Below are 108324 nucleotides of genomic sequence, written 5' to 3'. Positions count from 1 at the left end.
GTGCGCCGGGCATCTGGTGCGTGGGAACAGCTGGGCTCGTCCTGTTCGCGTCGCGAATTTGACTGGTGGAGTTTCGTTTTGTTTGTTTTTGGTTTTGGTTTTGGTTTTTGTTTTTTTTTTTTAATTCCCTGATGCGTGCTTTTTATCTCGGGTGTAGATAAAACTAAGTGTTAGTTGTAGTGATGTAGCTCCTGCTAGCAAAGAGGGGCCTGGATATCTTTTTTTTTTCCCCTGTAATACCTTGTGAACTACAGTAGTTAGGAAAACAGCAATTAAGGTGTCTGAATTGTGGCTGTTAGCTACTTGTTGCTAGTATTGTTTTCATTGCAGATGCAGTGTTGTATAATTTAGTCTCTGAATTTCTGAATACAGTTTAAGAGGAAGACTGAGCCCTGCCTGTGATGTTCATCAAAGACAGATTTCCCTTCGGGCTTGCTGGTTGCTTATAGTAGTTCTGAACTCCAGTACTTCTGAGACATAGACATGTGGAAAACTTTTGAGCTGACATAAAAGGAGGCAGAACAGTTTCCATCTGTAATGCATCTGATAAAGACTGTTGGCATATACATTATTTTAGTTATATAACAAATGTTACAGTATGAATCGTAGATATTTACTGTAGTTGGAACAGGTTTACTTACAGCATTTGATTTTTTTCTGTAGCAAGAGGTGTTTTGGCACAGGCATTTTCATGCATGTGGTGTTGGAGAATGGGTAGTGACTAACTTGTTGAATACATGTGGGTACATACCAATACTTTTGAATTTTCCTGAAAGCAAGTATCATCAAGAAATTCAGCTGGGAATTTCAAAGTGCATATTATGCCATTCTTATTTACTTATTTATTTGTAAGACTGGGAGGCCATGTTACTCATTTCAAATGATGGTCAGAAGTTGATTGGTAAAACTTATCATGAATCTTTCTCTTTTATCCTGTAAATTATAAAGAATTGGAAGTGCAGTCTTACTGTAGTATGGATTTGGGGGGTTTGTGTATATTCAGGATGTAAAAGGATGTGAAGAAGGAGATAGTGAGGAAAAAGATATTTTAAGGGTTGAAGTAAGAACACTTGGTGAGAGACAAGTTCGTTCACACCCTTTCTGAGAAACTTCTTTTGTTTGTGGAATGCAGGTAAATACCAACTTATTTAGAATACGTATCTAATGACATAAGATGTACTTCCTCAAAACTTGGACTTGATGCTGGATAGTTATATTTGAAGAGATGATGCTGACCAGGTCGTTTTTCTTTTCCTAGTCTTCATAACAAAGTTTTCTTAAACTTCCTGATAAATGTTTCTGTGGCCTTTTCTACCTTGTCCCCACCTCGATGTTGGGGTGCGTGTGTGAAATAGATTACTTTGGTTTTGATGCTTCTCTCCATCCTTTGTATTTGTTCTTGCTTCAGTTTTCAAAAATATGTGAACTTTGTATGACTTGACACTTTAGGCTTGTGAAAGCTGGCCCAGAAGTGTATTTGCAGTGTCACAGTTACATTTTGTACTAAAGCAGTGTTTTTCACTATGTCTTGTTCATTAAACAAAAACTTATTTATATCAAACTAAAGGATTTTAGCTTTAAGACAGAGGCTGATGATGAGCTAGCATTCTGTTTCTTCATATTTTTTTTTCATTTAAAATTTTTCCAGCTTTAGGATGATGACTCTTTCTGAAGACAGCATGTTTAGTCATGTTTGGGTGCCACTTCTCAGAAATGAATGTCATGAGCTTTCACTAAACTTCATAGAAAGGTCTGAGGGGAGAAAAGCTAGGAAATAAAATCACCAGTAAATGTATGTTAGATGTCTGACTTTTACTCTAGGAGGGAATAAGGGCTCTGTGTAACACAGGTGGATTTAATCCCAGGCTCTTTTGTTGTGCATGAAATCATGCCTTTTATTGTATGTATGTATATAATAAATCATTCCTTTAATATATGTATGGATATCTTTTCAAGAGATTATGATGTTCCTGATTTTGTCCTTATTTTAAAAACATTTTTTTAAGAATTCCTATTAGAGTTAATCTTCTGTTCTTAGACTGAAATTCACAGCCTTAGATGTTTCATTTCTTTAACTTAATTTGTGTTAAATTTGATGCAATTTCCATCTTGTACATTACTTGTACATTTTTCTGTTTGACCAGTGAAGGTAAATGTTTCATTTTCTTCTCTAAGCTAATACCATGCTGTGCATCCTTGTAATGCTACAGGAAAACACATGAGTTCAGAAATACTACTTTACTTATTTTATATTCTTAAGTGATTTTTCTTCATTTTAAATATTTGTATATTATATTTTCCTGTGGTCACACTGTGTGGTATAAATTACTTGATCTGGTTTTGATAGTGTAGGCTCTTATTTCAGTGTCAATCTTGTTCTAATATTGCCAGTATTGAGATTTCTGTTTGTGCTGTAACCTAAGACCTTTTGAGAATAGAGTCCCTGGCAGGCCACTTTCAGTGTAGGTGTATTGAGGATGATGGGACTCTTCAGTAACAGATCTCAGGATGCTTTGTGTTCTCTCGCATTTGTTGTGAAAACTTATTAATTATAAGCCAGATATTTTTCTCTCTTTTTTTTTTTTCTAAAAAAAGAGTGAGGATTTCTCATTTTTGGGGGCAGACTTTGAGGAGTTTTGTCTAAGTGTTGTATTGCACTTTTAGGCTTCAAAACACCTTTTTTAGGGCCTTTGTTAGGACACACGAGCAAGCTTTGGTGCATCATTTCACTCCAGGGTAATTGGGTTTTTTCATGTTGTAGTTTCCCTGCGGGTGTAGCTGCTCTGATTGTGTATGTGGATGAAAGCTGTGAGTTTCTGTTGCACCCTTAGTGTAGGCAGGAGTGCTCATCCAAACGTGTGGTTAGTTGGGTAAGGGGGCTGAACTATCGGAAAAATGAACAGTACAAAAATAACTTTCAGATGGTTCAGCTCTCTTTTGGTGTGCAGCAACACGGGTCATACCACCATCAAGGGATGATAGGAGTGGGTGTGCAGGGCTTGGACAAAGTGTTGTTGGGGTTGCTTCCTTTGGGATCAAAGTTGGATGAAGCCAACTGTTAAGGTTCACTGCAACAATTTAGAGCTACCATAGGGGAGTGGTTGGTTTTTTTTTTTTTTTTTTTTTTTTTGAGAGAGAGAGAGGTCTTCTATGGTACAAGCATTGTGGTGTATATGATCAGAACTATTGTGTAAACTTTCTTGTCCAAAATATTCATGTAATTGTCATTTTCTCTGTTGAATTAGAGTTATTCATGATGGTGGTGGTTGAAGGGGGAGAAGGCAGGGACTTCACATGAAATAGGAGGATGGTGCAATGGGTTTAGTAGCTGTGTGCCTGTTGGGTGACTATTTTGCTAACATTTGTCCCTTTTGCTTCCCCGGCCCACAATTATTAAATGTGATTTCAAGTGAAAATTACAAAATGTTCTTTTCATGCCATTCTACTTTCTTTCCTTTCAAGTTGTGCAAACCTACACAAAGTTACAAATAGTATCTGTGGGACTGGGACACTAAGTACATTGATACTGTGTTTCTTTGTTCATATAATACCCAAGGCTTCTAGTCAGCATTGCGGTTACTGTTTAGAAATTCTGTTTCTTAATAAGTAACCAGATAATAAGTGGTTTGTTTCTTCAGGAAATGTTGTGCTGTAAAGGTATTCAAAGAAATAAGGAGCAAAATTAAAGCTTACGTTGAATCAGAGAGCTGCATCATCACCTAGTTTTTATTAACAGTTTTTTGGGGAAAGCCTTTATGGTATTTTGGAAGGTGTTCTGAAAGACTTGGCACTGGGGCTAAGAAAACCTGTGAAATGATTGTGATCCCTAGACAGATTTTTGGTCTCATTATCAGTGCTATTGTTGGACATGTGTCAACTTAAATGCTTTTCTCTTAGTTCTAAAAGACAAGCATTTCTGTTTTACAGACTGTTCCCATAATTGAGAATTTAGGTGATGTTAAAAGCTCTCTGTTTAAACGATTATATTTTGATGAGAGGAACTCTTGTTCGTTGTGAGAAGTACCACACATTTGTGTCTTCCACAGGTGATCAAGAGGTTTGGCCAAATCAACTGTTTTGTGATAGTTCTTTCAAACTGAGACTGAGAAATACAGATGAGAGATGGGCTAAAGGGGAATATCAAGTTTCTAAGATGTACCTTTTATGAAAAAAAAAAACAACAAAACAACAGACCAATGAAACCCACAAAACATTGAGTGAATTTAAGAAAGGCAAACAGATGCAGGTAATCTAACAGTAACAGGAATAGTTGAACCTCTTAACCCATAAAGCTGAAAATGCTGCTTTCTGTTCGTACCTTCTCATGTGGTAAGCTTACAGCAGTCTGTTTACACTAAGGTTTGAGTTTATCTGCTCTGGCCTCACACCTATTAAAAGCATTAAAAAGTTGAAAAAATAATATGTTCTTGAGGTGGTTGGTTTCATATGGGTCTATTTAATTAGAGAAAAAGTAATGTCACAGTAAAATAGTAGGCATTCTAATAGGACATAGTGGCTAACTATCTATATAGTTTTAGCCCAAGCATAGTTAAAAAGTACATGAGAAATAAATATGTTTTGGGAAAAATGGTTAATTCTCCAATTCTCCCCTCCCTGTACTTTTTTGCCCCTGCCCCATCCACCCCAAAAAGAAAAACAGGAATGAGAATTCTTCAGAGACAAGTACTTGCATTTCACTGTAATTCCTAATTTTACAGTGATAAGGCAGTGGCTGCTGGTACCCAGTACTCTGTTAGATTGATGGTCTGATATAGTATAGCAATTACTGTAATTCAATTTGGAGCTTGTTTTGGGCAATATCTTACATAGCAGAATAGTCAAAGCTGGGATAGCTGCTGGTGTTAGTAAGATTGAGCTCTTGCATCTTGAAATACAGCTAGCTGACTGACTAGATTTTTTTTGTTAAATGTCCTTGTGTGGAAATGTGTTTTTCTTAAAGATTTTTACGGTCAGCCTTGTAGTTAAGGGTGCCAACTGTTAGCATGGTGGTGGGGGGAACAACAATTCTGCAGGGAATGTTTCGGTGTGCAGAGCATTTGGAGCACTGGAATAAGGTCATATTTTGCTTGATGTCTAAAACACGCATAGTGAATAACTGCATCACGTATAGAGAATCTAAGTGAAGAGTCTGGGTCAAATCATGATTCTTTTGATGCATTCATTGTGATTCTGATGCTGAATTATTCTGCAGTCATGCAGAATGAAAATAAAAGCACTTAGGTCTATTTCAAAGGTAATAAAGATTTGAATGTTAGTCCAAAGAGCTGTGAAGCTGCATTTTGTGTATTCCCATGCTGCTTGTTTGGAATAAGTGAAGTTGGGAGTAGTAGGTAAAGGGTGAGGTTGAGGGCAATGCTGCTTCTTATTTTCTAGAAAATATTGTTTGTACCGAAGATCTGAAAAATTTGTATTTGCTAAAAGAGTTTTAATTTTTGTTACAGTAATGTTTAGGAAGTGTTATTAACTTCAGTAAAAAGACTATGAGAACAAAAAGAGAGTTTATTACTTTACCTTAAAAACACGTCTTCTGTGCATTCTTTAGGCAGAAAGCCTAATAGGGTGAGGAAGGAAAACAGCCAGAATTTCAGCTAAGTGGGATGGCAGAGGAAAAAAAAAATGCTGTGCTTTCTATATGCTTTTTGACATCACAGTTTTGGCATAAAATTTTGAAATTCCTGTTTGTAGAGTCCAGTTTTCACTTTCTTTTAAGGCTGTATGAATTTTAAATACGTGTACATCTGTTATTTTTTTTTTTAGCTTTACTTTCTTTTCTTGGAATCAGAGAATGATATCAAAACAAATTTCTGTCATTCTATTGAGTTGTCATGAGCTTTTCAATTTCTGACAAAGCTTGTAAAGTTACTATTAAAACAAAAATTTATTTATCTCTTTTTGGTCACAGAAATCTGTCTTGAAAGTTCTCTGACAGTAGTTTTGGGTTTTTTTGGTGTTTTCTGTTTTTTGGTGTGTTTTTTATTATTTATTTTAGGAGGAGGACATAGGTTATAGGTATATTTTTGTTGGTTCTAGCTCCTTTTTACAGTTTGTCAATGCAAGAATTGTCTCCTGGTAGTCTGCACTGCAGAACAATCTGATTGTAGTTTTCTTTGTCATTTAATGTATTAAATAAACTTACCTTGTCCTGTCTTGAGTTGTTGCTACCATGTTGTGGTTATCTTTTCTACATTTTTTTTTTCCTTTTTCAAAAAGAAAGAATTGGGACTAAGGTGAATTTCTGTTATACACTTTTTAAAATTTGTGGCTTCCACTGTAATGGTAATAGTCACACATACAAATCAGCACTGGAACAGGCTGCCTAGAGAGATGTTTGCAGCCCCAAACCTGTTGGTGTTTGAGACATTTGGATAATGCCCTTGACACTGTGCTTTAACTTTTGGTCAGCCCTGCAGTGGTCAGGCAGTTGGACTAGATGATGATTGTAGGTTCCTTTTAATTGAAACTATTGTATTAGTACTGTTAAAAGAATTTTTTTGGAAAAGAAATGATTTCATCTGGAGAAAACTTAATAGCTTGTTTTTAATAGGCTGTTTAAGTTTCATCTTTTACTTGTTTATGGAAGCAGGAAAAAGGAAAGAAAGCTGTCGAAATCAAACCTGTGATGAATATTAAGAGTTTTCTTTTCCTATGAGATTTTACGGGGAAATGAAACCTACTTTTTTTATTTAATTTTCTTGTGTGCATTTTAGTCTTATATAGGAATGGTTCATGAAATAGCTCTATAAACTTTCTGGAACTAGCAAGTGTTTAAATGGGCAGTCCCACTTTTTTTTGTAAAGCATACAGCTCACTTAGCATTGGTGAATCAGTTTGTAAATGGGCTGGTTGCGAATGCTGCTAAGTAGTGAACTATGATTATTCAGAAAAATACTGTGGAGAAGCATCACAAAACTACTGGGGAACTTGGCATAAATAGCTCTTTTCACGTAAAGGGACTTAAATGAGAAGAGACTGTAGTGTGGGTGTAAGGTATATATTAAGATCTTTAATATAGATGAACAAGAATAATACAAATAGATCCCTCTTTTCAAAACATTTGCTTTAAAAACTGCAGGAGGAATTGACTGTATCCAGTTTGTGCTAAAATAAAAAGTGAACACATGGCTTATGACAAACCCTGAGAAGTATGACTCAAGATGTCAGCCTGCTGTAGTTTCGGAATGTGTCAAAGCCGATTTGCTTTATTTACTTCAGATTTTGTGCCTTTGTGAGGATGTGTAAAACTGTAGAGTTTTGAGCGTATTACGTATTTAGCTGGATTATTTGTGGATAAACAAAAAAAATTACTCTTTGAGAGGCAAGTTCGGATTTTGCAGACATAAATCCTGCTTTCAGATGGAATTATGTGAAGAGCAGTGTTTCTTAAGTTTTTGTGCTCCTTTTGATAGGAACAGAGGAGAACAAAAGCTGAGGAAATGTATCGGGGCTGTTGCTGGCAAAAGCTGTACTTAGCTTCATTACATGTTGTGGGTGGCTATTTGGGTATTTTAGAGCTCTCAAGCCTGTGTTTTGACTGTGATTCTCCTTTAAGCAGAAAAAAGCATGTTTGATTTGCTATTCTGGTTCATTTTTCTTATCAGTAATATGCAAATTCTGAATTCTGGATTATTTTTTGCCACTCTTCTAACAGAGTGCCTGTCTGACATTGAATTTAGCAATTTTAAATGAACTGATCTGTACAATCAACTGCAACTTTATTGAAGTAAAATATAATTTTTAATTTTTTTTTGAAGAAAAACCTTTTTCTTTTTTTTTTTTTTAAACTTTTGTGAATTTTGTAAGTCATTTAACTTTTAGACAGTCAAATTTAGAAATCTTGCAAGGCCTACTACAAATGTGATATAATCCACAGAAGGAAAGCCCTGCTTTACAGGTAGCAGCTAAACATTTACCCACCGATGGGAAGGAGTGAGTGAATTCTTATTTTGCTTTGCCATGCAGCTTTTGCTTTACCTATTAAACTGTCTTCATCTCAAACCACAAGTTTTTACTCTTTTACCCATCCGATTTTCTCCCCCATTTCGCTGTGGTGGGAATGAGCAAGTGGCTTTGTGGGGCTGAGCTGTGGCAGGGTTAGACCACGAAAGGAGAGACAAAACTTTCCCTCCTCCACCACAAGGTTGTGGTGGTGCAGGTGGTGGGAATTACTGGTGTCAGCAAGGCTTTTCCAGAGCCTCAGTTTCAGAGATCAGCACTCTTGGTATTAACAAACTGCTAGAATACACGAGACCGTTAGGGTGTGTCAGGAAGATGGGAGCACATCTGAGGAAGAATGAGGTATATACCTGGGAATTCTGTGTAATACAGAAGCATCACTGTGCCCAAATGTCTGTCACGCCTTCTAGTTGCAGGATAACAAAACATCGTAAGCTTTTACTGCAGTGTTTCTTTTTTTTTTTCCTGTGAAGTAAAGCTGTGAAGATGTATTTCAGGCTGTGTGAAGGATGAAACTATTACATCCCAGATCCTGCACAAGAACTGAAGAAAACTGAATCTATTCTCCCTCTTAATTTATTATTTAAAATTTTTTTTGTTATAGTCTGAGTTGACAATAGCTTATGCATTTAAAAAATGCTATTTCTTCAGCAAAAGCCTTATGTTAGTAGAATTTTATTGTTGTCACATAAATTTCAAAACTTTTTTTCCCCTTGTTATATAAGACAGTTTTCTGATTTAGAATTCTAGTAGTTCAAAAGAATGGACTGGTTTTGTCTGGGAGGTCATTAATACTGGTTATAATCAAGTAGTGAGAAGTTCTCTTCCTGATAATAGGACCTTGTTTTGGTACTTTGCAGTTTAAAATTATGAACTGTTACAAAAGTTCGTCACCTTAGTACTATAGTAGGGACCACATAAAGAATTTGAGAGTTGACTTACTTAAGCCAACATTTTTGTTAAAACGTTTTAGATGTAAAATAATTAAATCCAGTTGTGGAGCTTCAACAAGATGTTGTAACTTAGGTGAATTGAGGCAGGGTGGTTTTGCGTTTTCTTCTACAAAGCTGTGCTATTTATTTGGTATTTGTGAATCTTGCAAGAATTCTGTAAATGTTTGTCTCATCTTTATCTTACAGTAATTTAAATTGAACAGGCTGCTACTTAAATATAATATTGATTATATACTCTTCTTGTGATTGTATGGGAGCTTATTTGTGTATGAGCAACTGTGATTTAAAGTCAGAGAGTAGTAAATACCAACAGTTCTGTACAAGTGACATGTGCTGAATAGAAGAATTAATTAGGACCAGCTGGAATGAATTATTATACTTAAAGGTCATAATTTGTTTTTATCCCTAATATCCTATAATTTTCTTACAAATTTGTGTAACAGTTTGGGGAAAAAAAATTAAACTAGTAATGCATCAAAAATATTGTATTGTTTATCAGATGTTTTGTTTGCTCTTTGATATAATAGGTGAAATATTACAGACACTTGGCACCTGATCACTTGCTTCAAATATGCCATCGACTTGGACCACTTCTAGAGCAAGAAATTCCACAAAGTGTCCCTGGAGTGCAGACGTTATTAGGAGCTGGCAGACAGTCTTTGCTTCGTACAAACAAAAGTATGAAATTTTTATGGGAACTTTGGGAGTTCTTGGTACTTCATGGATTTCCTGTGGTTTTCTTTAAAAAAAAAAAAAAGTATTTACCTAAATCTTTTTTTGTTGCAAACAGGTTGCAAACATGTTGTATGGAAGGGATCTGCTCTTGCTGCACTGCATTGTGGAAGGCCTCCAGAGTCCCCTGTAAATTATGGCAGTCCACCTAGTATAGGTAAGTTCACTTTTATTCTGGCTTTGCCATTATAATACCTAACTCCCAGAGTGACTGATGATTGTGATGATGAGAGCCAAGTAATAGTTCTGTCCTTATTTGTGTCACGTACCTTACTTTTCGTGTTTTTATTAAGATTGTGTTGCCATATTTGTTGTAAATTCATATACTAGTTCTGCTCTAAAGCTAATTTTGTCTTTGAAGTATAAAATTGAATAAAATACATTCAAACAGTGAATACATAAAAATAAAACTCTTTCTTAAAGATGTAATAAAGCTGCCAGTAGATAAAAGTACTGTAGGACAGCAAGGCCTGCACCTATTGTTAGGGAGAGAAAGTCAAGTCAACTGGTTTCCTTTGAGTCTTGCAGAAGTTATTCTTTTTGCTCTCTGGTCCGTTCAGTAATTTTGTAGCTGTGCTTTACTTTGCTTTGCTGTGCTGTATGGTGAAGCATGAATGTTCTGTCTGTACTGTTGAAAAACTGAAAGCTGAAGGTCAGTGGTATTACAGTTATTATTTTTAAGCTCTCATATGGTCCCTAAAACATGTTTGTTAGCTTTTAACCTTTTAAGAACCAAGATACATGTTTGTTTAGTTGCTAGAAGGATCAAGACTTGTGATATTTTAGGAGATTTAAAGACCACCCCATTTCTCTTATTCATGGATACAAAAGTGTGCAAAATCACTTGTCTTTTCATCTTTCTCTGTTGATGTCCAGGGAAGGGAGAAAATCTGATTAGGACCAAATTGTTAGTGTGGATTACACCAAAACAGGAGTGTTTTTTACCAAAATGGCAGTTGCAGATAGATGTGCAGTGGTGGATGAAAGTGGACAGAGAATATCCAATTGATTCACTTTGGATGAGGTGCAGCACCTTCTGCAAAGACAAAGGTTTCTGTCTTGGCAAAAAAGATAAGACTCTGGTTATAATGGGGAACTAATATATAACTATGTAACAGCGCATACAAGGTGTGTGTATATATATATATATATATATATACATACACTATATAGTAACAATGTATAAATATATAGCCAAGTGCTATGAGGAACAGAGACATTTTTAATGTGGTAACTTGCCATTACAATTTTTCCATCTCTAAACTCCTTTTGCAGGCTGTTGGTATAAGTTTTTGATGAATTTAGATAGATATATAAAACATAAAATATATAATTGAGGGAGCTTAATTTGTGCTATTTATATTTTTTTCTAATGTTGAAGGAACTCAAAATGAAATCTCAAAATACCATTACACTTTATTCAGAGAATTATAGTTCTGTCCTAACAGCTGAAGCAGAACCATGCTACAGCTACGCTCTTAAGTTGAGAACAGCCAATTTTGCTTTGGTCAGATGGCAGAGTATTTAGTGTCCTAGTAGTATTGCCATTTTAAAGCACAAGTTGCACGCTTTCCATGATATTTTGTAGATGCTTGGAATATAGGAAGAGAAACATGGTTTTGCTTGGCTTTTAGAGCTGAATTTTCAGAACCTCCTCACCTGGTACATATATTGGTCAGAAGTGGTTCCCTCTAATGTAGCCCCTGCATCCATTCAGTGTGGTTTTGTTTAGAGCTGCTATTTTGGTATTCATGTAGAGAGCTTTTTCTGTGTTGTGCTCTGGATGTGTGGGAGAAAATGCTTGTTGCCGAATTGAATAATCCCCCTCTTGAGTGGTTGTGCAATGGCATGATGATTGTAAACTTGAAAAATCTTGGGCTGAAATAGCAGCTATTTCTGCAAGATGACTGTAGGACTGAGCTTTCTCATAGCTAAGATTCCTTTAGCGGTTGTTTAGCTTTTCTTTTACTCACAAATACATTTTAAAATATGTTGTAGGAATCAGAATTGATAAGGACTGTTCTGCATTTTACTGTAGCTTGCAGTATGTAGCAGCTGGTGTGTACTTTTTAAAGGGAAAAAGACCAGTGTATGAGATCCATGGTAGCTGGAGTTCAAAAAAAGGTAGAGTTGCTGTGGTAGTGAAATTAAATGTTAAGAAAAATAACTTTGAGACTGTTTTTTGAGAAGAACAAGTCAGGCTTTTAAAATAAGTGTTATTTTTATTGAATCCTTTGCAGAGCACTGAATATTTGCGAAATTACAGTTATTTCAACATACCACTTTTTTCATGACCAGTAATTTCCTTTTCCAAACATTGAGATAAGTGCTGGTAACTGAATGTTTTCAACTGAAGTGTATTTGGATTTTTGGGATATTTGGTTCGGAGCTGCGTGTTAAAGCATTTGAGTTTGGTTTGTCGTATTCTACTCTGATCTGTCAATGAAATGAGGAACTAGAATGGCACTTTTATAAATTAAATTAGACATTTTTTCTGTTTCTTTAAATAACTTCCAGTGTTCCCACAGTGTGGGCAATATGATGGGAAGTCTGTTCTTTATGTATTTGCTCAACAGAAAGAAAAAAAATAATTAGAACATATTATTTTTAAGGCTGTATTTATTTCAGGTGGATAACCTGCTAATGTTTGAGGAGCAGAAAAGACACTGAAATCCTTTTATGTTGTGCAGGAAAACTTAATGCACATTTCAGTCAACATACAGAAATATTCATTTGGTTTTGTCTTCTTGGATGCAGAAAGGGAAAAAGAACTCTTTTTCTCTTTAATTTTCCCCGTAATTTTCCCAGTAATCTTCAGGAACTGCTGAAAAAGAAAAGAACCTGAGCATAAACCCAGAAGAGCTTTGAGCTCAGAACTCAGTTGTCAAGTGTGAGGACCTGAGTGAGACTGGCTTTTTGCCAGAGACAGTGAAGAATGTTTTTCCTGACCAGTGAAAATGTCTGCCTTTCAAAAACAGTATTTCATGGTTTCGCAGAGTAATCCACCTCAAGAAAGGTTCTGAGGCATTTTATACTTTTTCTTTTTTTTTAAATGACACTGCTGTTTTGGCTGTAAAGAGAATGCAAGGTTCTGAAAGCAGTGTAGATGTCTATTTTTACAAAAATAGTAAATACTTTAGACCTAAAAGCTAATCTAAGAGTACTTTGTGTAACTGTATTATTCTGTTCACTACAGTAAAAAAAAATTAAGGAAAAGACTGCCTTTATGTTAAAAGATCTATGTAAGAATAACATCATGTTATATATGTTTATTCAAGTTTAAAGTGAATTATACTAAAGTAGATGACATGTTGTTATGCAAGAAAAAATGAGCTGCAGAAGGCTTATGGAACTTTGAGTAAAATACCGGTGGAATAAATATATAGTAAAAGCAAGTAGAATTTCATTGAAGTCTGGGAAGTTTGGAAATGCTTGAGACTGTATTGCTTTAATTTGTTTTTTGCCTTCTGCCTTTTGAAATAGCTCAACTTTTACCATTCTGAATTAGTAAGGGTTGGCAGTTACTTTCATCAAGCAAATTAATATTATATGTGAAGTTTGAGATGTATATAGGATTTTTGTATTTTCAGAAATACTCCATTTTTGAGTCTGTATACTTTTACCTTCTTCATATGCCCAGGGACAAGTTCTGGCTTGATCGAATAACTAGCTTAACTGCATTACTTGGTTGACAGTCATCTATAAGCCAAGAGGCTTAGAGTGCTGCATAGAGTTCAGAAGCTCAACAGAGAAATGGGAGGAAGGTAAAGTCAATTCAAGCTGATTTTTTTGGGTCTTGGGCATCTTTGAAGAAGGAGAGAAAAAAAACCTCCTCAACAGCCCAGAAGTGAATGCTTGATATGTTCAGTCTTACTGTCTTGGAGAGTGAAAGGAGTTGTCTAGCAGTCTCTTCTTTACTATTATTTTTAACAGCTCTAAACCCCTCAGTATTCATTAGAGGACTGTCTAGCCTCTTAAGTTAATGAAACTTGATTCAATAAGGGTAAGAGCTGTAAGTGAAGTATATTTTTTGGGTGTCCTTCCAGGATTCTTCTGAATCTTGTTCTATTTTGGTGTGAATGAAAGGAGAATGGAAGTGGACTCTGGTCTTCAGAACAGAACCTCCATTAATTAATACAACTCGAGAAAGGAAGAAAATGAAAGATTGTGTATGCATTTTAAAGATGTAACTTATACTTGGCACAAAGTGACTAGTGGATAAGGAAGATTACTATCCTCCATCTTTAAGGCATTTCACATTCAAGAATAAGACCATGTAAATAAGGTGATAGAATCAGTCACTTTAGTAAAATTAAAATAAGAAAGCCACGGGGAAAAAATAAGCATGGATAATACTACCATGTCTTTCAGACCCCTAAATTCATTTTTCTTTTAACAAATTGCTGTTTCTCTTTGAGCTGCTTGTTCTATTTTGGGTGGGGAGTGAGTTAGAGACACTGAAACTTTGAAGGCATTCAGTTGGTGCCTGTTGCATGCCTTTTGAGTGGGAGAAAATCTACAGTCTTTTGTAAGTTCCACTAAAAACTCCTACTGCCTCACTTTTGAGTTTTACATTCTTCCTAGAGAAACCAAACAAATCAGCTGCTTTTAACTCTTTGACATGTGTGGTTTTCAGATTAAGGTTGTTGGCAGCAGTGAATTGTGACAGTAGAAGAAAGATTTTAAAAAACAGAGTACTGTTTTATTAAGTTTTAAGAGCCAAACTCTTCATTCACAGTTTGGGTCCCTGAGTTACCCTTATAAAAAAAGGAATCTACACTCTTAGCTTTAGAGCTTAAGGTTAGAGCCTTTGGGTCAAGAATGACATGTTTCTTACTCTACCCCACTTACTTTTTTTTTTTACCTGTAGTAAAAGATTCTGAGCAATTTTTATTTGACTTGACTTTCAAAGAAGCGTTAGACTAGATTTTCAGAGGTCCCTTCCAACTTCAAGCATTCTGTGTTTCTGCAGTAACAGAAATTGGAGTTCTTCTGGCATTAAATCTGGTGAGTGGATGTGAAGACGGTTTTTACAGGTCTTTCAGCAGTAGAAGGAGCAGTAGGTCCTGCTGCAGAATGGGGCAGGGGACCTGAAGTAGGACAAGAAGGAATCTCTGTGGAACTAAAGGTAGATCCTCCTCATCTCAGTCCTTGGGCAAGTGATGAAGCAGATACTCCTGGAAGCCAAAATACAAAAAAACCCCCCACAAACCAGTACACATTTAAGAGTTGTTGGCATTAATCTGTGAAGAAGTCATGCTTGACTAGCCCAATATCCTTTAAATGAGATCAGTGGCTTGGAGGATGAGAGGACATTAATGAATGTTATTTATCCTGACTTCAGCAAGGCTTTCTGAACCGACTCCCATAACATTCTCACTGACAAACTGAAAAGGTATGGGCAGAAGTGCTAGGATCAAAGGGCTGTGATCAGCAGGATGAATTCCAGTGACTGACATGAGAGCCAGTCACTCTAGAGGTTGGTACTAGAACCAGTATTGTTCATCAACTTCATTGGATGATGAAACACTAAGTTTTGCTAACAGTGCAAAACTAGGAGGAGTGACTGACTGAGGAGGACCTTGACAGGGTGGAGAAATGGGTCAACAGGAATCTGATGAAGTTTCACAAGGAGAAGAGCAAAGGTTCTGCCCTTATAGAGGAATAACCTCATGCACCAGTGGAGACTGGGGGTTGACCGGCTGGAAAGCAGCTTTGTAGAGAACTGTGTTGCTGTCCTGGTGTTGAACATGTCAGACACCATGTGCCCTTGCACAAAACTCAAGCAGCATCCTGGGCTGCTGGAGGCAGTACACTGCCATTAGGTCTGGGATGTTCCTTCCCCTCTACTCATTGATCACACCTGGAGTGCAGGGTCCAGCTGCTCAGGAAAAGACAGATGTGGGCAGACTGCAGCTAGTCCAGCAAAGGACCAGGAAGATGATGAAGGGGGATTGAGGTGTCTGTTGTACAGGGAGAAGCCAAAAGACCTGGGATTGTTTAGCCTTGAGAAGAGAAAGCATGTTGGGGGTGGGGTGGCAGTGGGTACTATCAATGGTTATAAATACTTGAAAGGGAGCATGTGATGAAGGTGGAGCCAGACTCTTCTCATTGGTGCATCCTGACAGGACAGAGGTCATGAACCAAAGCTGAAATAGAGGAACTTCAATTTAAACATAAGAAAACAGGTTTTGGGGGTGATCAGAGCTCTGATACAGGCTTCCCAGAGAGAAGTGTCCATCCTTGGAGGTATTCAAAACTGGACTGGACACAGCACTGCTCTCACTGACCCTAATCTTAGAAAATATGATCTCTATAGCCTCCTTCCCTCCTCAGCCATTCAGTGCTTCGGTGAAAGTAGACAATTTCAGTCTTTGAGTCTGGTCATGTTGTATGAAGATGAGCCCAGTTACTCAAAACTAGAAACCACTACGTTTTATTTGGAACCAGTTGGTAAAAAATTGATAGCATCTTAAAATAATATAACTTGTGGCAAAATTTTCTTTATATGTTCAAAATGTCAACAAATTTGCATCTTTCTCAGACACTGGTTTTTATGATAAGTTGCCTTCATTATTAAATATGAAGAATCCTGATTTTGAAACCAAAATGTCATTTGGAAGTAAGTGGTGGTTTATTGTACTGTGTTTTGCAACAACCACTTAATAACATCAACTTTTTTGTTTGTTTTTAATTTTATGTATTTATTTTTAAAGCAGAGTCATGGGTAAGCAGTAGTTGGGCATGTAAAACTAGGTTAATATTAATTTCCTTGGTCAACCAGGCCTTGGATAGGAATTTTTTCAATGCAGTGTCCACTCCTCAATACCTTTCCAACAAGGAACGAGCAATCTCTCTTCTGTTATTTTCTTCATTCTCCAACACTTCCCTTTATGTTGGTTGACTCACTGTAAGGCCCAGCCAGCATCCTCTAACCCCTCCTGGGATCGAGTATCATTTTCCTTCCCTCCCTGATGTATAGTTCGTGGCAACTATTTAACTTCTTATACCTTTTCACTCTTCCTGTGATTAACACCGTGTTCATACTCGTTTGTGCGAGGCCAAGCAAAGACAGAAAAGTGTTAATATGGCTAAAACAAGAGAGATATATTAGATTTCCTGTCACAGAGGCTTCTAAATTTACTTATTGTCCAAATGCAGTTAAAATCAAGCTAAATAGATTGGAGACTGCCTAAGACCTGACAAACATTGATGCTAGGTATGTGTAACAATTGTTATACAACCAAGGCCTGTAATTTGTACAAAGGCGTTATTAACAGTTGGTAACATTTCTCATCTTAGCTTGCACCAGAAAAATCAATTTTATTGTTTGACTGCAGGAAATTTTGACACAGCTATTTTTAATTTTTACCTGTACTCTGGAGGAAAAAAAAAGCTTATTCTGTTTGTTTGTGTGTATTTGGGTTTTTTTGGAGGGTTGTGTTTTGGGTTTTGTTTGTTGGTTTTTGGTTTGGTTGGTTTTTTTTTTAAGGGGGGAGTGTTTCTTATTTGGTTTTGTGTTTTCGTTTTTTTTTTTTTTTTTTAAACTGTTGAGGGATTTGTCAGATTCCAAAACTGAATTTATCTTGTGCCTGAACTAATTTTGGTTTCCTGCTGTTCTGAAGTAGACTGTTGTCAAGGAAAAACTGTCATAAACCAAATGCAATTGCGTCTTTTCCTAGTACGAGGTGAAGATGTAATAGAGCCTTAAGAGGTAGTGTCTCATTGACTAAAAGTGCTTTGCTCTACAACTAATGATTCCACTCCTTCACATAGCTTCTTGAACTAGGAAAACTTCCTTGAATCCTTGGGCTACGCAGGCAGTTAAGTGAAATGTTTCGGGGATGTTCTTTTGGCCTGAGGCTAATGGGCTTGACACTTGGCCATACCACAAGAAGCTTTTGGTTCTTATAGTGTAACTACAATCCAGCTGAAAAAATTTGCATATTTCATGTAGTTTCATCTGTGCTGGTTCATGAACCACTGCTATGTTGGTCTGGGCCAAACCTAGGTGATGCAGGAGGTTTGTAGTTGTTTCGCAGTTGATAGTAGGGAGCAAGTTGTCCGTGAGCCAGCAGTGTGCCCTTGTGGCCAAGAAGGCCAGTGGTACCCTAGGGTACATTAGGAGGAGCATTGCCAGCAGATTGAGGGAGATGATCCTGCCCCTCTACTCAGCCAGAGTGAGGTCTCATCTTGAGTGCTGTGTCTGTTTCTGTGCTCCTCAGTACAAGAGAGACATGGAGCTCCTGGAGCTGGTCCAGCAGAGGGCTATGAAGATGGTTTTTAAGGGTCTAGAGCATCTCTCTTATGAGGAAAGGCTGAGAGAGTTGGGCCTGTTCATCCTTTAGAAGAGACAACTGAGAGGGGGACCTTATCAATGTATATGAGTATCTGAAGGGAGAGTGTAAAGAGAATGGAGCCAGGCTCTTCCTGGTGATGCCAAGCAATAAGATATGAAGCAATGGGCAGAAGCTGATGCACAGAAAGTTCCACCTGAACACAAGGAAGGACTTCTTTACTGTGTGAGTGACTGTACACTGGAACAGATTGCCCAGAGAGGTTGTAGTGTCTCCCTCACTGGAGCTATTGGAGAACTGTCATGATGCAATCCTATGCCATATGCTCTAGGATGACCATGCTTGAGCAGGGAGGTTGGACTGGATGACCCACTGTGATCCCTTCCACTCTTTCTTCCAACCTTCCAACACCATTCTTGTGTTTGAATGTTATATTAGCTGCCTTGTACTTCTGTAGAATATAGCAGGTATTACCATTGCCATTCTTTGATCGAATGACTAATGTCTAGGTATCCATGCATAGAAATATTATACTTTGTTCCTTTATCATTGCATGAGTAACAGTTTAAAATTAATTACACTGAGCTTTATTTTTTTTTCACTGAATTTCTTGATGGAAGATTTTCATTTATTTAAAGTGAGTTCTTGTTCCTGGACTTCGTTGACTTTTAAACTTGAAAAAAATCCCAAGCTCTTTGAACAAGGTTTTGTCACTCAAAATCAGAAATTTCTGTAAGATTTGATATATTCATATGTAAATTTTTGTTTGGTTATTGTTTTGTGTACGTGTGTTTGTTTAGCTGTAGTGGGTAGCAGGATTCTTAAAAAAATCAACTGATTGTCTTACAAGTGGTGGATAAATGATTGAGTAGATCTCAATAAGAAGGTTGCCTTGGAGAAGATTTGAATTTGTGCTGACCTTCAGTTAATAGCTATGTGTAAGCTTTTATGCTTGTTACATTTGAGGTAGGTTACTCCATGGAAACTGCCTCAGTCCTTCTAAATTTCTTACACGAGGTATAAAGTGAGAAGCATATGTTTTGGGTACTTAACGTTGAAAGTTGTAGTGCATCTTTACACTCTGCCTTGCAGTTTGGTACTTCTGTCATGTCTGTGTCACAGGCTACTTTGGTATGTATTTTTCTCTAACTAGGGCAAAAGGAGAGAATTACTATAGTAAGCTGTTCATGTGGCAAGTGGTCCAATGTTGAAATCAACTTTCCATCCTGTTCAAATATTTTAGTTTATGAGCACAATATAAATGCTGTCTCTTTTTTCTTTACCCATTTGGTAGTGGATACCCTGTTTTCAAGAAAACTAAATGGAAAATACAGACTTGAACGCCTTGTGCCAACTGCAGTCTATCAACATATGAAGATGCACAAACGAATTTTAGGACACTTATCTTCTGTATACTGTGTAACTTTTGATCGGACTGGCAGGAGAATATTTACTGTGAGTACAAAATCTTTATTTTTGTAGATTTTTTTTTAAGTGCACATAGTATGTCACCTAATTGTTTCCAAAGAATGAATATAGTATAGATACTGATTATGTATGAAGAGCAGATAAATGCTTTACTACTATTACTCTCATTCTTGCTTTTTAGTAAACGTTACTGGTTTGCATGCATTTTAACCATTTTATTGGTTAAAATAGTTTTGACATAGGTGTCTTAAGACTAGATGTGATTGTGATTGCTGATCTGTGTAGTTCAGTGGGAAAACTGCTCTTTTTCAGTGAAAAGAATTTATCCTATGTAACTTCTTTTTTCTGGACTCATTTTCTCTAGCAAAAACATAAACAAAACAATGGATCGCCATCACAATTCGATTAGGAAGTCAGAACAATCAGTCTGCAAATACAGATTATTTTGACTCCTTTCTATAACTTTTGTTAAATTTAAGGCATGACTGTTATGTTTACAGTCTGGTGATGCACTTGCATTTGGTACAGCATGTTGAAGAAAAATAGAAAGCTGAAAATTCACGTGGTATATTATAAAAAACGTTGGTTCACAAACAAATTGTCTTTGAGATCCTAGGATTTTTTTTTTAAAATACTAGTGTTTTTAGTATTTTTAACTATTTATCTTTTTTTGTTGTTGTTTTTAAGACTTAAATATTAGACAGATGTCTGAAATCAGTACTGAATTATGGGTTTCCCAAGGAATGGGGTTTATAAAACCGGATAGGTGTTAGTATAATTTGGATTTCTTGGTAAGTAGTCAATTTGAGTAGAGACAAAGATATCATAAACACACACCTCATGCCAGTTGGTGATGCTTTGGCTGCATTTATTGGCTTTCCACAAACATTGGATGTAATTGATACCTGTGTGGATTCAGGAGCTTAATTGTGTCCCTTTTAATGACGTGGCAGATAACCAAACAATGCAGGTAGAAGTACAGTTCAGGTTTCCTGTATCATGTATTGCAGTCCTAACTTCTACAGTTCTTTCAAGGTGGTTGTAAATATAATTCGCCCTTTTATCCACATACATTTTGCTTTATTGCATGGAGGGTTGTGTGGTTGCAGGGATGGACACTTGCAGTGTTTTGAACAGACCTGTTTATTTGTTCATTTGTTACTTGAGGCATAGCAGAGACTCTTTTTGATGTTTCTTTAGCTTTCATTGGCAAACTAAGTCATAGGCATTAAAATCTTACGTCCTGTAGTTTATGCATGGTTAACCTGTCAGGAAAAGGACTCTGTTGTGGGTTTATTTTTTATGTGACATGGTAGAATGCATTGAAGATTTTATGTGTACCAGGTATAAAAAACGCACATGCTGACACTATTCACCTTAAAATAAAACCTTCTCTTTGTGCTTCTCAGATGAAGTGAATAAAACTCCTTCTTAAGGTCTACTAATTCTTAATTTTTCTGCAACTTTCCCATGTTCCTAAAATCATTATTTCCAGAGATATACAAAACTTGTGTATGTGTCTGTGGTGATCGTTCCTTGTTGCACATTCCTTTGCTTTTTGCAGTCTGATTTAAAAGTGGTTAAAGAGAGAGAATTCTCTTGACTGTAATAGCAGTTCGTTTCCAAGAGAGAAGTAGAAGAACCTGAAATGAAAAAGGGGGGGGAGGAGGGGTAGTGCAGGGGGCAGGGCTCAACCTCAGAGCTTTGCTGGCAGTCCTTTACTGACTGGTGTCCTTGAAAAAAAGTTCCCAGTTAAATCATGATTACTTCAATCTGGTGTTAAACAAAGTCCCCATAGAAATTAATTTTGGCTGCTGAATTTTTCATTTTGGAGGGCTTGGGACAGAACCTCTGCATTTTTAGGTAAATCTTTTTTGTGTAGATGTTTAAGTGGTTGTTGGCAAATGGAAAACCAATGGATAGTATTCCACATTTCGGTAACATCCGAGTTGCTGTATCTGACCTTTTATTGGTAGATGGATAAACAGTCATGAAACTGTTGTGTTGTAATTGCATCTATATAATGAAATGGTGCCAATTCTTTTCAATTTATACCACTATGACTTCTAAAGTCTCTAGTGTAGCATGTAAATTTGCAGGCATCAGTAGGGAATTCTTCCTGCCTTCCTGCAACCTTCATTGTGATGTTAGCTAGATAAGTTGTTTTAGATTTAAAATTGTCTCTAGAAGATGCATCATAATTGTTTCCTGTTCTACCTGACCTCTGAGGGATTGAAAGCCTCTAAATTCAAGCTTTGTTCATGTTCTGTTTCAAATTAAAAGCGAAGAAAGTGATCTCAGCACATTTTTGAGTCATGCTCATCTGGGAGATGTTGTCTTTGCTAGAAAAATGATGCTTTTATTTTACCTAAAGACAGTGGAAACAGGACATAATGCATTTTTCCTACTAGCTTAGAAGATCTTTATTGTGTTTGCTTAGTAAGGATTTGGTAGCAGAGGTGCAGTGGTGACTTCTCTGAGAAGCTGCCAGAAGCTTCCCCCATGTTCAAGAGTGAATGCCAGCCAGCTCCAGGATGGACCCACTGCTGGCCAGGGCCAAGCCCATCAGTGATGGTGGTAGTGCCTCTGGGATAATGTATTTAAGAAGGAGGAAAAAAATCCCAGGGCAAGTGCATTCTGGAGGGAGGAGTGAAATTATGTGAGAGAAACAACCCTGCAGACTCGAATGTGAGAGGAGGAGGAGGAGGAGGAGGTGCTTCAGTCTCTGGAGTAGAGATTCCCCTGCAGACTGTGGGGAAGACCTTGGTGATGCAGGCTGTCCCCTTGCAGCCCATGGAGGTAGACACTTAATATTTCAGGTCTCTTGAAAAGTCTGACTTGCAGAACCCATGCAGGGTAATAGAAACAAGCATTGTCTTCTCTAGTTTCTGCACTACTTAACTTTCTGACTGCAAAGAGGGATGGCTATCTCCTTTTTTCCCTACCTTTATCTTCCTATCTCCTCTGAGATTACTCTTTCTAGGGAATAATAAAGATTGTGTAATAGTCCGTGTAAGATTTCCAACCCAAGATTAATTTGTGTGTTTCTTGGCAGTTTCACTTCAGCCCACAAGTGTGTGTAATGGTAGGAAAATGAACCGATTTTACTCCATACCTTGGCAATGCAGTCACCAATTCTCTCTTGGTGCTGAACTTGTTCTAGGATTTACTTTTGACAGATGCTTTTTAATAGGCACATAATTCCTAGCAGTTGTAGATATGACCTTGGAAACGTGAGCTGTGGTGTAAGCCAGTGCCCTTACTAGTAGAACTGCAACAATATTTTAAGAGTTGTGGGTTGTTCCGCTCAGTTCAGATGTAATCACATGAATTTATTTGAACTCCAGTATTGTTATCTTGCCAAGATGCTGCAGAATTTACAATTTTACCTTGTTTTTTTAATTTTTTTTTTTCACTTTTCCTTCTCTCTCTTCCTCCCCCTCCCCTTTCCCCCTCCCCTTTTTTTCTTGTTGAGATTTGGCTGACAGTCATTTTTCTCTGCAATAGAGATGTATAACACATGCCTCTATAGCCAGCTGGAAAGGGAGCATGCTTGTTTTATGCTGATCTTCTTTCCTTGGTTTGCTGTTATTAAATAGACCTCTGGGGACCCTCCAGGTGTCATTAGATCCCAGAAATTTATTTTTTCTTGCTGATCATTTTACATCTTTACATTGTCAGTGAGTAATTTCCACCTTTTAAAGTATTTTGGCAGTTTTGGTTTCACCATTCCCTGCTACTTTCAGGTCTCTCTTTTGAGCAGTGAGACTATTATTTGCGGTGTTACACACATGCAAGCATGTGTAGGCTTTTGTCTCTGCTTGTTGGGTTTTTTGGTGGTGACTGCATTTTCAAGAAGAATATACAACCTTCTTCATACTCTAAAGTCTTACATCATGATAACAGAACAACATGAGCTGATACTATCATTCAGATAATTATTTCATCAAGTAGGTGGACAGTTTGAAGCTTTAGATATAGAAGTGCTAATTTGAATAGAAACAGGAACATTTATGGAAACTTATTAGTTGAGGAGCATGGGGGGGGGAAACCAAATCTAAGTGCTTTATAGGTGCTTGTATTTTTGTTTTAAGGGAGCAAAGGGGTGAAAACTGAATTTGCTTAGAGCTTTATAAGGAGAATTTAGAGAAAAAAGAGGCCCTTTTTCCTGTAAACTGCTTTTAAAGCTCTGTGTAGCACGTTTGCTAGTCCTGTTATAAATCCTATCTAAGATGGTACTTTGGTAGTCATTTTACCACAGAAATGAAAGTATATCATAATACAGTTATTTGGTGTGAACCTCAGAAGTCACAGATTACAGAATGATTGGGTTTGGAAGGGACCTCTAGAGATCACCTAGTCAAATCCCACACTGCTAAAGCAGGTAAAACCAAAAGACTCACTCAATGAACCCACTCCTTGTCATCCTGGCCTACCCCTGTATCCATCCACAGCCTGTATCCATCCACAGCAGCAACTACCTGAAAGGAGATGGGTGTCAGTCTCTTCTCCCAGGCAACCAGCAGTAGGACTTAAGTAGGTCTTAAGCTCTGCCAGGGAAGGTTTAGTTTGGATATTAGGAAAAAAGTTTTTTTACAGACAGAGTAATCACACACTGGAATGGGCTGCCCAGGGAGGTGGTGGATTCACCGTCCCTGAAGGTTTTTAAGATGAGACTGGATGTGGCACTTAGTGCCACGGTCTAGTAACCACGGCAGTGTCGGACCTAGGGTTGGATTTGGTCTCAGAGGTCTTTTCCAACCCAGTTGATTCTATGATTCTAAGAGAAATTACAGAATTCATGTTGTTCTTACTGCTAGGTGGCTTTATTTATTTATTTATTTATTTTTTAGATAATGTCCTAAGTATATTGGAAAAATTGAAGATTAGGTCTTTGGCACTGTCCAAAACTTTGGAAAACTATACCTGTTAGTAAGGTGCTCTAGCATGCTTGAGGTGTAGAACTCAAATGTAAGAGCAATGGGGTGGTTTGATTATTGTGCAGTTTTGTCTATGGGATATTTTTTTCTTTGGATCCTATTATAAGTGCATTAACAGAGTAACTTATCATTAGAACAAGAATCAAGGGCTTTGGTGATTTCTAATTTGTGGAAGTGCTGCAAATGTGCAGGGGAGAGAAAGCTTTTTGTTTGGATACTGAAGGATGTGAAATGGTGCGTAAGAGGCAAATATGGGGCAAAAACATTGTTTTCAACAGATGGCCAATCTGTTGATGAGAGGAGACTTAGAATACGGAAGATGTGGGAGGGAGGCAACAAACCACAATCACATGAGGATGTGATAGACCAGGTGGGTAAGCAAAGAATGTGAGATGATGTAGACAGGAAAACAACAAAACTGAAGAGGGCCCACCCCAAGTATGCGCACAGATCAAGAAACAAATTATGGAGAAAGCTTTCATGCTTGGAGAAATCATCCTGAATATGCACGTACCTGAATTACCTGTACATGCACTATGGAGAAATGTAGGAGGATTTGGAATTACATATGTAGTTGCAGGGCTACGATCTCTTCAGGACCAAAGAGCTGGAGTGGGGTTGGGTAGCTCACAGAACTGGGTTGCTGCTGTGGATGGATACAGGCTCTTTAGAAGGGGCAGGCCAGGATGACAGCAAGTGGGAGTTTTCATGGAGCTTTGCCTGGGGACAGGTGATGAGTTAGCTGAGAGATCGTGAATGAGGGTTAAAGACAGACCAGTGTGGGTGACATTGGGGTATGTATCTACTACAGGCTGCTTGATCAGGAAGAAGTAGATGAGGCTGCAAATGTTACTCCTGTTTTCAGGAAGGGCAAGGTTGTTCCAGGCAACTACAGACCATTCATATTTGTCTTTATCACCTGAGAAAGTAATGGAGCAAATCCTTCTGAAAGCCACTTCCAAACATATCAACAATAACAAAGTGATCAGTGTAGATCTATGAAGCAGAAATTATTCCTGTCCAACTTGATAACGTTATATGATGAAAGAACTAAGTTGGATGGGGAACAGTAGTGGATCTTGTTTTTCCTGACTGAAGCAAGGCTTTCGATGCTGTCTCCCATAACATCCTTACCAACAAACTAATGAGGTACAGGCTTGATGTACACTTGACAGTGAGATTGAAAATGCCCTGAACTGCCAGGTTCAAAGGGTTGTGATTAGTGGCATGAGGTCCAGCTGGAGGGCAGTCAATATGGGGTACCACAGGGTTTGGTACTGAGACCAGTACTCTTTAATATTTCCCTTAAAGACCTGGGTGATGGAACAAGAGGGTGCCTACAGTAAATTTGCAGAAGATAACGAAACATGAGTGGTGGATACATCATCCTGGGCAACTGCTCTAACTGACCCTACTTGAACAGGGATTTTTGGACTAGACCCAAGTATCTTCCCACCTCAGTGATATTATGATTCTACCTGTCCATTGCTGTTAACTCTACAGGCTGTAGTTTTGTTTCCTGGGCTGGCACCATAGCAGTCAGATAAGGCAAATGTGTTCTGCAGAGTCTCCGTACGGAAGTTTTATGCGTAGATGGAGCTAGTATAGGCTGTACCATTGCTCTCCTTACCCACAAGGCAGAAAATGTAATTGTAAACAAACTTCCCTTACTATCTCCTTTGTCTAGGAGACCTGGCCCTTTTTTATAAAAGGTGAATGGTAGTATTGCCCTGCCTTCTGGCTTCTGTAAAGTATAAATGCTAGATAAACTTTTTCAGAGGCACTATAAGTAGATGCAATAGGAAAATCTTGGGTGAAATTTTATAATGATGGTGTCACATTGTAACTTGCTCTAGCGCCTGCATGTGTCCAGTAGCAGATCAGTGCTCCAGATGTTAAAACCCAGGTTTGTATTGCTTCTGAACTTGACTAAATGTATTAAATGTTTACAGTAAATTTCGTCTGTCAGTGTGTCTGTGCAGTGTTCAAATATCATTGTATTAAGGTGCAAAGATACTCAGACTTTCAGGAAGGCATGGAAATGCGAAGATAAATGGAGGAATTAATTCTTAATTTTTTTTCTCGGGCTCTGAATTCATTGTATACAGGCAAGCAGCTGTTAGAATTGTGGGAAGACCAGCAAAACTTGAGTTTCAAGTATGAATATGTAGATGAAACCTCTGAAGTTTGTTGAGAAAGTGGTCATTTCAGTGTTTGTTTATGTGAATATCAAAGGAGATTTATAGTATTTAGACTTAATAATGGAATAGCTGTTCACACACACTCTTTACCTCTATGTTACTGTGGTAAGTGTACTACTAATGCTGGTAGGGCATGATGATCAAACTAGGAAGATAAGGAACATAAGTGAGTGTAATACTGAATGACAAACACTGAACCAATTCCTGATTCACTGTCACGTTTAATGTAAATTTTTATTTTAATGTATTGCAACAGCTTCTTCAGTTTGTGCTGGATTTTTGGAAAAAGTGTCTTACTGAAGCATAAACCAATTTGCTGTGGGATTTGTGATCTATATTATATATGCGTCATGCTTTGCATATACTCTTGAGAATCAATGTAAACTTGTGTTTTGAATGCAGTATGGAATACTGTGGGGAATATCTGTATGTCATTAGTTTTGTCTTTCAGTTCATTGTGTTAGTTAACTCTAACATCAAAACAGCCAATGGTATGGTTGAAATTATTTCTACCTTACTTCTAGGGATCAGATGATTGCCTTGTAAAAATCTGGGCAACTGATGATGGAAGGTTGTTGGCTACCCTGAGAGGGCATGCGGCTGAAATATCTGATATGGCAGTAAACTATGAAAACACCATGATAGCTGCTGGAAGCTGTGATAAAATGATCAGAGTTTGGTGCCTTCGAACTTGTGCACCCCTAGCAGTTCTGCAGGGCCACAGTGCATCTATAACATCATTGCAGGTAGGTTTTTGCTTTGCAAAAATGCGTCATTTGATTGAGAAAAGAACCACCTGAGAATGTGCAATGTAATAAAATTGTGTGCCTGGTAACTAAGCCCTGAAGTGAGAAGGAATTTTCATGGTATGCATTGTGAAATAACACATTTATTGTCAAAATGCCTGACCTTGAAGAACACCAGACATAATCCTTGTTCAAAAAAAATGCATGACGCATGTGGGCAGTTCTGTTTTGAAGTATCATTCCTTTGCAGGCTTGTGATTCTGGGCGCAGGTGCACTGAGTAAGAACTGCAGTCACTGCAGTACTTTGGTTTGCTTTTGTTTAGAGTTGCACGCTGTTGTGCAACTTGGATGGTGGGGAGGGAGGAAGAACCCAGAGTGCTTTGGCAAGTAACCCAGAAGGTTGTTCTGAAGGAAGAGCGACTCTGGACAGCACTGTGTTATTTTGGCGTTCATTGCAATTTGTTTTCCTTAAGTATGGTTTGATATTTGATTTTGTTTAAATTTTTTTTTGGTGAGAAGTCAATGACTTACAGAACTTCTTAGCACATCTGGAACAGATTAACAGGAGAACTTTTCTTTTTTTCTTCTCCCTTCCCCCAGTTCTCTCCACTGTGCAGTGGCTCAAAGAGATACTTGTCTTCAACCGGGGCAGATGGAACAATATGCTTTTGGCTGTGGGATGCTGGCACCCTTAAAATAAAGTTAGTTGCTATTTTATTTGTTACTATTTCTTTTTATGTAATTAAAAATGATGTAGAAATGCTGGAGAAAAATTTGACTAAAACAAAACTTGTCATTGGCTGGTTCAGTGTGTGATTGTTGGGTATGATATATTTCTGATGTAGCTATAGCTTGCTTGCTTGTCTCTTAAGAGCCAAGTTGATAACATAACATTTTGTGGGGTGATGCAGTATATCTGTTAATTTAGAAAAAAATGTCTACTGTTGGGGTTTTTTTGTGTAATATAATGTCAAAGTTGACACTTTTTTGCTCTGTTGTCATCTCTTAATCTCAAGTGAAATGAAAATTAGGTTGATAATATGACTGCAATTTAGACTTCAAAATCCATTTTTTAAGGAGACAATAATGTCCTAGTATAAATTAGCATGGAATACTTTTGATGTTTATTCTTTCCTTATCTGTATTACTTTTTCACAATTTGCTTTACTGTAGCATGGCAAAAGGCAGAACTCTTGGGCAGCCGTGTATTGGTGGCTGAAGTTGAGCCTGAAGTTTCTGCCTTCAAAAATAGTAAAAATGTTGTCAGGACTTCCAAATAGAGATAGTTTTTTAAAATCTGTTTGTTCAGTAGCTTTCAAATGCTTTTTAGTCTTTCTTTTCCTTTATCATAAAACACCTGTAGCTTAAAACTGGAAATGTTTTTTTAGTAATCATTAGTGATTTAGCTTTGAGGATGGCATGTGTTCTTCTGGATGTATACTCCTGGCAGGTAGGTTCCATTTTCTTGTAGTTTTGGTAATTACTGTTACAATCTTTTTCTTGCATTGTGTGATGAGGTTATGCACAGCTTGCAGGCACATTTGCGTAGGTCCTTTTCTATTTGCCTGGACCCTAACTATTTTCATGTTCTCTGGATGTTTGGTCTCTTTTTTTGGTATTATAACAACCTGAGATGTGACTTCATTTAATCCGCTACTGCCTAGTGCATACTGTAATCAAAGTAAGACTCACTCCCTTACTGAGGAGTGTGAAGGAGGAGTTGCTACCTTGCCACCATTTTATTTTTCTTAAGGTTTCCTAGGTCTGAGCTCTTGTTGACGAGATATCTTGATCATTTACAAATCATTGCAAACCTTTTGAGCCCACATTTCTTTCTTTTACCTTTTTTCTTTTATTCTTTTCTCCTTTTCCTAAGTAAAGTTTGAGTCTATGGAAATAAATTTTGAAACAAATTCTGTCTTTAGAGGGTAGTGGAATCCTTGAGAGTTAAGTAGGTTATACTATATGAACTGGCAGATGAATGCTTAGAAATTATCAATGGTTGGTTGAATCATAGAGTTGGATGGGATTTATTTTGAGGTAAAACTTAGGGAGGGAGAAAACTGGCACTAGTTATGGTAGGAGATTCTCAAGGGATTCCTTTCCATGGGGATATGTAATTGTAGAATGAAAATTTTCAGTGAGATGTGCTCAGCAAATATTAAAAGAATAAAAGATATTTGAGTAATGCTTTCATGTGTAAGTAGTCAGCAGATTTGATTAGACAGTGACATAGAGAAAACAGATTAGTTCAGCTGTCTCATGCAGCACAGCAAGGAAGTGGTCTAGTAACCCATGTCACACCAATGATTCATGTTTCTTAACAACAGAGCGCAGATCAAATTCTGTGACTGGATTTTTTTCTTCCCTTTTTACCTTCTGTTCTGCAAGTATTTTATATGTGGTGTTTGAGAAGAGAGAGGAAGCCATTAGGCTGTATTTCTTCAGTCTGGAAAAAAGCAAATGGATGAAGATGAGTCATGTACAGTCATGAGTGTGTTGAGGAAGGCACGTAATGAATAATTGCTTGTTGGCCCTTGTGATTCTAGAGGGTATCAAGTCAAGGTAGCAAGTTCCAAATTGCAAGGAAGTGGTTCTTTACAAAACATGAAGCTACGTTACAAAACTCCTTGCCACAGGGTATTATGCATTATATGAGGATATTAAAAGGCATAACTCTGTGCTTTTTCTTTTTATAGGTCTTTGTTTGAACTTTGTAGAGCTGTTATGTATTTGAAATAATTGATGCTTTTTGATCCAAGGTAAAACTTGATAAAAGTGTGGTAAAGTCTAAATAAGACACATGTATGTCTTTTGGGACTGGAACATAACTGTATGTCCCTTATAATATCAAATAATTGGACACCTCAAAAATCTTAATTTCCTGAACTAGTTCAGGGAAACTTGTTAGTTACAGGAAGGTTTTTCTAACTGTGATCATTATGCCTATTCCAGTAAACCAAAATAAAGGATACTGGGAAACTAGGAGTCCAGTGTGATTTCCCCCTCCCACCAAGGAGACTGCATTGCATGACCAGCACATCTCAGTAATAAGTTTGTCATAACAGTTTTCAGTGAAGTGATTGCCCTTCCTTACATGTTTAGATCTGGTTCTGCTTCCAGAACTGTGGAAACATGACTGGTTCCTTCCACATCCATTCAGTAATATGCTGGGGGAAAAAAAGTACTAGCAATATAAGAGCATCAAAGGAAAGAAAGAGACCTGTTAATTTTTCTCATAAGGCCCTTAGGGAGGTTACTTTTTAAAAACATGATGTGTAGGCCATCTGGAAGAGAGAATCACTGGTGAAGTGGGAAGTTTGTCCTGTAAAAAATACAGACATGCTTCTGTTGAGTATCTCTAAAGAGGAGGAAAGCTGGCAAACAAGATCTGTTACCACAGTTATTCAGGCTCTGATCTTGCTGCCCTGCATCTTGGTTCCAGCACCACTCCCACCCCAGGGAGGAGAAACTGGAGCTTTCAAGCAAGACCAAGAGTTTGAGTAGTACAGGTGAAGGCACTGTAACATTCTTAAGGCAGAACTTGATTTCATGCTCCTTCTGAGCTTGACTGCAGTCTGTCCTTCAAGAATGCAATTGCTATCAGTGATGTGTTACTAAATTATCCAATACTTCAAATGGTGACTGATGGTGAAGTTGAAATTTTAGCTACTTAAAAAAAATCCAGATATCCCACCCCCCCCTTTTTGTGCTGAGCACCGCTTGAATCATATGGCAGTGGGGTAAGAGTATGAGATGTTGGGGAGCCTCATGATGATCATGTAGTTGATTAAAGTTTCAAGATGACTGACAGTGCCAGCAGTACTTAGCGGAATTTTTTTGTGAAATACTGGAAAGGCAGGGTTGAGATACGCTATTGTGTTCAGTGTGCTCTTGAATTAAAAATAATCAGTTTTGTTTTTAACTACACTGAGAAGCGTTTCAGTGGAACCTGGCTTGGATGTTTTGGTCTACTGTATCAATTCCCTGTCTTTAACTGAAAATTGGACTTAGTTTCTTCTGGGAAGAACTCTGAAGGGAATCTTTGTACCTTCTTCAGGAGATGAGGAAATTCAAAATTGTTCCTATTTCCCCACTTATAAAATAAGATCAAATGTTATGGAGTAATTATTTCTCTCTAGAGATGATGAAAAATTGGAAAGCTCACTACCTTGAAAACTGTAGTATTTGCCATTAAAATAGACTTTGACATTGCTTAAGCCTTCTAATGCCCAGTGCCTTACTCCAGTTGTTTTCCTTTTTTTTTTTTTTAATCTCTGCAAATGTTTGTTTCATTCTTAGTTTGCAAAAATTCTTGTAATTCAGTTTTGCCAGCAGCTCTGCTGCAGTTAATTAATTAACACTATCTCTGAAATTAGAGTCTTCCCATCTTCCCATCTCAATTTTTTTTATAACCTTTTTAATTGAGGCATGTTCAGTATTTGGGTCAGGCTTATAGCCCAGTCAGGGGATATTTGGTGACAGAGCTCTGTTTTAATGAACTGCAAAAGGAAACATTACAGTAGATTTGGTGTCGTAGGATGAAACACAGACATTGGCACAGTTGACCACAAAATTCTCACATTGTTCAAAGGAGAGTGAGCAACCTTGTTCACATGCTTCTGTGACCAGTGTGAGTGCATGTTCTTCAGTATTGTAGAACCTTCTGTGTGCTGCTCTTCTTACATTGAAGAGATTTCTGACCAGGCAGTTACCATGTATGCCTAAAAGCAGTAACATTCCAAGTAGATCAATTCAGTTTCCAAAAAGAAGAATGATAAGATTGGTTGTTGCTTCAGGCAAAGAATTCAAAGGATGTGGCCCAAACAAGATGGGAAAACAGTTGAAAATTTAGGCAATGGAGACTTTTTCTGGATTCAATCTTCTGTTACTATTCTGGGTGGATAGAAAACACAGGAGTTAGATCCTGTGTCAGTTGACAGTAGGGAGGAAAGAGAAAAATCTGCCTTGGGTCATCAGAAATTGAAAAGTAACATGCTTCAAGTTGAAGGGAGAATTATTACAATTGGTCAGTGCATCAAAATTAAATTAGTTGCAGTGCAAAATATTTGCATATGTATCTTCTCTGAGACAAGAGAGTTATTGTTCTGCTTCTGCCACCTGTTTGGATCACAAGTTTCCAGTGTTAGCCTGTTACTGACAGACCATATGAACAAGGCAGTATAACTGTCTCACAGATTTGAATAGAAGAGCTTACTGTGCTGCTTTTATTCTCTTCTCTATTTTTTTTCTCCCCTAATTTTAAAAAGAGGAAAAAAAAACTCATGAAAAATGTGTACTGATGATTTTTGACATTCCTGTTTTTGGACAACACATTGATTTCTCAGTTGTCATCAGTGTGATGTGATACTTTCCATCTGCTTTCTTATGCAGAAGATACTTGATATTAAAGGGGCTGGTCATCAGAATTCAGATATGCTCAACCTTTTTCATTAATCTATGAACAGTCTTAATTTGGAGATGTTATATACACATCTGTTTTCTGTGAAGAAGTCTTTCTTAAACTACTACATGACCACAATTAGGTTAGTCTGCAGGGCTTAGATGAATGAACTAATAAAACACTTAATAAATGCACTGAGAATATTTGTAAAGTGATACGTTACTGGGCTGCTACAAGGACAAACAAATAGCTTGGTTTCCCTGTGTTGCAAGAAATTTTACTTTTGTCCCCTTTCCTTGCTTTCCAAAAATACTGATTGCCCAACTCATTTTGAAAGACCACAGTACCGCTCTGTTGTAGAAGAATGACATAATCCTTTGTCTTCTAATGCCTAAACATGAGAGAGACATAAGTTGAAGAATTTAAAATGGTTCTCCAAACTAGAACGTAAGTGCATACTTGCTCTATTTTGCAGCTGTCCTGACTCCAAAGGCAGAGTTCACAAACAACAGTGGAATAAAACAGCAGCCTATTTATCTATTTACACTTGTTCCAAATTATGTAAACTGCATATTGAATTGTCTGATAGTTCTTTTTATGTTAGTATCTCAGTTAAGGAGGATTTCAGCTGTTTTGTAAAATAGATCTTTGTCTTGTTTAGTCTGTCTTGCTGTGAAGTTTGCTTTCACAAATCTGCAGGGAGTTACCTTAAAACTCCTAAAGGAGAGGTCAAAGAAACAGCCTATGCTGAATGGATAATTTGGAGAAAGATTTCTTACCTGGTATTGCTGATGTTTATTACTTTATTTTATGCATTAGAATCACTAAGGTTTAATGCTTATTGCTTTGAAATAGCTATAACTGATCAGTGGAGAAAGATCTCTTTTGCATCTGCCTTCAGCTGAAATGAATTATATAGGCCATTTTGCTTTTAAAAGAGAACATTTTGGATAAATTATGAATATGCATTGTTTTATGTTAGAAGAAATCTTTAGTGATGACAAATGTGGGTGTAGTGCTGCTGTTCTCTAGTAAGTTAATTCTTTGAGGGAAGATTGCAGATGGCATACTATGCAAGACCACCTACTGGTTTGAGGTTGCTGCAGTGCATGAACAGAATTGAAGTAATGATTGAAGAACCTGATCTGATTTGGTTTGGTTTTACACACTCCTAAAGTGCCAGATCCACTGAATGAAGCTTTAGTTCTGCTTCCACATCAGGCTCTGAAATGCCTAGTGGAAAGCAAGGGCCATAAAGTAAAATCCCTTACAAATTTCTAATCATTGTCCTGAGAGTATTTGGAGCAGTATTTGAAACTAGTCCCCAAAGAATATATCTCCTTTGAAGAAACTCTTATATTCTAATACTGTGAAAAACTCCAGATTTATTTAAATTTTTCTGTTATCCTTGTTCATAAAGAGCACAAAACTCTGTTTCTCTCTTGTAAAAGCAACCATGTGCTGCAGGAGAAAACCAGAGATCCAGTACACCCGGTGGTTTAAAACTGAACTTCATGGGCAACTGACTCTGTTCTGCTTTGCTGATGACTTTAGGAGAGTGTTTTGTATGGAATTATCAGAGGGAAGAGAGGAATGGGATTTAAGTTGTGATACAACTCTCCTTGATACATTGATTACTTAGTCCATCTGGATGTCAGTTCCTTAAAGATCGGATCATGAAGCATAGTCACACAAAATTGTTTATAGATGGGCAACCATCTGTTCTTTCATATTTAATTTTATCCTTCTGTGCTTTATTTCTATGATACTGACTTATTTTTTGAAACCCTATTAGGAAATTATTCAACTGTTTCTTTATTTGTAGTCCAAGGCCAACGAAGTTTACAGAACGTCCTCGGCCTGGAGTCCAAATGATCTGTTCTTCTTTTAGTGCTGGTAAAAGACTTTATTTCCCCCCACTCTTTGTATCAATATAAGAAGTCATTTGAAGAGTAAAATAAAGTACAGTACAGTTACTGTAGCATATTTTTTGTTAATAAGATGGATTTGAGTTAAAGTGGCTGTTAAAAACCCCCAAATATTTAAAATAGAAATTTAGAATTTATGCATTAATGCTTGGTCTATGAAAATTCTTGAAAACGATTAAATATGTAATGTTGAAAGTAAGTCTCTTGTGACTGCAAATCTTTTTAAAACATGATATAAAACCTTTTTCTCAGAATGATTCTGAGAGTCAGCTTTATCTGAGGTGTAATTTATAGGGATTTGTACAAGAAGGTGTTGATTACTGAGTTCTCACGGTCTGAATTTCATTGATTCCAGAGCTGGCAACAGAAGAATGCAACACAAATAATTGGATAAAATGTTAAAATGTACTGAAGTTCTAGTTCCATTTAATTTTAGGCTTCTAAGGGCTTAGTTGCAAGCAAATTACTCTAGTTAGCTAATCTTTCAGATACATCTGCTAATGCATATTTGTCTGACAGTAAATGTGAGGTAATTTAATTCCAGTTAAACTTTTGAGTTTCTAAATCTTCTTTTTACTTAAAGGTCAGTTATAGGCGTAGCTGAAATGAGATACATCTATAAATTTCAGAGAATAAGTTGAAATACTTGATGTTACATCCCTTTGAAGATGCTGTAATAACAGTAGATTTCCCTCTTTTCTTAAATCTTATCTGTTTGTTTTTCTCAGGTGGAATGTTTTTGGCCACTGGGAGTACAGATCACATCATTAGGGTTTATTTCTTTGGATCAGGTCAGCCAGAGAAGATATCAGAGTTGGAGTTTCATACTGTAAATACTTTTTAAAAATTACATATGTATTTGATTAAAATAATAATTTGGATAAAATGGGATTAATCAGAGAAATTTAATTTTTTTCTTTTTCTGCTCTTTTTTTTTATACAGGACAAAGTTGACAGCATTCAGTTTTCTAATAGTAGTAGCAGGTAAGCACAATATTTATTCTGATCTAGTCTTTTGACATTTGTGAATACTAGTTTCTGGAAGTAGTTATTAAAAAAAAAACTTTCTGTTTTGAGTTTCATCCAGTAAAATCATATATAGCTATTGGAGTCTCACTGTTTCATTTTAATAGAACTTCTTCAGTTTTGCAGTTGTTTTTATTGTACTGATTAAAGTATTTTGAATTTGCCAAAATTAAGGAGTATAAAAACAGTTGAAATTTCTTCCTAAGAAATGTACGTATGTATATATATTCACATATAAAATACATGCATTTTTAGATATATTTTAATATGTAAACATTTTTTTCAGTTAAATGACTTCTGGATACAGAAAAAACATCAAACTAGACCTAACAATATTTTGTTTAGCTAGGCTAATGTTTTTTCAATGTTTAAGTTCTGGATGTTGAATATGAAGGATGCTAAAGAAAAAAGTTCAGTTTCTTATGAAGTATCTGACACTTATATTTATTTGATGTTCTAATGTACACTTTTATCATGATATGTTTTACTCCACCCACCTCTTTCTCCTCCTCCTACCCCTGAACCTCAGGAAAAAAAAGAGTGGGGGAGAAACTCAAGCTAGGAAGTAATAAATGTCTTCAGATAAATATCATAATAGTTATACAGTGCTTGCTTATTCTTGGCCACTGGGAGTAGAGATCACATCCTTAGGGTTTATTTTTTTGGATCAGGTCAGCCGGAGAAGATATCAGAGTTGGAGTTTCATACTGTAAATACATTATAGGAGTAGGTTTTGGTTTAAATCATGTCTGTACTTTTGCTGGCAGGGCTCTCCTGGCCCTTCAGCTGTTTTTACCCCTTCAGTTTCTTCCTTAGCTTTACCTAATGTAGTAGCATCAGTCTTAGGATGCTCATTGGGTTATGGTGTCCCTGTGCCAGAGCCATATCATAACTCAACAAAGCTCACCAAAGGTCAAAGAACAGTTAGTTTGGAAGGGGTTCAGGATAGGGAAGCAGGTTTGACTTTTTGCAGGCCTTTGATTTTTTTTTTGCTGGTATGGGATGGGTACAAACCATTTGTACAGCATTCTGACACTCTTGAAACTTTTTAGTCATAGCTTCCTTTTTTGAGTTCTAAATTCTGGAACTTAATTTTCAAGTGTCTTTTCTGTACAGATCTGCCTTTGATCTCTGAGTAACTGTTTTCCCCATTTGTTAGGTTTGTGAGTGGAAGCCGTGATGGAACAGCACGAATCTGGCAATTTAAGCGAAAGGAATGGAAAAGCATTTTGTTAGATATGGCTACTCGCCCAGCAGGGTAAGTGATGTCAAATGTTCTGCTATCAGGTAGATTCTGGAGGGACATTGATATAATTTATTGACTTATTAAAAAAATAAAAAAGACTGCAAGAGAAAAGAAGTGGGGCATAAATTATTATTGGTTAAATGTGTATAACTCTTGAAATCCAATGAAAATAAATATTTGACTACATATTCAACTGTGGAAGCTAACTTGTCCTAATACAAGCTCCACTAGTATTTTGACTAGATTAAAAGAATAAAAATTATTCAAAACTCATTAAAGGTCTTATTTATATGGCTTAGACATTAATTTCTTGAGCAAGAAAACCAGGTCAGATCTGTTCTTGAGACTGAGCAGAGCATGCCAGAGCAAATAAATCACTTGCTCTTTAATGGGTTCTCATTTGTTAAAACAAATCTGAGAATTTACAAGAGGTATGAGAAACTTCTGTACACTAGAACAAGCAACAAAAGAGGCTTGAAGATGGAGAATTACTTAGTAGGAATTGTGACTTGTACCTTTTTATTTTGGCTTGAAGATGTTTTCCAGTTGACATATTAAAAAGATGTACAATGGGTTTAAGGGATAAACCTTCTTCCCCTTACTGTTCATATGGAGTGGCTTGAAGAACTACTGTTTAGTAGAAAAAAAATTAAAATGTTTTCAGGAGTAATCCTGTGGAAATACATATGAAAGACCAAGAGAGGGATGGAAGAGAAGGCTAAATAAGCTGTAATTTAGTTAGATGTTTAGATGGAACAGTATCTTGTTAGTTATGGGCAGATGCAACAAAACATGACTATCAAACTGTTGGACAGGAGTATATAAAATGCTGGTACTTTGATAATAGACCGAGTTACTCTCAGTAAAAATTCTTAATTTTAACTGATTCTGGGAAAAATAAGTACAGATTCTTCTTCATTGTGGTCATAAATGCTGAACTTGTCCGAGAACCTGAACTGCTCATTTCTGTAAAGCACCTTTAGCAGAATTCTGTTCTGTTTTTGTGACTAGAGGGATAAGTGCAATTCCAAATTTGATCTTTTCTACACAAGCACAGTTTTATCAAAGAAAATGAAGTTGCTGCACTGAAAGGGGAAGAGTGAATTCAGCTTATAAAGCCTCCTGGGTTCTGCATCAAATCTAGAAAGGAATCTGACCATAACTGCATTTTCTATTATTGAGTTGTACAATATATACTATTTTGTAATGTGTTGTAGTGCTTTCTATAAGGAAGATTCTGTATTTGTCTATCTACTTGGTGTTAACATGCTTTTGTTGCATTTGGCTGATAATTTCCCAGAAATAAATGTGCTTGAGAATTCAAGGGTGATTAGCCTTTAAACCACACTGACAAAAATGTAATTTTGGAGTATTCTGGTAGATTATATTACAGATGACTATTGTTTGGATTTCATGCAAGATTAAGTGTCATTATTACCAATAGTAAAGTGATACAGGGGTAGTGGTGTACTACTAAATGTAGTCTGAGAATTTAACTAATTTAAAGGTATAGAATACTTTTCTCCATATTTCAGACTACTTACTACAAATATTCTCCAGGACAAATTAATGTTCATAAGTTTGGATTTTCATTCTTTAGATGTCACAACAGATACTGTAGCTATCAAATTTAATTGAGTTAGGTCGTGTATCAGAGGGCATTTTCTGGAAAAAACCAGATCAACATATTATGTAAGATACTAAGAAGACCCTATAATTGTTTAAGTATCTACAATTCTTTGTAATTGTATGTGCTACATAATGGAAAATATCTTTCATTTCTGCAGTTTCTTAAAGAAGTAATGCATCTGTTCTTAATAATACAGCAAAATACAGAAATACTTTTACTTCTTAGTAGCATTAAACTATTTTGGCATACTGGGATTGCTTTGAATTTTTTTGCTCTTTGGTTTTAGACAAAGTTTGCAAGGAGTTGAAGATAAGATCACAAAGCTGAAAGTGACCATGGTGGCGTGGGACCGCCATGACAACTCTGTTATAACTGCAGTAAATAACATGACTCTGAAAGTTTGGAATTCTTTTACTGGCCAACTCATCCACATTCTCATGGTAAAGTGTACCATCTTGATTTATCAATCCTGAATGCAAAATTTATGTGTACATCATCAATATTCTTCCTTATATGTTTTTTCCTGTCTGAAAACTGCCTTGACAAATGTTTCCAGATAATTGAAGTGCAATAGAGATGTCTGTGAGCTGTTTATTAGAAAATAAAACTTTAAAGTTGCAAATAACCACTGCTGTTCAAGATATCTGAAACTGACTTTGGACTCTTTGGTTTTGGGTTTTTTTTACTGAAGAACTATCTTGAAGGAGAGAAGGAAACAGTTGTTGGATTTTTTTTTTCTTTATTTAATGTGGTAAATGTTTTGAAATACTGTTAATGGATAAATTTGCCCTTTTTAAGCAGATACTTGTGCAACCTAGTCATTCCATGAGTCACATCATTCCACAAAAAATTAGTCTTCTAGCTAAAATAAATTAACAATTTTACTAATATGATTTTTTTTTTTTGTAACTGAGAAAATGGGTAACTCTAGGTAACTAGATGCTCTGCTTAGAGATGAAAATACTTAGTGCAAAGCTTTAAAATAGAGTATTAATTTTGGAAATGTTGTTGTCTAATTTTTATTTGTATATTTGATTCTTTATTGGTTTAAATTAAATTCCTAACTAATACTCTGCCTAAAAAAATGGAAATCTGTGGAATGTTAAGACCCAAAATTACCAAATGCTAAAGTGTCATCAAAATAGTTCTTTGGACATTTTCAGAGTTTAATGTGGCAGTTGCTAGTGTTACCATATCAAATTCTTAGGTAAGTATATGAGACAATACTCTTGTTCTTCTTGGTGTGTCTTTTTATTTTCAGGGGCATGAAGATGAAGTGTTTGTGCTTGAACCTCATCCATTTGATCCAAGAGTTCTCTTCTCTGCTGGACATGATGGAAATGTCATAGTTTGGGATTTGGCAAGAGGGGTCAAAATCCGATCTTACTTCAACATGGTAATTATTGTGTTTTATGCAGATATGCCAAAACAACCCTTTTGAAGTTTTTGTTTTTAGTACATTCTTATATAAGACCATCTTGAAGTATGCATATAGGGCAAGGTCCTGCATCTGGTGAAGTCAAGAGAAATTGCTGTTCAGTTTAGTGAGGCAAAGAGTAAATCTGTAATGTAAGAAGTTGTTCCTTTGGCTGTATTTTGTAGTGTTGTCTTTCTATATGCTTGATCCACATAAAATTGGCGTGTTAGCTACATTGTCAGAGATCATGCCTAAGAGACAGGGTCACAGAGACCCTCCTTTAGTGCTCTGTTTCCTGCCTGGGGAGCCAAGGTGGAATTTGGTTTATTTTTGCATTACTAATTCTTAATCTGGCTGAAGCTCTTCAGGAGTTACCTGATCTCATACAATGTTGTGTGCTGCCTTGACCCACTGGACTGAGTACTTTCAGCCTTTCTGTGTAGAGCTCCTCCACATGCAGGTTTCAGATTTGGTCTGTTCTGCACTAAACTAATTCTTCTGCAAGGTGAATGCAATAAGTATTTTCATCTGTTCCATTGTACATATCTTTTTCCTCAAAGAGGTAATGATGTGTTATGCAATTAAGACTTTGTCTCCTGGAGAAAATTACAGAAGTCTTTGTAGAATATGCTGAATCATTTGGAATGCTGAGAGTAGACAAATGGGCTTCAGCCATAGTGGAATGGCAACCTTGTAGACCAGCGTAAAGAAGATCATCTGAAGAAGAGATCTACCATAGACATACTCTCAAAAAAGGGGTGTTTACAAATGCAGTCAAGCTAGAAAGGTCACTCTGAACCTGAAGAAAAATTTTGACATGTGCACTACAGTACAGTTCATAAAGTCTGAGGAAATTCAACCAAGCTGAATCAGAGAGAGAGCAACTGAAACTGCTTCAGCACTGACCTAGGTTCAGTAGTGTTCCCTCTGCATTGATTTCTGTAACTGAACTTATGAAGGATCCAAGACAATCATCTTGGAGCTATGAGCACAGATCTTCATTACTTGATGCTGATCCCTGTTACCAGTTGAGGTCTGTGTTCTCACTGAATTGTTAGCTTACCTTTCCAGTACTACTTAAAATGGATCTATGATGGTTTTCATGAAGTTTAAGGTTAGAAGAGGCTGGACTCATCTGTTCTTTATAAGGCAAGGCCATTTAAGAGCTGTCAGGATCTAAATTTCGGGTGCCTGTGATGTCAGGCAACCCCTGAAAGACTGAAATACTTATTTTGAGAGTGCAGTGCAACACAAACACCTAAAAAGCATAGAAGTCACATATGTTTTAAGATCTTCAGAGTCAGAGAAATTTGTAGACAATCAGAAGATCTCGCCAGCTAGTAAACTGTGCTTCATGCTAGAAATTAATATGAGAAAGTCTGCCTGCTGTGTGAGGTAAGGGGAATTGTAAATCTGGCAATCAGTTTGTCTCCAACTCACTGATTCAGTTGTATGAGCCAGGTATGCAAGAGAGGCGTCTCTCTATGGTCTGAATATTTCTCCAACCAGTCTTCTGTGTTCAGTGCCTCGAAGGACATGGATGAAAATTAGAGGTTTTCTTAAATGACAGGGTTAGGGAGAGGACGTTGCACAGTTACCTTGCAGAGCTGCAAATGTTAAGTGTTCTGGTTTACTACAGGAGGGCACAAATACATACAGAGCTGCCAGTCTTCTCCATTTCTTAAATGACATACTAGCTGGGAACATCAGTGGTTTAGCCACTATTAAATTATTCTGAAAAGCACTGTTACCTTCACTGACTTGCTCAATATGTCATCTCATACTTCTGATAAACAGTATTTGTATTTCTGTTAAGAGGATGGGGAATTTTTACAGATTGTGTTCTTTTGGATCAAACAGGGAACATCATCTGGAGCAACCAAACCTAAGAGTTGAATGACATGAGATATCTGCTTTACCATTCAGGAACCTCTCATTATCATTGCTTGGTCTGTGGTACCAGAACTACCACTGGGTGACTTTATCATAGCAACAGCTCCTTAAAAAAAAAAGTTGAGACCTTGGGAATGTTGACTGAATTAGCAGATTCATAAATGACTGTTGGCTTAATGTTAGTCCAGTCAGGTATTCCTATCTTAGATGCACTGCTTTTACATTGAAAACCTTGTGGCAAATCCCTAAAGCAGAGGTGGATATTTTTAAGTTGCTTTCTATCCTATTTCAAATGCCTTCATTGTCAGCATAAAAAAAAATAAATTCAAGGGATGCAAGCAGTGTCAATCAGTTTGAAACTTAATTCTTTTATCTAGTCAATGAATGTGAAATTGCAGAGAAAGCCGTAGTAACCAAGTATACTTTTTGTTTTGCATTTAACTTGAACTTTGATTCCTCCATTTATTTGTGCCTTACTGGTTACAAATTAGTCCCACTAGGTGACTCTGGTTATGCTACAGAACGTTCTCTCCCAGGTTTTTAAACTTAAGATTTGCTGTTAAATCAATTGTCACAGTCACGGTTAATTTGAAGAATGGTCTGTTTGCCAGATTTTGGTCTTTATGATTAATAAGAATCTTAGTCCCATAAATGTCACATGGGTTTACTTTCAGTAAGTATATATATTTTATCTAATTCACGTTTTGACCTGTAGTCTTTATTTCATTTGGTCTAGTTGTGTAAGCATTCAAAACTGGTTTAATTCAGTGACCTGAGTCACCTAAACTCATAGAATGTATTTGCTATGCCAGAGAGTGAAATCTCACACAAGAGGGTGAGATGGTTAAGCTTTTTAGGCAATTTTGAACTGAAACAAATAAGTCCTGAGATGGTTTTAAATTGCATGTGCGAATGCAGGTATTTGTTTTTTGGCCTATGTAATATTTGTGCCAGTCCTGAATTAAACAGCTGCTAATGAAGAATGTGTTCTTGGTGTATTTGTCATTCATTTTTTCAAGGAACCAATGAGGTTGTGGCTTTAATGTTGTAATATTAGGCAGTTTCACATGCTGTATTTCCCAGGTACAACTGAGCATTCCAAAAAGACAGAGTAATAAACCTTAAGTGGTTGCTGCAGCCAACTGTTCCAGACCTTATATATGTCACAAAAGTAGTGTTATTGCTACAGAAGAACAGCACAGACCCTTGTAAACGTTTAAATTGTCGCTCATTTTGCTGAACAGTGTATGAGATATAGGTGTCTTAGTGGATGATCCAGGGGAAAAAATACTCTGAATGGTGGACTGTCTAGTGAAAGCAACTGCTTGATAATGTACATAGAGGTATATTTGAAATACAGCTCCTTACTAAAGCTGCAAGGAGACATGTTTCCCTTGTGTGGTTAGGCACCTCTCCAACAACTGAGGGAGGTCCCTGCTTTCCTGAAGGAGGGCACAGGAGCAGGTGGCACTCACCTTTTGGGATTGTCTTAGCTGTAGAACTGGAAAACGGAAGACCTAGATTCTGTTCTCTCCTTGGTGGTAAGTTGCTCAGTTCAACATCTGCCACTTACCTAGGAGGACATCTCGGCTATAGACGTCTAGACAGGACTTCTTCCCAATTTTGCCCTGAAGTTGTGCTGCTGTCGAGAGATCATGTTCTAGGTAAATTAGAAAGTGGTAGAAATTATCTTTGGCTTCAGGCAGACTTGAATTTGTAGGATGAGTGTTCTGTTATGTCGTAAGTAGAAGCTGTACACCATTCAGTTCTTGTCATAGCGTCTGTTTTCTTTCAGGTGTTCTCACTAAGTTGCTTCTTAATAGATCTGACACTGTTGGTTTCTTAGGAGTGCCAGGGTTGTCACTTGGATGGTATATGCTTCAGCTTAGCCTTAACATTTTTAGTTCCTTTAGGCCTTAGGCAGAAGTTTCTCAATTCTGAGAATGTACGAGGGGAAAGAAGAAAACTAGTGGGACTTTAGAATCTTCCACATCAAAAAGATATCTAGTAATGTTAGGCAGATGCACAACTTTTTGTTTGGTTTGGTGATTTAATTTTGGTTGGTGTTGCAATTTGGACATTGAGTACTGGAGTTCCTTGAGTCTGACCCTAATTAGGTTTGTGGTGTTACAGTGCTGCCCTTGATTGTTATTTTTTGGTCTTCTGTTGTTTCCTTTAAACAGTATCTTTTGAGGCTGAGCTCTGCTGATTCAGACTGCTTGCAAAAAGCGTTCTGTCTGGGGCCTTTGAGTGTAGGGTTCTCCTGTGATAAAGCTGATAGTTCTTGTCCCATGAGTGGGCTGCTCTGTAGAAGAATATTAAAAGAAGTTTCCTAAAAGATTTTAGGTTCTATACAGCCCTGTAGTTCTGTTCTTTTCCTTTGGATTGTTTGTGTGGGGTTTTTTTTTTAGTTTGGGTTTTTTTAAAAATTTTTTTTTTAATAACTTGGTTTACAGCATATCTTTATGAACAGTTGCAGGAACAAATGGTGAATCCTGTTACTTAAAATTATGCTGTTGAAAGTATGAAGACTATACTACAGTAGCAAGAAAGATTGGGGGAGAGCAGGCATTTTTGCAGTCTTTCTCACTGTAAAATATTGAAATTTTTACTGCATTTTGGAATGTCATTGCTTTGCCTAAATCTGATATATGACTTGGCAGATTCTGTAGGTAGGCATTGCAATTACTGAATCAGAAAGCTTGTGTTTTAGTTGATAAAGCCTTAGCCTTACGAGGTTTAAGAAATCTTTGTGTAATGTAGAAATTAGTCAAGTAGGAGTATTGAAGCCTTTCAAGAAAAAAATTATTCTTCTGGTCAACAGATTTCCAAAAAATCTCAAACAAAACTAACAACAAAAGACCTTTAATGGCTAGATGTTGCTCTTCTGTCTTACTGGATTGACTCTCATTGTGAGTTGCATCTTTGAGAAGTCAGGCTTTGCTGTAGCCAGCAGTGTGCCTTCTTATGTCTGACATGATTCGTGTGCCTCAGGGGCTTCCTGTGTGCCTGAAAGCCTTTTACTTATTTGTAATCTTAATGTGTTCCCGATTGCGAAGTGTTCATTTGGACTGATTCTTATTACATTACTGTAGCTGTAAGACAGTCTTTCTGAGCATGGTCATGTGTTGTGGTGTCCTTTGCAACATGCTCTGTGTGGTAGTTCTGGAGCCAGCAAAGGTGGCCTTAGTCCTTTCATCGTATTCTGAAGAATGCTTTGAAATACTGATACAAAAAGAATGTTTTTATGGTCTTGTATTAAATTCACAGATCCGAATACTTCAAAATGCTCCTGCCTTTGTGACTATCTGACTTGCTGGAAAGCTAAGCCACCTTAGCCTTTGGCACTTAAAGGTCACACTATGTATTTCTAACTGTTGTGAATTTGATGATGAGTCTTTTTCTAAATGCCAAAGCATTTCATCAGAGCATGTAGAAATACCAGGAGTATGTTTCAGAAATGCATGAGAATTTTAAATATGTTAACTAGTGATTTGAAGCAACTTTCTGATTCTTTTGGAGGAGGAGGAAGAAAAAGAAATTCTTACCGAACCTGCTCTCCCCCTTTCCCACCCTCAGTTCCCTTTGAAATGACAAATCACTCAGTTGTATTTGTGAAAGAAAAGCTTTAATCTCTCCCAGAAACACCACTGTCTGTTATCCTCTGTGTTGCTGTGTAAATGTTGCTTGCCCTGGAAACCATATTGGTAGTTCAAGAATAGTGGATGATTGTGTAACTCTTAGTGCTTGAATTGGTGTTTGTTTTTCTTATGCCCTCTGTCCCACTTTTATGGAAATGGTCAGAAAAAAAGAAATAAACCAAAACAAACCTTTAAAATTGCAAAGTGTGAGGGGAAGGCTGACCTGCCTATTGCATCACTATTGGAGAAGGTACAGGCCAAAGTTGCATTTCTTGGCTATTTTTGAAAAACTCTGATCCTGAAGCTAAGACATGCTGTTTCCTTGAGACCTAGAAGGACGATGTCATTGATAGCTGTAGTTCCTGTAAGGTAAAATGAGGCTTTTTACAGGTTTTCGTGTGTCCAAGGGAAGAGATTTGGATTTTTTTTGTTTGTTTTTGTTTTTTTTTTTTTCTAACTGGGGCATATTTTCATCTAGATCTCTGTACTAGAATCCCAGCTGTTTGCTTTGATTCTAGACACTCTCCTGTTGGAAGGTCATGATGAATGGTCCCACACCTTCATGTAAAATGCATTAGTTAAATTTTATGTAAACAGGCATTGTATCCAGAACTAGAAAGCCTGTGACTTGTTGTCATTTGAGTATATTCTTTCTAATATATTTATTAATTATCAATAGATTATGGAACTTAGACCTTAAATATGAACATTTTTTAAACGAAATAAGGACTTAGGCACTTTTGTGTTCATTTCACAAAGTGTTTGATAGCTTATTCAAAGATTTGGCTGGTGTGATAAGCATAGTTTCTTCCATCTGTATTAAAAAACATGCATTAAAACAGGTACTATGTAAACAGCTGAATTGAAAAGTGTTGCTTTTCTAGTAAGTTCAAGTTCTGCAGTTGCAATTTTCATATTAATTTAGTAACATTATTTGGTCCAACTTCCTTTTAAATTGTCAGCCCAGAAGCAAATTAGTTAGAATTTTAGGATAAAATTTGGATTTAACTGCATAAAAAAAGTTTGGTGGTGTGGTTTTTTTTTGTTGTTCTTTTTTCTTCTAAAGAAATAGTGACAACTAAAAGATAAATGGGGACAAAACTTTTTTTTTCTGGAAGTATGAAAGGACATCTTACTGGACTCTCATATAAGTAGTTATGAATCCTTTCAGCAAGATTAAGTTACATGACCTGGCATTATATTGCCACATCAAAACCCTAAATGTAGTCATTCTTCTTAACAGGTATATTAATAGGGAACAGCAGCTCTAAAGTTCTTGGTCCTGAAAAGCTTTTTGAAGTACTTAAATATAAACTGTTGTTGAATATAGAGCACAACAGGCATAAGCCACTTATTAGTGGCATTAACAGACTTGGAGGTTTTTTTTTGATTATGTTCATGGTTGTAGTTAGGAAAGTACTGCAGAAGTCAATAATCCTTGAGGGGAAAAAAACCCCAACCCAACAAAAAAACCCCAAACCAAATCCAAAAAAGCTTGTAGCCTTGCAACAGGATAAAAATGTTAATGAGTCTGCAAACTTTTTAGCTATGGAATTGCAAAAGTTTGAATGTCTTCTACTTTCAACTATAGAATTGTAAAAATTGAATGTCTTATCTTGTCTTACCAAGTTGACTAGTACCTGGGGTTGGCTTCTCTAACAATGTCTCAAATTTGATGGGACAGTTCTTGTTATCAGAAATACGAAAATACAGAGCTGTGGTTGAGAAACCTGGTCGGGATTTCTTAGCAAGATTTAAGAGCAACTATTTAGCGTGACTGACTTAATGTATTTATTTTACCGCAAATTACAGAGAAAGTACCTCAAACGGGAAAAGTTGCCACAACTTGTTTATGTAGTTTTCAAGCAAACATGAATAATTCCTCTCTCGGCACTATTTAATTTTTAGAGAAAGGATTATATAGTGTTACTTTAAAATTCAGTTAATTTTGAATTTAATTTTTAATCTCTATATGTGAATGTCAGGTACATGAAGTGAGACAGTTTTGTAAATAAAACTTGATAGACATTTTTGCAAAGCTGTAGTGCTTATGTCTGGGTATTTCTAAAGTACTGTTTGTTAAGAACAAAGGTTTTATTTCACTGGGAGATCTCTGCATCTGCACTTGAGAAGAGCAAGTGCTTTCCAGCATCTGCTTTCCGTCCTTAAAGGATTACAACGTGACCCTATTTCTAATACTTACCACTACAAAAGTTAGGTAGAAGAACAGGTGTGTTGGAAGGATCTTGGAATGGTGCAGGACTGCTCATGAAAACCTTATTTACTTATTAGTCTGCTGCAATAGCTTTCATTAGACTATGTTTTAACTTTTTATGGAGTGAAGTATGTAATGCTTTCATACAATCAAGAGAATATAACTTGTTTGTGAATACTCACAAACTTATTTTTAGGTCTCTTGATTTTCTGACCCATCTGAAAGTTTAGACCCAAGCTCTTATGACTGTGCTATAGTAAAGAAAAAAAAAGTGGCTCTTATTGGTCCTTAGTTTTCTTTTTCATGTTGTTTCTTTCTGTGAGAAGCCTTGGGCTGAAGAAACAGTGGATTTGTTAAGGTTGTTTCGAAGGTGATCTCGGAAATTCCTTTTTTTCATTTGATTGCCTTTGAAAACAATTGGAGCAATAGAATCAGCAAGCAGATACTAACCTACCTTGTAAAATCATCCTCTTCTGGTTATGTGATGGTTATAATTGTATATCTCTAAAGTGCTGCTTTTATTTCAAATGGTGTCCTAGTGAAACAGGTTATACTTAGAAATACTGGCACAAAATCAGGAATAATTATAATTTAATCGTAATCAGGCAGTCATTGTATTTAAAACATTAATCTTCTTTTTGAAACTGAAAATGTGTACTGCCATGCATCCAGTGAGAAAGCTTGGAGCAAGTGGATACATTCCTGCTAATTTTGTTTTACATTTACTATGTGAAGTTACGATGGGGAATATATGCCTTTTCATAGCCACATACTAGTTAATCTGTGTAATTGCAGATAATTTTTTTATATTAAATATATATTATATATTAAAAACCAAACAAACTAAAACCAACGCACGTGTTTATGTGTTAAGGTTGAAAGTTACAGCCACACAGACATTAAGAAATAAGAATGAGATTTCAGAAGACAATGTCTGAGTGTTTTGTCCCCAAGTCTGTAGCTGGCTGATTGTCTAATTAATGTAAAGTTGTCTGGTGCTGTTCCTGGTTCCATGCATTTCTTTCCAAGTGGGTCCTTAATTTCTTTTGTAGGGTGTATGGTAGTTGCATTGCATGAGCCTTTTTTAAGCTTATACATTTTCCCCAACTTTTTAACAATGTGTCTTTTGAAAATTTTTAATAGAAACACTTTCTTAGCTTTGAGAGCTTTGGCTATGTTGTATTTTTATTTAACACTGTTAGCATAAGCAGTGACTGAAATTGTCATGTACAGAACTTGATCATAAAAAGGTCAAGTTGAAACCTGTAAGAATTTTCTGGATTTCTACAATGGAAATTGTAGAGTGTAATTTTGACCCTACTTGAAGTTCATGGAGAGTCTGCAGTATGGTTGAAGAATCAGACTATCTGGATGCACTGATGTGTTGGTTGTCTCCCTGCCCAATCTCTCTGCCCTCTTCACATGTTTTATGTGTTTATATAAATCAGTCAGAAATATTGGAGACCCCCATGGAGGTCATAGTAGGAATGTATTTCATAATGGCAATGATGTCTAGTTTTTGTGAATTTGGACACACACGTTCCCTGTTAATGACTGTTTGAATGTTTTAGTACAGTTTAATCCTTGTTTTGTTTAGAATTTACTGTCAGTGTTATGGCATTAACTAATTCAGGTCAAAAGGGTTTCTTCCTGCAAATTGTCAATCAAGCAGAGACTACTTAAGTTGCAACCGGGTTTTTCTGTGTGCTCCTGCTCCTTCAGAGAGCTGGTTGTTGACTGTCCTTTATTTTTAGCTTTAAGTGGACACTTCATTACAGGCAATTCCTATGCTATACCTACTTATGTCTGTGTATCATAATGTGACTTCCTGCCCCATCTTCTGAAGTCTAACCTTCCACTGATCTGTGTGATGTGGTTTCTTACTTTCTAATTCTGCTTCTACTTTCAATGCAATGTGGCAAACTTTAAAGCCATAGCAGCATTATCATGTTGCTTACATCATCATTGTTTCCTTTCCTTTAAACAGTTAACCTGCCTGGCCTAACTAGGTCTTTGTTAGCAACTACTGGTTAGTTTTAGGCTAAAAGACATAGGAAAAAAATGGGAGTCCCAGTCAGAAGAACTTGAAAGATGAGGTTCCATCTAGGACAGCTCAGCAAAATGCTCTGTGCATGGATTTTCTGCCGCACAAGGTGATTTTTTGGGCTAATGTCCAAAACGTACATGGCTTGCTCATATGGACAATGTCTTGTAATTTCCAGTGTGAACTAGAGATGTATAAACAGTTATTTCTTATGTTGTGGCCTGCATGAAGTCTTCCACTTCCAGTGGAATAATGTGGGATTTTTAGATGTATTTTTAGGTCAGGTTTTGTAGTCCTACGAGAAATATAGAATGGCTTAAGTAAGGTTATGGATGCATTATTTTGAATCAGTTTGCATGTAGTCCTACTGAAATAGTTTTGAAATTTTTGAGAGGTTCCACCTTTTAGATAGTATATAAAAGCACATCTTGAGGATGCTGAAGAGCAAAACCAGCATAATGATCTAATAGTTCAAATAGAAGCTAGTACTGAGTATGCAGGATGTATATTAAGAAAAATCTTCTTTAAAACAAAAAACTGTAAATAATTTGTATATAGCCTTTATGTAACTTCAGGCATCCATAGGGTGGGTGATCTGTAAGACCTTCCATTGAAAGATTTCATCTTTCAAGACAAATGCAGCATTCCCGAATGGATGACTGAGTTGACTGGTAGGAAGAAAGAAACATTTTTGGTAAACATGTTAATTTAATTACTTCCAGTCCTCTTCCTACGATTTGATCCCTTGTTGCTGCTCTGGAAGCAGTGTAGAAGACCTGCTGTTTTTCTATTTTTTATTTTTTTAAACTGTTTTAAAAATTAAGTCTTCTTTCCACTCCTCCAAATGTGTAGCAACCTCTTCTAACTTTGCAGGAAGTCTGTAGATTTTTTTTGGCTTACCATGGAAGCATGCTGTGATTGCAGATTGTTTCTTAAAGCAAAGGGGAGCACAAACCTCCAAAAGAACTTCCAAATACTTGGAGACTGATTTGACTTGAGCAGCTGTGATGTAGTTTCATCACGTATGAAAGAGGTTATATGTTTTAATAACAATTAGTTAGCATTGCTTTTTTGCTAGTTTTAGAAATTTTTTCTAGCATACCATTGTTGTGATTGTTAGAATCTACATTTCAGTTTTCCAGTTTGAATGTTGCTTGTAACTAATATTTGTTTGTTCCTATGCATTTAAGTAGAGTAGTTCTCTTCCTGTTAAAGGTGTTTTAGTAGTCATACAAAATAGTCCTTCTCTCCTTAGTGTCCATATAAAGCTGAACTTGTAGGTTTCCCATTATCATGATGAGTGGAAATAATTCTCTGTAGCTGTTTGTCTTAGAATTTACTTACCTTGAACATGGGAAGCAAAAAATATGTGTGTTGCTTTGGAAGATTTTGTTCTTATCGTTGTCTGTTTGTCTAGCACATATGCACTTTCTCTTCTAGTCTAGCTTAGAACTACAGTTTTCTTTGTGTTGCTGCATTATATGTGATGGATGGCAATGAATACACGGTGATCTTTTGCACTGTGTTTCCAACTAATTGCCTCAGTCCCTTAACATGAAGGATGGATTCTACCTCAGGGTAGTAGAGGCTTAGTTCACTGATTTATTTTTTTTTTTAAAACAATGCTGATGACTTGTGTTGGAAGACATGATAGAAATGTGTAGTGTGACTGTATGTAGACTGAGTTTTATTAAAGTGTGATAGTAAGTTATTTCTAATAATCTTACTAAGTTCATGACCTTGTGCATTTTGTCCTGTTGGCTTTTAATTGCTTCTGTTGATGTGATCTGTGCTGTCCCAAATCTGTTCTCAGTGGATTATTTCCTAATGTTCATTTCATCAAAGGGCTCTTATTTTTTCTAGAATCAATAACAGAGAGGCCTGGCTTGAGAAACTTCAGTGATAACATCCTTTTAGCTCTGTGTGTCTTTCAAAATCAATAACTGTTATTCTTACCTTAGAAAGTTTACCTACTCTGCATTTCTCCTACTAATTACAGTCTGCTCCATTTAAGCCCAGTTTTCAGTATCTTATTATGGCTTTGAAATCTAGCTAGGTTGAATGCATTATATTTTCTTGGCATTAAATAGTTAGTTATTCTATTGAAGAAAGTCTGTTAAGTTTCTCTGGTACTCTCTACTCTTGATTAATTTTCTTTTTACTTGATTTTTTTCTTTTTTTCCCCTCCATGTCTTTTAGTTTTCTTGAAAACTGAGTTTTAGGTGTTTCATACTATATTGATAACAGTTCAGAAAGGCTTGTTATTGAGTTTGCTCTGTGTAGTGCACTGTAGGTGGTACTATTCTCCCTTCCTACAACAAATAATTTTTATGCATCTAAGGCATTTCATTATAAGTTTGACAGCTCTATTCTGCCTGGTTTGGGGCAAACAATAGCTTTCCTCAAAACTGAGAGGAAGAGAGTCATCCCTTTTTCATTGTCTTATTTTGTCATCATTCCTCCCTTCAGGATGTACCAGTGTTCACTTGTTTCCTTGCTAGTGAAAATATGGGCTGATTGGACTCTTAATTCTTGGAGCTGAGACTAAAAATTAATAATAATCTTTTCTTAGTCCTTTGTGTAGCATTACTGGTTCTTCCCTGTTTGTGGCTGAAGAATCCATGCTATTACTTTGCTACCAGCAGTTGTCTTAACACCTTCACTCTTCACAACCCTTTGTTGGAACATAGCCTTTCCTGAAGCACTGGAATAGGTTGTCCAGTGAAGCTATAGATTCCCTGTCCATGGGAGTGTTCAAGACTGGGCTGGATGGGGCTCTGAACAACTTGATCTAGTGGAAGGTGCCTCTGTCCATGGCAGGGGTTTGGAACTGGGTGATCTTTAAGGTCTCTTCCAACCCAAACCATTTTATGATTCTGTGACAGCTCTCAATTAATGATTCCTTTTTCTGTTCTTGTGACCAATCTCTTCCCTTCACCTTCTTCATGTAGTTCTTGCATCTTTGATTTAAAAGGAGTGGAGTGGGGAAGGCAGCTTCCTTCTTGATGAAGTTCTTTATCTAGCTTGCTTTAGCTATCTTCACTGATTTACTACAGCTTCCCTTTTTGCAATTTAACATTTAGTTTCTGTTCCAAATGACTAGTTCATCTGTTTTTAGCTTTATTATTGAAGAAATTCCATTGTAAGGTGTCATTTATTAATCCCAAAATAGTTTTGTTTAAAAAAAAAATTCTACTGGGTAGCACACTCTAGTAGGCTTTGGTTTTTAATTTATAATAATAATAATTATATCTTGGACAGTTATCCTCAACAATAATTTTTGTTCTATAAGGATCTTTATTTCCAAATATTTGTTCTTCAGACCTGAAGGATTGTACTTAAAGGTCTTATAGTCACCCTTTCTAAAAGCACTTTTTAAAACCAGATTCTGGACATGTTTAGAGTAAAACTGTTTGCACTGTACCTGTCCCTAAATAGTAGAATGCTATTCTTTTCCTTTACATAAGAAGGGAATGTTTTCCAACTAACACTCTAATCCCCATGGGGTTCTTGAAAATGGTCCATCCAAACTATTTCTTGATGGAAAGGATTAAAAAACTGCATCATCTTAATAGCTGATTTTTTTTTTCCTTCTATTTCTCATTTTTCCCCTTCCCATGGTTAGCAAATAGTTCTTCCCACAACATGTCTTGTTTTCCTTGGAAAACAAAAAAATCTTCAAAACTTAGGCTCCAGGAGAACCCTCAAATTTTATTTAGGTAGGACTTGAACGTTAGGAAACTTGACACTTACTTCAATGTTTCCTTTGTTGGAGGAAGGGAAAGGAAACAGAAATCTCTCTATATAAAATACTTCTTTTCCAATTTTTTACTATATTTCTGCAAAGTTTATTCTTGCGCTGAAATTCCTTCTGCTTTCCACCTGCCTTCCCCAACTGTCTCCCTTTAATACAGTGAGCTTTCTATATACAAAAAACAGCACAAAGTTGTAACTTTGTCATGTAGTTGGATCTTGCTTAGACTAAATTAATTCTACATACCTGACTGTTGCAATGGTATTGTTGCTTGCTTGGAGCTCTGTTTTTATTTTCCATCTCTTTCTATAAGATGCTTCTGTTCATTTGTTCTGGAATTCTGGGTGAAAGAGAACATAAAACTTGGATTGGTTTATGTTCCTCTTTTGCTAATTCAGAAACTCATTTGACTTTTAGGGAAATTATTTGTAGTAAGAAAGACCTTTATCAAACACCTGAAAGCACTGGTAATAGGTGTAGCAGCCTCTGTCACTGGGGGATGTGCAGGGGTGTGGGTGTGTTGTAAGACCATGGGGAAAGGATTTAGAATTCTTGCCTTTGTCTCAGCCTGTAAGAGAGAACAGTACCGACCTCACAGGTTTTTCGAGGCTTAATTTGTTAACTTTTAAAAATAATGCTGGTGGCCTCTAGAAGGTACTGCAGAAGTGCATAGTGTTACTGTCTGCAGGCTGAATATTGTTGTGGGGTTTTTTTTTCTTTTTTTTTTCTTCTCTTTTCTTTTTTTTTTTCTGGCAGTATATAGGCCTGCCACAGTTAGGGGAAGAATTTTGTTTGGTATCTCTTTAAAGAAACTGCAAAAGTGCCTTGCTGGGGAGAATAGAAAGGGGCTTTCTGAAGAGGTGCTGAAGACGTGAAAATTCAGAGTGGTGATTGGTCACCTCTGCTTGATTGACAGGTTGCAGGGAAAAACAAAAACCCATTTGTTCTGGCTTAATGGAACTGGAAAACAGAAAATGAGTATCAGGTAAAAATTCCTTTTTTAAAATCTTTGCAGTTCTCCTTTAAAAAGTGGAGTTTTTACACAAATCTACTCCTTCCCCACTCCAGTAAATTAGGAGTAGGAATTACGGAAACAGGCAGTTGCTAAGTTGTGTAATGCGGGTTGTCTATGTCAGTGCATTTTTTAGGGGTCAGGTGTTCTGAAACACCTCAGCAGCCAATGCTACTGGGCTAGCTTAGCAAAAAGGCAGAGGATGGAAAGGGTGTAGTGACTAAGCCCTGAACTGGACCCAGCTCTCTGGTTAGGCTCAATTAGCAGGACATTCAAGGGGAAGATTTTATTTTCACTTCCTATCCTGTGCCTGCTTTGTGGATAAAGTCTGTCAGTTTCTACTGCTCTCAATTTGGCATCTTTCATGAGCATTACAAAATTCACTGAAAAGTGAATAGCTAAAAAAAGTAAGCTTTGTTTTAAAGTAGCAGTATACTGTTGTACAGATTTTATAATAAATTTCAGCATCAGCACCACAGTTTTGTAAATCATAATTGAAAATTATTTACTTATGTTAATTATTTTGTATGTTGATGTATTTCAGATTGAAGGACAAGGACATGGTGCAGTTTTTGACTGCAAGTGCTCTCCTGATGGACAGCATTTTGCATGTACTGATTCTCACGGTCACCTTCTGATTTTTGGCTTTGGTTCCAGTAGCAAATATGACAAGGTACAGTGCAAAATGAAAAATCAAATGTTTATCTCTGTTGAATGCATTGATGCTAACTTTTCTTAAGAGCTTCATTTCAAGAGGGTGTATCTTAAGACAATTTTGAGACATTAATATGGGATGTTTTCAATTGCTGTTGTTGACATTGAGCTTTCTTTCACTGTCTTTTTTTAAATTATGGAGACATGCTGTTAAACTACTGTTTATGTGGGAAGTTCAAAATAATATTAACTTAAAAAGAGAATTTAAAATTAACCGGTCATTCTGTGTTCTCCTAAGTGACGAGGTTACAAGTGTCTAGTAATGGGTCCACATGGATAATGTGAATAAACTGCAGTGGAACCAATAATAGTTAAACATTTTGCTTTAAATACTTTTCTGGTTTCTAACTAAGGCAAAAAAAGGATTTGGGTGTGTAATAGAACTGATTCCTGCTATCTGTATTTAAACATTGCATAGCCTGGGAGAGAATTATTTACAAAAAACGTACTATATGTTCTAGTGATGCAGCTTTATGTTTGTTATTGAAGTACTGTCATGGATGCCTTTGTGCTTACACAGCAACTTTCCATCATTAGTGTGATTAAAATATTGTGTCTTTACTCTAATGTCATAGTCTGCATTGTGTATTCGAAATGTGGATGTCTTACCACAGACCCTCATGACTGTAAAAGATATGTAGTGGTTTGGTTTTTTTTTTTCCTCTGTAAAAAAATGAACATGCCCAATGAACCATACAGGTTACCTAGTTTGGAGCACCCACGAGGTCCTGGTTCTTCTTTTACCACCCAGGAAAGAAATGAGGTGTGTCCTTTCTCCCTCTTTCTAAGACCTAAACAGACCTATGTGCTCCAGGATTTTCATCTCTACGTCTGGGCTGATAGTTGAGTGTTGTTGTTGAAGTGCTGTTTTCTGGATCTTGTCTCCTGCTTTGGATCTTCGGACTCAGTCTGGCCTTGAAAGCATTTTGGCAAACGGGGGGCCTGAAGGAAGGAGAGCAAAAGGAATTTTAGTCTTTGTCATGTAAGCTGCATTTCTTTCTGTACTCTTACAGAACCATTTGCATATTGGGGATTTATTTTTTCTCCTTGTCTCTTTACTCTGATATGCAGTCCTCAGTACTAGGCTGCTATTGCTATCCCTCAGTTGTTATTAGCTGTGCATTTCCCCTTCTATTCCAAATAAAACAAATGAGTAGAGGCACCACAAGCAAGGAAACTCAGGATTATCAGATAATTTTCTTCATCTTTTAGAGTTCTTACTGTTCCAAACTTTAAAGCCTGTTGTAATACAAACATCTTTCTTATCATGTCCATGGATTGTTCCAGGTTTCTTTTTCTCTCCAGTTGTTTTCGAAGTATGTAGTCCTCTGCTACTCAGAAATGCTGGAAATGAAATGAAGCTGAGAGTCTTTTTGTCTTTGCTGTGATAGATCAGGATTTTTCTTTACACTGCCATAGGAGAATTTACCTGTGAGAGATTAAATCTGTTTGAAGAATAAATACAATTGCTTTTTCCTGCTTGAATTCTACAGATCCTTTGTTCTCTTGGAGTTTTTGCTGCAGCCTCTGAGAAAAGATTACATTTAAATTTTGTCACTTACTGGATGGTTTAAAGTGATCCTCCACAGCTCTTGCTGTGCCAGTGGTATTCTTGGCATTCTTGATCATCAAAAAAATTGGAGGAAATAGGACTTAGATTTGTTATCTTTTTACTCTTAGTCTTCCACTCATAGAAAACTCAGCTTCTAAGTTTCTGATCTCTTCCTTGTGTGTTTCCATCGCTGCCTTTGGTTTTGTCTGACCTGATTTATGGGAAAGTGTAACTACAGGTAGGTATGTGCTGGAGATAACATTCTTTTTTGTGTCTTCCTCCCCTCAGATACTTGGGGGGGAGTTTTCAGACATCTTGTCAGAATATGATCTGGTAGGATCTGTGGTTTTTTGACCTTAAAGTGTTTTCCACCTGCCTTGGAAAATTAATTTTACAGAAGAAAGGAGTGTGATAACCTGTCCTGTGTTCCTGCATTTGCTCAGGACAGTGATTATAGCCGAGATAGTGTTAACTCTGCTGAGAGAACAGGCTCTTGGTTTTCTACATGTATTTTTTTTCATGTTATATTCAGATAGTATCTGTGTTTCCTGGTTGACTGAAACCAATATCCATACTTTTTCCCCCTACAGTGTGATCTTGGCCATGATGAAGGTGAATGGGGTGGGTTTTGTTTGCTTGTTTTTTGTTTGGATTTTTTGATGACACACGTCTTGGTGGAGTAATTCTGTTGTGGGGTAAAGAAAAGGAATACCTTCGCTGCTTATTTGGGGTCCCTTGAGCTAATCTCAGCTGAAATTTCTGAATGTGTGAAGATCACCAGAGTTCACTATCAACAGGGCATGTGCACTTCAGAAGTTCTTGCTTAGGTGGAAATTTGTCCAGGAATGCCTTGAAAGTCTTAAAGTGTAAGGTGTCATTTAGTTGATTTTAAATCATAGACTATTCTGAGTTGGAAGGGACCGACGATGATCATTGAGTCTAACTCCTGACTCTGCACAGGACAGCCTCAAGAATCGCATCATGTGCTTGAGAGTGTTGTCCACATGCTTCTTGAACTCTGGCAGGCTTGGTGCTGTGTTCACTTTTCCTGGGAGCCTGGTCTCTGAGCTTTCTGAGGCTTTTGCTCCTGTAGACTGTCCAAACCATGGTACTTTGTTGCAAGTTGACAGTTTGTGTGTGCTGGAGTGGTGTAGTAGTGAGGAAAACCTCTTTGTGTAACTGTGCCCATTTGGAGAAACTGAGCATTCTGAATGTGTAGTGTAGTTACTGGAGTAGAGTCTATCTGTAGAGCTCAGACCTTATGGAAAGCCTTTGTGCTCATACCCAAGCTGGGTTTATGAAATCATATGTGCAGAGAACTCATGTGCAAATGGTGATGTGCTATCATCTTATTGTCATGAATTTGATCTCTAATAATCAATAAAGAAATATCTGATTGTTAGTGCTTTTAACTGTTTGTCTACTGATTTTTCTAAGGATAAGATTATTGTTCTGGATTCCAGTAGGGACATTCCACTTGAGAGTAGGCCTGAGCCCACGTTCTCAAAGAAATGTCATTGTTATCTCTTGTAGTAGAAAATTGTTGTTTACTCTCTCTACTATACCTGATCGCAGTACAGAGTACACAGAAGAGTAATTGCAAAGAAGTCTTTCGTGGTCTTGTACCAGATCTTCCCTTTGCTTGAAAAACTTGCAGACAACATTGTACAACCAAATCACAACATACTAAAACTCAGTTTGTATGACCTTGCCATTGGAATCTCTTCTTTCTCAGTGTGGGATGTACTTAATAGGAAAACTTACACTAGGTGTAAGTATTGGGTACTCTATTACTATGTTTTTAGGAGAAATTTTAAGTCCTCCTAGAGGATCCATGTCTCTATCATATTGAGCTATTGTGAGTTGAAGGAACAAAGGTGTGAAGCGGGCCTCGATTCTATCAATCAGACACATAAAAGCACTTCTATCTTTCTCATTCGACCTCTGTTAACAAAAAATCTGGCAACAAGAGTTCATCCAGTCAGGGCTTCTTACTGCAGTGGAATATCGCTTTGTCCGTAAGTATTTTGAAAGGATAACCTTTTGAATCCCTGAAGTAAATTCTTTTCCATTCCATGTTTCTACATAGCTTTCCAATTTCTTCCTATTGTTATTTTTCTGAAGTCTAGATCCCATGATTCCTATGGGGTTTTTTTGTTTTTTTGTTTGTTTTTTTTCATCCACCTCATGTGGATGCATGTAGGTACTTTCTGAATTGACAAATGTCTGTCATCTTCTCACATCCAGGACAGGAGACCCTTGTCACTGAGAGACCAGACCTCTGAGTGTCTGCTATAACCTCTGCCTTACTGATTTTTACATAACAAGTTACTGGAAACTATGTTATGGATTGGTTATGATAGAGCATGCTCTTCAGAAATCAGAGTTATGTTCTATGACAACTTAGGCATTGCTCTGTCCATGCTCAAAAGACAAGATTTTTTTTTTTTTTTTTTTTTAGTTCTCTATGCATTGAGTCAGTTGTTAAACTGAATACATAAGCTGCCACGGGGTTCGATTGCCAGTGGGGAGTGTTGGGATGTGTAGTAAACACATCAGCTTCTCTTCTGTTCACTTTTTCTTCTTGTGATTCAGTATCTTTCTGATTATACAATACTGAGATACATGTGCCAACAAGGGATGGAGCATAAACCTTTTTTACGTACTATTTGGACAAAAGAATTCCTCAGTCTTGAGGGTCTGTGAAAAGTCATCTATAATAAATTATGAGCCAGGCAGACTGAAATAAAAAATAAGACTTTGAGCCTGAAAAATTCAATTTTATCTTAGCTTTTTTATTTTATCTACTGAAACTTTTTCAGATATCTAGCATTATAATAGGGATATATATGTTTTGCTGATATTAAAATATTTGGCAATGCCCTGATGTAATAAATATTTTTCCAATTTTTCTTCTTCCTGCACCATAACTCATAAGTCTGTGACACAATTTTTTACTATCAGAATATATATTCAGACTGTAGAAGAAAATTTATAAACTAATACATCCATGCTATGTTCAGTAGAGATGTCTTCAAGTAGTTAAATATTGCCCCATTCCCCAATTCTTTAAATGCTTCCCAACATCAAACATGTGGATTGTTCTCTTCACAGTATAAAATAGAAAAGGCATACTGGGCAACAAAATAGTAACAGAGTAATTAAATGTTTCCCTTTAAACTGAAATAAACAGATCGGCTTATAAGCCTGTTTTTGCAAAAGTAACCACAAGTGTCATTGTTAAAAATACTTTTGGCAGTTATCTTCTATATGTTTTTTTTAATAGGTTCTTTAAAAAAATTACAAAATGACTTTGTTTGCAGATAGCAGATCAGATGTTCTTTCATAGTGATTATCGGCCCCTTATCCGTGATGCCAACAACTTTGTCCTGGATGAACAGACACAGCAGGCTCCACACCTTATGCCTCCCCCATTTTTGGTTGATGTGGATGGCAACCCTCATCCTGCAAGGTATCAAAGACTAGTTCCTGGTCGTGAAAACTGCAGGGAGGAACAGCTTATTCCTCAGATGGGAGTGACATCTTCAGGTACGGAAAATTTCACTTTGCTTCACTAAACAATAGTCTACCTCCAGGTATTCTATGCTTTCACTGTGTCCTTTTTCTTAATTTCTGGGCATAGTAGTTCATGTAGTGTGGAAGAATTGCAATGCCCATGGCACTGATTGCTTGTGACAATTTTACTTACAGTATTGTCATCGATCAAGCTGGTGCTAGTCGATGCTAGAACACCAGTTAGCTTGGGGCTCATTTCATTACTGGAACAATGTAGGATGCTGAGTGAGCTTTCAGTTATCTCTTTGGGATGAGATTTCCTGCTTTAGAAAACCTAGGAAGTAGACTGATCTTCCACAGATCAGTTGGAAAAGAAACTACAGTAACTACACTACACATTTTCCTCTTCCTAGGAGAAGAGGAAAATGAGAAGACACCTGAAACAAACAAAATGCTCTTCCTCTTTAGGTGGAGACATTCATCTTAAGCTTTGGTGGTCTGGTTAGAGAACTCTGAAGCCTTGATAAGGATACAAAATCTAGGGAGTTCCTTAATAGTTTTGTTCTCCAGCATGGGAGATGTTGGGAGGAACATGCCTATATACAGGGCCAGTGGCTGGCTGTTCAAAACTACCTAAATGTGTTTCACATGGGTGAAAAACAATGCCTACTCACTACATGTCACTAGTTTAATATTAGTGTGAATGAGGAAACAGTGACTGGTGAAAGTAGCTTTAAATGTTTTCGAGATAAGCAGTTAAGTATTTGGATATTCTTGAAAATATGTGAAAACTGACTAATATGTGCCGCTAAATAGTAGTTTACATGTATATGACACTTAAGCCTGTGGTGTGTCAGAGATTCCAGGAAGGATAACTGACAGTGTTTTTACCAAAGTATCTCTTTATCCTTATTTGTAGACCTTGGGATTATAAGCCACTGAATACTTGAATAATTTTAAGGAGGATTTTCATATTTCCTCCAAAATTACAGGAAGAAATGCTAACTGAGAAGCAACTGTAAGAAAGAAAAAAATCCTTTCTGGTGAACGTATGCCATATTTTACCTCTACCTTTAAACTAGTGATTTCTAGGGAAGGGTGCGACTTCATTGTTACAGCTACAGCGTGGATCCACTGCATTGTGAAATTCTCCAAATTTGAAAATGTCTCGGGCATATTCTCCGATATAATCTCATGAAACAAGTCAGACTCTGCACATAGACCCAACAAAATTAAATTTAATGGTGTGTCTGTGTGATACATGAATGCCTATAGGAAGGTGATGTCCATAGCATTTTATTTAATAGCAGGAAGTCATCAACTGTTTTGACAAAGAGATTATTAGGAGACACAAGACTTTTTTCTGCCTCTTTATAGTTCAGTGACAACATATTCACCCTTATGCAGAGGTAAACTGTTTATATAGTGTATATGTTCCCTTTCACTAAGGAAGCTCCTTTTCTTTCTGAAGACTTATTGTGGGATTTGATGAATCTCACTCAGAGCACTGACCATTTATTTCTTGTCAAGTTTTCTGTTGGGGCTTTTAAGAGTAGGGCAAATTCAGATAGTCATGCTCTGTTTACTGCTTAGATGTACCTGAAGCTCCTTTAAACCAAATGTTTTGAAAATATCAAGTGCATACCAGTATCTTGATTATTTCATGTAAAAAGAAACCACTTACTGTTTCTTGCTAAGGCATAGTCTCATAGCTAGATACATAAAAACATTCCTTTTGTTTAGGTAGCAGTTTCCTTATTTCAGATCATTCTTGGGTTATTAGTAGTATTTCCCACTGTTCTCAGCAGACATTATGTCTGGTCACAAGATCAACAAATTAATCTGTTTCACTACATGAGTCAGAAAACGTCCAACTGTGGTTATACCAGAGCTCATTCCATGATTCCAAGGTTCTGCTGCTTTACAGAAGTTGACTTCAATAACCTTGAAAACCTGAGAGCACTATCTTAAATATTTATGTTTTTTTCTGCATACGGTTATGAGATAGCTACTTCTGTGCAGCCACATAATCAAAGCTCTTCGTTTTGTAGCACAGTTACTGTATCTAGTCTTTGATCTTGCAAAGTGCAGTTTATACTGTGATATTTCTTTAGAATCGTGCTGAAAAAATAATTTCTTTAGCTTGTTTCTTTGAACAGTGTTATCCCTCATTACAAAGTTTTGCAAGTTCTGCTTTCTCTTGACTAGAGCTTCCCACCACTCCGTTCCATCTCATTATTCTGTGTGAAGGTGTCTTGACTTCCTTTTTGAATGAGTACTGTAACCCTTGTCTTTTTCTTCATTCCTCTCTGGTTTTTGTGACCATTATGGGTATGAAAACAGGTTTTGTGTTGTTTATGGTGTGTATTTTGCTTGCTGCACAGAAACAGTATTATCACCTTGTAATCACTTCTGTGAGAACTGTTTCCCTGTTCTATTCAAGAGATCTACCCAAAGGAGGTTTCTTGGCTGTTTTACATACCGAAGAAAATTGACATTACTTATTCTGTGTGGTCATTATGCCTACGTGGAGCTCAATCAAACATTTTTACTGCTTGGTGTTATACAGTATAAATAATTGTTTTCCAATTCAGTTGGACTTCCTCGATATAGTTCTTTCACTGAAGCTTATAAAGTGTTTTATAATGCATTTGAGGCAGTCTGATCTTGGATTTGAACAATTGACATTGACTGAGCTGACAAACAACAGTTGTATTAAGCTTCTGTGGCTTGCTGGCACTTGATCAAATTTAAACTTTTATTAGGAATCATGAGTGGTCATCTTTACCCTGCTCCAGGAAATATAATACTCTCAAATATTATATTAAGAAAAAGGTTGTCCTGTTTTAAAAAAAGACTTTTAGAAAAATAAGCATTAACCTATACTTATACATGTGATAAGTCTACTTTTAACTTTCAAAGCTAGAACTCAGATGAGCTATCTGTAACATTTCAAATTAACATTTATGTGTTGTTCTCCTGTATATTTTACTTCACAGGATTGAATCAAGTTCTTAGTCAGCAAGCAAATCAAGAAGTCAGTCCGTTGGATAGCATGATTCAAAGACTTCAGCAAGAGCAGGACCAGAGACGTTCTGGGGAGGCAGGAACCAGTAATACCAGCCGGATAAACAGAGGTAGATCACTGGGGGATGGGTGTTGAGAGTGGGTGCTGGAAAACATAAATGCCATTATTGTGCATGATTTGTGCATTTTGGTGAACTACTGGACGGGAGGTATGGAACCATAGTAAATAATGCAGCTTTCCCGTGTTTTTTACCTTTCTGCAAAATCCTGGGATTCTTAACATTATAAATCTATCTTTGTTATTGTCTACTCACTCAGAGGATTGCAGCAACTGTGTTCCCTTAGAAGTAACTAGTCTGTTTAATCTGGAATTGGCCATCTACTTGTTTGAAATCTGACAAATAAGGACACAGGAGGGAGAAAATGGAAGGAGCTGCTTATTTTTCTGTAAAGCTGTTCCATGTTTCAGTGTCTTGTGCTAGAGTACACAATAGTTTTCAACACTTAAAAAGTCACGCTTAGCAGTCCAGCAGAGTAAGCAAGAATAGCTTGTGTGGGGAAGAATATGGAAAAATGTTTAAATTTTGCTACTGTGTAGGTGTTTGAAAGCTCTTCCATGTCTATGGTTTTGTTTTGGGTTTTATTGGTGCGGTTATTTTTAACCTCTTGACCATTTCAGTTTTTTGTCTGTAAATTTTACAGCTTGATTCCTAATTTCCAGTGTTGTGGCTTCATTTTTTTAAAGGTAGAAGGCTGTTTAAGGAACACACCGATTCAGTGAGATAGCTCACTGTTTTATAATACAGATCTAGAGTGCAGTAGCGATAGTCAGCTTTGCATAAATGTTTTCAAAAGCGTTTTTAAAGAAAAGCAAACATTTGCTTCACTTCAGATTGGTGATACACCTGCTCCTTTTCAATGTGAATTTTTAAACAGGGTGCTGGAGCCCAGTAGCTGTTTGTGTGTGTGTAGTTGTGGCTACAGAAACTGCTGAAATAGTTACAGTGAGTTAATATAATTTCTTTTAAAGTAATAGATAAAGTAAAATTATGTTTTCCCTTTCATTTTGAGATTTTCTTTTAAATGCTACCCTAAGAATTTCAGATCAAGTACAATTATTGCTTTTTGATTTTTTTAGGATCTGTAAGTTCTACCTCAGAAGTACATTCACCACCAAATATAGGATTAAGACGTAGCGGACAGATTGAAGGTGTGCGTCAGATGCACAGCAATGCACCAAGAAGTGAAATAGCCACTGAGCGGGACCTTGTGGCTTGGAGTCGCAGGGTTGTAGTGCCTGAACTATCTTCTGGTGTGGCCAGGTAAACACAGGCCAAGGTTGCAAAGAATTTTAGTCTGGTGAACCTAATTAAATTGAACAGTTTTGGAATTCACATCATCATAGAACCGTTTGTGAGGGGATTTTATGCTTTATTTTGTCGTCTCAAATTTCTTATAAAATCAGTTTCAGTTTGAAATTACTTGTTTGTATAACACTTGAAAAATCTTGGAATTTAGAAGGATTGGGAATAAAAATTGACCACTTATTGAATTACAGAGGCAATGGAATCTGGTTGCCTCAATATTTTCTGACTTGTAGCATAAGATTACATGTTTTAACTTCTTTTATTCTTGTCATTATATGGCATTTTATGACTGGAATACTGACATAATCCATCAGATGCCTGAGGTAAATTTTGATTTCCATACTGGAACTTTATTTGTTCAGTAATTAACTCTTATGATGAATACTGTAATGATCAAGTCAAAAACCTACTTGCCACAGTCAAATATAAACTGCTTTAGTTCAGTGAAATGAGATGGAGATCTTACTTTGTTCATAAAAGCTAATTTTGAAGCCATATGCTAACTGTAAAGAGAAGAGCTACGGTTCAAAGAATGTTATAAATGTTGAATGTTTATTCCTTGGTTTGGAATAGGTCCTCTCAGTAATTGTAGTAATTGCCCTTAGAGTTAACATCTAAGTTTTCTTTTTTCAGTAGGCAAGAAGAATGGAGAACAGCAAAGGGAGAAGAAGAAATAAGGGTGTATCGGTCAGAAGAGAAAAGAAAACACATAATGAGTCACATTCAAAGAGAAAACAAAATACCTACTTTCTCTAAGGTAAGTAGTCACTCATACCTTATCACAGAAAGAATCATAGAATTTAACTCAGTGCATTAGGTCACATAAATTTATATTCTTCTTCTCAGTTTTAAATTTAAAAAACAGGGTACAGGGGTTTGTTTACCTCCCTAGAATGAGGAAGCGTGCCTCTACTGATGTTTCACTATGTTCTGAATAACAAACAACAGGGATTGCTTTTAGAACCCTCTGAGAAGGGGGAGAATCCCTGCGAATCTGCTGTTAGGGACATGATTTGCTGTAGGGAGTCTGTCAGTATTAATCAATACATCCTACTGCTGTTGTCTACTGTTTGATATACTCTCTTCATTTTCCATCTCACATTCTGTAAGCCATTTTTACTTTTCAATGGATAATTTGCAGGCATCCTCAAAGGCCCATATTTTACTAAGCTTTTGATTAAGAGTGAAAACAGTCTCCTGTATAGTAAATGTATCACCAAACACAAAGCATGGGTTCTCCTCTACCATTACTTAAAATTTACTTCCTTTATTACAAAAATATAGTTGGTTATTTAGCTAGAAAAGCACAGATAGCCTTGTGCAATGCATAGATAAAACTGATTTCAAACAAATGAGACATAGAAGTCTTTCTGTAAACATATCCTTTAATTTTTTTTACCAGCAAAAAGACATAAGATTAAATTTTTTTTGCGAGTTATATTAAAAAAATCAAGTCACGACTCTAGTTAAGAGCTGCACAGCCTTTTACATACTTGAACTATCTGAAAAAATGGTACTGATATGTTGTCTTCAATGCTGCGGTCACCAACACTGTGTGCCCGAGATACACTGAAAAAAATATTTGTTCACTTCTATCTTCAGTTTTTGTATATGAAGGAAGAAGCTCTATGCCACGTGGCAGGATTCAATAATGAAATACCAGGACATCAGAAATCTTTGTAACTCTTATTTTTCTCTTGGGAGTAATAGAAAATGGGCCTCACAAATTCAGATTTTAACGAAGTTGTTTCTTGTCTTAAGGGGATGTATTTTGGTGCTGAATTAAAGACTTTCTTTTAGTTTAATGAAGCAGTTGCACTTCTAACTGAAATAAGTAAAAAATACAGAAGTAAAATAAAAAGGAGGGCAGGAGTGAATGTCAGCATTTTGGATTACATGCTAAATTGTAGGTCAATAAGGAAGAGCACAGAGCAGCTGTAATTACATTTTGAGGAGATTCCAAAGTCCTATTGCTAACTTTTAGTCCAGGGTCATTGTAGGGTGTGATAAAAGTAGTACAAAATTATACTTCAATCCTTTTTCTTTAACAATATCTGCAATTTAGATGGAAGTCACATAAACATTCTGGTATTGAAAGCCCACATTTCTTTGACACAGGTCGCACTGAGAAGTGTTTATACGTGATTGGTTAAGGGACTAATGGAATTGTGGGGGAGAACTTAACAGCTGGATGTTTTGACCTGAGTAGTATTTAGTAAATAGTATTTAATATCACTGACCTCTAGGCTGAATAAAGAACTCAGTTTGACTTTAAAAGTCATTGGTGAGGAACAGGGTTTTCTCTGATTATTGCTAGACAAAAACACTTAAGAAAAGAAACAGAAAAAACTTGAACCCCAAAACATTAATGAAAAAGGATAGAATGGAATTTTTGCATTTTCAAAATGAAACTGTATTTCAAATTATTTGTTTTTAGGAGCAGAGGAGAAGTGAGATAAAATGCTTAGGTAAATGTTCCCAGTCCAAGTAATTAAGAGTATTAGTTTAGTTAAACTACTAGGATTAGAGCATTTTAATAAATATTTAAGAGTGTGAAATTTCTGTATGCTAGAGGGTTGATGTGATGTTTGTCCTAGTAAAATGTGACGAAAATGGATATATTTCTCATTAAGTGTAAATTTTATGCTGAAATTTCTAGAAATTAAGGTGGGAGATGATTATGGATGGACAAAAGTAGGCCTCTATTGTGATGGGTGCAAGTGACTGTTGTAAACTAACAGAACATGGGGAGGACAGATGTGTGCTTTGTTTTGCTGAAAGTGGCTTAGTTGTGTTTGTCAGAAATAGTAGTTTTTTTACTTACCTAGAAAAAGGAGGAAAACAATCTAAAACTCCACAGACAAGCACTTAGTGCTTAGTGTTTATCTTCACTGCTTTCAGAGCAACTCTTACCAATTTCTTACATACATGTGATGTGGTAAGAGTAAAAACTAAGTAATTACAAGCACTGATACAAATGTGACGAGAATATGAAAGGATGCTCTTTAGGCAAAGAGAAAATATCAGGACAAGAGGCTGTTGGGGTTCTGATATTGGACATATGCTTTGCCTTGCCCCTTTCTAGTAGAGGTTAATTCCTGTTGTCTTAAAGAAGGAGGAACCATTTTCAGGTAAAAAATAGATACCGCTGGTTAAAAAATACTATGAAATTACTACAGCCAAAGATGCCCAAAATTACTCCAGCGCTGTATGGAAGTGCAGCAGAGCTGTGCTTCCTGGTGCTGTCAGTGTCATAAGGACAGTAGAATTCAATGGTCTGATGTTACCAAGACCCCCAGCAGTGTCCAGTATTCCTTTCAAATATAGGAAATGCCATCACTTGTATTTTGAGACAAACTGTTCTGACAGCAGCTGTAATTTCTAATGTATCAATACACGTGCTCTGATATTGACTGGAAGCCTTGGACAAGATACAAGGTGCTTGTCAGCATATGTGACTGTTCATCAAAGTGTGTTGAGAGAGATAGAAAGTGATGATTGAATCTCAAATCATAGGTAATCTTGGCGTTATTTCCCAGCCTACCCTTAGAGTTGAGAGTCCAATTTCAAGCTCTTTCTTTAGTTTATATATCGGGGAAGGGGAGGCATTAGCTGTGTTTGCTTAGTCATTGTTGAACATGCTGGGGATAGATTCTGTTTTGTCAAAAAAACCCCAACATTGGAACACTTTACAGTCAAACCTTCACATTGGACCCCACTCCTCCCCTAAATAAAGTTCTGCCTGACCTGCAGCTTCTCATCAGATTTTGAAAAGCTGTGTTGAATAGGAGTGATGTTAAAATACATTTTTTTTTTGGCAAGATGATGCAGTTTTATACCTTATGGCCCCTTTTATCATCCCTGCTTGAGCAGTAGAATTAGACAGGGTGAGATCTAGAGATCCCTTCCATCGTCAGTCATTCTATCATTCTGTTACTTATGGATATGTACTTTTGCTTTCCTGGGTTTTTTCCTGTTCTTATTTTCTGCATCTCTTCCAAAGTGGTTTGTTACCCTTTAGCATCACTAAGACCCAATATTTATACAGTGATATTTTTTTCTCCCAGGAAGGAATTATTGGGGTGGGGGGGACTAGGACTGGAGTGTTGTTTTTTTTTCTTTCTCAAGCTTTGAACTACCAAAAGAAAAGGACTTTTCAAAGCCAAAGAGTAGTGCAAAGTGCTTCAGGATCCACAGTTGTATTTAAGTAGGGAAAAGCTATATTTGTAATAACCATTTGAGAAACTTCACCTCTGGAAAGAAAAAATAGGGAGATAAAATTTTAGGACTTTGCTTTCTAGACAGAAGACAGGAGCATTGCAGTCAAAATGTAATGTAGCTTCTGCAAAATGTGTCCTCATTATTATAAAGGATACCTGGTTTGTTTCACTGGGGGTTACGTGATTCCATGCTGTTGTACATGCTTCCTCGACTATGTTTCACAATGCTAAGAGGCAGATGGACTTTACCAAAAAGTCACAATTCAGTTATAACGTTGGCTTTCGTGACCTCTCTGCTTCAGTAATGCATCTTGAGAGCCTGATGAGAAGTGGGCAGCCCCAGAAGGCTGAGAGACAGAAGACTGTGTGATGGGCTGAGCCACTGGGCTTAGGGCTGCATGGGAGCCATTCTGGGGCAGCTTGAGGAGATCTGATATGTACTGGCAATTTGAATCCAGAAGGAGGAGTGCCCCAGGTCTCAAAACTCCTGGGCAATGTTAAAATGCTGAGCAGTCCCACAGAAGAGTCTGATAACTGTGCTGTTAGTGATAGCTTCCCCAACTAGACAGAAAAACAGAAGCACACTGAAACAGGATAGAGCAAGTTGTGTTGGTCCTCTGTGCTTTGGTGAAAACTGTAATACACTTGTACAGAATGGCATGCTGACCTACCCTACTGAACTGCTGCAATCATGCTTGCAGAAAGTGTTTATCATCTACCAGGGAGGGTAGGAGAAAAACTTAGTATTTCTGCATTTTAATGAGAATTGTTGTGGCCAAGGAAAACCGAATCCTAGCTACTGTTGATTAGTCAAGTTTTAGTACACTGTAAAAAGTGGGGTTATTTTTGTCAACAAGAAATTTAACTTCATGAACCAGCTTTCATCATACATGACAAAAAAGATCTTCTCTTTCCTACAAATTAAAAAAAAAATCTCAGAGGACTAGGTACAAGCAGTCTGCTCTGCTTAGAATACTCTGATAATATTGGGCCTTTCTGTGTCTTGCTCTGGTTCTGCTTTCTTCGTCTCTGTGACCATGTTTTTAACCATATCAGCACCTAATAGATATCTGAGGTTTCCCTTGTGGCAGAAGGAGCAGTGGGGAAGTATATCTCCTTTTGTGACATCTAGGAATTTGGCCAGAAGCTATTTCATTGGATCTGAACTAGGATGAAGTTCAAATATGCATGCCAAAAAAAAATTAGCACAAAACTCTTGAAATTGAGATCGTGGCTCTTGCTTTTTTTCCGGTGGTTGGGGACTAACACAAGATTGCACACTTGGTGTTGAGAGCAAGTGTTCGCATTATATATATCCTACAGAAGGACAAAGTCTCTTAATGTTGAAGCATGAAGTGTTTCTAAATTACAGCCCTATTTCATTCTTTTAGGCTTCAAAAGAGCTTGTATTCTTTCCAACTGACTCATTCATTTGAACTCTTCCATGCATCATCATACCACTTAAAAGCCTTTACTTGCTAACAGTCTTCTCTGTATGCTAAGGGATGTATTACTGTATGGGTCTCTCTTCTAACAGATCTGATCCTTTGTTTACTTCTCAGTAAGAGTCTCCTTTCCTGGGCCATTTTTAGTGTAATTCTGAGCTGTTAAAAGCTCTCAGCAGTAGTTACGTATATGTTTTATGTACCTTGAAGAGAATGAAGACTTTTTTTAATAATTAAAGATTAAAAAATTGTGTTGTGTCTGGGAAATTTTAGTTATTTCCAGAATACACTGAACTGCTTGGTGCTTATATTCAGCTATGCATGTGAAGTGTTTTCTTCAGCAGCTCTTTATTTTTGGACTTTTATCTTTTTGCTACTGCAAAAATTGCTTCTTGGAATACTATTATTATAGAAAATGCTGTGTATTAATAAAATGTATATTCAGAAATTATGTATTTTGACTTTTGTGTCTTCACAGAACCATTCTCATGATAATTTACTAGACACCAGTGACTCAAGAAAACAAGCAGCTAATCAGCATAACTACCGTACAAGATATGCAGTAGAAGAAACTGCAAGGCCTGCTGAAGAGTTGGAAAATGGACACAGTTCTTCAGATGTAAGATCTTTATTCATGAGGCAATCTTACATATTCCATTTCTACTCATTAAGCTCCTACTTCATCTAATTAAACATTATTTCTAGTGGAAACTCAAGTTACATTTTCCATTGTGCATTTCCCTTCACCTCTTTAAAAGATGATGTTGAATTAGATCTTCAGACGCTGTTGTATATGTTTAGTTTTAACTAAAAGATAGTTGACAAAGGGGAGAAATGCTGATTTGTAAGGGCATTTTGCAAAGTGTATGTGTGCAATGTTAAGCCTTCCTTATGTTTGTAAGCCTAGTCAGTGTGGCCCATACGGCCTGGCAGTGTGGTCACCGACTCTAGGTGACACTGCTTGAGCAGAGGTTGGATAATAAGACTTCCAGAAGTCCCTTCCAGCCTCGACCATTCTGTGCTTCTGTAGCTATGGTAGAGAATGAGGTAAGAATACAAGAAGTTCTTGTCTGAGTTGAGTTTTTGTTTGATATTGATAAAGTGTGGAAATGCTACATGAAGAGACTTGAAATTATTTTCGAAAAGGTAAGCTTGCCTTTTTAAATGGAGGCTGAGAAGCTCTCAGATCTCTGTTAAAGAAATGTTGCTCTACATTGTGTCTGTCCAGGCATAGATATTTTCATACTCCTTTCCATTTAAGTAAGTCCACTAAAGTAAAGGAACTATCTGCAAACTAAATCCCTTTAACAATGTAAAGCTTCTATAATGCTGTATGTTTAGAACACATATAAAACCTAGAAAAGTTTTTGTCATATTGTCACTTATTATAATTTACTTGAGTTCTAAAGAAAATGCTTTCTTTTTCTCTGCCTCTCCCTCTACCCCTCCCCAACACCCTCTACCTCCCTTATTAGGAAGGGGAAGTAGTTGTTGCCAGTGGTGGAACATCGGAAGATGATGAAAGAGCATGGCACAGTGATGGCAGTTCTAGGTAAGTGAGAGAAAATTCCTGCCGATAAATCTTAAATAATTTTCTCTGTAAACAGTTAATGAGTGATAACTAAAACTTTTGCAGATTTAGAAGAAAAGATGAACAAGAACTTAAAAGTTTCAGGGTTTAATTGTCAGTCATATTACTAACTAAAATTTAGGGCAGGTTTTGTCCTTGTTTGCTGGAGCAGAAATTGTTTTTGATTGGGTTTGCCAGAGGTTAATTCTTTTCAGGGCCACACACACTTCATGCATGTGGTAGCAGTTTCCTATGACTGTCAGGCTGAGCTGTGTAATACTTGGTTGGAAATTAGAGAGCAAAGATTGAGGTAGCTTCACCCATCTTTTTTTATTGTTGTTGTTGTTCAGAGCTGTTCAGAACCAGAAGTCCTTAAAGCGATATCCAGACTGCAGTGTGAATCATCTTGAATTGACCAAGTAAACAGTGGCCTGGGGGTGCTATAAGTTAAGCTTCTGGCAAGACCGAATGATGTCAAGGCTTTTGGTTTACTACCATTTAAATTGTAGATGGAATACATGGTTTTTAAGCATTAGGGTTTTAACTATTGAAATATTGTAGTTACCTAGACTGTTACCTGTAATCTTCTATTGGGTTATATTGTGTAATCCAATGCACTCTGAATTGCTTTTTAACTTTTGGGTTTTAATTTCTTTTTTTCTTTGGCATGCCATACGTAGTGACTATTCTAGTGATTATTCTGACTGGACAGCAGATGCAGGAATCAATTTGCAACCACCAAAGAAAATTCCTAAAATTAAAACAAAGAAGGCAGAAAGTAGTTCAGAGGATGAAGAAGGACCTGAAAAACAGAGGAAGCAAATTAAAAAGGAAAGGAAGAAAGGTATCGAGGAGAAAGATGGACCATCAACATCACCAAAGAAGAGGAAACCCAAAGAGAGAAAACAAAAGGTTAGATGTTCTTTGTGTATTACAGGTTGCTCATTCCTGCTGATTTAGAAACAATTGGGTGAATAATTCAGTTACATATACAACTTATTATTGTCTTATTTTAAAATACATCATGACTTTTACTTGTAACATGATAATTACCAACTCTTGTAGATCAGATGATAGATGGCTGTAACGATATGCTTTCTAAATACATTTCACTTCAGGAACACTTCCAATATTCTTATCACCATCCTTTGTCACACCAGAAACTTCCTTCCTGTGGATATATTGAGTCTTGGTATAACATGCTGGTATTTTTTCAGCTGTGCTGACTTGTCTCCCTTTGTAATTGCAATTCCTTTTAGATCTGCGCTACCATGTAATTTTGTTTTCAATTTCTTGATCTGTGATATTTGCATTATGCTTGCTACTGTACCCCCATCAAGTGGAATATCACTTGATCAGGGTTTTGTTGTTGTCTGTTTGTGTTTTGTTTGCTTTCTAATATAATCACGTCATTTCAGTTCAGATGGAAATTTTCAGTGACTTTCGCTATTTTCAGTGTGTTTTTTTAGGGATTGTTTTGGTTTTGTTAGTTCTGAAAACTTCATTCTTCATTCTTTCTTTACAGAGACCAGAAGTGATCTATCTGGTAGATCCTATTTGTTTTTGTAAACTCATAGCTTCTATTTTTTCAGTATCAAAGGAAACTAACTGGTTTTTGTTTTATTTGTAAGATTAGGAGTCCTGGGCATTCCTTAAGATCATTATTTCAGTGTGTTGGCCCTCATTGGAAGGTAGACTGACAAAAACAGCTGTTCTAACATGCAGGTTGGCATAGTGTCAGACTGACTGTGAATTTGTGTTACGGCATGCAGGATGTTAGGTGGTAGTCTTTAGTCTTTGTTTAGGCTACTTTTTGTTTATTGTACAGTCATTGGTTGTACTGTCAATACTAATAGTATATTAGTACTTACACAGCCTGAAACCAAAAGAAGGTATCGAAAGAAGAAACCCAGGGAAGATCAGAAAAATAGATGATGGGGCGCTTTTTTAGTGATTGAAGCCTCCAGTTTAGCTCTTTATGATAAAAGACTGGTTGACAGCCTAGTGTTTCCACTTAGATTAAAGCTGAACTGAGTGTTTTGGGAACCTTGCATCCATTTTTGTCCCAGTTATTGAGAGGTGGATCTCTGATTCAAAAAGTATCAGGCTTAGATATTTCAGGGTTTTAAAGATGAGCTGCTCCTTTCTTGAGTCACAAGAAAGTATTAGGCTGGAAAGAATTGCAGAAAATCATCTCTTTCCTCTGCCGCTAGGCTGGATTAATTATACCTGTAATTCCTAGCAGATGTTTGTCTTTGAAGCTTCCTGTGGTACATTTGACCTTCTTCCTGGGCAGAGAGCTCACAGTTGTTTCTGATAGAAAGTTTTCCTGATCCAAAATTTGGGCTTTTCATTGAGGAAAGAAGTTTTGACCATCTTTGTAGCCAGACACAAAATCTTAGGAATTAAGAAAAGAGTAGAGAAAGATTGACATTCATCTGTATTAATGTATAGGCTTCATGATCTTGAATGGTGCTTACATTTCTAATCCCCCTCTACCAAAAATCAATCTAAAAAATGATACAGCAGTGAAGAAGGGCAAGAAAGGAGCACCCAGGAAGACCAAAGGGTACAGAATGTTTTTTCCTTATGTGCAGATGCAAAGAGACCAACTCTTAAAAAGGCAAGAGTTTGGAAGAGATATGATTAAAAAGCTTGTATAAAACTGTCATGGTTTAGAAATTAATAAATTCAGAATTATTTCCTTCCTTATTTTGTTACACTGAGATGTAGCACCCAATGACACAGACATGAAGCTCAAAAAAAGAGTTGTCCCATTTCACCCCTACCCTCTACAAGTAGACAAAAACCCCTAACCCACCTGGGCATGTAGTCAGGCTGTGGAAATAATTACCAAAGGACTTAGTAGAGTTTCAGAAGCTATTAGATAAAGTTACTGGGAATAGTCTCTTCCTGATGATTAATTGAGATCAGGCTTGGCTTCCAGAAGGTCTTAAACTAATGATTAACGTGTGAAGTTATAACAAAGAAAGATTTTTCTGGGTAAATGCTATTTCTTATTAACTTCCCATAATCTACCTATGAGCTAGACACTTTTCTCTGACACAGTGTAATCAGGTTTTCCCAAGATAGACCTGCTTAAACCTCAGAATTCACAAGGTGCTTCTGTGTTATTGATTTATTACAATGGAGAGGTTCTGATTTGGGGTTTTTTTGTGGGTTTTTGGTTTGTTTTGTTTTACCTATATGTATGCTTTTTTCCTGTGACTCACAATGGTGCACTCAAAGTACTTATCATCATTTGAAACCACATTTGAATTTATGCAATGGAATTGCACTTGGAGCATCCTATTTGCAGTCTGGAAATGCAGAGTCTTCCATCAGTGGCTGTATGGAGTGGTTTTCTATACCACTGTCCTAGATTGCTTTCTGTACACACACAAGATTCTGTCAGTAATTTCAAAGCAGCTTTGCATGAATGGTTGCACAACCCCCTGTTTTATCTGGCCTATTAGATACAGATGTGCACTGTTCACAGAGAACCAGTGACTGCAGTGAGCTTCATTGCATACAAGTATGTGACATGGAAATATATTCTGAAAATGCAGTTCCACAGCACTTCATAGTAAATATACAAGTGGGTAATGTGACTGTACCCAATCCAGCTCATTTTCACATGATTTACTTCTGTTTATGTGCATTAATCACTCCCTCCTTTTATGCAGGGTACTTAATTAAAGACAGCTGTATAGTTTTAGTGTCTTTTTGGCCAAGGCAAATGTGTGAATTTGCTTAAAGAGAATTACATGTTTCAGTTTTATCTTTTTGGGCATGAGACATAGTTGCTGGACTGTTACTAAATTCAGTTTTTATTAGATGAGCTCATCCCACCACCACCCTCCCAAGAAAAACCTCCAAAAGGCAGTTAAAATTTATCCTCACACTGCAGTAATTTCCTTTTTACGTTAAATATACTTTAAGAAATACAGATTTTAATAGACACTTCTCAAAATACAAGGCTTCCCCAAATGTACACATTAATATGAATGAACTAACATCTTCTTCAGAGGCTGGCTGTGGGAGTTCTAGCAGAAAATGGCTTGACACTGGAAGAATGGCTGCCTTCAGCGTGGATTACAGACACTGTTCCTCGGCGGTGCCCATTTGTGCCACAGATGGGGGATGAGGTATTGTACTTTTTCACTCTGTGTCCTTGCCTCTTTCAGCTTGTTTCTGTCCTTTTTTTTTATCTGTGAATTTTTTCTCAGAGATTTACAATCAAAATATTTTGGATTTTCTTAAAAACATTATTCAATCTGGCTAAAATTTGCTTTTTTTTCCTATACTTAAAAATATTTGGCATGTATTGCTTTGACATTTTTTTAAAATTATTATTCCATGCTGTTGCAGTAGCATTCCTTCTTGTACAGTCTTCAGTGTGTTAATTTCCTTATGACACCTGTATACAAGTTGTGTGAGATGCTTTATCTAGTGAAAATATTCCTTAATTGTAGAGCATCTTGTATACTGAAGAATAGGTAAGAAGTAATATGAAATGAAGTTTGGAATTTACTTCAGTTTGGGACTTCAAGTAAAAAACAGGAATTAAACCTCTGTAGGGAGGTTGTGGTTTTTTTGCTTGGTTTTGGGTGTGGGGTGTTATTTGGATTTTTTAAAATTCATTTATTCTGAAGAAAAACTCTGTCCTTTTCCACTTGTGTTTCTGATATCAGAAAACTGCTGGTATCTTACAGCAGAAAACCACAAGAGAAGTTTGGTATATATGTATTTTATACAAAGCAGACTGTAAACACTTTGTAAACATGACCCAGATATCTCAAAATACAGTAGCAAAAGGACACCCACCAATTTCTACTTTGGAATATGTAGCAAGTGAACATTACAGAGAATTGTATGAATAAGTAGTATCAGATGGAATGCAATCTTGAAAGCCAGAGTCTGTGCATGTTTCTTAAAATCCCCTCAGGTTAAAATATGAGGAAATAGCTGGCTTATACTGTAATGGGTACTTTGTCTCTTTGGGGAGCACCACATTTTCTGAGGTAGTAAACAGAGTTGTTGTATAGCTCACACCTTCAGAATGCTGTTGGAGAAATACTTGACATGGTGGCAAAGTTACTTAACTTTAACCTTGAGCTAAAGCTTTTTGTAGGCACCACCTTAAACTGAATCAGGAGCAGAGGCTTCATGTGCAAGCAGTTTTGTTTTTACTGGATCACTTCACTGATGCAGTTGACAGCTATATTGGCATTGCTAGTGAGGGAGGGAAGGAGCATTTCAAGTTGAGAGTTGCAAATGGAGAAAATTCTTATGGATTTATACCCTCCAACAAGCATGTTTTGGAGATGGTGCTATTCAAAAGATCAAGTCCAAATAAATGTATTTTGTGCCTGATACTATCTGGATACAGTGAAGCAGCCCAAGATTTATCTTTACCTTACCTTACAAAGATTGATCTGACCTTACCTTTACCTTTTAGCATCGCATCGATTTAGTAACATGAACTGGTGTGTTTGGGTTGGAACCTGCTGAATAGCATGTACAGTGAGTGTGTACTAGGAATGTCTAAGTAGGGTGCATCCTTTTGCTGAAAATGCTTTATATTGGCAAACAGGAAATTTCCTGTCCTGTTCCTAGAAAGTAGGAATAGTTGCTCCAACAGAGAATATGTTTGTAATCAATTGCTCTGTCTGAAATCCCATCTCTGATACTTGTCTTCCCCAGACTTACTTCAGATTTTACTTCAGAAAAGAAATTATTAATTTAGAAAGTTACTTTTGAGATTCACAGAAATAAAAGGTTGGTTTAATTAGAGTAATGTGGTGAGAAGAGGTCTCATGTGTCCTTCCAACATTTTAGTGGATGGTTGGTATGTTTTTAAGATTTCGGAGGAGAGATATTTCAAATTTGTTCTCTTAAGCTGTACAAAAAAGTAAGAAAAAACAGTAGTGCTACTGTGGTTTTTTTTTAATTTTCCTCCACTTAATTTTTTGGGAACCTGCGACTTTTGCAGGAAAACAGACTGAAAAGAAGTTGATAGAATAGAAAGTACACACGTTGTATGGCAGTAATATGTTAGCATTTCAACTCCTCAAAGTCTTTTTAGGGTAACTGTCACATTTCACTTCTAGGTCTACTATTTCCGACAAGGTCATGAAGCATATGTTGTAATGGCCAAGAAGAACAAAATATATAACATTAATCCCAAGAAACAACCATGGCATAAAATGGAATTGCGAGTACGACTTCTTTTTCTTTTTTTGTTTGTATCTTAGTATTGAAAAATCTAACTAACCAGAAGTAAGTTCTTGATACAGATAATTCTATTGTGCTCTTAATGTTGCAAGATAAGGGGAAAAAATTAACTTAATAGTCAAATGAAATCAGGCCTTAAACTGTACTACTTTTTCATCTGCTTGAGCAGATAAGGTAGTTACGCTGCTTAGCAAAATATTTCTCAAACATAGTCCATTGTAAAATAATAGCTTGTTGTGGAAGACTGAATTTACATTCTTGGTTTTTACATGATCTGGCAGAAATATAGTATAATCAGTATACCCATATTTTCATGTTTCAGAAAACTATTATAGTCATCTTGACTTCAGTGGTAGTACATACTATTTTGTTTATTCCAGGAGCAAGAGCTGATGAAAATCGTTGGAATTAAGTATGAGGTGGGATTACCTACTCTCTGCTGTCTTAAACTAGCTTTTCTTGACCCTGATACGGGTAAACTGACTGGAGGAGCATTCACCATGAAGTAAGGAAAGCAATATTATATTCAAATTGGGAGTTTTCTTGTGGTAGAGGGGGAGGAGGAAGCATGTGTGAGTTTAAATGTTAAAAGATAACATCAATGTTAACCTTGCACTTTTGAAGTGTTGAATTTTAAGTGTTAATTTTCTTATGTAAGTGGTTTATGTTCTGCTTTTGCTGTTTTATCGCTTAATAGTTGTGTGTTCTGTTGTAATTAGGTACCATGATATGCCAGATGTCATAGATTTCCTAGTTTTGAGGCAACAGTTTGATGATGCAAAGCATAGGCGATGGAATATAGGTGAGTTGTTGGGGGAGGTTTGTTTTGTGGTTTTGTTGGGTTTTTCTAAGTGTCTAGCTATTTTCATGATAACTTTTTTAAAAGTAGTTTATGGTAAATCCTAATACTGTGCTGAAGTCAGAGAATAAACTCTGTTTGTATTTAGATGGGGAGTCCTACTTTGTCTTTCCTACTGAAGGGGCAGCAAGCCAACAAAATACTGAAGGTCATTGTGAAAGCAAGTGCAAAGAAAATGTCATTTGTGTGTTTGTAGAGAGGAACTAAGGGTACTTTTCACGAATATGGTGTTTATTGCTAACTGATAACTTACTGTAGCCTATATATTGTTTTTGTCTTTTTTTTTTAATTGAAAGCCCTCTTAAAACTGCATTGCTGCTAGAATTATTTTTTTTCCAATTCCTGAAGTTTCTGCTGGAAATATGGAACACCTTCTCCAAAATTTGAAATTGATCTCTAGATTGTACAAAGAGAATGCTCTTTCCATCTCTTTATACTTCTTTAATTCCATCTTAAACCTTGTAGTTTAGCGTCATTGAAGCATATATAGTTGTAATTCACTGCCATGTGATATGGGAATTACTTTGATTCTTTTTACTTTGCCTGTGCATAGTTATTTTGAAGTATTGGATAGTGGAAGAATGTCCATGATTAGGTCCTCCAATCAGCTCTATTTCCTAGTCATCTTTTCCATATGATGACAAAGATTACCTTTAAGCAGTGAAGTCTAACTAGAGGTAGAGAAAGCTGCGTTATGACAAAATGATCCTTTGAAGTGACCTTTTTTTTTTCAGGAGATCAGGCAATACATAAATTCTGATTCATAAAAACAGCCTTAGATTGTCTCTGAAAGGTAAAAGGTTAAGCAAGTATTACTGATTCTCCAGAGTATAGGATTAAATCTATTCGCCTAAGAGAAATCTGTATATGATACAATATGTTCAGAATTATTGGCAGTGTTAAGTCCTTTCCAGTATTTCAGTATATTCTATGGTGTGATATTCTCCCAAAAGTAAAACAGTGATGGCCTTCCTTTTTGTTTTTTATTTGAAGTAGGTCTCAGTGCTGTTTTTGAAGTGCTGTCCTCTCCAAAGTTCATTGGTTCATTGTAGCTAAGTAACCTGAAGAAATGACATAGATGGATGTTAAAAGCTCTTTTTTTGTTTGTTGTGGGTTTTGCTTGGTTTTTTTGTGGATGTTAGTTTGTTTGTTTCTTACCTGACTTCTGCCAGGAAACAGGAAGCGATCTCCCGTCCTTTGATATCCTTGCTTAGATTGTTTGCCTTAGCAGTAGATGTATAAATTACATGATGCCATAGGAATAAGTTCATCTCATTATCTCATATTTACAGTATGTTGTCCAAAAAGACAGCTAGTCTTCAGTTCTATAAGGAATTTGGTATAGACCATAGGCTTCTGATCCAGTAGGAACTGTAAACCTTGATTTCTTCTTTAAAGATCATTTCAGTTTAATGATCTCTTAAGAGACAAGGTTGATCAACATTGACTAATATGTCACCATGCTTTGCTGTTTCCTGATCCATGATCTTGTTCTCTGTCATACAATACGTTTTCCCACATGATCACAGCAACATAAGAAGAATTATGGCTATACTTGGTAAACAGTCTAGCCAGCAGTCATCTGTCAGCTGTTGTGATAGAAATCCAGGAGTAGAGGAGGGGTAGCATCTCCTTCCTGGGCTGGCAACTGCGCTTTGAGAAACTTGCACTGTGGGAAAAATCGGAGCTACACAAAAAGTATTGAAAGTGTCAGAACATTCTATAAACCTTTATTCAATGTAAATAATATGAATTTCAGGCCAGTAGTGTCTCATACCAGCTTGTAACTCTGACAAGTGCATGTTAGAGTTCATTCTTCAATTTGACTTTTGGGTGGTAAAAATAGTGGTAAAATCGTCTCCTTTGTAACATATGAAATGGTAAAGCAGAGCTTGCAAAGACACTGCTGTTAAAGCTGTTACTGCTCTTCCAGGAGCCTTCCAGAGCATTACCCTGCTCTCTGTATATGTATTTTACCAAGTGTCTGCTTGTGTACTTGACAAAAATCATGCACTGCTTTGTTGCACTGTGGAACACAGTATAATGAATGTTTCTTGAAAGTAGATCATATTTTCTTCCAGGATAAGGAGAAATGCCTTAGAAGTATGTGTGAAACTCTGTTCCTAAATGTTTAACCACAGAAATCTGAAATCCCCAAGACTGATCTGACATGCTCAGGTTTCTTGAACTTTTACCACAGCTTTTTATCAACAAACTGGTTTTTTATTTTGTTTTGATTTTGGGTTTTTGTTTGTTTGTTTGTTTGTTTTGTTTTCATGTTTATGCAGTTATTGGTTTGTCTTCACGAAAAGACTACTGTTACTATGTTTTCTTATTCATCTATGATTTCTAGCACTTAGCCTAAAAATCAGTATTTTTATAGGCACTACTTAGAGAGTCACTGGATATAAAATTTATTCATTTAAAATAAAGGATCAGCCCTTGTTTACATTTTGATCTTTCATTTCACATATTTCTGGTATACTTGGTACTGTTCAGCACAATTAGGACTATTAATGGAAGCTTTATAATTGTCCTGGAATTACTTGCAATTTAATTTAAAATTTTAAAAAAAGTGCAGTAAAGAAAGCAAACCATTTTTGAAACAATATTTATTTCCTATTAATTCAGACAACTGCAGCAAGTACTTGGGCACAGGGTGGATGTATTGAAATGGAATAAATACTGCAGCAGTTAAGAAAGTGTGTATATATTCAAATCTCATTAAGACAAAATGTGCAGTTCTTGGGATCACAGACTTAAATTACATTTGTTCTTGTATTGAGCGAACTGAACACTACATTAAAAATTGTTTCTTAATTTTGTGGCATGTGTTATAGAAAATGTTAGCATTTATGATGGTGTGTTATACATACATTCTCATGTGTAATTTTTTTAACAATGCTTCTGACATTTTTTCTCAGCTAGGTGAATGCTTTGTGGTAGTAAAACCATTTAAAGTCATAGTAAATTACTTTGCTAACCTTTTGAGCAAGCTTTAATGAATTTTATTCTATTATCAGTCAGATTGCCTGCATAGTAAAGGGAACGAACTTCTTGAATCACATTTGGGTCGCAGAAACTAAGGAGGAGGAGGAACTCAGCAGCATGTAAAATATTGCCTGTACAGAAGTGTCATAGTGCTCAGTTATTTCAAGATAGCATGTAATGTTTAATGAAAGTAGATTTGTAAATTGTGTGTGAAATTAGGAAATAAATTCATATGTAAAGAGTATGTAGATAGATTTGCAAGTCGTTATTTTTCTAAAATGCTGTATTAACTTTTGGTTAAAAAACAATTTTCAGAAAGAATTTAATAATTTTTTTAAACTGAGCTATGACTCATGTTTACCTGTTGATGGTGTAAGTGTATTCAAGATCAAACCAGAGATACCTAAATATTGCTTTTCTTGGAGGGTAAGGTGCCTTGTATTGATGAAATTATTTTATGTTTTTACCTAGGTGATCGTTTCAGGTCAGTGATAGATGATGCTTGGTGGTTTGGAACAATTGAAAGCCAGGAACCTCTTCAGCCTGATTATCCTGATAGCTTATTTCAGTGCTACAATGTCTGGTTAGCAAATTTATCTTCAGTCTTTTATTTTAATTAGTTACTTCATTTGAAGTACTGACTGAGTAGCTTGCTTTCATTAAACTCGGTCATGCATCTCACTGTACCAGTTTATTATAGTATTCTGTGGTGTAGAGATAAATTATGTTACAAACATTAAATAATTTCATTGTTGAAGCAATATTAGTAGGTAATTTAAGTGTGGTTATTTTCAAGCTGGGACAATGGTGATACTGAGAAGATGAGCCCCTGGGACATGGAGCTGATACCAAGTAATGGTATGGTACCTTAATATAATTTGCTTTACAAGTGCATTTAAAGAAAAAAAATGTTATATGGTTTTACATAAACAATCCTGTTTCTCTTGGAGTGGGATGAAGGGCCACAAACCAATTGCATTTAAAGAAAATCTTTAATTATTAAACTGAAAGTGCATTAAGATAAAAGAACTGGGAAAAAACGCAGCCATACTTAGGCAAACTAACCGTATGTTAAAAATAAAGATATTACAAAAATGATAATAGATAATGTAACAAACAGTTAAAGTTAACTGTAATGTAAAGTTAACTGTTAATGTAACGAACAGTTGAAGTTAACTGTTTGTACAGTTAGGGAGGACTGGAGATAAAACCAATGCCCAATGTCAGCTTGAGGAAGCTGCCTTCTCTAAGACATATCAACTTGCCTGCAGACATCCAGTGCATTGCAGATGCAACATGTGCCTGTGAGATACTTCAGTAATAGTAAGATTTGCTTCCTGTCTGGTCCAGCATGTGTGGCAGATACACAGCAGTGGACAGCACAGAGTGGACAGCATAGCATGGGCACTGTTCACAGACAAAAACGTAGTATTTCTTCTTTTCTCACATAGGATATTGTTATTGATGGGGTTTTTTTGAAGACTTCACAGAACTGATTAAAAACCAAAGTAGAATCTGCATTTTTTACTTGTGTTTTCCATGATACATTTGATAACATTGTCACTCATAAGTAGTCATAAATAGTTCTTAATTATTTTAAGTTGCAAATGTGTTCATTTCAACTTTTCACTTTAGTTCAACCCTTCTTTTAGTGGGTACCTCTTTGTCATAAATAAAATACAGGTGTTAGAGTAATAACATGACTAAAATAAATAATCAAAATAGGCAATTAACCCCTGTTTACTTTCTATTAGAGGCTAATTCATGTTGTCTTAAGGAAGGAGAAGACGTTTTCAGATAAAGGATAGATACTTATTAAGATAGCTGAATGTGCACCTGATTTTTGGCTGTATGTACAAATATTACCAATTGTTACACCTTCTATAAAAATATAAAAAATGTTAAAGAGGAACACTTTACATCATACTTTAAAAATCTTCTCTTACTTTATAAATTGTCAAAGTTGGTAAGTCCTCAAGGGTGTCAGGGTGATAACACTGTTAATTTGCATGCTCTGGTTTTAGCATTTTAACTCACAAAACTCTGACAAGGTGGAACCATTACCTGGAGAATTCTTTTGGTATCAATGTCAAAGTTGTTATCTTAAACTTCATCTGAAAACCATGTGCCATTCCTTACTAAAATAACTTATTACCAAGAATATTGGGGTTTAACACAACTCCAAAACCAAAGACAAGTTTTAACTGTGTTAAAGGAGTGTCTTAGTTCCAAAATAAATTTTACATTTAGCTATTCAGAAGAGGACAAATCTTGTTTGAAGGAGGACTTGTACACCAAACTGTGTTGTAAGGATTTAAATTTATCACACAGTAATATACAGAAAGGATACTGGATGCATCCAGAATGTCTTTGAGCAAATCAAGAAGTATGCATTTGTTTTAGTTAGTAAAAATTATTATATGATATCTTTGATTTACAGGTATATGTATTACACAAGGTACAAATATTTACGTCTTATTTAGTTTTCATATTACATTCCAGCTGTATTTCCAGAAGAACTGGGAACTAGTGTTCCTTTAACAGATGACGAACGTAGAACACTGCTCTACAAACCTCTGGATGGAGAGTGGGGTTCCAGGACCCGAGACGAGGAGTGTGACCGAATTATTGCAGGGATAAACCAACTTATGACTCTAGGTAAATTCTGAATAATATGGGAAGCGTTTTTGGTTTATATTTTTTAGACTTTGCTCATGTGCACTTCTGAAATTACCAAATGAATGTGATAAAATACACCTTTAACCTCTTGATGAACTGGAACAAAACTTTCTCATTTCCTTAGTTATGCAAAATGTTGAGGAAAACATAACTGATTAATTTGAGAAAAACCACTTAGTATTTGGTTGTAGAGCAATTGCTGTTTACAGGCAGTTTCTGAAAAGGTAATTGTTATAATGTTTAACACATCACTGCAATGTTTACCTTAATTAAAGATGGGTGTCTCAGTGGAGATCCGTCAGTGAAATACAGGCTGAATCATAAGTCTTCTGTATGTCTTTGTGGTGAACAATTGGTGTTAAGTCAGCAGTCATAGCTTTTGTGCTAACAATGGTCATAAATTAAACATATAAGTAGTCACAGATACTTTTTTTTAACTGATTTTTTTTAAATACTTGATGCAAACCAGAAAACTCAACTCTTGAAATAATTCAGATCACCGGTATATCCCACATGGCTTCTCTGATGACATACTGCATAAGAAGCTTCCCTTTCCTTCCAAAAGAAAGGAATTACCCGTACAGTGTAGTAAAACAAATTAGAGATTTACATTCAAAGAAATTGTCAGGAAATGAAATTTGAGTTATTTTCACTGTGCTTTCTGAGAGTAATGGTTTTACATTTTGCATTCTGTTGTATGACGTACTGCTTAGTTTGGGATTTAGTTATAGTATGTGTGGTGCGTATTGGTACAAAGTAGCAGTTTCTAGAACATTCAGAAAAGTAAACAGCTTCTAGTAGGAGAGCAGTCTGTTTAGCAACAACATATTTTCTGTTTTTAAAGACTTTTGAAAGAGACTTTAAAGGTGGTTTTATGGGTTTGTATTGCAGTGTTTTTCTCTGAGTATAAAATATTAGAATGATGTGTGTCTAAGCGCTCGTGATGGTTCTAAGCATAGGAGGGAAAAAACAACTTTGTTTAGGTGCACAGGCTTAAATTGCTCAGTGGTCCTCTAGCATGATTGTAGATTGATTTTTAGGCTTCCTTGCTGTTAGGTAGGGACAGGATATTGTCTTTCTGTTTTATTTTGAGGATGGATTTTACCCACCTCTTATGGAGGCTGAAATAACTCTGTAATTTCTATGGTAAGAATTTAATGCGTTGCTTTGTTTAAAGATACTAGAGTGGCAATATAAAATAAAATGAAACAAGCCTGTGTTGTAAATAACAATACTGAATTGCATGCCTTCCAAATGTGTATAATTTGTATATTCAAACCTACTTTTCAAATTTGTATATTATACAAGAGCTTGACCTATCTCTGAGGAGTGTGGTGCTTCATACACAACAGAATGGGTAGTCACTGCAGTGACTGTACTTACAGCACACACCTCAGCAAGCACTCTTTTAAGTAGAATATCAGAAATCGTTTGGACTATCTAGAGTAGTTACTGTTACTTTTGGGAAACTGCTACACATTTCAAACGTGAGGAAATAGCATATGTTGCCTGGGGGTGAATCTTGAAACTGCCATGGGACTTTTGTGGTATATAACTGGGGTTTTGTTGTGTTTTTTTTTTTTTTTCATTTCATCTAGATATTGCTTCTGCATTTGTGGCACCTGTGGATCTTCAAGCTTACCCAATGTATTGCACTGTTGTGGCATATCCCACAGACCTCAGTACCATTAAGCAGAGACTGGAAAGCAGATTTTACAGGTTAGATCCAAGTCTCAGTTCCTTCTGTAGTATACCGCCAGCTGTATTTTTGGTAGCTCTTTGTCTTCTAACACCAAATTCTAGGAGATGGGTGCAGGTATGCACTTTTAATTTCTTCCATCTTCTGTCCTTGATCTACGTGTCCATTTTCGAAAACTCTGAAAAGGATTGAACGTCTGTTCCCAAAAGGTATTTTAAAATTAAATGGCATTTAAATTCCTCCTTATCCAAAAGACTTGTTCCATGTGGAATTCAAATTGCAAGGTTAGTAAAATGACTTCTAGTCCAAAGGATTAAATTTCCACTTCATAGTTAAAAAAAGAGAAATCTTAAAGATATCACAGGTGGGTTTTTTTGTCCTAACGTGCTTTAAAAAAAAATAAATCTTGCATTATCACTTAAGCAGCTACACAGAATCTGACTTCTTAGATTATTGATGTTGAATTATTGGAATTGTTGCGCAGCAACGAAAATAAGTCTAGTGGTTTTGACACTGTTTTGATGTTTTCCTAAACTGTGATTGCAATTGCTGTTGGGTTTTTGTTTGTTTGTTTTTGGAAATTATTTGTTTGTTTTTATTTGGGCTGGGTTTTTTCGGTAAATATTATCTATGTAACAGTATAGTCCTTTAAATTACTTCTGTTTCTTTGAGTTCTTGGGCTATTTCTGATTGGAAAATCAGTGTTCCTCTAATAGTTCTTTTGAATAAATATGGCTAGCATTTTGTTTTGGCACAGATTTCAAAGTCCATTTCTAGTTATTTATATATGCTAAATGAAGATTGAATTCTAAATTAAATTTGCTTTTTCATTTTCAAAAAAGTGCCCCCCGTTTTTTATCATTATAATGAATATTAAACTTAGGTTGTTCCATTTTTATTATGTGATAATAAATAATAAATAATTCGCTTCTATAATGCACTGCTTTGCCATCAGGTGGAGAGGACTTTTTGCTGGCATTTTCAATAGAGTAAGCAGTTATTTTTCGTAATCAACACACCATCAATAAATTGGGTTTTATTAGTTTGTAGTATTGCCATGGCCTGGTTAAATAATAAGCAGTCACCCTGTGTTGTTGTTTCACGTTAATTTTTTTTCTTTTACTTTGTGTGGGTTTTTCAGATCACTTGTGGGTTTGGTAGCTTTTCATGAGGCTTACCTTAAAACTTGTTTGTCCTTCCTGAACCAAGAGTCTTAGCATGCCTATGTGTTTCTAAATGATGCAAAAAAAACCCCAGAAAAAAATTATCTTTCCTAGTGACTGCTGGCATTGTATAAAACTAAATGCTGGACCCAAGATCATTATTAAATTGCATCTAAATGCTTATGCTACGCTCAACATGTTAAATGATCCCCCACCTAACTCTACAAAACCTTTGCGCAGCATTTCTTTTCATTATGGGCTTTTTTAGTATGAAAATACAAGATTGTATGTATTTGTAACTTTTATGCTGTCAGAGTTGGTTTTTGTTTTTGTTTTTGTTTTTAGATTTGTATCTATTTTTTCCTGTTATTTTTTATAATGTGGCTATTCTATAGTTAGATCATTAAATAAGAGTGGTGTAAGGATCTGATTGTTGTCTATCCGTCAGAAAAATGTATACTTTAAAAACATTTTTTATTACTATTTTTTAATCCTTAACTGTGAGTTCAGAGCTGATACAGGATAGGTTTTGTGTATCTTAAAGGAATAATAAAAGGTGAGATGTCATAGCTGAATTTTCCTAAGGGCTGTCAGCTGTATATTCTTAAAGCCATTTGTATAGATTGTACAGAATTATAGCATGAGAACTGGAAGCCTGAGGAAGCTGCTGCCTTCTGCTTCTGCTGGTCACATAGGGCAGCATATGGCAATGTGCACATTTTCTGATGTAATGGAAAACAGTGGTGGATGGGAAGAAGGATGTAATGTTTTCTCCCCCTGTTCATATACATTGCTAGAAATGAAGTCTTTATTTTTTTCCTTGTCTTTTCCCCCGACTGTTGATGTCCAGGCGCCTTTCTTCATTAATGTGGGAAGTCCGGTACATTGAACATAACACTCGCACATTTAATGAACCTGGAAGTCCTATTGTCAAATCTGCCAAATTTGTTACAGATCTTCTGCTACACTTCATAAAGTGAGTTGCTTAGTAGGTTGGTTGTTATTCCTGTCTCTTACCCCAAGATATTTAGCCTTTTCAGATCTGTATCTTAAAGTAAGATGGTTCTGCAGCTTGAATAAGCCTGTTGTCTGCTGTTGGGGCAGAAAAGAATAAAGCTTGTCTTGACACAGAATTCATAAGTTTGCAAAACAAGATGAAGTTCTATAATACACTGATTGGCATAGATAAATGATAAGAATGGGTCTGAGTATCTTCATGGAGTTATACGTATACTCATTGATAAGTTATGATTTTGTCTACATGAACATAATTATGGGCATTTAATTCCAAAGTCTAGATTACAATTGATAATGTGATCGAAGATGGTGTTTAATATGTATGCAAGGTAAAAATTGGAGTCTTTGTAGTTGACAGAAATAGTAGTTGTCTTTCTTTTTTATTATTGTCTATAGAAAAACTTAATGAGAAATGTTTAAGATTTTTCAGTCAGTTGACACATCTACAGATCTAAAGTTTGTAAGAAGAACTTACTGTGTCCACTGCCTTGATTTGCTTGTACACAGTGAGCACTGTTATTCCCACCTTATAGAAACAGCAAAGATACTTCATTAGTTTAACAAAAAATCATGACATTTTCAGTGATTTACTTTCTTAGTTAAATTGAAATTGTTAAATTGAATCGTGTTCTTTTCTATTTCATGTGTTCTTAAAAAACATCAGAACTGTGTTATATATTTGGAAATCTAGGACTGTGACTCCATACATAAATTTTTGATATCTTCAGTGCCTGTGATTTCTGATATTGTCTGGAGAGTGAAAAAGACTGAAATACTTCAGATGTTAAAAGTTTTGGTGAAATATACACCATTAGAAAAAGATATGTATCTAAAGAGTTTGTCTATTACTAATTTTGTTCTTTAACATCTGATCATTCTACATTATTTTTTTTCTGATTAATTAAGCAGCTCAGGGTTTTTCAAAATGTATGTTTTTAATTGACTTAGCTAAAGTAATGCAACACATAGATATTCTTATTTAATAATGGCCTATAGCTTGAGTCTATTAATATACTAATTTAAGTGAACTAGCAATTGATATAAAGCCCAGACTTTTCTTTGTTTTTATGGTTCTAACTGTGAGGTAGAAGGCCTAGACCATGGAAAGCAAAGCCCATGGTTCTAATGAGAGTGATGCATCTGAGAACCTAAGGCTTAGTCTCTTAAGTTACCTAAGTCTCTTAAAAAGCTGAAAAGGGGGAGGAGAGGGTGTTGATGTTGCTTTATCTTTTTTCACCTTCTCTCCCAGCTTTTATAGGTAATTGCAATAGCCTGTATTGCAGTGTTAAGAGTTACTGAGTGTTTACAATTAGAAGTGGTAGAAGTGTCACAAACCACTTTTTTCCCAGTGGTTTGGATTGCTACGTAGTAGAACACCTTGAGGCTTTCGTTTGTATAGGAGCTTTTTATATTAAACAGCAATTGAAAATGTGTGTGTTTTAATGAATTAATTATGCAGGTTTGTGCAATAACAGTGTTAGTACTTACACAAATGAACATTGCATTTCAAATGTCTTACATTGTGGGTACTAATGTATTAAATTGCACTTTTGTACAATAAATTCACTGTAATGCTTCTTAAAAAGCTAGATGGTCCCCAAAGGCCTTTATGTGGCATAGTATTAGATTTTTCTAATGCTGATAAATTTATGGTAAAGGGTTATGATTTTTAATTTTAAAACGTTGACACTGTTAAGTGGTCTATATTTGACAGAGTGCAGATAATATTTTACAAGTTTTGAGCAGATGACTAGCTTGACTTATTACTGCAGTCGTCTTAGTATTCATATAGCAGTAAACACATTCTTATTTGGGAATGATTGCATATATATTTTCCATATCCTGGGAAAATTACAATTGATTCCTTAGGTGAAGATGGAAGATAAATATTAGCTTATATTTCTTTTTACACAGAGACCAGAGTTGCTATGACATAATTCCATTATACAATGCAATGAAGAAGAAAGTGTTGTCTGACTCTGATGAGGTAAGTGGTTGTGTCTTAGACATTGGCATTGATACGCCGGAGAAACGGGACCGCTGTCTCTGTCCTATGGAAGACCAAAATACTGGTTTCAGTCACTGTAAGGGAGTGGGCTGTAAATGTTTCTTTCTGTCAGCTGGGAAAGTGGGTGAAAATCTAGCCTCTTGTCCTCCTTTAGTGCAGAGAGCTTTAATGGATTGCTGAAGAATTTAGATGCTGCTTAGATATCTGAGAGGTTCTCAAAACTGACAGTCACATGAAATGCTTCTCAAAGGGACAGGAGTAGGACTATAAAGACTCAAATTACAAATGAAGTATAAAAGAACTCATCTACTCATATATGCTTATATTTTTTAACCTTTTTGTGCGACTCATTATCTTGCTCAAAGGAAGAAGAGAAAGATACAAATGTGCCAGGCACTTCCACTAGAAAAAGAAAGGTAAATATTCTTAAGATTTTTTAATTTGTATTTTGTAGTCCTATAAATAACTATAAATGTATTTGTAAACAATGAAATGTAAAACTGAAAATGTTTTTATTATTGTGTAATATCAGCTTTTTGAAAGTTTGTGTTGTTCTACTGAGCTGTTCAATGTAAAAGCATTTCTGTCTGTGCTGCTGCATGTTGTGAATTCATTTGTATCCTGTGGGAAACCTTTTCTGTTAGATTTTGTAAAAGCAGCTAGTTTATTTAATATACATCAGGCAATATTGTCATTTCAGGATCATCAGCCAAAGCGACGGTTACGTAATAGAGCTCAGTCATATGACATTCAGTCATGGAAGAAGCAGTGCCAGGAGCTGCTGAATCTCATTTTTCAGTGTGAAGACTCTGAACCATTTCGTCAACCAGTGGATCTTCTTGAATATCCAGTGAGTATTTTAGAGCAAGAAAACTGGCTATAATCCACTTCTTAGGTGGTAGGTTGTGTTTTTTCTGACTTTGACCGTATTTCCATCTCTTTCAATTGGATCTTCAGGCAGCTGCAGTAATAGAATTTTTTTCAGTGCTTCACTGTCACTTGAAAATAATTTATATCGTCTTTTTAAAGTAATTTCAAAATAAGTTATACTTATCTGCTCTCTCAGATACTTAACTTGCAAAATATTTTATATTCAGGGATGCCTATGTTGTTAAGTAAATTACAGCTTTTTAAGTAAATTAAAGTTTTTGCAATTAAGATGTCTTTCATTTTCTGAGTTAAAAATAGTCATATATGAAATGCATATGTTTGGTTGTTGAATGTGACATGTCAGGGATCATTGTTTTTTATTCAGAGGTATAAAAACTAAAGGTAATTTTATGTGACAACTTTAAGTAACAAAACAAAGGTTTTGCTTACTTTCTAGCATAAGTTTTTCTTTAAAATATCACTCGCAGGTGATTGACTTCAGGGAAATTAATTTTCTCAGTTAGAGAAAAGAAATGTTTCTCTTTTGGAAGTCACCAGTAGGTCTGTCTTGATGCTTCTGCAGCCATTATTTTTGAAGTACCCTAAACTTTATGCCATGGTCAACTACGGATGGGCTGCTGTGTTTGAAATCCTCAAATGAGCTGATGGAGAGTACTATAGTAGGCTTAGGCATGAAACACACTGCTCCCTGGTGTCACAAACCTGTTTAACATTCATAGGCACTCCTGCAGGTTCTATTTGCCCTGATGGATTAAGTTAACTTTTTGGGTTATTTTGGTATTTAAGGTTTTTGTTGTATGCATATTGCTCTGTTTTTTCCTAGCCTAGAAAAATGATCCTGTCATTGGCTTGATCTGGCTCCTATTTAAGCCCATGGAGTTTTCAGTATTTTAATATTACTTTCCTAAATTGTCAGGTCTCCATTTGGGAAGCTACTCAGGTTTCAGGTGGATGTGATAGGCCTCTGATCAGATTCAAGTATTCAAACTTCATATTTTAAAGCTAATATGTAAGAATATTTTTAGTCTTAGTCCCAAGTTTGAGCTTTTAAGCCATCCAGAAAGCTTGTAGTCACACTTTTCGTATCACTGGTATCTTCATGTCAGTGTGTTAGTAATGTAATCCTTAGGACACGAAATTCTGAGCTCTGCATTTCAGTATATCTGTTTAGAAAACGAATTAAATCATCTATTGGTTAACTTCTAATGCTGGTCCTGTTGATTATGTCTGTGAGGACTTATGTTGTGTATGAGTGGAAAGGGGCAAAACATCTTAAGCAGTCTTCCACACCTATTTAAACAGGACATTTGTGTTAAACAGGTTTATCAAATGCATCTGAAAGAAAATTATATGTTAGGGCTTGGAAAAAAATTGTAATAAACTGCTTTGCTATTTCTTAACAGGATTACAGGGATATTATTGACACTCCTATGGACTTTGCTACTGTTAGAGAAACACTGGAAGCTGGCAACTATGAATCACCGATGGAGTTATGTAAAGATGTGAGACTTATTTTCAGCAATTCCAAGGCCTATACACCAAGTAAAAGATCAAGGGTAAGACTTTATTCTTTTCTATTGTTGTTGTTTAAAAAAACCCCACTTATATCTGAAAAAATATAGAACAGAAAAAGCAACTGTAATTTGATTACTTTTAAAAACAAGTTTAATTATTTCTGATCTTCAAATTGAATATTTCTGAGACACTATTACAGCTTTGTATCTTAAAGGAAAGGAATGTGTACTGTTTAAATGCCATAAGTTCTGATGTTCTGCATGTGTGTTTCAAAAGTGTATATTAGAAAGTGGATCTAAAGGGGGAGCCACATTGAAGGAAAGATCTGTAGAAACATGATTATGGGTACCATAGTGGAATTTAACTGTTATTTTGGGGAAGAAGCTTGATTTTCAAAACAAAAAAACACACAGCCCCTCCACCTTGGAGGTTGCCCCAAACTGAAATATCCAGGTATAGACAGCAGAGGATGTTGAAATTCAGTGTTGTTCACCACTATGCAGTGCAATTGTAATGAAGCCCTTAGGATTTCTGGGAAACAGGACTGTCTTTACATAGTATCAGCCTACAAAGCTATTCTCGGATGCCCTGCTTGTAGTAGGTGCAGTATCTGTGAGCAGTTAATTTATAAATGCATACTTACACATGTTCAAGGCTTTTGTGTAGCTTTTCTTCTACTAATATGTGTTAGGTGTTCAGACTAGAATTATTAGCAGCTTTTATGTTTGGCTGTTCTAAATAGCAAATTAATTATTAGGACTTCATTGTTTTAAAACTTGGGGACAAATTTCTTAGCAGGTGACTAGAAAGACGGACTGATCAGCGATTACTCTCTCTTCAGTCAGTAGCAGACAAACCCACTCACTATTGAGGCTGCCTAAAAATCAGTCTTTTGGTTGTATTAAATGGGATGGATTTGGGGAAAGTCTGGATTCTTTTGTGGTTTTTCTCTCTCTCCTTGATCTCATCACACCTGTTGTCTTAGCTCTGTGTGATTCAATAGATCCTTCTGACATTTTCATTCTTTTTTGTGTTTCTTCCAAACAAACCTATTGTTGAGTCTGGTGCTCTTACAGTTTGGTGTGTCATTAGGTAGGCAACTGTTCAATATTCTAATATGGCATTTCATATTCTAAGAAGGTGCTGTGTCTCAAAGTACCTAGGCAGGTCACTTTGGTGGGGCTTTTTGTGTTTCCAGAATTAATAACAACTGTGCTCAAATAATTAGTTGTGATCTAAACTGAGTCACTATAAATCATTCAAGGCTAGAGATGGGGAAAAAAAATGTGCACCTATATAATTTCAATACATTTATTGTACCTGTTGAAACCAATTTACTGGTAGAATCAATTCATCCATAAAAGGAATAGATTGATGTTCAAATATAGAATATAAGGATGAAACTTAATGCAGCAGAAAATAAGATTTCTTGACCCTAGGTATGATACAGTAAAATTACATTAAGGATCTCTTCGTAATTTCTGTTGAAGCTAGAAAGGGGTAGTACATTCTGGAAAGGCAGTTGTAAACATGACTTTTCTAATTTTTTCTTTTGTGTGTCATCTTCAGTTGTAATATACTTTTCAAAACCATGAAAACAGTTGAAAGCAAACCTACACATGGGTTAATGTAAATTTGTTGAGACAGACTGTAAATTTCCCTAAAACATTTCCATATTAATCACTTTACCTTTCTAGCTATTGTTCAGTGATAAATAAGTAAAATGATGCTTTGGAAAGGTATAAAACTTGTTTACTGGCTTTTCTTTTTTAGATCTACAGCATGAGCTTGCGCCTTTCTGCTTTCTTTGAAGAACACATAAGTTCGATTTTATCGGATTATAAATCTGCCCTACGCTTTCATAAAAGAAATACAATAAAGAAACGAAGGAAAAAAAGAAGTAGAAGCAGCTCAGTTTCCAGTAGTGTTGCATCCAGGTACATTAATTCTTTTACAGCATTCATGAAATGTTTTGCAAGTTTGACATACCTAAATAGAACCTAGTGTGGTTTTTTTCTTAATCCTTCCTTTACTATTCCCTATATTGCAGAATGATAGCTTTGACATGCAAGTCCCTATGACGTGGAAGAGTTTTAAACTTTACTTAGAGCTATCCTAGTGTAAGTGCTTAAAATTCAAATACCTGCTAAACATACAGTAAAACAGCATTGTTAGGATAGCGGTGACATCATGCTTTGTCATATAACTATAGTATTTATTGTAAAGATTCACTTTTCAGAAGCTCACAACTTACATGAATTTCCACAGTAAATGTCATGTTTTTAACATACTTCATACAGAGGTGATTGTTTTACTCCCACGATCTCAGACACTAGCATTTAATTTTATTTATTCCTGTAAAATGAAAAAGTGGTCATCCAGGATACAAATTGTTCCTCCTTTTGCAGTCCTGAAAGGAAGAGGAGATTAATAAAACCTCAGTTGAAGGCAGAAACTTCCACCACTTCGTCATCTTCTGCACCTGCACGGTCAGCAGCACTGAGACATGCTCCGCCTCAGATGAATGGAAAAGCGGCTGAAGCCTCTTCCCTTGTGCGGACTAGAAGCAATAGGGGGATAACAGATGTGGCTGTTACAGAGCAACCATCTACTTCTTCAGGAGCAAAGCCTTTAACTATAAAGCCTTTAATTACAAAGCCTAATACTACTGCAGGGTCAGGAAAGTCAGGCAAGTTGGATTTTTTTTTTTTAATTAAGCAAGGAATGTTTTCAAAGATAAAACTGGCTTTTTGGAAATCTGTTATATTTCTCTCAATTAAGACTAGTTCTGTTTTCAAGCTGGTGGGCCTTTGAGGCTCTTCCGAGGAAAACTGAACAAGTTAGGCTGTGTTGTTTTGTCTAGGAAACTTTCTTCCTTCTGGATCACTGACTCAAATTGTTTGTTTGTAGTAGAACGTGAGTTCTATTTTAGTCCAACAAGATTGAATGTGGTATAAACTACTGGACTTACATAGTTTTCGTTTTCTTTTTATCCTTCTAGTACTGGAGAATTCAGCCAAACATTCCAAGAACCAGAATATTGTATCAAACCCTACCCCATCGGATTACAGTCATAACACTAGGAATAACTCCACTAGAGAAAATCCCGAGAAAGAGAAGCAAATCAAGCGCAAAGTAAAATCTTCCCCCGTTAATCAACAAGGTACCAAATTTCTCTGGAACTTCTCCCTACCCCACCCCAGTTATTGATGTAGTGGCTGTAGTGTTGTACTTTAGTTGTGGTAATTTGGAGGTGGGGAAATTAGGATGCATTATGATTTAGCAGAATGGGGAAGTCTAATGGAACAACTCAGACACAGTTTCCTTCTTGATGAATTAGCACGGTTTTGACTATTCTTAACACCATTTCCATGGTGTGATCACTGTTGTCTAGCTTATGCATATGTTAACATATCTGTGCCTTCATTTAAAATGTTACAAAGATCATGTTAGGAGTTCTGAAATTCCAAAGCAGACTTCTGTAGGGTCATGCTTTAAACCCTGTGTGTTTATGTGGGTTACATTTGGTTCAGTTATGCTGAGTGTGGTGACATGCTGTGCAGCCATGAGTGTAAAGGTCAGAGCATCCCAGCTGCAAATTAGTTCTTTCACTTTTTTCCACAGAAAATTGAACTATGCAGTAGTTACTGCTTCTGTTTAGTACGTTTGAATGGACTGCTCAGACCTACGTTTCATGAAATCTCTCAAGTGAGCTTGCTTAGTCTCTTGATGTCTGAATACCTTAAAACTCAAAACTTCTGTGGAGACTGAAATAAGATCTTCTAGTCAAAAAGCTTTCCTGTTTATGAAGGAGCTTTGAACTGTTATGAAGATTCTTGAGGCAGCTAGATCCATGAACCATCTTTTCTCTGAAGATGGGAGACACAGTAGTCTTAGTCTGCAAATTGGGTGCCCCCTAATTAATCTGCTTACTCCTTGTAGTCCTTCTTTCCCCAAGGATTATCTGTTGTTTCTTAGTCTTCCATGCTTCTGAAAAAGTAGCTTGTGGTCTGATAAGTTAAATCATCTGTCTATTCCTTGTAAGCTTTCTCACAAAGGCCCCAGCTTGTTACCATGTTGCATGGCTAAGTATGCACCTTTTATAGGACTGGGTGTTTGGTTGGATCAGAGGTACTGAATGTTGTTGACATGGACATGTCCCTCCTGCACATCCCCTCATATGACAGAGGAGACCTGTGTGTTCAGTGCGTGATGATGCACATTTGAACACAGCAGGAGCTGTGCATGGGTGTTCCATCGAAGGACTGAGGAACTATCATGCTGACTATGAGCCTGTTCTTGGCCATGTTTTAGGCAAGGGCTGTGGTATCAAACATTTCCCTAAGAGGTCCTGTGACATGCCCTGCTAAGGCGAGTACCCCTCACCTAATGAAAACACACCCTGTTAAATGTCAAAGCAAGTACATCTGCTGTCTGTCTGTTAATGTGAGAAACCTGTGCAAATTGCATATAAAAGATGCTACCTCAGGCTGAAAGAAACTGTTTTATTTCTCCAGAGATTACCTGTTGATCCTTACAGTAATGCTTCTTGAGCAACTTTTTGCTGTTGTGGATACAAAATAGGAGTTTTGTCCACTGGTGTTGTATCAGCCAAGAAAAACCCCTTAGGTGTTCCCCTTTTTCCCTTTTTTTTCCCCCTGGGTTTTTCCTGGGTTTTTTGTTTGTTGTTTCCCCCCACCCCCCAGCTACTGTGTGCTAAACTCAACTAGAAATTAGTTCTCCTTGCATATGAGAATGAAACTCTTTGAGCTCTACTTTGAGTTTCTCAGATTTTGACAGATTGGCAATCACTGTGAATCCTTTCAGATATTTTAGTAGGGGCTTTATTAAGGCAGTGTGAAAATGAATGTAAATGCAAATCTGTTATGTGACATGTACTTGCATTTCTTTACAGCGGATTGCAAAAATAATGCTTTGGCATCAGGAAGCGTTCAGGTGAATGGACATGGAGGACAGCCTTTGAAACCTCCAGTTAAAAGAGGTCCCGGACGGAAACCGAAGGTGGAGACTAATAACAGTAGCTGTGAGGTGGTGGTGCACAAGAAAAGAGGCAGGAAACCAAAAAAGCTACAAATTGTTGAACAGCAAAAGGTTGCAGAGCAGGATACAATCCAGACCACAAGGGATATACCAGAAGAAGCCTCTGTTTCTACTGCATGCAACTCTCTTTCTGAAAATAATGTGAAGGAAGACTTGTTACAAAAAAAAGGCCGTGGGGGTAGAAAGCCAAAAAGGAAGATAAAGACCCGTCAGCCAGGCTCGGACCTCTTAGTTCCTGCGAATGTTAAAATGCAAACAAGAAGCAGGAGGAAAAAGACACATGAGCCCATGGAGGAGGGGTCTGAAGAGCTTAAAGATTCTGAACCTCACATGAGAACTAGAAACCAGGGTAGGAGGACAGCCTTTTACAATGAAGATGACTCTGAGGAAGAGCAAAGGCAGCTATTGTTTGAAGACACCTCCTTAACTTTTGGAACATCAAGCAGGGGCAGAGTCCGAAAGCTGACTGAAAAAGCAAAAGCTAATTTAATTGGTTGGTAATTTTTACCAAGGGTTTTACTTCAGAATGCTATGAAGCAGGTACAGTTAAGGAACAGCAGAACAGACTTCTTCTTCCCTGCTGCTATTATGGGTTAGAAGAGTATGTTCTGATGTGGGGAGAAAGATCTAGCAAAAAGATAAACTGAAAGAACATTCTTTGCAAGAAATATATATTTTAAACTTTTGCTATTTATTGCCCTCCAAATAGGTTATACATTTCAACAGTCATTTTGTTCACAATTGAGAATAATTGAAGCAATTTCTGACTGACGTACAGAGTTGATAACTACTCTGCTGGAGTAGTACATAATATCTCTACACAATTGAAAAAAGGTGATGGTACTTTTAATTGCCACAAACTGAAAACAGAAGTCTATTTTTGACCAAGCAAGGTACGCTTTGATTGTAAAGTCCAGTCACCTAGGAAGGTAGACTTTGACAAAAAGTGGCAGTAAATTCACTTACATTTCTATTAAATACAAAATACCAAACTTTGCTAATCTGAAAATGTTTAATTTCAGTTGTGATGGAACATTCAGCTGCAAAAGAAGCCTAGCACAGGCCATTGGTTTATCCAAGTTCTGCCAAACATAGCAAAAATGTAATCACAAGTATATATATCCACATTGGAAAAAGTTTGACTAATGTCTAATTTTTCAGACCTTGATTCTTGTATCAGTCACTAAATCTCTGTTTATTGTGCCAAAGACTGAGAATCAGTGCAGTGGAAAGCCTTTTTTTCTTTGAGTGTCAGTACAGCATACCATTTGCAGTGATAAAAGCTGTGTCTTGTTTTAAATAGTAAATTGTTAACATTGTTCTGAAATGTATCTTTTTTGGTACTTCTGGTAGAAAATAATGCACTGGTGGGGTCCTTTGACAGAGATGTTTTAGTCTAAATGTATAATTGGTTAAAGGATTCAAGGAAATTACAGGACAAGTATGGAATTATGATGTTTACTTTCTGATCCAGATTGATAGTTGTTTCTACAACTTAAGACATGCTTAAGAGGCTGAAATGACCTACAAAGAAGAGTGTATGTGTATATATTAATATATACATAAACACATACATCTAAAATATTACCCAGGTATAAATTTTTTTCAGGATTTTTTAGATAGCACTAGAATTGAAAATTTTAAAATGTCATACTTTATAGTTTAATTTTAAGGGGAAGATTGGTTATTTTCAATTATTAGGGTTAAAAGGCCAAATCACTTTTTATGCAATCATGTTTTATACAGTGGTCTCATTGCACATTGTGTTTTTCTGCACTTTTTATGGTATATCACGCTGACATAAGTCAATATACACCCTAAAGAAAAATTCCATTTAATGATTGTGCCTTGTATTCTATTATTTCTTGCATCCTTACTAAAATTAAGTTGTCTATTGTAAATGATAACTATATGACTTAGGGGAATGTATTGTTATATGTACTGCTCTGGAAAAGAAAAGCAGTTATTTATTTGTTTATGGTACATTTAGTTATTTTATACCTTTACAAACAAACCTTAATACCATTTTGTATCACTTAAAAAAGTATTGTCCAGTTCCAAGTTAAAAATACATAAGTAGTCATATTTACTGAGATCTGGTATGGTACAAAAATGTAACCAAAATTTTCTGGTTATACTTTTTTTTTTTTTTACACAAACATCATCTGCAATGTCTAGAGGGGAGGGCATGCAGAATTAAGACCTTAAATTTGCACAGCTTCTGTATTTGTATTTGAGGCCTGATTCTTCACTCTTTATTTTCTTACCGAAAAAAGGTTTCTAAGTTTGAACAAAGAATATTGGTATTTACCACCAAGAGAAATATGTTACTGTGGATAGCAAATTAGTATCCACCATACCTAGTTTGAGGTAGTTCATTTTACTACAAAACGTGGCTAAGTAAGATATTTTCCAGATCTTCTTTGAATTGTTATGGATTTGAACTTGGGGAGCACGGATTAGTTTTTATTTAATTTGTTGGCATATTTATTTTTTCTAACAAGTAATTCTTTATCATTCAATTAAAATGGAGTTGCTAAACGTGGTAAGATAACAAGCTACAGTTGTACAATTGCAATACAGCTTCACAATTCAAAACTGATTGATTCTACTTGTTAATTTTGTCAGATCTCACTGATGAAGGCAATCATTTGAAAATGTGTAATTTCCTGATGTTATCTGCATTGTAATATATAAAACAGATTATATCTAAAATTCATCTTCTGTATTTACTCTGTTTGTAATGATGTTTTATATGGCATGTCTGTGTATATATTTATATATCAAAAATACCTTGTAAGTAAGTTTTGGAGACTGAGATTATATACGTTCCCTTAATAGTAGGTAGAAGATTAAACATCTTAATTTTGTGAGGATAGAAAGCCTTACCTGCAGAACATGGGTACTGCTTCCCACCCAGTAATATCGGTGACTTTAGCCAGTAAGTTTTTAATTTGTATTAGACACATCAATGTTTTTCCTTTTAAAATAAATTGTGGATAATTTGGGTCAAATTTTTTTATAGAAGCAACACTAGAAGTTTATTAGAAATTAATACCAGATTTATTTAAAGGTTATATTTTTATAATTTAATTCACTAGGTTGCAAACTTTATTTATGAGACTTTAGTCACCATCAGACTGTATTTTGGTTGGGGAAAAATTTATTATTTGAAGTGTTGTGAGATACTGTATCAACACAGAAAAAGAGCTTTTGATTACATAGTCTTAAGTTTTTAAATGTGAGCAATAAACTTATTGGTCAGTGTTGAAATAATTTAAGAACTATAATTATATGCATGTTTTATAATGCCATCTCAAGTACCTAACAACTGGTTCAGAAAATGGACTATCAAAATCTCATGTGCTTGTTTCACATTTGCATTGTAAATAACATACAGCTTCATAGTCACATACACATAAATGATCTGGCAGCAATTAACTCAGTTTTATTCATTAAATTTGTTTATATTTGACATGGATATGAGGATACTGTTCTGGTATTTCTATACTATACTGGGAGACGTTAAAATTGGTATTTACTGCTGAGTGGTATCATAATAACAGTGTGTTCTCTAACCACCAATGAGGAAATAACTTCTGCTTCTGTCATAACAGTGGGCTCTAAATGTTTAACAGGAATCATTGTACCTCTGCCTACATACCTAACAACTCTTTATCCGCTTTGTTTCTGTTGTTTGTGTTTTCTCTGGGAACTGAACTGAAATTTTACCACTGTAGTGTTCATTATTATTATTCTCAATATTGAACTAGAGCTCTTCGTCACTCGGCAATGACCAGTGATACAACTTTACAGAGAAATGTCTTCCTCCGGTGATTAGACTGCTGTGATAAAGATTTACAGATGTTTATTTGTACAGTGTCTGGTTTGTACCTGTGATTGGTTTGTTGATAGACTTGTAAGATTGAGTTGGTTGAGTTAAATATTACTATGGCTTAATATTTGTGAAACTATTAATTGATAAAGGACCCTGATGCAGCACGTAGGATATATTAATATCTATTAAAAAATAAATTGTAGTGTAGAGACAGCTTATCCACTGTATTGCTGTACAAATATTTGTAAGCATCAGTTCTGTGCCAGAGGCTTTTGTCTTACCAAAGAAGGACTACATGCAACACAAAAAATACTCTGTCCATTCAGTAATTTCAAGCTTGTTACAATTTTTACACCACATTATTAAATATTTTGCTCACATTTGTTGGATTGCGGACTATAAGTAAATACTTTAGCATGTCATTTGAATTTAGGCACATGTTAAATGGTTGACTGGTTCTATAAAAGCAATAGGTGTAACTGGATGGGACTGTTTCACCCTGTACTTACGTAGTAGATAAGAGGTTAGAGATTTTTAATCTCACTTTCATCAACATTCACATTCAATTTTGTAGCATGTGAATCTTGCTGAGTTAATTTTAACATTGCTGGTCAATCAAGATGTAGCCATACCACAGTTGTGTCCTGAGTCCTTACCTTGTTCTGAAGTAGTATATTTTGTCCACGCTAGTTTTTCAAAGGTTTTACTTTTTGCCTTTTTTTTTTTTAACAGAGTGTTTAAAAATAATTTAATTCTGCTACAGTGCTGTGATACAGAAGGTCGAGGGTCTTAAAACCTCACCTAGAAACAGCAAAAGCTCATTTTCTGTTTACTACCTAAATGAAGACAGATTAACTGTGTAAAATTAGTATATATTTTCTTTTATCCCTGAAGCTCTTGTAACAGACTGGTTTCCAAGGGGACCTAGATATTCAACTGATAAAAGGGCTGTTAGTTTTCTGCTGTAAATTATTGTATATACGTGTTTGTTTGTATGCAGAGGAAAGCGTATTACATTTCATAAAATTGGCCAAGGCTTAACAATGTGTTTCCAATAACAAGTCTGGCATTGACAGCTTACGTAGCTTCCTGTTTTTGAATCATGAGTACAGCTTGTTCACTTTCTGCTGTCTGGGGAAAATAGCAGGTAGCTTTAAACCAGAGTTAACCTCTAGGTGCTCTTGTGTTTCTGCTAATTTTAATGCAGGAATTCACCATGTCATTTTTACAGTGTGTTGGATGAGAAAACATGCCAGGAAGCTAGATTAAAAGGCATCTTAAATTGCAGAAAAAAAGGCGATTGGCTGCTTCCCCCCCCTCCCTGCCCCTTTTCCCAAGGTTATAAGAGCCTCAAGGCACTCCAGAAGAGAAACCTTATATGCTGCAATAAAATAAGGGTGAAGAAATTTAGCTTTTAGGAGGTACGTAGTCAGACAAGTAGTCATTTGGATCCTTTTTAATGCAGATAAATACATCAGGAAATTCACTTCAAATAATTCAAATAATACATTTTAGGGAGGGAAAGTACACTGAAAAAACAAAGAATAAAGTCATTCAAAATAGGGGTAGAAAGAAATAGAAGTACCTGTCATGTACTGTGTGATGTACATGTGCTATTTTGTGCTTACAACTGCACGCGTTGGTTTGCTAATGCATTGAGACCATACAGAAGTTACATTTTTGGACCATACTAAAACTGCAGAAGTGTGGTGGACAACTGGATAATGATCTTGCGTGAACTAAATTCTGTCATAATGTTTCAATATGTATAGAATGGAGCTCAACTTCAAGTAAATTACCTAGAAAGGTTAATTTTAAAACTGACACATTTTCAGATTAAAAATTACGCTTATTTTGTACAGAATTATGTAAAACAAAAATCTGTTGTATGTAATGAGTAACAGTTTTGAAAACTATAATTCTTTAGCTTTATCAAGGCTTTTTTCCTTCCAGAAATCTAGATTATCATGTTATAACCTGAAGTATCTCACCAGGATAACAGTGCCCTTTCTTTTTGTACATATGGATTGGAAATTTCTTTACTGTTATGTGGACACTTTCTATGTTAGTTTTGATGCATAATACTTTGAATCCTTTTATACAAACTAGAATGTATGTGTAAGAATTACTGTCACTGCAATGTAGTAACTACAAACTTATTTTTAAATAAATAGAAAACATGTTTTTCTAAGCTGTCCAACAGTGTTTGTTTCTATCTAGTAATTTACTGTGTTATGGGACAGTTGCTTATGTGTTTCTCAAAACGGCCTAAACTCAGCTTGTTTTGATTCCTTATGGAATATGGTATAGTGGTATATGGCAATATGGTATAGCGTTTGTGGGGGAACAGACAAAATTACAACCGGAGCGTGCTCTGATAGAGATCAAAGTTTGCTGTTTTGTAGGGGTTTTCACTAAACCCTGCAGTTCTGGAGGCCGTATAAAAGCAGTAGCATCTGGCACTGAAGACACCATGTTGCCACTCCTCTTAGCTCACTTTCACATGTGCAGCAGGGTACCCACCCCTAATCCTCCAGAAAGCCTTCCTTGTTCAAATAACAAAGGTTTGTACCAGAGCTAGGTCCAGTCTATGGATATCTGTGCTTCCCAACAACTCTAGAAGAAGGTAAAAACACCTAAGCAGAGAGAAGTTCCCTCCTCTCTGCCCGTAGAGTACTGGTCTTCAGTCTAGTTGCCCTGAGTGGGTGGTGCAAGGAAAAGGCAATACAGGATGTATTTGCACAAAGCTGCAGGGTTGGTTTGTTGATATCTACATGTTTCTGCCCAATAGATGCAAGACAAAAGAAATGTTTGGTATTTCAAATACTGCCACTATGTGAATTCTGTTTAATTTCATGTGTTACTTACTTCCTCCTTATGTACCTTACCTCAAAACACAAGGAAGTGACGGAAGAGACCCTTACCTCACAGATGTGGGTATGTGTGCTGCTGGGTGATGGGAATGGGGAATGGTCACAGCAGAATGAACTCCCTGTTGCTTTCCAGACTCCACGCTGAGTCTAGCAAAAGCAAGACTTGTTTTAGCAGATGAGGAGAAACCTGTTGTCTCAATCATCCATGCGAGTTTTAGTAATTGGCCTGTTCTGCTTGGAGAAAATAAATTTAGAATACTGAAAACGTAACACATTTTCTTCTGTGCTTCTGGTACGTACTGGAGCTGGTAGTTCTACTGTATGTGCATTTTCAGTATGGCAGCATTATTATAATAGTGGTGTGCTCATCCAAGCACAAGCCACCCCAGGTCCACGATTCTAGTTTTGTTACTGAGAATAGTCTTAAGCAGTTAATAATTTTTTCTTTATTTTGAAAACATCTTTTTCTGCATAACTCTGTACAAAATCCTTAAAATACAATTGTATCCCAGTTCTCATTCCTGTGACAAGTATCTTTTTGAAACCTGCTGTGGTTATTTTATTTTGAGTAGAAATCAAGACTTTGCTTAGGATTAACAGATGCTGTGAAATGTTAGTATCTGACAGCGAGATGCTGACTGTGCCGGTACTAATGCTTCATTACCTTCTTAATACCATTTACTCCTGTTGGATCATAACACTCATTAAATGAAGGAAATTGTGTAATCATTGACCATTTTCTTTTCAAAGTGGAAAATTTTTATGCCAAAACCTGTGTTATTTCCTGCTCTAGCTTTGCAAAATAGTTCTTGTCATTTTTCCCAAAAACAAATGAGCAAAGTGTAATGGTTTTAAAAATTAATCAATGTTTCTATTTGAAGCAAATGTGAAAATAAAGGAAATGCCAGCAAGCAACATACAATGTGACTGGAATTTAAGTAGCATAAAATTGAGTTATTGTACACAAAATTAGCATGCAAAATATAGGGTTTTTGTGGGTTTTACTAATGTTAACAGGAAGCTCAAAGCCCAGAATGTCAAGTTGTTTTTCTAGCTCAGAGAAACTGTTAAGAAATCTTTGGAACAGGCTTAATTGAATCTTTTAGAGGAGTGTAGTGAGAATTTATGAATTCTGTCCTGTACTTTAAAATCTGTATGAGCACTGAAGGGGAGACAGGGTAGAGGATTCGGGAATCTTGTTTCTAGTCTAGTAACAACCATACAAATTTCCTTTGTGATTCCTTTTCTTGTCTCTGAAACAGGGAGGTTTTTGGTCCTGTTGGCCTTTCATTTCACTTTAGCTTGCAGATACATCAGTGGGGAAAAAAAAGGAAAAAAAAAAAAGAGAAAGAGGGAACAAGAGCAGAGGCAGGTAATCAATTCATTCAGCATCAGATTTCTGCAGAGGCATATTCCTGAAGGTACTGACTTCAAATAATGTTAGCATTCAAGGACCAGGCAGCCTCATCTGTTAATTTGTGTTTTGTCTCAGATCTCTGAATTTGACTTTGAACAAGGATATTCAAAATAATAAAGACTGTAACTTAAAATGCAAACCTAGCTAGAATATGATCAAAATACTAGAAGGAATGACTGTATTTGTATTCAATAGCAGAGAAATCTAGTAGGGTTATTTTTCTGAAATTCAAGCACCTCATTCAAAATTTGAATTCTCTTTATTATTAAGGAAAGCGGTGTAAGCTTCCATAAACTGCTAAGAAATGGAATACAGTTGTCAAAAACTTAAAAAAAGAGTTACTTAAAAGTCATTAATTAGTGATTGCCTCTCAATACACTGCCTATTTTTACCCAACTAGAATCTCAACATGAGGAGTTGAGTGTATGTGCAATTTGTACCATTGTCCTTCACTGACATCAGTTACTCTGAATGAACAAGTATGTGGGGAAAGATTAAATATCTAGAACTCAAAACTTTTATGCTGTTTAATGCTTTTAAAGGGTTTGAGGTTGTAAAATATGTGTTAATACTAAACTCTTCTGTTGGATAAAGTTACAAGGGAAATGAGAGGTTAAATTATTTAGGAAAATTGTCAGAAAATTCACATAACCTTTGCCTTGTGAAAGGGCAGATCATCTGAAATTGTCTCATGGTCAGGGTTGGTTTTTTATTCTTGCATGCTAATTTATGATGTTGTAATTTTCGTCTGGCTTTGGCCTCTTCTCTGCCCACCTCTGAGTCATGACAGAGCACACAGTTTTCTTTCTGGCTCTTGCACTGAAAACCTCTGCTCAAGCACATGGGGAATAACCTGCATCTTGGTCTTGCAATCTGATTTACTTTGTATTTTTGAAAGGCATCTTAATGTTTGGGTAGTAACAAGTTGCTTGAGACACACTTTAAAACCTTCAGCCTCCCTGAGGTAGGACCAGGTGTTTATGTGGCTCCTGGCATTTTGCCCAAGGGAGCAGTTAAGTCCCTTTATTTACTGCAGCCTGGGCTGGTGTGATGCAAACAGCCAGGATGGCCCAAAGAGTCTGTTTGCCTTGGGATGTGCTGTGCAGGGCAAATAGGTTGCTCTGAGCAACCGGATCTAGCTGAAGATGGCCCTGCTTATTGCAGGAGAGTTGGACTAGATGACCTTGAAAAGGTCCCTTCCAACTCGAACTATTCTATGGTTCCATGATTTAAAAACTAGTTTTCTTAGGTAAAATTTGTATTTCTAGTTTAAGCCAGTAGTCTTGTTTTCAAGTGGGCATTCCTGACATGTTGCACAGGTTTAAATCCATCAACCTTAAGCCCAGCCACTTAGTTCCCACATGATCACTAGGTACAGCTTGATAACATTTTGGGTTTTTTTTCACAGTATTGCCCTTCACAGAGCTGTGCTCAGTAAGTGAGAAGTGATGGCTGGAACATTTCCTCTCTTGATAAGGCTTGATATTTGCTACTGCTGAATTTCCCTTCTTGTCTGTAACATTCCCTTTGCTCTCTCATCTCTCTGGATCATTTGCAGTTTGAGTCTGCCTCTTCTGTTTGCTCCCACTCTGACTGGGTGTCATAGCAAATCTGATTGCTGTTGAATTTACACCAAAGAAATCTGTCATATGGAGGAGACTCATTGATGGGCTTTGACTCCCGCTGCAGCAACCCAGCAGTGGCAGGCCCAGAGTTTCTGTTGGGCACTGACATGAGCACTATCGAAACCACACAGAGACTTCTGTTCCAGCTGTGCTGCCTTCTATCTGTGACAAAGCCAGGCCCAGAGACCACCACCAAGTCCTCTCTGAAGTACCAACAGGGTGGTGAGAGGCACACCATGAAGCTGGGTTACAGCTTTGCATTAGGACACATTTTGCATAAACTTCACAGGAGAGAACTTCCTCTGGACTTCTGTTCAGGGGAGGTTAAAGATGCTTGTCCACCTTCACAGGAAAAATACTTATATAAGGAAGTTGAAAATATCATTTACTTCAGGTGAGCCTGCAGAAATAAATTAGAACTTTTTATTTCTTTCTTTATAATCTCTTTAAAGCTGTCAGGGTGTAAAGTCCACCCAGGTGTTTGTTGCATTTTGAGAATACGAAATTCTGATCCCATCTGCCCTGGGAGCTTTTTCATGCGATGGAACGATGAGAGAA

The 108324-nt window shown here is 36.4% G+C and overlaps 1 protein-coding gene across 2 annotated transcripts; it reads left to right on the top strand.

Annotated features, from left to right (window-relative positions):
* Window positions 1–1048: 1048 nt before the first annotated feature.
* On the top strand, window positions 1049–104042 carry PHIP (pleckstrin homology domain interacting protein). Of its 2 annotated transcripts, none has more exons than XM_027645114.1 (37): window positions 1049–1132; window positions 9455–9605; window positions 9718–9816; window positions 19251–19411; window positions 27050–27271; window positions 27873–27973; window positions 34502–34572; window positions 35333–35433; window positions 35548–35588; window positions 36790–36888; window positions 38793–38946; window positions 39768–39902; window positions 55027–55155; window positions 60072–60297; window positions 63264–63401; window positions 64430–64613; window positions 65295–65415; window positions 70802–70942; window positions 71799–71875; window positions 72574–72805; window positions 75922–76041; window positions 78007–78114; window positions 78511–78635; window positions 78850–78932; window positions 82452–82563; window positions 82777–82838; window positions 84483–84638; window positions 86258–86378; window positions 88372–88497; window positions 90453–90525; window positions 90912–90962; window positions 91247–91396; window positions 92841–92993; window positions 94726–94889; window positions 95361–95641; window positions 95954–96115; window positions 97868–104042. In XM_027645114.1, the coding sequence occupies exons 1-37, from the start codon at window positions 1127–1129 to the stop codon at window positions 98512–98514; spliced, it is 5283 nt and encodes a 1760-aa protein (XP_027500915.1). In that variant the 5' UTR covers window positions 1049–1126; the 3' UTR covers window positions 98515–104042. The 2 variants fall into 2 exon arrangements, with proteins under 2 accessions (XP_027500915.1, XP_027500914.1); XM_027645113.1 differs by having other exon boundaries at window positions 1112–1132; window positions 65292–65415.
* Window positions 104043–108324: the final 4282 nt, after the last annotated feature.

Source organism: Corapipo altera, unplaced genomic scaffold (genome assembly GCF_003945725.1).
Source record: "Corapipo altera isolate COAL_440 unplaced genomic scaffold, ASM394572v1 2, whole genome shotgun sequence".
Lineage (NCBI taxonomy): Eukaryota > Metazoa > Chordata > Aves > Passeriformes > Pipridae > Corapipo > Corapipo altera.
The sequence above is the reverse complement of the archived record's forward strand: the minus strand, read 5'-3'. Positions and strand labels throughout refer to the sequence as shown.

Bases quoted from the DNA above. Each gene is read 5' to 3' on its own strand.
- PHIP (XM_027645113.1), top strand. The intron at 82,564-82,776 runs GTTAGCAAATTT...GTTATTTTCAAG, and splicing joins TTTCAGTGCTACAATGTCTG to CTGGGACAATGGTGATACTG. The intron at 92,994-94,725 runs GTAAGACTTTAT...TTTCTTTTTTAG, and splicing joins CACCAAGTAAAAGATCAAGG to ATCTACAGCATGAGCTTGCG.